This window comes from Caretta caretta, chromosome 1 (assembly GCF_965140235.1).
Source record: "Caretta caretta isolate rCarCar2 chromosome 1, rCarCar1.hap1, whole genome shotgun sequence".
Taxonomy (NCBI): Eukaryota; Metazoa; Chordata; order Testudines; family Cheloniidae; genus Caretta; species Caretta caretta.
The window spans coordinates 332,727,610-332,846,994 of NC_134206.1; the positions used below are offsets into that span (position 1 = coordinate 332,727,610).

Here is a 119,385-nt window from a genome sequence, read left to right on the forward strand (position 1 = left end):
AGCTATGGAGAATCATGATATAGGAACATAGGAATTTCCATACTGGATCAGAGCAGCAGCCCATCTAGTCCAGTATCCAGTCTCTGACAATGATTGGTAGCATATGATTCAGAGGAAAGTGCAAGAAACCTGAAGTGGGCAATTACAGAATAACTTGGCTCTAGGGAATGTAAATTTCTCACCTCATGAGTCAGTGGCTGGGTTATGCCTTTAAGCATAAGGATTTATTATATCCCTAACAATTGGGTGCATTTTTAAATTTTTTTAATCCTCACTAATGTTCTTGTTATCCACATTGAGAAGTCTAGGTTAGGGGTAGTTATTGATGACGTCACGTCATTAAGAATAAATCAATTATTAACATACTGGGATGTCTAAATGTTCTCTAATTTCACACTATTATGAGAATATGCATTGACTCCTGTTCAGACTTTGTAACAATATGTAACTGCTGGAGTACACTTTTGTGTGGCTACCTTTTGGTAAAAGCGATGGTGTCTTTGCCAATTCCTATCACCCCATTAACTGTTATGGAACACATTGCAGTTGGGGGTTTAGTTAGAAATATCACTCTCCCTCTTTTTTGGGGTGGAAGAACAGGCTTTTCTAAAGGGCCAAATTCTCTCCCTTGCAATGGTCTCTCTGTGCCAGTCAGCCAGTGCAAAGGGCTCCCAAAACCAGTGGAGCCAACCAGGTGGAAATTTCCCCTGGCATGGGGAAGTCACCAGTGCCCTGGGAGTGGCGGCTATAATCAATACATGGCTAAAGGATGGGACAAAGCCCCTAAGGACTGGAGGGTTGGAAACAACTCCTTTCCTGTCCCCTCCGTCCAAGTGCATGCAGTGCACACTGAAGGCAGATGAGAATTTAATTCAAATGATGTCCAGTTCTTAGTCATTCCTTACTTTAAACTCCCTTAAAACTCAACGGGTAAAATCCTGGCCCTGAATGGGAGTTTTGCCATTGACTTTAATGATGCCAGGGTTACACACAACAAAAGTTTTGCCAGACTGTATGAGTCAGTAGGTGCTCAGATTCCATAGTGATGAGGGTTATATAAGTTGCTTTGCCTAGGTCATTCATCTCTCTGCATCTCTTCATTTGCTCCCCTTTCTCTACTGTATTAGACTTAAGCTACTTGCCTTCATTTTCAAGGCCCTTCATGATCCATCCCCACCAGACCTATCATCTCACTCAGCATGGAAAGGTTGACTCTTGCCTCTGATCAGTGTGTGACGAAAGCCTCCATCACCATGTTACATTTGTAAACAAACATCTTCATGCTTTCTCCTATGCTGCCCCTCATGTTTGGGAGGAATTCCCTGCAAACATCGTCAACTAACTCATTATCCCCCTTCAAAATTAGTCTTCTCTGTGATGTTTACCAAAAACTTGACAGCAGTTAAGCTACCTGTGCAGAGATCACTGCCAATCATGCTGACCAACATTATCCCCTTATTTCCTTGTTCCCCTCTGTCTGTCTGTCTGAACTCACTGGTTGTCTCTTGTCTTATAGCTAGACTGGAAGCTCTCTGGGGCAGGGACCATCTTTTTCTTCTGCATTTGTACAGCACTTAATGCACTTGCATCCAGTTCCACAAATAGGGTTCCTAGGAGCTATGGTAGCACAAATAAATCAAGTATTTCAGGATTTGCCCTGTAAATAATAGCCAAGGGAAATACCAGTGACCAGATAGAAGCAGGTGAGGTTCGCTATATTTTCAGACAAGATGTGAAATGAGAATGAGTGCCGAGGGGGCAGAGAGACGAACAGAGGCCTGAGGTCAGGAGCAGCAGAGGAGAAGTTTCTGGCACCAGTAGTGGCCAGACTGTCAGCAGTCAGAGGAAGGAGGCCAGTGCTGGATGAGGTGAATGTGCAGAGAAAGGAATAAAGAGAAAGCAAGCATGGTATTAACTGGCTACATTTCTTTTGGAACAAAATGGGGAAATGTCTTAATTGAGGAATAGATCCTTTCCTCTGTGCAGGTCCCATTAGGTAATAGGCATTATCCCCACACATCAACAAGACAATATAACCCAGTGCAGAGGTCTGCAGATTTGGCTCCTTCATTACATCCTTGTTACTCACTGGTGTAACTCTACCAGAAAACAACATATTTAATGACTCTCTGCATTGCTCTTCTATAGGCGTGGAACCAGTTGCTAAGTGTCAACAATTGAGTTTTGCATACTTATTTGCACAGCCAAAAAACACTCTGCTGTGTTAAGTCAACATTCCTGCTATATTTATTCTTTAAAATAGCAGGTAATAAGATCTCTGTGCATAACCAAATCTTTCCAGTATGTTTTTAAGATGAAATCACTGAGTCACATCACTGAAAGATTTGTGCCAGGCATTTGTTTATCAGAATTCGAGCTCCGATTAACTTCAGAGCATTAGATTTTTAGAGCAGTACATCTATATATATATATATATATATATAAAGTGACTTACAATTTAAATGATAAAGTCACAAGCCTAGAGGGAAGAATAACATTGTCTCAAAACTATGGGCCTAATTCATCACTGTGTTACTCCAGCTTTATACTGATGATACACATGCATAAAACTGGAATAGGGAAATGGTGAACTGGACCCTATAATGGTTCTTCAGTTCCTTGCACCTTCTGTTGTCATGTATACCGGCACAAGGTGAGTGTAAATAGGTCAGAATGAGAGTGTTACATCCTCTTTGCACTCACTTGGCACAGGAGCAAGGCAATCAAAAATCAGGTCTATAATTTCCACAACATTTAAAATACAAATTTCCCGCTAACTCTAGTTGCTAGTGTGATTATTTACAACAACTCACTTCAATTAAATTGCTAGCTTAGGGGAGCTGTAATGAAAGTCAGTAAAGATAAAAACAAATATTGGTATTAATTAGGTGTTATTTGGTATATTATAACTATAAAAGTAACATTAGACCTGCATACTGCCTGTCTCCCAAATCGTATGAAAATATTTCATTAAAAACAGTCTTACTACTTTTTATTCATATTAGCCAGTACAGCTATGGGAGAATAAAATGGGTTTATTCTGGCTTGATCTCTAAACTAACTACATTTGATATCAAATTTACTGGGAAACAATAAGCTTTTGGACTATAACTGCTCATTAAAAGGATAAGTAATTCAATTTATGTTACTGGATTTATGCTAGGAATGCACAGTAGATGGTGCTAGTATTCAAAGCAGTGTGTGGTAATGGTATTATTTTGCCAATAAGGGAAATGATAGAGAAGAGACTTTTTACATTATTTTTTTAAGGAATAGGATCAGTTTGAAAATTTGGATCTGTATCTGGATTCTGAACATCCCAAAATAAAGGGCTGTTCAGATCCAGGGTTCTGATTTGGCAAATAATAAGAGAGTCTGCAAACTTTTGCAGTGGATCCAGTTTTGAATTTCAAAGTTCTTCAGCATTCTTTTCTTCCTAATCAGAGAGAGAGAGAGACAGGTGAGGAAATCTGCCCCCGCATGGCTTTTCTTTCTTTCTTTCTTTCTTTCTTTCTTTCTTTCTTTCTTTCTTTCTTTCTTTCTTCATATTTTTACAGTAAAGAATGACATTTTATAGACTGGAGTCTGCTCATAATTTCCGCTATCACTAATGTTTTTCCCAACCATTTCAATGAATATCAGTGAGAAGAGAAGGAAACTTAATCAAGCAAAACAATTGAGTAAGTCTAGGATCTGTAAGTTTTATGGACCTGATTCAATGCACATTGGACTAATGGAAGTGTTATAAATCATGTTAATGCACATTGGATTGTGACCTATATGATTGTCCCAGGAACCATGTACATGAGAAAATGGAACAACTCCAAAGTTATTTGGATCATGAGGATGGTGAAAGTTTTCTATCATCCTGCTGAAGGATACCACAGCTTTATGAACCTACCTGGCAATTGTGTTCTTTTTCTAGTATTTAAGCATTTAGGAAATATATGGTTTTTCATATTGATTGTCTTTAATTGGATTTAATTGCTTCCATCTTTTGTATTTTAAAATTTAAAACACTGAATGCAGGTTTGGTTCTATATCAAGATGAAGTGCTGAGCTCCCTACTCTTCTCTTCCTCACACTCTCCTCTCCCTTAACGAGCACTCAAATGCCAGCAACGAGAAGGGGGAGATTGGAAACACTTCTGCTCCTTTTGGAACAGTCTGATAGCACCTTCTAACCCCTAGTAAACATGCAGTATTGTAGCCCAGTGGGCTAGCTTGCCCACAGGGGATTCTTAAATATTCACTGCTTTGCATTATATTCTGCTTTTATTATATTCAGCAGTAATGCAAGGAACCTACAGGCCTGTATCCTGTAAGACATTAGCTTCAGCAGTTAGCATAAGGCTTAAGGCCTATGAACTTTAAACAGATAAACTTTGAACAGATAAATGAGCAACAGAAACCCCAAGTTTTGGGGAACTGAAAATAGGGTGTTTAAGGGGAAGTTCTGACCACAGGAACATGATCCAACCACAAGAGCATTGTGGTAACGCATTTGTCATAAATATAAAGGGAAGGGTAAACCCCTTTGAAATCCCTCCTGGCCAGGGGAAAGCTCCTCTCACCTGTAAAGGGTTAAGAAGCTAAAGGTAACCTCGCTGGCACCTGACCAAAATGACCAATGAGGAGACAAGATACTTTCAAAAGCTGGGAGGAGGGAGAGAAACAAAGGGTCTGTGTCTGTCTGTGTGCTGCTCTTGCCAGGGACAGAACAGGAATGGAGTCTTAGAACTTTTAGTAAGTAATCTAGCTAGGTATGTGTTAGATTATGATTTCTTTAAATGGCTGAGAAAAGAATTGTGCTGAATAGAATAACTATTTCTGTCTGTGCATCTTTTTTGTAACTTAAGGTTTTGCCTAGAGGGGTTCTCTATGTTTTTGAATCTAATTACCCTGTAAGATATCTACCATCCTGATTTTACAGGGGGGATTTCTTTATTTCTATTTACTTCTATTTTTTATTAAAAGTCTTCTTGTAAAAACTGAATGCTTTTTCATTGCTCTCAGATCCAAGGGTTTTGGTCTGTAGTCACCTAGGCAAATTGGTGAGGCTTTTTACCAAACCTTGTCCAGGAAGTGGGGTGCAAGGTTTTGGGAAGTATTTTGGGGGGAAGGACGCGTCCAAACAGCTCTTCCCCAGTAACCAGTATTAGTTTGGTGGTGGTAGCGGCTATTCCAAGGATAACGGGTGTAATATTTTGTACCTTGGGGAAGTTTTGACCTAAGCTGGTAAAGATAAGCTTAGGACGTTTTTCATGCAGGTCCCCACATCTGTACCCTAGAGTTCAGAGTGGGGGAGGAACCTTGACAGCATTGATGTATATAACAGGTACATGAGCTACATCCGCAGATACCTAGCCACAAGAGGGCTATGGTATGGGATTGAATTATATGATAATAAGTTGAGATAATTGATATACTAACCTATAGTAAAGACACTCCAACATTAGTAAGGTAAGGAATAAGGAAAAGGGGAAATAATCCTACTGAATGTGCATCAAACATAGTGGCGTCAGCATAACATTCAAAAGTCACATCCCAGCCTAGGGGCAGTCAGAGGAGATATAATCATTGGAAGGTGCCAAAATGAGGACCAGCGGTGATGAGGAGGAAGGGGATGGTGATGAGGAAAATGATGGCTAACATTTCAGGTTGTTCTGCGAGGGATGGTGTGATTATATGAATGCACAGATGTACGTTCTGTAGTATCTCTATCTACCTTACTGAGTTAGGGTGTTTGTGACTGTGCTAAACGTATTAATAAACTATTGGTAAACATAGAGGAGTTCCTGTAGTCTGAGTGTTACAACGGTGCACATCAGGGTTCCCAACTATATAATAGTTTGTATTATACTGGGCCTGATCTTGGGACAAGAACCTATCAACCCTCAAAGTAATAACTGGGGATTCTTAAATCTATCTATCTAAATAGATATAGATATAATCTATAGATTGGGCTCAAGTAGTGATATGGGACTTCACTTTTGTGGCATGTAGTTATAAGGAAATCCATGCTAGCATTTATAGTGTTTCTCTGCATCCTTGGTATCTTCACCACTGTTTCAGCTGTCAGGTGAGTGTCATAAACATACAGTCCCCCAGAGACACTTCATGGGATGGAGAAACAGTGGCCCATACTAGGCACGCACCACTAATGTTGGGTGAGATATCCACAATAAATTGCAGACCTACTTGAAATTGAAAGTTTTCTGATACTGACACCTTTTTCCACAGAAAAGTTTGCCAAGTTTCATGGATTTCCCAAGCAAAAACATTTCAGAATCAAGGGCCCTCAGACAAATTTGAAATGATTAGGTCTTACTTTTTATATTTGATTAATTCTTGGTAGATGGAAACTGTGATGTCATTCTTCTTTCCCTTCTCTGCCCCTCCCTTCCCATTCCTTTACTTTTCTGCTTTTTGAGGGTTCTTTTTTCTGTTCTCCCCTCATTTGGGGCGGCGGGGGGGGGAATCAATAAAATAAAAACACATAAATAAAAAGATATCCCTGTAAAAATGATCCAGCTTTCAAGTAGGAACAGGTCAGTTACTACAACTATTAATACCCTCCTTACATTATTCCTCTTGTTGTGACATCTCTTCCTTGTGCTACATGTTTCCAATGAAGCTTAAGAACTATGTTATCTAACATGTCAGCCTCTTCTAGACCTTCTGGCTTTAATCGCTGGGGTCTAGATTAGCTTTCGTCTACTGATTAAGCCTGCTTTCATCCTGCTGCTGCTATTGGGACAACAAATCTACTGCATTCAGCTCTTGACTCTGCAGAGATTAGCTTGAGTATTTCTCTAACATAGCTTTTTCAATACAGTTGTAGGTGTACTAGTCCAGAATTGAATGCAATATATAATTAGATTTCAACCCATCCATGCAGTGAGGGGCTGTCACCTTCACACTCCAAGGTATGACACCACTGCCAAAATAACTAGAACAAAGTGGAGAAGAAGAATATCCTTGCACTGTGTCTCTAGAGCTGGGCAGAGGAAGGGAATCCTGTTTCACAGAGTATTGCAAAAATTGTGAAATTTGGTTTGTTGTAGAATGAAAACCCAAAATTCGGCATGAAAGGGAATGGAGTCCAGATCCAGAGCAGATCCTGCATGCTATGAGAACCTAGGCTGCTCAGAAGACAGGACCTTGAAGTTTAGGCTCCATTGTTCCCAGAGCTTCTAGTCCTGGCACCTTGGCAGCCTTCCCTGCAAGCTTTGGAGGAGCCCTGGCAAAGCCAAGGAGTGTTGGAGCCACAGGTCCCAGGCTTCCAGCTCCCTCGCACCTCAGCTGGGGGCCTGAAGGGGAGCCAGGAGCCTATAAGCACCATCAGAGTCTGGAGCCTTGGAGCTTGGGAGCCACAGTTTCCACACTCCTGGCTTCCCACCAGGAGAGCTTGGATGCCAAAGCCCCAGGGCTTCAGGCTCTCAGCTCCCTGTCAGTTCACCAGGCAAGCTGCTGAGGAATCAGATAGGCAAACTGGTGGGAAACCGATTAGGTTTCAGATGGAATCCTGCCTGTGTTCCATCACAACTTTGTCAAACTAGAACCATCTCAATGAAACATTTTGCTTTAAATGAATCAGTATTTTTAAAAAAAAAAACCACATTCAGTTGGAGAATCTCCAACCAGCAATAGTTTTAACTAAGTAAACAAAAGTGGATGTTATTGAGACTAATTGGAAAAGTTTAATTTATTTGCATCCTGATCCTGCACAACTTTGCCTTCTCTCTCTACGTGCTGCAATGGTTTGATAAAAGCACTTTTGACATTCCAGCTCCTTTATAACTGTTGGTACCTTGCAGGTACCCACGCCCTTTTCCTGTTACCACACCTTGCTCCCGCTTCCTCGCCCTAACACCAGCTACTGACTCCAGTTTGACCTTTTCATAGAATCATAGAATCATAGAATATCAGGGTTGGAAGGGACCTCAGGAGGTCATCTAGTCCAACCCCCTGCTCAAAGCAGGACCAATCCCCAATTAAATCATCCCAGCCAGGGCTTTGTCAAGCCTGACCTTAAAAACTTCCAAGGAAGGAGATTCTACCACCTCCCTAGGTAATGCATTCCAGTGTTTCACCACCCTCCTAGTGAAAAAGTTTTTCCTAATATCCAACCTAAACCTCCCCCACTGCAACTTGAGACCATTACACCTTGTCCTGTCCTCTTCTACTACTGAGAATAGTCTAGAACCATCCTCTCTGGAACCACCTCTCAGGTAGTTGAAAGCAGCTATCAAATCCCCCCTCATTCTTCTCTTCTGCAGGCTAAACAATCCCAGCTCCCTCAGCCTCTCCTCATAAGTCATGTGTTCCAGACCCCTAATCATTTTTGTTGCCCTTCGCTGGACTCTCTCCAATCTATCCACATCCTTCTTGTAGTGTGGGGCCCAAAACTGGACACAGTACTCCAGATGAGGCCTCACCAATGTCGAATAGAGGGGGACGATCACGTCCCTCGATCTGCTCGCTATGCCCCTACTTATACATCCCAAAATGCCATTGGCCTTCTTGGCAACAAGGACACACTGCTGACTCATATCCAGCTTCTCGTCCACTGTCACCCCTAGGTCCTTCTCTGCAGAACTGCTGCCTAGCCATTCGGTCCCTAGTCTGTAGCTGTGCATTGGGTTCTTCCGTCCTAAGTGCAGGACCCTGCATTTATACTTATTGAACCTCATCAGATTTCTTTTGGCCCAATCCTCCAATTTGTCTAGGTCCCTCTGTATCCTATCCCTACCCTCCAGCGTATCTACCTCTCCTCCCAGTTTAGTATCATCCGCAAATTTGCTGAGAGTGCAATCCACACCATCCTCCAGATCATTTATGAAGATATTGAACAAAACCGGCCCCAGGACCGACCCCTGGGGAACTCCACTTGACACCGGCTGCCAACTAGACATGGAGCCATTGATTACTACCCGTTGAGCCCGACAATCTAGCCAACTTTCTACCCACCTTATAGTGCATTCATCCAGCCCATACTTCTTTAACTTGCTGACAAGAATACTGTGGGAGACCGTGTCAAAAGCTTTGCTAAAGTAAAGAAACAATACATCCACTGCTTTCCCTTCATCCACAGAACCAGTAATCTCATTGTCAAGGTTCCTCCCCCACTCTGAACTCTAGGGTACAGATGTGGGGACCTGCATGAAAAACCTCCTAAGCTTATCTTTACCAGCTTAGGTCAAAACTTCCCCAAGGTACAAAATATTCCACCCGTTGTCCTTGGACTGGCCGCTACCACCACCAAACTAATACTGGTTACTGGGGAAGAGCTGTTTGGACGCGTCTTTCCCCCCAAAATACTTCCCAAAACCTTGCACCCCACTTCCTGGACAAGGTTTGGTAAAAAGCCTCACCAATTTGCCTAGGTGACTACAGACCCAGACCCTTGGATCTTAAGAACAATGAACAATCCTCCCAACACTTGCACCCCCCCTTTTCTGGGAAATGTTGGATAAAAAGCCTCACCAATTTGCATAGGTGACCACAGACCCAAACCCTTGGATCTGAGAACAATGAAAAAGCATTCAGTTTTCTTACAAGGAGACTTTTAATAAAAATAGAAGTAAATAGAAATAAAGAAATCCCCCCTGTAAAATCAGGATGGTAGATATCTTACAGGGTAATTAGCTTCAAAAACATAGAGAACCCCTCTAGGCAAAACCTTAAGTTACAAAAAAGATACACAGACAGAAATAGTTATTCTATTCAGCACAATTCTTTTCTCAGCCATTTAAAGAAATCATAATCTAAAACATACCTAGCTAGATTACTTACTAAAAGTTCTAAGACTCCATTCCTGGTCTATCCCCTGCAGAAACCAGCATATAGACAGACTATAGACAGACACACAGACCCTTTGTTTCTCTCCCTCCTCCCAGCTTTTGAAAGTATCTTGTCTCCTCATTGGTCATTTTGGTCAGGTGCCAGCGAGGTTACCTTTAGCTTCTTAACCCTTTACAGGTGAGAGGAGCTTTCCCCTGGCCAGGAGGGATTTCAAAGGGGTTTACCCTTCCCTTTATATTTATGACACTCATCATAGAAGGAGATTAGATTAGTCAGGCATGACCTTCCCTTGGTGAATCCATGCTGACTGTTCCTGATCACTTTCCTCTCATATAAGTGCTTCAGGATTGATCCTTTGAGGACCTGCTCCATGATTTTTCCGGGGACTGAGGTGAGGCTGACTGGCCTGTAGTTCCCAGGGTCCTCCTTCTTCCCTTTTTTAAAGATTGGCACTACATTAGCCTTTTTCCAGTCATCCGGGACTTCCCCCATTCGCCACGAGTTTTCAAAGATAATGGCCAATGGCTCTGCAATCACAGCCGCCAATTCCTTTAGCACTCTCAGATGCAACTCGTCCGGCCCCATGGACTTGTGCACGTCCAGCTTTTCTAAATAGTCCCTAACCACCTCTTTCTCCACAGAGGGCTGGCCATCTATTCCCCATGTTGTGATGCCCAGCGCAGCAGTCTGGGAGCTGATCTTGTTAGTGAAGACAGAGGCAAAAAAAGCATTGAGTACATTAGCTTTTTCCACATCCTCTGTCACTAGGTTGCCTCCCTCATTCATTAAGGGGCCCACACTTTCCTTGGCTTTCTTCTTGTTGCCAACATACCTGAAGAAACCCTTCTTGTTACTCTTGACATCTCTCGCTAGCTGCAGCTCCAGGTGCGATTTGGCCCTCCTGATTTCATTCCTACATGCCCGAGCAATATTTTTATACTCTTCCCTGGTCATATGTCCAACCTTCCACTTCTTGTAAGCTTCTTTTTTATGTTTAAGATCCGCTAGGATTTCACCGTTAAGCCAAGCTGGTCGCCTGCCATATTTACTATTCTTTCGACACATTGGGATGGTTTGTCCCTGTAACCTCAACAGGAATTCCTTGAAATACAGCCAGCTCTCCTGGACTCCTTTCCCCTTCATGTTATTCCCCCAGGGGATCCTACCCATCCGTTCCCTGAGGGAGTCGAAGTCTGCTTTCCTGAAGTCCAGGGTCCGTATCGTGCTGCTTACCTTTCTTCCCTGTGTCAGGATCCTGAACTCAAATAACTCATAGTCACTGCCTCCCAGATTCCCATCCACTTTTGCTTCCCCTACTAATTCTTCCCGGTTTGTGAGCAGCAGGTCAAGAAAAGCTCCCCCCCAGTTGGCTCCTCTAGCACTTACACCAGGAAATTGTCCCCTACACTTTCCAAAAACTTCCTGGATTGTCTATGCACTGCTGTACTGCTCTCCCAGCAGATATCAGGAAAATTAAAGTCACCCATGAGAACCAGGGCGTGCGATCTAGTAGCTTCCGTGAGCTGCCGGAAGAAAGCCTCATCCACCTCATCCCCCTGGTCCGGTGGTCTATAGCAGACTCCCACCACTACATCACTCTTGTTGCTCACACTTCTAAACTTAATCCAGAGACACTCAGGTTTTTCTGCAGTTTCGTACCGGAACTTTTCTGCAGTTTTGTACCGGAGTTTCTCTTTTTGTGTGGCTTGTGACTCTGGCTTTGACCCCTGACCATGACCCTGCTCTGGGCTCCAAGCACTAGGTCAGACTGCCCATGCTATGGGCTCTGACAGACTGTGAGTGGCTGCTCTTCTGCCTGGAGTGTTCCCTTATAACAGGTTCCAGTCCTCATCAATGTTAGCTCACTGAGTCTATTAGGAAAGTTAAGCCACACACCAGCCAAAACATAATGCAGTGTGATGAACAGTAGGAGAACCCTGCAGCTCCTGAGCCATTTGCAGGTTTACTATTATGACTATGGGTTGATGCTGCTCCATTCCTTATAAGGCTGTTTCACATTTCCCCAAGTTTACTACTGCTGTGGATACAGCTTGTATTTAGAAAAAATAGGATGTAGACTTTCAGAAGGAAAAGTGATGATCCTTGATGTCTAAGTTGAAAAGTTCATTTGCCAAGTACAGGGTGGACATAGTACATGAAGGAACAGCTTAAAACAATGAGAACATCTTTCTGTAAACATCCCATTCTGGCTTATTTCAATTCCCGTGGGAGCAAATCTTTAGAACCTGCCAGCTTCCACAACGCCTAACAGCACAGGAACTGAAGCAACAGTGAAAACACACAATTTTCATGTGTTGAGTAGAGCCCCCCATTTTAACCTTTCCCTCCTAGACCCAATTAACACAAGAGCAAATAAACAACAAATTAAAGCACACATTTTTCCATGGTGCTCATGAGGCAGCAAGCTCCTTCCTTCCAATTCAGTGAGCATGTTCCAGCAGGCTGACCTTTGAACAGCATTTAAGTAGCATTTAAGTGACAAACAAGGGTTAGGACTTACAGATGGAAAGCACTTGTATGCAAGAGTCCTCAGAGGATGGATGAGTCAAATAAAAAATATCCCCGAAAAAGCAGCTCTGTTCAGCATAATTGTTTCTAAAGAGTTACTGAAAAACATTTTACTGCCAGATTTTCCGGTCACATGTATGTGCAATGTAGTCTTGTGCTATGTAATCAGAGGAAGAAGTCTGTGGCTTAAAAAGTTATGGACTGGGTGACAACTTGCTGCATTAAGAGTAGGTCCTTCTTTGCCTTTTTTCTCTGGAGGAGCTGTTGAGATGTTGACTGTAATCCCCACCCAAGGGACTGCATGTTCTTCAGAGACAATGAACTGCCCCGGGTGTCCTGTGCTGTAGGGATCTTTACTACTGCCCTGAGTAGAAGCACTGCCAGTGGTGGTAGTCTAAGTCTTTTCTCAAAAAGAAAAGGAGGACTTGTGGCACCTTAGAGACTAACCAATTTATTTGAGTCAAGGTTCCTTCCCCACTCTCAACTCCAGGGTACAGATGTGGGGACCTGCATGAAAGACCCCCTAAGCTTATTCTTACCAGCTTAGGTTAAAACTTCCCCAAGGTACAAACTTTTGTCCTTGGACCTGAAGCTGTCACCACCAAGCCTGTTAAACAAAGAACAGGGAAAGAGCCCACTTGGAGACGTCTTCCCCCGAAAATATCCCCCCAAGCCCTACACCCCCTTTCCTGGGGAAGGCTTGATAAAAATCCTCACCAATTTGCATCGGTGAACACAGACCCAAACCCTTGGATCTTAAGAACAATGAAAAAGCAATCAGGTTCTTAAAAGAAGAATTTTAATTAAATAAAAGGTAAAAGAATCATCTCTGTAAAATCAGTATGGTAGATACCTTACAGGCTAATCAGATTCAAAACATAGAGAATCCCTCTAGGCAAAACCTTAAGTTACAAAAAGACACAAAAACAGGAATATAGATTCCATTCAGCACAACCTATTTTATCAGCCATTTAAACAAAACAGAATCTAATGCATATCTAACTAGATTGCTTACTAAGTTCTAAGACTCCATTCCTTTTCTGTTTCCAGCAAAAGCATCACACAGACAGACAGACCCTTTGTTCCCCCCACACCAGCTTGGAAAGTAACTTGTCTCCTCATTGGTCATTTTTGTCAGGGGCCAGCGAGGTTATCTTAGCTTCTTAACCCTTTACAGGTGAAAGGGTTTTGCCTCTGGCTAGGAGGGATTTTATAGTTCTGTATACAGAAAGGTGGTTACCCTTCCCTGTATATTTATGACAATCCCTGACTAAGAGAATCCTCAGGTACCATTCAGCTGACTGAATGATTTCTATACCACCCTCCTTCCCGGAGCCCAATGCAGGGAGAGAATGTAGCTTGAGGAAAAGCCGAAATGTCCCTACATCCTGGTGATACCCCACTGTCATTACAGTCCCTTGAGGAAATAGGCAGACAGCTGTAAGAATGGGTGATCTTACACCAGGGAGCAGTCTAGTTCCTGGCCATTCCCAAGATTTGTGGGCTGAAAGTGTGACTAAAGCCGCCTTTACATGCCCCCTGCTCATCTTGCACCAAGCCCATGTTTGCTCAGTCCAGCTATTCTGCATAGACAACACAGAGTTCCACATTATTTATTGCCACCCTGAATCAGGACATTCTGATCAATGTCTGTGTGATCCTGAACTATTCATAGCTACAAGCTGGATAGGCCCCATCCACACAGATGCAGCACACAGGGGCATTAGTAAAGCCTGTCGCTGTTTGGTGATTTTGAGAATAAGAATACAATGGTACTGATATCATATTAATACCCTTATCACTTATGCTGCAGCATCCTGCTAGCTGTCCATAGATCTTCCTGACACTTTCCATAGAAAGGAAAGTATTCTCCTGCAAAGGACTCTGGGAGAAATGCAGGATTATCTCCTCTCTCCTTCCCCCATACTCAAAGGAGGAACTTTAAGAGCTAAGTATTTCCACTTGAATGGGACCATTGCCCTCAAATGTTCTTTTTCCAGCATCAGAAAGGGAAAGAAAAAAAAAACTAACGTCTCTTCTGAATGTAGTTAGTGTAGCTCTGAGGCTCCCTAGATCCTTAGGAAAAGGAAAGGGATTTCCTGTCCACATATTCAGGAAGCATCACCCACAGATTAACAAAAATAGATGGGAAAAAAGCTCTTCATCCTCCTCACGTCCCCTCTCCAGGAAATTTCAGATACACTTGTCCTGCACAATTGGTGAAGATAGTGAATAGGTTCAAACATGAATCACATTTATGGATGAGGAGATTGTTGTTTCCATGCCCATCAGTATGTGTCCTACCATTAAGGGTGACAATTAGTGCCACTTGTGGCAGTGGTTTCGAGACATGGACACATCTCTAATAGAACCTGGACTGGCACCTCCAACTGATTGCACCGAACAAACAGCCATGAGCGGGTAACCAATCTGAGTCCCTATCAATCTGGATGGTGGTAGAATAGTTTCATCTTTCTCTCCTTCTGCATTAAATTCAGGCTCCTCAGCCACATATTCAAGGCCTCACACAACTTTACCTTACTCCACATTTGTGGTTCCATTTCATGTTACCTCCCTCCTTACCTGTTTCTCTTCTAACTGTGCCTTGGGCTACATTCTCACACTCTCAACTATGTGCCTCCTTATACTCGCACCTGTACTTGCCAAGCCTCTTTAAATCCAGCAGAGCCCCAGCAATAAGAGCACTGCCTCTTTTCATACCTGGCCTGGTTCCTCTGAGCTTTTGTGGAGGGTTGGAGGTGAGATATGTGTGTGGGCAGGTAAGTGACCCACTGACTTCTTATGTATTCTGTAGAGCATAATGTCTATTTACAGAACTACAGATGTTAGTTGTAAATATGGCTAAAATCCCATCTTCAATCCCCTCAACACAACTCAAAAGTTTTCTTACTGGGATCTTTGTGATGATCTTTTTCTTGTCCTTCCATTTTTATTTCTAATTCTTTTGGTACTTTCATTTTAGAGGATGTTGGTATCATACAAAATTGGGCAGTTCCCGATAACTGGTTGTTTTATGCCTCCATCAATGAGATCTCCTGCAGTACATTAGTTCATTAAAATAGTTATGTTTGCTTTGAAAATAATGATGAACATAAGAATTTCCATAGCAGGTCACAACTGGTCCATCTAGTTCAGATCCTGTCTTGGAGAGTGGCCAGTTCTAGATGCTTCAGAAGAAGGTGCAAGACACCCCATATCAAACAATTATGAAATAGCCTATCCATCCAAGCATCTTCCTAATTCCTGGCAGCTAGCAGCTATCTTATACGCAGAAGCATGACAGTGTAATTACTTGAACAAATGTTCTTTAATGTAACCAGTTATTACATGATTGCACAGGGCTATAACTTTGAGTCAAATGCTTGCTTATTCTGCAGACACGAACGGGCTGACCCTCCTTTCATTTATGTTGGCTTTATGTCAGTGCAACTCCATTTGATTTCATGTCTGTCTGTCCATTTAAACTATGTTCATCACCACCAGTAGTGGCCTGAGCATCTAATTTGCTCTGTGAATTCATCTCTAATTAAACAGCGAGGCTGCAAGGTCTTCAGGGCAGGGACCAAGTGTTCTTGTTTGTGCTGTAAACAACTTGTACTCCCCTGGGAGCTGTAAAAATAAGGAACATTACCCACTACTGAAGTGGGGGTTGCAAGTTGCTATTAGTGCTCCTTAATCCTGGAGCTAGTATGTGCTGGGCTAGTCCCTCAGAACAGGTTATAGCAGTCTGAAGTCTGCTCTAATCTGTGCCAATAGCCAATGTCCTCAAAGAGCTGTTACAGCTGTCTCCTCAGGAGGAGGGCACCCGAAGTCATGACTGCCTTTTCCCTGTCTACATCCTCTGTGCTAACAAGGGGGAAAGTAGTTCCTTAAAAGCTGCTACATCTCTAAGTCTCCCAAGGATCACTGTATGCAGACAAGATCTGCTGGACACCAGATCTACTGGGCTAAGGTCCACTTTGTCCTAGTGAGATAATGCCAACCAGCTGAAGTGTGGCTCAGGGAAAGAGCATTTAAGCTGAAAAGCCTAGTCATGTCTATAAGGATTTGTTACTCATAGGAATTATCTAGACTAGGCAAGAGGTTGAGTTCAAAATGGGCTAACTAAACCCGACCTAAACTTTACTTTTCCTAGTGCAGATACAAAATAACACTTTACCTTGATTGTAGAAGGTTGTATTATAGCATATATTAAACAGATGTTTTTTAAAGTAATGTAATAGGGAAAGGGAAAGATCCTATATTCTAGAGGAAAAGACATTTCCCTTTCAGAATTACATCAATTTTTTGATTAATAGAAAAATTCCCCTCTTTTTAATTAATAATATCTGTTTATTTTAAAGGCCTATGGGAAACACTGAAGTAAAATCTCTTGGCCAGAAAGCATGATTTTCAGATGAAAATGGAAACTAAAACAAAACCACTGTCTCCTCCAGCTAAAGCAGTGATATGAGTTAGATGCATAGCAGTTAATTCCAACTACCACGTTATCTTATCTATGAGTCATGCTGCCAGTGGAAATGGTTTGCGGTACTGGAGTTGTAAAGTTAACTGGTACATGGCCCCACTTTTTTGAGTCTTTATTTTTCCCAGATGCGAAACAGAATTTGTGTAACATATAAAGTAAATAACCAGGATACCAGGAAATAAAGAGTTAAGCTTCAGTTACACTATACATTAAAAAATTTCATACTGCATTCAGGCACATGCTGCAAACTCCTCTTCACTCATAATATACCAAGTTTACTTTCTACATATATTGTGACCTAATACTTTTTCTGCGGCTTCTTGTTTTCTGCTTTGTTAATGACCTTCTGATATTGCCCAGAGCATGGCCACGTTCATGGCTATGAAAATGTGTAGAAATGTCTGCCTTGTGCCAGTGTGGAAACCTGCTCATGGTCTAACCTCATCTGGAAAAGTGGCAGATATTGGAGAGTGTACTCTGGGTGATGGGAAGAACAATGGCAATCCCAGCATGGTTCAGTGAACGTCATATGAGTGAATGCTCAAAGCACTTCCACATTTGGGCCTCAATAAGCATCCTAAAGACTGGGACAGATGTAATAGGAGACATACACCACTTAGGCTTGAATAGAGACTGGGAGTGGATGGGTCATTACACAAAGTAAAACTATTTCCCCATGTTTATTCCCTCTTCCCCACCCCCCTCCCCTACTGTTCCTCAGACGTTCTTGTCAACTGCTGGAAATGGCCCACCTTGATTATCACTACAAAAGGTTCCCCCTCCCCTCCCCCACTCTCCTGCTGGTAATAGCTCACCTTACCTGATCACTCTCGTTACAGTGTGTATGGTAACACCCATTGTTTCATGTTCTCTATGTGTATAAATCTCCCTACTGTATTTTCCACTGAATGCATCCGATGAAGTGAGCTGTCGCTCACGAAAGCTTATGCTCAAATAAATTGGTTAGTCTCTAAGGTGCCACAAGTACTCCTTTTCTTTTTGCAAATACAGACTAACATGGCTGCTACTCTGAAGCCTGTCATTTAGAGTATGTTTACACTGCAAAGAAAAACCCATGGCATCAAGTCTCAGAGCCCAGGTCGATTGACTTGGAGTTGCATGGTCAGGCTGCAGGGCTAAAAATTGTCATGAATTTGTTCAGCTGTGAGCTGGCACCCAGACTCTGAGACCTTCCCCCCTTGACAGGTTTCAGAACCTGGGCTCCAGCCCAAGCTGGAATGTCTACACTGCTATTTGTAGCCCTGCAGCTTGAGCCGGAATCAATTGATCAGGGTTTTGAGAGACAGTGCCACGGGCCTTTTATTGAAGGATTACACATACCCTATGACTCTTCCTCTGCATGTTAAATGCTTCTCAGATGACAGTGTTAGCAGTTCCCAAAGTGCATTTAATTAAGAATGTCAAGAAACATGAAATGTGCACAAAACTACCACTTGGGAAATACGCACTTCCAGAAGAAACAAGGTGTCAGATGAGTCCACTGAAGAACAGACCTCCGCAATAAAGCTAAGGCATGTAGATTCAACCTGTTAATATATGAATTAACTAAAGTGACATATTAAGGTTATTACAAGAAATTAATTTGATGCTGCAAAATTATTGCAATGTATCTGCCTAGCACAATAATGTGATTATTGCTAAATAAATCCCTGTATGTTAGTACTCATATTAGTGTGTGTTTTGTTTTTTAAACATTAAAAAAAACCAGGAGAGAGAAGGGGAGGAAGGTTACTGTGTATAAAAAACTGTTCTGTCTGTACTTATAGTAATCAAATAAAGACGAGGAGGTCTAAGCATTAGAAAAGAATTAGCATACACAGAGTGTATCATTATCATATTAAAAGTTAACATGTCAAGCTGAACACCCAAAATTAAAGGCCTCCTTATAGAATTCAGTAACAAAGGCCAAATCCCTTAGAAATTCTAGGATTTTCCTTTTGCATTGCATGGTTTCTCTCCCTCACACACAGGCTTGTCTGTGGAATGGTATACCACTCCACATATTTAGCCCATCCACCAAAATAGTCCTTTCGGCTACTCCCAAAGCTCCTAAAAACAGTTTCTCTCTGCTTCCTGAAATTACAGTGAAATGGTGCACCACAGTGCATGGTAGTGTGTGCCAGATTACAGCAAAGCCATTTAGGTACTTTACAGAAAATTATAGGGATTTCAGAGACATTTTTTTCCAGTAGGGGACTTATCCTGCAACCTTTAATCATGTGGGTAATCCATTTTCTTTATTTGGACTTCAGGACTGAAGCCTATGAGTGGCAAGAGTGCTGAGGAGAAGAATTCTAACAACAGCAGGACATGACATTAATTCAGAACAATTCATAATGGTTTGTCTAGTTACTGCAGTGAATTTGAGATCAATATATTTTTTTTGTATTGTGAAAAAACAAAAAGTCTATAGCAACTGTGATTCACATTAGTGCTGATTTGAACTTTTCTCCACAAATGCTTTCCCTCAGGATTTATGGGAATGGGACATGTTTGACCTCAGAGACTTCCCTCCAGCCATTAATATGAGGTAATTGTTTGGCCATTCTGTGTTTGTTTCCGTTCTTAATGGCGTGTGTCTAATCAAAGAATTGGAACATTGACAAGGCAGTGACATAAAAGGCAGGTGATAAGCTGTGGTCTCTGCTTATTATATGGCAACTTGCTTATTTTACTGCTCCTTGTCCACCTTTCTGCCCCATCTCCCAGTTGTTGATTCATTAACACTTTGCATCTTGTCATAATCTGAACCGTGAGCTCTCTGGGCCCGGAACTTTTTACTGCATGTCTGTTCAGCATTTGGCATAATAAAGCACTGATCCTTCACTGGTGCCTCTAGGTGCTACTCCACTACACATAAGTAAAACCTAATAATTAATGGCAGAATCCCTAGCAATGCACAGAACTTTTAAAAGTCAGTAGCCACTCTCACCATTCATGAAAGTAATAGCAGTATGTATGTGCATGTGTACTTAGCATTTCATCTGTAAGAGAGTTTATAAAAAATAATTAATGACAGTACCTCTGAGGTAGACAGGTAAGAGTTTGTATTCCCATTTTACAGATGAGGAGTGGATTGTCCATTCCCTCACACCAATTTTACACCATTGATTTCACTGGAGTTACTCCAGAGGCCCAAGGCCCAATAAGGCCCAAGGACTCTGACAGGCCAGGATTAGAGATTGGAGTTCCTGACTCTCAGCCCTGATCTCAGACCATGAGGCCACATTCTTGTCCCTTTCTCTTGATGGGCCAGACTCTCTAAACTGGCCAAACATTGCTTGGCACAAGTCTTGATGGGAGGAAAGAAGCCACAGCTCCTCGTGGGATCCCCCTTAAAGGAGATCATAGAATCATAGAATCATAGAATATAAGGGTTGGAAGGGACCCCAGAAGGTCATCTAGTCCAACCCCCTGCTCAAAGCAGGACCAATTCCCAGTTAAATCATCCCAGCCAGGGCTTTGTCAAGCCTGACCTTAAAAACCTCTAAGGAAGGAGATTCTACCACCTCCCTAGGTAACGCATTCCAGTGTTTCACCACCCTCTTAGTGAAAAAGTTTTTCCTAATATCCAATCTAAACCTCCCCCACTGCAGCTTGAGACCATTACTCCTCGTTCTGTCATCAGCTACCACTGAGAACAGTCTAGAGCCATCCTCTTTGGAACCCCCTTTCAGGTAGTTGAAAGCAGCTATCAAATCCCCCCTCATTCTTCTCTTCTGCAGGCTAAACAATCCCAGCTCCCTCAGCCTCTCCTCGTAACTCATGTGTTCCAGCCCCCTAATCGTTTTTGTTGCCCTTCGCTGGACTCTCTCCAATTTATCCACATCCTTCTTGAAGTGTGGGGCCCAAAACTGGACACAGTACTCCAGATGAGGCCTCACCAATGTCGAATAGAGGAGATTCCTTGTCCTGAAGAGGGCTTTATGGAAGAGGTAATACATTTCCCCTTCGAGGGCTGTGGGGGAAAGATGTGTTTCTCTCAGCTCCATTGCCCTAACTTCAACCTGCCCATATCTTCTGTAGACCACTCATTCTTCACTCACCTGGGATAGAATACAGACCAACACATTGACCTGCTGGGTCATAATGGTTCACATTCAAAACCTCCTAATTGATCAACATCATAGAAACCCAGCAGAGACCTCTGGTCAAACAAAGATTCCTGAACCATCCTCGAGCTCATCCCAGCTCCATGAGATGTGGGTCTGATGTCAGCTCTCAGAGGGACTCATAATAATTATTAATAATTATTTCTTTGCTAGACATTTGAAATATCATATACTCCAGTTTATTATTCCGAGAAAGGCAACACTCCCATTACAGTCAGTAAGACCGGAGTAAGGATGAGAGAGAATCAGATCCTTAAAGCAATATTTTAAGAGTGCACCTTGAGTTTGTGCAGAAGTTGTACAATGCACATATCACCTTTGGTTCTTTTACATATTGCCTCTCTTCATACATTCTTCTACTCCACCTTTCTGCTTCTTAAAAAAGAAAATAAGCATTATGTGTTCTAGATATAAAATGATTTCATGCCAGTGGTGGTTCTGTTGCTGGGGAATCAGGACACAACCCACTCAGAAAAAAGAGGGATCAAACTAAATTTGCCCCCAGTTGTGTGTGCTGCACTCACCTGCTAATTTAACCAGAACTCATTCTTATAACCTAGACGAACGCAGGGCAAGCAGAGGCTGTTGCTGTGTAGCATACATTCCACCAGAGGTCGCCAAAGCTGTAGCTGAAAGGATTCAAGAAAAGTGTTCTCACAGCATGAACAGCAGCACAACCAGCCACAGCACTGTAGATGGCCCTTACTTATGGCCTGGTGCCAAGAGGAACTTAGCATGTGGAACTCCCAATGGGTGACAATCACCTCTGTGCATCTGACAAGCACAAGAGTTATTCATCACTTAAGCACTTGTGCAGGCCCCGTGTGCAGCAGGGAATTTGAGAACATCCACTGTTACATAACATTTGATTTTTTAAAAAACACAAGGGACATATGCAATTATGCTTCAAGACGTAACCCATCCAATAACAGATGGGAGTCAGGAATAAAGTTTCCCTGTGGGCAGGTCATACCATCATGCTCTATTATGGAGTTTCTTGCATCTCCTTCTGGAGCATCTTGTATTGGTTTCTGGGCGATAGGATGCGGGAGTAGATGGACTGATCCAGTATAGCACTTCCTAATCCTAGGACACCAATGGAAGTTTCCAGGTGCTCAAGATCAAGCCTTTAATGAGGCTCTGTATGTTTCAAGGGCAAGTTGCTGTGTCTCAGTTAATGTGCTTGCAAGCTGGAGGGTTAAATAGCAAATTAAACACGTTTGATCTAAAATCACAGTACCAATTAAACTTAGTGGGACATGCTAAAATGTTGAAAAGGCAGCTTGGGGAGGGGGAGAGGGGGCTCTCTTAATATTAACTTTTTTAAAATTTGCAACAAAATTCAAATTAAACTGAATATATATACCAAAAAAGTCTACAAACTTTAAAGTCATGATGAAACTTTAAAGCGGTTGGTGTGGACTTTTGAATACATTAAGTGTATTAGCCAGTACATATATGTTAGGTGTAGTATACACAACATTAATAGGTATTACTTGCATGGTATTAATATAATATACATTCTATATATGGGTCGGGAAGTTATATTAAATGAATGTTTTATGCTTTCTTCACAACTCTGTTTACCCATGTGAAGCATCCTTCAACACTTTGGAAAATAGGAACCTTGTTAAAGCAAAGATGCATAAATACTTTGTACCGAATACAGTTGGGGAGTACTTTGAAGTGGGATGTAGTATTCAGAATAAGATATGTAAAAGTGTAGGGATGTACCTTCGCAGACCAGTAGCTGAAATGCTAGTATCCAAAACCAAGATACGGAAGGTCCAGAACAACAAGTTAAGGAACTTGTACAAACTGGTGAGTTGGACTTTAACGAAGCATAACAAGTTTTGTAACTTGTAAAATCATCTATAAATATTACTAGCTGAAATGTGTATCTTTGAAGCACACCTTCAGTGTAAGAGGAACAAGCTGTGAAAATTTGCTTCCTGGATGGAGGGTACATGTTATCTCCTTTTCATATAGTACTGTTTTGTCTTTAGACAAACTGTGTAGTTAAGTTCAGTTATTTGGTCTCTTCTTTTTAAGAACAAATTGTGGGTGTACTCAAGCCAGTGACCCTCCACTTGGTAAGGCAACTCCCATTTTTTCATATGCTGTGTATTTATACCTCCCTACTGTATGTTCCCCTCCATGCATCTGATAAAGTGGGTTTTAGCCCACGGAAGCTTATGCCCAAATAAATTTGTTAGTCTCTAAGGTGCCACAAGGTCTCCTCGTTGTTCAAGCCATTGGTTCACTTCAAGTCAACAAGTGTAAATAGTTGGGAGCCCTCTAGTGGACACCTCTGTCTCCTGTTTGAGTAGCTATGCCCTGCCAAAGCTGCAGTGTAGATATGTAGCTAGGTCTTCTGTATTTGTGCATAGTTAGACTCCAGTTGGACTCCAACTGTGCCTGTGTGGTTATTCCCATATTTGTAATGTTTTGTAAAGAGGAAGGACACAATGTCATATAATAGGGTTGGGTTAAACCCAGTGTATGAAACAATTAACTGAAACCAAAGCAGGGACTTCAGGAGCTGCACCTGGACCACTTTTGTTATAGTTACAGAACTGGGGTGCTGATTCTGACTTTCACACTAGTTTTAGACTGGTGTTACTCCACTGAGTCCAATGGAGTTATTTCAGATCTACACTGGTGAACGAAAGAGTAGAATTTCTGTTCATGGACTTAAAAGCAGGTGGGATGAAGTCTTTGTAGTACTCTGAAGAATAACAGCGAGGTGCCAATGTATTTCATAGGAAAAGAGCACAGGCCTCTTTAAATAGTTTGTGAGACCTCTAGTGGGGCTTACTATGGTCTATGTTGCAGAGCCACCACAAACTTGTCAGAGTAGCAGTAGGTATGTAGTACACATCTCTGTGTTTATATAATAAACATATTTATTTGGGACCACACTGTGCCCATGTGGTTTCTTCATATTGTTTGTAGTTTTTAAAGAACAAAAGACAACAACTGGCTACACCCCAAAGTAAATCTTTAATCTAATTACAATGTGTATGGAGTAGGAGGGATGATGATTTAGCACCAGGGCATAAGCAAACAATTCTTTGTGGTAAGTGTTCTCATTATCACATGTCCTCCCAGCTGGTCTGATTTCCCTGCTTCTCCTGCAGTGATGTCTCAGCAAAACTCTAGCATTTGGCCACAGAGCAGTTCATAGAATAGAATCATAGAATATCAGGTTGGAAGGGACCTCAGGAAGTCATCTAGTCCAACCCCCTGCTCAAAGTAGGACCAATTCTCAATTTTTGCCCTAGATCCCTAAATGGCCCCCTCAAGGATTGAACTCACAATCCTGGGTTTAGCAGGCCAATGCTCAAACCACTGAGCTAGTTCTTTCAGTTAGTTAGCCCATGTTCATTTCCCACTTCTGTGCCTCCTTCTGACATGCACAAAAAAGTGAATATTCATCGAGCTGCAGGAAGACTCAGAATTGGAGGGGATGAAAAATACGGAATTTTGAAATAAAACACAGGGACAAATTATTTGCAAAAATGTTTGCGAGAAATGAGCCTGTTTTTCAACCTGGGATGCAGCTGTGGGGGTAGCAGAGTCACAGGGCTGTAGGAAGCACAGAGGAGGAGGGGAGCCCTTGCTAAGGATAGCCTGCGCCCAGGGAGCATTGCAGAAAAGAACACCCATTTTAAGGGCTACAACAGGCACGCATGAGACTCTTTTTTTTATGCTTAATAAGAAGAGTTACATTTTCATAGTGCAGTTTTGAGAGTTCCACCTTCAAAAGGTCTCATTTCAGTACAAATGCAACTCTTCTGTAGTCCTGAAATCACTCATTTCCAAAACCTCTGACTCAGCACTAAATCTCAGCTCAGAATCAACTCTTCCCTTTCTGATGCAAACAGTACTTGAAAGCCAGGTTCTTCTACGGACAACAGCAAACTCAAGGGCCAGTCTCTGTGCCCTTGGACAGTTTTTGCTAATTACCGATACAGCAATACAAGTAGAATATTATCAGGCATGTACAACTATCTTGAGAACAGTTCTGGAGCCATGCATACTAGACGCATACTTTGGGAATAATGATAACATTCAACCAATAAAATACCTTTTAATGGTATTTCATCTATTCTAAACCTAGTGCTTAGTAGATCTGATGGTGCCCTGGAAGAAATAATTGACAGAATGGAATGGTTAGAATGGGTTGAAAATTTTCCTAGAAAACAGTTTTTCATTGGAAAATGTTGATTCAACAGACATGCAACATGCTGTGACAGAGCAGAGAAACCCCACACCAGCAGAGAAAGGGTTAAAGAGAGCCTGTGGGTCCAGCTAGCCCTGCCCCACTCTACCTGCAGCCATCCTCAGGACTGGAGGGGGAAGAAAAGGAGAGAACCTGATGCAGTTCAGGGCTAACAGGCAAATATTTGGGAATATGTAAATATTTGTGATCAAATAATAAGTATCCAATAAAAATAGCCAGCAATATTCTGAGCCCACCTGAATCCTTCCCAACGTCATTATTCTCAGGAAGACTGGCTAAATATTGGAAACATTTCTTTGAAATTCTTTTAGCTAGATTATGCTATCTGACCTAAATTAGGTGAATCTTAGGGAGGGTTAAGGTGTCCATTGTATATTTCAAAGTGTGTTCTTTAAATATCTATTTATTTAAGAAATACTTCATTAGAGCAGCCACAATGAAAATAAAAGATGGGCTTCTAGTCTGATTTCCTGCATAAGACAAGATGCAAAATTACAGCCAGTTACTGTATTGAGTCATTTTGTATTAAGTTACTGTATTAAATCATCCAATAACTAGTGTTTGACAAAAGCATATCTTCAAACACAAGTTATTGGACTAGATCTGTACCCAGGCTTCTCCAAAGTTCAGTAGCATTTGGAGCCAGGGCTTTGTTTATGCCCATCTCTGGTGTAAATGAGTGCTGTGCACCAGCCAAAGTTGAGCTCCAAGGTAGAGATGAGGTGCAACTAAAAAGTGCAAACTATATCTTATCTGACGTGTGTACCTCAGTAAGAATAAGGGAGGGTGATTGGTGCTGACCTTATTAAAATATAAAGAGATGAATTCCAATATGTGTATTGCTTGATTGAAAAAACAGAAGTCCATAGTATGTACATGTTAATGCATTTATAGCAAATCATGATACATTTTTGATTTGAAGCTCTGCTTTTGGGCTGACCAATTAATACCTCCTTGTCCAGTGTTATATTTTTAAATAGGCCTCTTGTTTGTCGTCTCCCTAGGTGATCTATCAGGATTGGACAGACCTACAGGGAAATTCTCCAGGGGCACTTAAGGCTTGTAGTACTCCCAAGACCTGGCAAAGCAGTGGCAAATGAAGTGCAGATCCATTTTTTCTGTCGACCCAAGTCCTTGCTGTATGGGGTCCTAAAGTTGAAGAGAGTTTAGCTCCTCAGCTCTACCAGAGGGTCCCACTGCTGGAGAAGGAGGTGGAGAAGGTAAGGATTTAGGTGGGGTGGGAGCCAGCCTCGATTGCACTGTTTCCTCATATTTGATTTCTGCTCACCACCAAGTTATACATTTGGAGTATGGTCTGAGAATACTCCATAATGACACCCTACATTCAAACACAAGAGACAGCAAATGTTAGGAGGGTAGTGTGTTTGTCAGGCCAACCCCTGAGGCAACTGCACCCATCAAACAATCACAGTATGAAGCTTTAGCAATGATCTGGTTCAGCTTCATGCATTTCCAAGTACCTCATGCTTGGATGAAAGCTGCATTCTGACCACATACAGTGTGATTCAACTCTTGTAATTATTGCCAGCAAATGCAACTAAAGCCAACCTGTTCGCTACCAGCGATGTAGTCAGACATGAATACGAAACACCCATTGCTCAGGTTTCTGCACTGGCAGTCTGCTGGCTCCTGGTGCAATTCCAGGTGCCTGTTGCTCTCTCCAAAGCTGTGAATGGTGTGGGGCTCAGCTATGTGAGATACTACCTCTAACCATATACCCTACTACTGCAGTTAAGATCAGTCCGGGAGCGTTTGCTAGCAGAACTTAAGCTTAAACACTCCAGTCCCAACTTAGAAATGATCAGAGTGTGTCCTTCTCTGGCTCCCGCTGGAGGCATCAGTGCCCTGACCTTCCCCACCCTCTGATCAAGGAAAACCCACTCTCATCAGGCTACCACATGACTTTAGTGCTCCAGAGGCCCAGAAGAGCTAGGAGGAGACACTGGCCAACTGGGAGCCAACAGGCCAGTTAAAAAGGCTTGCCTGCTGCTTGTCATGGGCAGTGTGGAGTGAGGAGGAGGTTCAGAGGAGGTTTTCTTCATTGCTAGCCCCGAACCCCAGGGCCAGGTCAGAACTTGCCTTGGGGGTGTTTTTGTTTGCTTAAAGGCAGACAGCCAGATTCTGAGTTTTGTTAACCGTTCAGAGACTGATGCTGAGCTTTTGGCACTGACTGCCCTGCTTCGAGCAGGCAGCCTCAACCCATGACTAATGCAGGAAGTGCCTGCAACACCACACTTGGCCCTGCAGGAGGTGCTATGGAACAGCCCTACCTGTGACAGCCCTACCTACACCCTACTGTATCCTATGCTTTCTTAAGCCCTCATGTTGGTTACTTTATTCTACACCTTTTTACCCCCCACCCCTCTGGTTCCTTTATTTACTACAATTCTACCTTTCTACCCCTTCGATGTGAAAATTACAGCATGTTATGCCCACATTCCAATGTGTCACTATCAGCACATACAACTAAGAATTTAGCTGATACACCCAGGCTCTGCCTGGAAGTATGGCTTCCTCTGCTGAGGGCCGTGCTTTTAGAATATGCTCCCCTTAGAAGTCCATTGAGGCACGATGCAGACGCATGCATATTTTGATTAGCTTTTTATTAAATGGTTTTTGTGACCCTTATTTTTGTGCTTGAACTTGCATTCCTCAGCCCCTGCAGCTAAGCTGATTTAGGTCCTATGCTTATTAGTAATAAACCATCCTAAATACAGGTTTCAGAGTAGCAGCTGTGTTAGTCTGTATTTGCAAAAAGAACAGGAGGACTTGTGGCACCTTAGAGACCAACAAATTTATTTGAGCATAAGTTTTCGTGAGCTACAGCTCACTTCATCGGATGCATTCAGTGGAAAATACAGTGGGGAGAGTTATATACACAGAGAACATGAAACAATGGGTGTTACCATACACACTGTAACCAGAGTGATCAGGTAAGGCGAGCTATTACCAGCAGGAGAGTGGGGGGGGGGGGGAACCTTTTGTAGTGATCATCAAGGTGGGCCATTTCCAGCAGTTGACAAGGACGTCAAAGGAACAGTGGGGTGGGAGGGCTGGGGGGATAAACATGGGGAAATAGTTTTACTTTGTGTAATGACCCATCCACTCCCAGTCTCTATTAAGCCTAAGTTAATTGTATCCTGTTTGCAAATTAATTCCAATTCAGCAGTCTCTCGTTGGAGTCTGTTTTTGACGTTTTTTTTGTTGAAGTATCCTAAATTCATTTCTTTTGAAAAAAGTAAAGGAATTTCTAAACATTTTTGAATTTTCCTTTAATTAAAATTTATTTTTAAAGTTTGAAAATGCAGCTCCGGCTATCTGCGTTCTGTCCCACAGGTGCCTGAGCTGCTGATGCTGCCCCTCCTGGGACAGGGGAACATCTGGCAGATCCCTTCCAGCAAAGATGAAATCCACTCCCCCTGCATGGAAGCTGAGGATTCAGGCTCTGTGCAGGTGGAATGCAGAGTATCTCAGGTGATGAAATCCAGACTCTCAGCCAGAGTGAGAGGCTGCGTATGCCCCTTCATAGCTACTGTTCAATTCTATGGGCTGGAATAGCATTTGCTATTCCCCTCTGTGCCCGGAGTACGAGGCCACTGAATCCATATAGATGTGAATGTGCAGCCCCTCCTCAGGCCTGCCCTACTGTGGCTTTCCATGCCGGACTACGCAGACCCAGAGACCCTTTTGTAGCACACAAGGGGCGTGCAGGCAGCCTTGTTGACTGCTCTGCTATGGACCCCCATCTGCTGTGAGGCCTCAGTGGTGTTAAGAGAGACCCTGGTGTTGTTCCTCCTAACCAGGGTGCATTTAATCCTTAGTGACAACCCAGTGCATACTCTGGTCAGCGCTTTGTTGCTCCTCTTTGCCACATTCCTCCTTATTTCTCCTTGTTCCTCCTTTCCCCTTTGTTCTACCACTTGCTGCTTTCTTTGCTATTCTCCCTTCTACTTTTTGGGCAAACAGGCCAGTTCTCCCAAGCACTGCTCATGTGACCTACAGTACTAATAGCATGAGATCTATAAAATTAATACTAGAAACCTGTAAGAGGAATAGTTTCTGACCCACTGAGGTTTTGGTCATGACTGCCCTATAAATCGTATCTTAAGGGGTTTTTTGGTTGAAATTCAAAACATCCGGAGCTGCTACTTCCCCTTTTGTGCAGATGGGAGAAGTCTTGGCTCCACTTCCCACTGTTTACCAGTCATGATATCTGCATCAGTGCATCAGAAGAAATCCCCGTGCTAAAAATGACATCTTCATTTCCTGTGTAGACATATCATCATAGGTAGGTCATTTGCCCAAGGTTAAGCAGCAGGTCTGTGGCAAAGTCAATGGCTGAAACTAGATTTCCCAGCTCCTTGACTTGTGCCTTAAGTTTGTTCCTACTTCTATTCAAGTCAATGGAAAAATTCCTACTGATGTTGATTAATTTAATCAATTTAATAGTATACATTAAATAGTAATCAATAATTAGATAAATTCATGGAAGACAGGTCCATCAATGTCTATTAACCAAGATGGTCAAGAATGCAACCCCATCCTCCGGGTGTCCCTAAACCTCTGACTGCCAGAAGCTGGGACTGGATGATAGGGGATGGATCACTTGATAATTGTTCTATTCTGTTCATTCCCTCTGAAGCATCTGTCACTGGCCACTCTTGGACCACAGGATACTGGGCTAGATGGACCATTGGCTTGACCCAATATGGCCATTCTTATGTTAATGGTATAGGAACAAGCTCTTAGTCACTAGACCATGGTTCTTCGGAAAGGTACACACAGACTTGGAGACACACACAAATTCCCTCCACCAAAATATCACTTGATTGTTATTTATATTGAAAGCGTGCTGATAAATAAACTTGTGCTGGCCAGACTTTCACATAATCATTGAATTAGAGCAGTGGTTCCCAAACTTGTTCCACCGCTTGTGCAGGGAAAGCCCCTGGCAGCCTGCCAGGGGCTTTCCCTGCACAAGCAGTCGAACAAGGTTCTGAAGATTCAGAGCAGGCTGCGCAGCGGGGACAGGAGGACGGTGAAGAAATTTGGCAACATGTGACCTCCAGAGAAGAAGGGGGAACGTCCATGTACCAGCAACGCAGATACAGGTAAGTAACTGTTTTCATGTTCTCTCCACAGGTACCATTGCGGGGAGTGGCCCAGATTGTACGTCTGGCGGAAGGGAGCAGAAGGAGACTCCACCAGTTGGAAGGCATGAGATGCACTGTCCTAAGGTTGGGGGTTCCACGACCGCACTCCCAAGAGAAGGAGGCGGGTGGTGGTGGTCGGGGACTCTCTCCTCAGGGGGACTGAGTCATCTATCTGCCGCCCTGACCGGGAAAACAGAGAAGTCTGCTGCTTGCCAGGGGCTAAGATTCGCGATGTGATGGAGAGTCTGCCGAGACTCATCAAGCCCTCGGATCGCTACCCCTTCCTGCTTTTCCACGTGGGCACCAATGATACTGCCAAGAATGACCTTGAGCGGATCACTGCAGACTACGTGGCTCTGGGAAGGAGGATAAAGGAGTATGAGGCGCAAGTGGTGTTCTCGTCCATCCTCCCCGTGGAAGGAAAAGGCCGGAGTAGGGACCGTCGAATGAATGGCTACGCAGGTAGTGTCGGAGAGAAGGCTTTGGATTCTTCGACCGTGGGATGGTGTTCCAAAAAGGAGGAGTGCTAGGCAGAGACGGGCTCCACTAAACGAAGAGAGGGAAGAGCATCTTCGCGAGCAGGCTGGCTAACCTAGTGAGGAGGGCTTTAAACTAGGTTCACTGGGGGAAGGAGACCAAAGCCCTGAGGTAAGTGGGGAAGCAGGATACCAGGAGGAAGCACGAGCAGGAGCGTGTGAGAGGGGAGGGCTCCTGCCTCATACTGAGAATGAGGGGCAATCAGCGGGTTATCTCAAGTGCCTATATACAAATGCACAAAGCCTGGGAAACAAGCAGTGAGAACGGGAGGTCCTGGCAAAGTCAGGGAATTGTGATGTGATTGGAATAACAGAGACTTGGTGAGATAACTCGCATGACTGGAGTACTGTCATGGATGGGTATAAACTGTTCAGGAAGGACAGGGAGGCCAGAGAAGGTCGGGGAGTTGCACTGTATGTAAGGGAGCAGTATGACTGCTCAGAGCTCAAGTATGAAACTGCAGAAAAACCTGAGAGTCTCTGGATTAAGTTTAGAAGCGTGAGCAACAAGGGTGATGTTGTGGTGGGAGTCTGCTATAGACCACCGGACCAGGGGGATGAGGTGGACGAGGCTTTCTTCCGGCAAGTCGCAGAAGCTACTAGATGGCACGCCCTGGTTCTCATGGGCGACTTCAATCATCCTGATACCTGCTGGGAGAGCAATACAGCGGTGCACAGACAATCCAGGAAGTTTTTGGAAACTGTAGGGGACAATTTCCTGGTGCAAGTGCTGGAGGAACCAAGTAGGCGCGGAGCTCTTCTTGACCTGCTGCTCACAAACCAGGAAGAATTAGTAGGGGAAGCAAAAGTGGATGGGAACCTGGGAGGCAGTGACCATGAGATGGTCAAGTTCAGGATCCTGACACAAGGAAGAAAGGAAAGCAGCAGAATACGGACCCTGGACTTCAGAAAAGCAGACTTTGACTCCCTCAGGGAACTGATGGGCAAGATCCCCTGGGCGAATAACATGAGGGGGAAAGGAGTCCAGGAGAGCTGGCTGTATTTTAAAGAATCCTTATTGAGGTTACAGGGACAAACCATCCTGACGTGTAGAAAGAATAGTAAATATGGCAGGCGACCAGCTTGGCTTAATGGTGAAATCCTTGCTGATCTTAAACACAAAAAAGAGGCTTACAAGAAATGGAAGATTGGACAAATGACCAGGGATGAGTATATAAATATTGCTCAGGCATGTAGGAATTAAATCAGGAAGGCTAAATCACACCTGGAGTTGCAGCTAGTGAGGGATGTTAAGAGTAACAAGAAGGGTTTCTTCAGGTATGTTGGCAATAAGAAGAAAGCCAAGGAAAGTGTGGGCCCCTTACTGAATGAGGGAGGTAACCTAGTGACAGAGGATGTGGAAAAAGCTAATGTACTCAATGCTTTTTTTGCCTCTGTCTTCACGAACAAGGTCAGCTCCCAGACTACTGCACTGGGCAGCACAGCATGGGGAGGAGGTGGCCAGCCCTCTGTGAAGGAAGAAGTGATTCGGGACTATTTAGAAAAACTGGATGTGCACAAGTCCATGGGGCCGGTTGTGTTGCATCCGAGAGTGCTAAAGGAATTGGCGGATGTGATTGCAGAGCCATTGGCCATTATCTTTGAAAACTCATGGCAATCGGGGGAAGTCCCGGAAGACTGGAAAAAGGCAAATGTAGTGCCCATCTTTAAAAAAGGGAAGAAGGAGGATCCTGGGAACTACAGGCCGGTCAGCCTCTCCTCAGTCCCCAGAAAAATCATGGAACATGTCCTCAAGGAATCAATTCTGAAGCACTTAGAGGAGAGGAAAGTGATCAGGAACAGTCAGCATGGATTTACCAAGGGCAAGTCATGCCTGACTAATCTAAATGCCTTCTATGATGAGATAACTGGTTCTGTGGATGAAGGGAAAGCAGTGGACATGTTATTCCTCGACTTTAGCAAAGCTTTTGACACGGTCTCCAATTGCCCAAATATACCCTCTTTGTACTTTCTGATCAGGTCCTGCGATATCAGAATGTGGCCTCTCCTTTTCTCTTCAGCAGCCCTGTAACAATGGCCCTCTAAGGGTTGTGCTCAAAGTTTGCCTATCGAGACCACTAACTCCCCATAATGCTGTACCCACCGTCTGCCTCTCATATATATGGACTTCTCTTGGTGATATCATAAGGTTAAGAACATAACATAAGAACGGCCATATTGGATGAGACCAATGTCCATCTATCCTAGTATCCTGTCTTCCAATAGTGGTCAGTGCCAGGTGCTTCAGAGGGAATGAACAGAACAGGTTATCGTCGAGTGATCCATCCCCTGTTGCCTATTTCCAGCTTCTGGCGAACAGAGGCTAGGGACACCATCCCTGCCCCTCCTGGCTAATAGCCATTGATGGACCTATCCTCCATGAACTTATCTAGTTCTTTTTTTAACTCAGTTATAGCCTTCATTAATTTGGATCCACCACATTTTGGGTGAAATTCACCCCCTCACTACAAAGCTTATGCCTTGCTTGGGTCTTGAAAATAAATGGAGCTTAGTTCAGTCCTGTGTCCTAGAAAGCAAAAGAAAACAAGCACACACAAAAGGGGAAAGATAAGAATAGCAAAGATAGAAAATGAAGCTTAAGTCTCTGGTGTTGACTTTCACTTGCAGCCTCACTGTTGGAAAAACACAAGCACAGCATATCGTCTTGTCAGCCACACCAAGACCTGGCAAATTTATACCAAGGCTGTTTGGGCTATTGCTTTTAGCTGCCTCTCTGGTCATAGGCTTACAGCAGGATTGCAAAATATAGTCTTGGCTGCCTAAGCCAGACTTTTATTAGACAGAAGGCAAAAAGAAAGGGATAGGAAAGAATAGAAATAAGATGGGGGAAGAGAAAGGACACACTGGGAGCGGGGGAGAAGATGTGACAGGGTCTTACATGCCAGGTGGTGTTCAGGAGTCAGCCTGAGCCACTGGAGGTGGTGACATCATCTGCATCCCTCACTTTGCCCTGGTTCAGTCAGAACATCTCTCAGGATCAGGATGACGAAGGCACAATTGTGTCATGCTGAATCCCAGGGTCCCAGGAGGTGGTCGGGGTAGCAGCCATGAGGGTGAAGCTTGGTCCTTCCCCTTTACACTTAACCCTTTACATATTCAAAACAAGGGAATGACTGCGGGGGGGGGGGGGTAGAGAAAGTTGAAAGCAGAGAGGGGAATAGTTCTTGGGGGCAGAGAAGGAGCTAATAGAGAAGGTGGCAAAATAAGTTATTTGGGGAAGAAGAGGAGGAGATCTTGGGGTAGAGAAGGGCAAGTTGTTTGGTACAGTGAAGCTGGCAAACAGGGAAGCTATTGGGGGCATATATTTACAGTCTTGGCAACAATGGAATGTACAAAGACTTCATTAAAGTGGCCTACGTGAGCTTGTTCTCCAAACCTAGAAATCTAGATGAATGTGTCACTAGTTGGAAGCATCTTAAGTTTCAGCAAAGTTGACTACCAGACTCACTGTGAAGCCTTCCTTTCAGTTAGTTTAAATATATCTAATCCTATCTCCAGGGGTTTTCCCCATAAGAATAATCACCCCAATACAAATAAATAATTACATACTGGACTGACAATAACATCGATCCATGAAGCCAACCCTACCAAATCCTTGTATGTCGTCACACTCTCCTTCAGCCAAACCCTTCCCCAAACAGCCAGGAAATGAAGTGGGTTTTGCTGCATGACCATGATGTTAAAAAGGTCTCTGTTGGACTACAGCTACAAACACATAAATTGAGTTCCTCTCCCTGTTTATCAGATGTGAGCTCAATCCCTTGACCAACCCTCCCTCTCTCTTGCTTTCTCATTCTCATCACCATGGTATCCGCATGCTGCCTGCTCATGCCATATGCTGTTTCTAGCAGTTTAGGGAGCCTTGTTTGGCTATTACCTAGTTTTGCATTGTTGTGGTTTCTCATTTTAATCATCACTAGTGTTTCCTCCTCCTCTGAGTTGTCATGATGTAGTCTCTGTGCTTCAGAGTCAGTTGTGAGCTGTCATCGGCCACCTTCCTTGGTTGCAGAACAGCTAGACCTAAACTTCAGAGACTGTGGCTTCCTGTCCTTTGCTTAACACTGAAATCTGGAAGAGGGTGGCCTACGCCAGGCTGTATTTCTCTGCAACCCTTGCATAAAGGTAACACTCAGTAGTTATCAGTTCACTTCGTTGTCCATGTATGGAATTGTTTCAGTAGCACTCACAGTTAGCAAATGTCTGTGTAATCAGTGAATTTTTATTCGACTATTTGCATTGCATTAATGCCTAGCAGCCCCTGCAGACATCACAGCCCCATTGCACTAGGCATTGTACAAATGGGTGAAAGCTAATCCCTGCCCCAGAAAGCTACCAGTCATACAACGTAGACAAAGGGTGGAAGAAAGAGATTACTACTTTCCCTTGTTTACAGATGGGAAACTGAGACACAATTGTTTACATACTGTGTTCCAATTCCTGAAGTCCTTGCTCCGCTTTTCTGATGTCCTTTCTCAGAGAAACTCCCATTGAGTAAGGATTGACTTTGCCCTACAATGTCCTTGTGGACTCTTACGAAGAGGATTCAGTTGTTCATTATTAAACACTTTTATATTGCAGTAAGGCCTAGACCATGGGCACCATTTAGGTCAGGCAAGGGGGGAACTGTCCTCCTTCCCCCCCGTGCTTCCTATAGGCCCTGTCTTCCTGTCCCTTGTCAATGAGAGAGAGAAACTGAGCTGCCTCTCCTCCTTTTATGGATCCCAAAGATTGTAAATGCTGACTGCCTGCTTAGACGGTAAACAACACACCCATTGGGGGAGCAGCACCGAGATACGGCACAGGGTCAGACTGCAGGGCTGGAGAGAATCAGGAAGGAAGCCTGATAAGGCTTTTCCTGGGCATGTTTGTAAGTACCGTGCATGGCTCTCTGGAGAGCCCAGATCTCCAAAGGAAGCTTTTTAAACTAAAATCTATATGGAACCTATGGATACCCAGAGGGCTCTGAGATCCACTGCTCAGATTCACCAGTGAAATGCCTGAAGCTGGGTAAGAGAACGTGTTCTTTCCCTTGCTCTCACCCACTTTCGTTCCTGCCTCCTTATCCTGCACTGTGCAGCCCTCCCTGCTATCCTTCATGCCGTGTTTCCCACTGTTCCCCTAACCCCAGTGCTGTACACCTGCCATCCTTCCTGCAATGTGTCCCACTGTTCACCCTCAGTGTTTTTTCCCTCTGCTCTCAGCCACAACCTGCTTGGAGCAGTTTGCCCTACTCATGCTGGGGTTCCACTCTTCACACTCACTTTCTTGTCTCTCCTCTGCTTGCTGGGACTGTTCCCCCTCTCTGTTCTCCCTTCCTGCTTGGATTACCTCCTCTTCACCCCTCCAAACTCTGGGGCTATTCTCCTTTGTCATCCCTCATTTTCTCTCTCTCTCTCTCTCTCTCTCTCTCTCTTTCTTTCACACACCCTTCCTATGCTAGGGAGGGGGGAGGAAAAAGAAAACATCCTGTGCAGGTGACTGAGTGGAGGCCAAAGGTACCAGCCACCTTTCTCCAAAGGAGATTGGATTTCAGGACTTCTTGGTTTTGCTTTATAATAAAAAGGGGCTTGTGGGTTAAGTTTTCAAACTGGATTTTCTATGGTTAGGCACCTAAATCCATGTTTAGACACCTAAATAAGGGCTTGACTTTCAGGGAGCATTCAGAACTTTCACCATCGTCCGTAGAAACTTCAACTATTCAGCACCTCTGAAAATAACCTCACTTGCTTAGTTGCTGGAGTACAAACCCTGGTATCCAACTTAAGGCAACCTAATGTGAAACTGAAAAGGAGTACTTGTGGCACCTTAGAGACTAACCAATTTATTTGAGCATGTGAAACTATTGGCCTTACTTTAAAAAACAAAACTAAAAAACAGCAGTTCTCCTTTGCACTCCCAGTTCCCCTAATTCAAAGGGACTCATAGCTATGACTTTGCAGGACTCAAATCAGCAACCTCAGCATTTGTTTTCTTGCTCCGTCTAGGGCAATGAATTCCAGAGCTGAGTAGCACATCAGTAAGAACACTCTGCCTCTACACGTTCAGACTGAAGGTCCATTAACAAAAGTAGCCCTGATGATCTTAAATGTTATGACTGAGCATAAGAAAAAAAGGAGGAAAGTGGTCTTTCAGCTAGTTATTATAGAGAGACAGAGAACAAAAGAACCAACAAACTCAAGGGTTCTATTTTATAATTTCATCAATTGCATTATTACTAAGTTCTTGCCTTGTTTCTTTAACAGGGTAAGCAAGAACAGCTCTCCAATATAGTAGGTTTGGGGAAGGATTGAGTTGGTGGTTGTCTGGAAAGACGAGAAGAGAGGAAGGAAAGGAACCCAAGTGAGAGCTGTGGTCAGCACAGGAGCTATACTGTTAGTTGAATTCATCTGTTAGAGTTTATAACTTGGTGACGATCCAGGTTCTTTAGATGCCATTGGAAAGAGGATAAATGGCAACACTAGAATCCAGTAACAAATGTCTGAACACTTTGGTTAAGATAAGCATGATTTGCACTAAATAAATATTTAACAAAGTATCGGAAAACAGAGCTTTATGGCAACTCGGATTGCTTCTGCTCTCCATGAAGAAACAAACCTCTGAAAGCTCTGGCTGCGTGGTGGTTTTTATTAAAGGAGTAAACAAAATGTCAGAAAATCTAAACAGAAACCAAAAGCCCTATTTGCTACCAACCCTCCAGGCCCCCCTCCAGTCCCTGCTGGAGTGCCAGCAGTACAAATATGCATACATGGCTTCATCATCATGGATGCAAAACTATCCTTCCCAGACAGCCATGGCCAGTTGAATAATCAAGTAAATGTAAATTGTATCCATGTGTAGAAATGTGCTGAACTTAAAAGTTAGTAAACACTTTCAACAATCAGTTATATAGCTATTTAAATTTGCTTTTCTCATGCAGCAGCAAACAATACTGAGTTGGATCATTTTTCAGCTAGTGTGCTTAGAAGTTTCTCTTCAACTGTAGGATTCAACCTTTTTTTTTAAACTATTCTCAGTTGGATTAACCAAGTTAAATTGTTTATCAGAAAAGTAGCAACACTAAATATATCCAATTTGACAGGTAAATGTATGGAAGTAGCGGGTAAGGTAATAACAAGAGGTATTGATGTTCTGTGTCTACAGAAAACATGATAGACAGGGAATGCAGCAAAGGAGTTGGGCTTAGATTGGAAACTCTTCTACATGGATGACAAAAGGGGTCACGATGGAGTCGGAGAGGAGAGCTGAGGAAGACGGTGTTTGAAGTTATGAGAGCAAATGACAGACTGATGGCTGTATGAGTGCAAGTTAAAGAGTGTATCATGTTTCTGATATCAGTGTATGCATGTCAACAGAGAAGGAGAGTTTCCGTCGAGACCTGAAGGCACTAATGGACACAACAGCCCCTGAGGAGGTGCTGTTGGTGCTGGGCGACTTGACTGCACACAAAGGCAAAAACAGAAAGGTGTGTGAAATAGGTTTAGGCTCTATGAATTAGGAAGGGAAAGTGCTTCTAAACCTGTGTATTGCCAACCAATAGATGACAGCCAATACACAGTTCCAAAAGAGAGAGAGTCATTTAGTTATGCACATTAATGGTAGAAAACCAGATTGATATGATATGGGTGATAAAATCTCAGTGGTATCAAATTATGGACTGCAAAATGATACCTAGAGAGTTGGTTGTACTGTAACACAAAGGCCTTGCAGCAAAGATTGCTGCAGAGTGTTGAGCAAAGAGGTAACTCAGCTGAAAAGAAACAAGATCAAAGTACAGAAAGTTAGAGGGAAGTGTGGCAAAGATGTTTTTGCAATCAGTACCAATAGATGTCTGGAAACAGATTTGGCATGAGCTGAAGACAAGTGGAACCACCTCAAAAGAACATGGTTTGCAGTGATGGAAGAGGTTTGTGGATGATGTAGATGGGAAAAAATAAAGGACAGAGAGGAGTGGAGGTGGTCTGATGGAATATAAATAGTGATCCAAACTAAGAAAATTCTGTGTAAAGAAAAAGGAAATGAATCCATTGAATGGAAATGAAAAGGAATTCAAAGAAACCAAGTGAGCTGCCAAGCAGGCAGCGAGGAAGGCCAAAGACAGTGCCCTAGATGGTTTGTACACCAAGCCTGTAAATGACTCAAATCTGGATGGCAAAAAAGATCTGTAACATTGCAAAAATAAGACCCAAAGAAAAGGGGGATGGTATTATAACATTATTTGTAAATGATGATGTCAAGGTTCCTTCCCCACTCTGAACTCTAGAGTACAGATGTGGGGACCTGCATGAAAACCTCCTAAGCTTACTTTTACCAGCTTAGGTTAAAACTTCCCTGAGGTACAAACTATTTTACCCTTTGCCCTTGGACTTCCACCATCAAACTTTATCTGGGTTCCTGAGAAAACGTTGTTTGGAAACGTCTTTCCCCCCAAAATCCTCCCAACCCTTGCACCCCACTTCCTGGGGAAGGTTTGGTAAAAATCCTCACCAATTTGCATAAGTGACCACAGACCCAAACCCTTGGATCTTAGAACAATGAAAAAGCATTTAGTTTTCTTACAAGAAGACTTTTAATAGAAGTAAAAGAGAAGCACCTCTGTAAAGTCAGGATGGTAAATACCTTACAGGGTAATTAGATTCAAAACATAGAGAATCCCTCTAGGCAAAACCTTAAGTTACAAAAAAGACACACAGACAGGAATATTCATTCTATTCAGCACAGCTATTTTCTCAGCCATTTAAAGAAATCATAATCTAACGCATCTCTAGCTAGATTACTTACTAAGTTTATGCTCAAATAAATTGGTTAGTCTCTAAGGTGCCACAAGTACTGCTTTTCTTTTTGCGAATACAGACTAACACGGCTGTCCTCTGAAACCTGTTACTAAGTTCTAAGACTCCATTCCTGTTCTGTCCCCGGCAAAAGCATCACACAGACATCTTTGTTTCTCCCTCCCTCCAGCTTTTGAAAGTATCTTGTCTCCTCATTGGTCATTTTGGTCAGGTGCCAGCGAGGTGACCTTTAGCTTCTTAACCCTTTACAGGTGAAAGGATTTTTCCTCTGGCCAGGAGGGATTTTAAAGGTGATTACCCTTCCCTTTATATTTATGACAGATGATCAGGGGAGATGGCTAGTAATGCCCAAACAAGTGAAGGAGAGGTGGAAAAATATTTTGAGAGTTTCTCAAATGAAGCAAAAGTGGAGTTGCCAACATGTGATACCAATGTGGTGCCTGAGCCTGACATAACAGAGGAGGAGGTGAGAAATGCAGTCCAGGAAATGAAGAATGGTAGGCAGTGGGACCTGATAAAGTGATGTTGGACCTGGTGAAAGGCTTGGGTGAGAGAGACATAAAATGGGCGAGCAGAGTGGTTAAAGCTTATGGCAAAATAAGAATTCCTGAAGACTGGTGCAAGTCTATCCTGGTCTCAATACATAAAAAGGGAAGTATCCAGGAATGTGGAAACTATTGAGGGAGAAAGCTATTGTCACATGGGATGAAGATTGATGGGATAAGGGGAAGAAGAAGAAGAAATTGCTTGCACTCTTCTTTCAGTTACTTACCGTGCCTTAGGCTGGGATTGCAAGTGCTGGAATCCTCTGATTGCTGATGGTGCCTAAGTGAGAAGATACCATGGATGAGGGATGAAAAAGTGGAAAATTCCTATCTCCATTTGACCTCATCTTGGCTGTCTGCTTTGGTAGTCAAGTGCTTGCTTCTCAGATGATGACTCATGTCTCCATGTCAAAGAAATCTGGTACCATATCAAGAAACTAGGAGTAGAACCACACTACAGTTCTATGAACAGGACACTTTCCTCTCAAGTGAGATTGTTTATTTGACTTTAAAAGCAATGAGGAGTCCGGTGGCACCTTAAAGACTAACAGATTTATTTGGGCATAAGCTTTTGTGGGTAAAAACCACTTCTTCAGATGCATGGAGTGAAAATTGCAGATACAGGCATAAATAGGTATTGGCACATGAAGAGAAGTGGAGAACCAGTGTTGAAGGCCAATTCAGTCAGGGTGGATGTGGTCCACTCCCAATAATTGATGAGGAGGTGTCAATACCAAGAGAGGGAAAATTGCTTTTGTAATGAGCCAGCCCCTCCCAGTCCCTATTCAAGCCCAAATTAATGGTGTTAAGTTTGCAAATGAATTGTAGCTCTGCAGTTTCTCTTTGAAGTTTGTTTTTGAAGGTTTTTTTATTGAAGAATGGCTACTTTTAAATCTGTTATTGAATGTCCAGGGGGATTGAAATATTCTCCTACTGGCTTTTGTGTATTACCATTCCTGATGTCTGATTTGTGTCCATTTATCCTTTTACGTAGAGACTGTCCAGTTTGGCCAACGTACATGGCAGAGGGGCATTGCTGGCACAAGATGACATATATCACGTTAGTAGATGTGCAGGTGAATGAGCCCCTGATGGTGTGGCTGATGTGGTTGGGTCCTCTGATGGTGTCGCTAGAGTAGATATGTGGACAGATAAGGCAATGGGGTTTGTTACAGGGATTGGTTCCTGGGTTAGTGCTAATGTGGTGTGGTGTGTAGTTGCTGGTGAGTATTTGCTTCAGGTTGGGGGGCTGTCTGTAAGTGAGGATTGGCCTGCCTCCCAAGGTCTGTGAGAGTGGGGGATCGTTTTCCAGCAGGGTGGATTTGATTTAAATCACTAGTCAGGAAGATTTGATTTAATCATGGATTTCTACATAAAAGTGCATTCTTGTTGGTTGTTATAACCTTAATAGATATTCTTCACAACTCAGTGATTGTTAAGGAAAAGTTAGCACATGTGACTCCATTTTGGTTTGGGGCCCACCATTGTTTAAATGCCAGCACATCATACACCAGGAGGAGTAATCCTTAGATATTGAATCCCTGTGAAAATCCTCCTCCTTTTCTCCAGCCTGCCTTGACTCCCAGTATCTGGTTTTTGTCAGTCTTTAACTCCCTGTCTCTTGGCCTTGATGTGAGGCCTCCCATCCTGATAATAAAAGTTACTGATGCATAGCTTTAGGACCATGCTGTGTAATTAACATACTGGTATAGCACGAGGAATGCACCAAGCAGGGATAGGTGGTAGATAAGACAAGGGTTTGTTTATTGGCTAAGGTTTCCGATGCACGAGGGCAACATGCTTTGCTAAAAAGTATATAACCTTTGTATAATCTGCATTCAGGGTCCCCTCCTGGCTAGCAGGGGGGCACCACGCTCGAGCGTAATAAACTTAGTGTCTTTTGGGAACTCTGCAGTTGTGGACTTTGTTTCTCACTTGTGTGCGTGTCCTACCAGGTGTAATTCGTAGCATTTGTGTGCGTGTCCTACCAGGTGTAATTCGTAGCACTTGTGTGCGTGTCCTACCAGGTGTAATTCGTAGCATTTGTGTGCGTGTCCTACCAGGTGTAATTCGTAGCACTTGTGTGCGTGTCCTACCAGGTGTAATTCGTAACATGATAGATGTAGGTTTCATTTTTACAGAAGCCCCTGGAACCCCATAAAATTGGGTCCCTAATCCATAAACTATTGGAACTCATTTACAAAACTTTTCTTAAACATTACATGAATATATTGTCTCATACTATAGAATTAGAATATATAATCCCTATTCCATGATGAGTTACCTTTGAGCTATAATGTATCTTAATTAAAACTATCTTTAGATAGGTTTTTTTCCTCAAAAAGTATTTTATCAAAAAAATCCGATTTAAATAAAAAATAATCTGATTTTAATTTTTTTTTTAAATCATTGATTTTTATCCACTCTGTTTTCCAGGATAGGCTGTAGATTGTTGATGCGCTGAGGTCTGTATGTGATGGCTAGTGGCATTCTGTTATTTTACTTGTTGGACCTGTCCTGTAGTAGATGACTTCTGGGTACCCATCTCGCTCTGTTAATCTGTTTCCTCACTTCCCCAGGTGGGCATTGTAGTTTTAAGAATGCTTGATAGAGATCTCATAGGTGTTTGTCTCTGTCTGAGAGATTGGAGAAAATGCGGTTGTATCTTAGGGCTTGGCCATAGACAATGGATCATGTGATGTGTCCTGGATGGAAGCTGGAGGCATATAGGTAAGTATAGTGGTCAGTAGGTTTCTGATATAGGGTGGTGTTTATGTGACCATCACTTATTTGCAATGTAGTATCCAGGAAATGGATCTCTTGTGTGGACTGATCCAGGCTGAGGTTGATGGTGGTGTGGAAATTGTTGAAATCATGGTGGAAATCTTCAAGGGCCTCCTTCCCGTGGGTCCATATGATGAAGATGTCATCAATGTAGCACAAGTAGAGGAGGGGCACTAGGGGACAAGAGCTGGGAAGCATTGTTCTAAGTCAGCCATAAAAATGTTGGCATACTGTGGAGCCATGTGAGTACCCATAGCAGTGCCGCAGACTTGAGGGTATAAGTTGTCCCCAAATCTGAAATGGTTGTGGGTGAGGACAAAGTCACAAAGCTCAGTCACCAGCTGTGCCGTGGCCTCATCAGGGATACTGTTCCGGACAGCTTGTAGTCCATCCTTGTGTGGAATATTGGTGTAAAGAGCTTCTACATCCATGGTGACCAGGATGGTGTTTTCAGGAAGATCACCAAAGCATTGTAGTTTCCTCAGGAAGTTGGTAGTGTCTCGAAGATAGCTAGGAGTGCTGGTAGCGTAGGGTCTGAGGAGAGAGTCCAAATAGCCAGATAATCTTGCTGTAAGAGTGCCAATGCCTGAGATGATGGGGTGTCCAGGATTTCCAGGTTTATGAATATTGGGTAACAGATAGAATACCACTGGTCAGGGCTTTAGGGGTGTGTCTCTGTAGATTTGTTCCCATGCTGTAGCAGGGAGTTTCTTGAGCAGATGGTGTAGTTTCTTTTGGTACTCCGCAGTGGGATCAGAGAATAGTGGCCTGTAGCATGTGGTGTTGGAGAATTGCCTGGCAGCCTCCTGTTCATAATCTGACTTGTTCATGATAACTACAGCACCTCCTTTGTCAGCCCCTTTGATTATAATGTCAGAGTTGTTTCTGAGGCTGTGGATGGCACTGTGTTCTGTACAGCGGAGGTTATGGGGCAAGTGATGCTGTTTGTTCACAATTTCAGCCTGTGCACGTCTGCGAAAGCACTCTCTGTAGAAGTCCAGTCTGTCTTTTCGACCGTCAGGAGGAGTCCACGCAGAATTTTTCTTCTTGTAGTGTTGGTATGAGGGCTCCTGTGGGTCAGTGCTCTGTTCAGTGATGTGTTGAAAATATTCCTTGAGTCAGAGAGGGTGAAAGTAGACTTCCAGATCATTGCAGAACTGTATCATGTGCGTGAGGGTGGTGGGGAAGAAAGAGAGTCCCCAAGATAGGACAGACTCTTCTGCCGGGCTAAGTGTGTTGTTGGCTAGATTAGCGATATTGTTGGGTGAGTTAAGGGTACCACTGTTGTAGCCTCCTGTAGCATGTAGGAGTTTAGATAGTTTACTGTCCTTTTTCCTCTGTAGAGAAGTAAAGTATGCATTGTAAATGGCATATCTTGTTTTTGTAAAGTCCAGCCAAGTGGAAGTTTGTGTGGAAGGTTGGTTTTGTATGAGAGTCTCCAGTTTTGAGAGCTCATTCTTGATTTTCTCCTGTTTGCTGTACAGGATGTTGATCAGGTGGTTCCTCAGTTTCTTTGAGAGTGTGTGGCACAATCTCTCATCATAGTGAGCGTAGTATGTCGATTGCAATGGAATTTTTTACCTTCAGTCCATTTGGTATGATGTCCATCTGTTTGCACTTGGAGAGGAAGATGGTGTCTGTCTGTATCTGTGCAAGTTTTTTCATGAAGTTGATAGATTTCCACTTCATATAGCTAAATTCAGTGCCTTGCATGGTACCAAGTATCAGAGGGGTAGCCGTGTTAGTCTGTATCCGCAAAAATACAAAAACACTTATTTCACCTGTGGGGATCCAGGACATGTGAGGAAGCAGTCACAACAGAACAGTAGCCCAGGGAAGAGCAGAGTCCCAATGGGAGATGAGAAAAAAAGAGACAAGCCCGGAGAAGGGCAAGGGGTCCAGAAAGGACCAAGAGGAAGTGCCAGATAGCCAGAGGGGGTGCACTAAGATGGTGGAGTAGGTGAAGGGGCCAAAAGGGAGAAGAGAAAAGAGAGATTGGAGAGAAGGAAGAGTCCTTCATAGGTCCAGTTGAAGGTTATGGGAACTAATGGAGATTAATTGAGGCGAGCTGGGAACTCAGACTCTGGGAGAAGAGCCTCCAGAGTAAGGGCCAGGTCTATAGGAGAAACTGAAAGCCACCAAGCTGACCTTGTGAGCATTGCGTGAAGACTCAGAGTTCCAGAGAGTGACATTCAGGGATACCATGGAGGAGAATGGCAAGTTGCTCCTCATGGTGAGAAACCTGGAGCACAAGCAAGATGAGCTGCAGGCCCAGCTGTGACAGCTCCAGGGGAGAAGGTACCTGCCCACCTGAGAGTTGCAGTCTTGAGGGAGAAGGTATGTGATGGAGTGTTCACCCCACATTTGCCCTGAAAGGGTTAATGAAGATTAAGAAGGGGGCTAATTAACCCAACAGGCCACGGCTGAGAAGAATCAGGTGGCTATGAAATCCTGGGACTGAGGGAGACAGCCCAGCTGTGAAGGAATGAGCTGGGCTGCACTTATAATGACAGGAAGTCCGCTGCAGAAAGGTGGCTGCTGGGAAAGGCTGCAGTCACTCCCTGGGAGGCAGGAGAAGCAGTGTTTGGTGCCTGCAGAGATATGTAGCCCACAGTTGCTCCCTGGGAGGAGGGAGTGGTGCCGCTGGCAGATCCAGAGAAGGAAGGGAGAGACAGAAGGTTAGGAAAGGACTGTGGGAAATGCAGCAACTTCTGGGGTAGAACTGAGCTTGACTGCTGACTAGAGGGTCCTTGAGCTGGAATCTGAGTAGGGGGGTGGTCCCGGGTTGCTCAACCTACCAGTGGGGCAATGAATAGGAAGACTGCCTTAGCCTGTTTGTGGGAAGGGACTTTCACTGTTTGGTGAGCTGGCGAGAAGGTCAAGTCACAAAGAGGCAGCAGCAGCTTGTGGAGCAAGAGAGGGGCCACAGACCCAGAGACAGAGGTGGAGGATGGCGTGCAACCATGGGAAGGGGCGTTGACCTTGTGAAACAGAGTGGCCAGGAGGAGGCACCATCCTAGTGGTGAGTGGACCTCCCTGTCACAGGTATCTATTTAAGCTCTTCTCCACAACCATGATGGCTAGAAACTTACCTTTTTTTCAAAAGAAAGCTGAGATTCTCACTTGAGTGTGTGAGCTGGGGCCTTTGGGAAACAAACCAGATATTTCAAGGCTTGCAATAAAATCATGAGGTGGTAGTGGCAACACAATTATTATAGAAATGCTTCTATTAACTTTATTTTTTTATTGGTTTTACTCCAGGTTTGGCAAATGCCATGTGTTACAATGTCTAAATTTTGGGCCACATTTGCTCTGTTGACTTTAATATCTCCCTTTCCTCCTTCTCCTTTCTTAATTTTGTTTGGCATTTTTAGTGTTTGTTTGTACTTGTGTCTTTACTTTTCTTCTGATTTGTCACTGAAACTTGGGTGCTTCAGAGCTTTCCCTTTGCTGACTGCCCAATCCACTGATGACATTCAGATAGTGTTTCTTTACAAGGTTGATTCCTTAATCTTTTCTTTTATCCTTTCACATGCTGTTTTGGAATTTAATACTAAAAAGTGCCAATTTTTCCAATTAATATTCTTTCTACATGCTCCGAACAAGACGGTTAAAAGATGATGACAAAAGCCAAATAACTGTGGCCCACTTTCTTGGTGTTCTTCTGAGGATGGCTTGTGCAACTCCAAAAAATAGCCCAATGTCTTTAATACTTCTTGCTCTGCAGAATCTGGCCAGCTGCTATTTTCTGTTTGCACAACAATGGCCAGTTACATTAAAGAAGCCTAGTGCTGTTAGTATCAGAGTTGGACACCAGCTCCAAAGGTCAGATTCAGATCTGGGTCCAGGCCTTCACAAAATTCAAGGAGTGTTCTTGTGACACACCGCTCCGTTTCTGTATGATCTACAGAGGATGAGATTCTGGTACAATTGCAAGCTAGGGGATGTGGTTTATACTCTTGAACCTAGAGTTTGTGGGTGAATTCATATTCTGAACTCAGGATTTAATTATGATAGTTTACTTATTCCATAAAAGGGAAATTCATCCCTTTCCAGAGAGACAGCATAAGATCTGTGAACCAAATCAAGGCTTAACTTGGATTTAAGTGTCCAGAGGACACTTTCTATAATACATAAAATGTGTGCAATCTTGGTGTCTACCAGGTTGCCTTTATAGATGTTTCTTTCCCTTTTGTGAGCACTGAGCAACACTTGGGAATATGAATATAACAAATACCTGTTATTTGGGGAAAATGCAATAACCAAACCTATCTACAAATAAAAATGAGCCAAACCACACAGTTTGAGGCCCAACTATTATTTGCAAGTTAATCCCCACTCATCTAAAACCTCACTCAATAATCCAGAAAGACTCAGTGATGGCCAGATGAGCTCTCCTGTGCCTGCTGGCTCCAGTCCAGCAAAGCCAAAACCACCAGGGCCTGCTCCAACCTGTGGCTCCCCAGTCCAATTTCACTGACTGCTCCTCCTGCTTAGCTCCTGCCCAGTGCGGTCCCTCAAAGTCAGCTCTGCTGCCTCCAGTCTGATGACACAAAGATCCAAGACAGACCCACAAGGTCTGTACACAGGGTTCTGTCCTTCTAGGTAGGAAACCCAGGGTAAAACAGAAGCCCTGCTCCCTCAGACAGAGCCCCTCAGACTCCTTTGTATTTGGGCTCTTTACCCAGCCAGTGACTACTACCGTCAACTCAAGGTGAGCTACAGGGTATATTTTACACAATTTATCTGTCCTTTCACTAATACCAATATGTTAAGAAACTAGTATCATTCATCACATCAGATCCTAAACTCCAAATAATGCAGCACAACACACTATTGGAAACTATGGGTTAGCAAAATTTTGAGTTAAGTGAATTAATCTTGATAGCAACAAGACTTTCCCCTTTCTCCTATAGGGTACAGCAGAGTTCTATCCATCTTAGCCAAACAATCTCAGTTATTAAACTGTTTCAGTTTCAACACATCAACTTTATTCTTCACTATTTCAGTTGCTTTTTGGAATTCATACAGCTTGCACTCTGCAAAAAAATTAGTCACTTTCACTTTTGTTGGTCAATTTCTAGTAATTTTTGGCCAACATTTTTTAAAACCACCAGTAATTCTGAGTGTCTCATTTTTTGGGTGTGCCCAGTAAAGTCACCCTAATGGCACAATTTTCCAAAGGTTGGTGTTCAGCACTTTTCTGAAAATCAGGCCCTTTTAAGGTGTCAAGTTGGGCCACTAAAAATTAAGGCACCCAGAATCACCAGCCACTTCTGAACATCTATGCTTTTTGGTTTCTATATATCTGTGTAATGCTGCAGTGTTTGGGTTGTGAAACTCAGCAGGGAGATATTTCATTTGGGGCAGCATCAATTCTCTGCAGGATCAATTCTCTGAACAACAATGGGTCTTGCTGTGACTTGGAAAAATTGAGTAAAAGAACAAGACTCCCTGAATCCATTTCTCCTCTTCCTGCTGCTGGTATAACTAATTACCTGGACGAGTAATTCTTTATGTGCACTGTAATGAGAAAAAGAAAAATCAGGCCCTATGCTCTTTTTCCCACCCATCTTGCCATGTACTCAAAAGTGTCTCTCATTGACCATCCACCTTTGCAGACACTGTACTGTGCCATACTCCACCTGTGTGAGACACCTAAACAAGACACCAACATAAGGTATCATTCACAGCAGATTGTGCAGCTCTTTGTAGGATCATTCCTTTTCTTTTTTGTATGCTGTGCATGCAGTGACAAAAGCAGCTTTTCATCTCTCTTCTTTCTTGGGTGCTTTGATCATTTAACAATACCTGTATTGATATTTTAATCATTCTCCTTAGGCTTTAGACTTAATATCATATTGTTTACACCTTTTAGAGCTATTGATCCAAGCTGTTTAGTTTGGTTTATGCCTACTTCATAATTTGATAGGGTGTGACATTCTGTACCTCATGGGAACACCCTACACCCCCATGTTCATCCTAATAATATGATTGTGTGATATCTAATGCATAGTTTGTCATATCAGCTGTGTTCAGAAGGCTCATGATGTACTGAGCATTGATGTTATGGTAATGTTATAGGTTGTAATTTCATGTATATAGTTATGAGGCTGAAAATGTGTCCTCATGCCTTAAACCAATCCCAGGCAAAAACTCCCCAAGAGCAGAGGGGCAGTTCACACCTCACCAGGGCACATATGGGACAAATCCAGCCCATCCTCATAGGAACAAAGGACACTGGCCTAGGCAACAACAAAGGATCCGTTGGACTCAGTGAGTCACCCCTCTTCCTTTGGTCAGTTTAGGACTGCGATGAGGTAACGCTCACCTGCCTCTGAAGGCGGGGGGGAGCCAAGAGGGAAGAAAGAACATGATAAAAGGGAGAGACGTTTGCCATGCTCTTTGTCTTCTACCTCCATCTACAGACATCATCACCAAGCAACTGAAGCGCTGATCAAATTGGAGAGTCTGGCTGAAGGGTAACCAGCCAGCCTGTGGTGGGAAGCATCCAAGTTTGTAAGGGCACTGAAAGTGTTAAGATCAGCTTAGAATGTGTTTTGCTTTTATTTCATTTGACCGAATCTGACTTGTTATGCTTTGACTTATAATCACTTAAAATCTATCTTTATCCTTAATAAATCATAGAATAGATTATTAGGGCTGGAAGAGACCTCAGGAAGTCATCTTAAAAACCTCTAATGATGGAGATTCCACCACCTCCCTAGGTAACCCATTCCAGTGCTTCACCACCCTCCTAGTGAAATAGTGTTTCCTAATATCCAACCTAGACCTCCGGCACTGCAACTTGAGACCATTGCTTCTTGTTCTGTCATCTGCCACCACTGAGAACAGCCTAGCTCCATCCTCTTTGGAACCCCCCTTCAGATAATTGAAGGCTGCCATCAAATCCCTCCTCACTCTTCTCTTCTGCAGACTAAGTAACCCTAGTTCCCTCAGCCTCTCCTAGTAAGTCATGTGCCCCAGGCCCCTAATCATTTTCGTTGCCCTCTGCTGGACTCTCTCCAATTTGTCCACATCCCTTCTGTACTGGGGGAACCAAAACTGGACACAATACTCCAGATGTGCCGAATAGAGGGGAATAATCACTTCACTTGATCTGCTGGCAATGCTCCTTCTAATACAGCCCAATATGCCATCGGCCTTCTTGGCAACAAGGGCACACTGCTGACTCATATCCATCTTCTCATCCACTGTAATCCCCAGGTCCTTTTCTGCAGAACGGCTGTTTAGCCAGTCTGTCCGCAGCCTGTAGCGGTGCATGGAATTCTTCCTTCCTAAATGCAGAACTTTGCACTTGTCCTTGTTGAACCTCATCAGATTTCTGTTGTCCCAATCCTCCAATTTGTTTAGGTCACTCTGGACCCTATCCCTCAGCTCCATCATATCTACCTCTCCCCCTAGCTTAGTGTCATCTGCAAACTTGCTGAGGGTGCAATTAATCCCATCATCCAGATCATCAATAAAGATGTTGAACCAAACTGGCCCCGGGACCGACCCCTGGGGCACTCTGCTTGATACCGGCTGCCAACTAGACATTGAGCCATTGATCACTACCCATTGAGCCTAACAATCTAGCCAGATTTCTATCCACTTTATAGTCCATTCATCCAATCCATACTTTTTTAACTTACTGGGAAGAATACTGTGGGAGACCACATCAAAAGCTTTGCTAAAGTCAAGATATATCCCATCCACCGCTTTCCCCATATCAACAGAGCCAGTTTTCTCAACATAGAAGGCAATCAGTTTGGTCAGGCATGATTTGCCCTTTGTGAATCCATGTTGACTGTTCCTGATCACCTTCCTCTCCTCCAAGTGCTTCAAAATGGATTCCTTGAGGACCTGCTCCATGATTTTGCCGGGGACTGAAGTGAAGCTGACCGGTCTGTAGTTCCCCAGGTTCTCTTTCTTCCCTTTTTAAAATATATTTGCCTTTTTCCAATTTCCGGGACCTCCCCCGATCACCACAAATTTTCAAAGATAATGGCCAATGGCTCTGCAATCATATCAGCCAACCCTCAGCACCCTTGGATGCATTAGATCTGGACCCATGGACTTCTACATGTCAAGCTTTTCTAAATAGTCCTTAGCGTGTTCTTTCACCACTGAGGGCTGCTCACCTACTCCCCATGCTGTGTTGCCCAGTGCAGCAGTCTGGGAGCTACCCCTTGCCTGTGAAGACAGAGGCAAAAAAAAGCATTGAGTTCTTCAGCTTTTTCCACATCATCTGTCACTACGTTGCTTCCCCCATTCAGTAAGGGTCCCACACTTTCCTTGACTACATTCTTGTTGCTAACATACCTGTAGAAACCCTTCTTGATACCCTTCATATCCCTTGCTAGCTGCAACTCCAGTCATGCGTTGGCCTTTCTGATTACACCCCTCCATGTGCTAGCAATATTTTTATACTCCTCCCTAGTCATCTGTCCAAATTTCCACTTCTTGTATGCTTCCTTTTTGAGTGTAAGCTCACCGAAGATTTCACTGTTAAGCCAAGCTTGTTGTCCACCATATTTTTAGATACATAGATATTAAGGTCAGAAGGGATCATTATGATCATCTATTCTGACCTCCTGCACAATGCAGGCCACAGAATCTCACCCACCCACTCCTGCAATAATTTTTTCACCTATGTCTGAGCTTACTGAAGTCCTGAAACCATGGTTTAAAGACATCAAGGAGCAGAGAATCCTCCAGCAAGTGACCCGTGCCTCATGCTATAGAGGAAGGCGAAAAACCTCCAGGGCCTCTTCCAATCTGCCCTGGAGGAAAATTCCTTCCCAACCCCAAATATGGCGATCAGCTGAACCCTGAACATATGGGCAAGATTCACCAGCCAGATACCCAGGAAAGAATTTTCTGTAGTAACTCAGATCCCACCCCATTTAACATCCCATCACAGGCCATTGGGCCTATTTACCATGAATATTTAAAGATCAATTAATTACCAAAATCATGTTACCCCATCATACCATCTCCTCCATAAACTTATCGAGTTTGCTATTCTCTCTGCACTTTGGGATGGTTTGTTCCTGTGCCGTCAATAAGGCTTCTTTAAAATACAGCCAGCTCTCCTGGACTCCTTGTTCCCTCATATTAGCTTTGCAGGGGATCCTGCCCATCAGTTCCCTAAGGGAGTCTAAAAGTCTGCTTTTCTGAAGTCCAGGGTCTGTATTTTGCTACTCTCCTTTCTTCCTTTTTTCAGGATCCTGAACTCAACCATCTCATGGTGACTGCTGCTTAGGTTGCCAGCCACTTCTACTTCCCCTACCAAGTCTTCCCTGTTTGTAAGCAGCAGGTTAAGAGAAGCACGGCCCCTATTCAGTTCCTCCATCACTTGTACCAGGAAGTGGCCCCCAACACTCTCCAAAAATTTCCTGGATTGTCTGTGCACTGCTGTATTGCTCTCCCAGCAGATGTCAGCGTGATTGAAGTCCCCCATTAGAACCACGGTCTGTGATCTGGAGAATTCTGTTAATTGGCCGAAGAAAGCCTCTTCTACCTCATCCTTCTGATCCGGTGGTCTATAGCACATGCCCACCACGACATCACCCTTGTTGCTCTCGCTTCTAAACTTAACCCAAAGACTCTCAACAGGCTTTTCTCCAGTTTCAAACTGGAGCTCTGAGCAATCATACCGCTCTCTTACATACAATGCAACTTCTCCACCTTTCGTCCTGTCCTTCCTGAATGTTTATACCCATCCATGACAATGCTCCAGTCATATGAACTGCCCCACCAAGTTTCTGTTGTTCCCATCACATCATAATTCCTTGATTGTGCCAGGACTTCCAATTCTTCCTTCTTGTTTCCCAGGTTTCTTGCGTTCAAGTACATGCACCTAAGAAAACTAGCCAATTGCTCTACTTTCTCAGTATGAATCAGGAGGCTTCCTGTCTTGTACCCTCCACCTTGTGTTTCCTCCAGGTACCCACTCCCACACTTACCTCTGGGCTTAGGTGACCATCCCCTGGTGAACCTAGTTTAAAGCTCTCCTCACTAGGTTAGGAAGCCTGCCTGCAAAAATGCTCTTCCCTCTTTTAGTTAGGTGGATCTCATCTCTTCCTAGCAATCCTTCTTCCTGGAACAACATCATGTGGTCAAAAAATCATAGAATCATAGAATATCAGGGTTGGAAGGGACACCAGAAGGTCATCTAGTCCAACCCCCTGCTCGAAGCAGGACCAATTCCCAGTTAAATCATCCCAGCCAGGGCTTTGTCAAGCCTGACCTTAAAAACCTCTAAGGAAGGAGATTCTACCACCTCCCTAGGTAACGCATTCCAGTGTTTCACCACCCTCATAGTGAAAAAGTTTTTCCTAATATCCAATCTAAACCTCCCCCACTGCAACTTGAGACCATTACTCCTCGTTCTGTCATCTGCTACCATTGAGAACAGTCTAGAGCTATCCTCTTTGGAACCCCCTTTCAAGTAGTTGAAAGCAGCTATCAAATCCCCCCTCATTCTTCTCTTCTGCAGACTAAACAATCCCAGTTCCCTCAGCCTCTCCTCATAAGTCATGTGTTCCAGACCCCTAATAATTTTTGTTGCCCTTCGCTGGACTCTCTCCAATTTATCCACATCCTTCTTGTAGTGTGGGGCCCAAAACTGGACACAGTACTCCAGATGAGGCCTCACCAATGTCGAATAGAGGGGAACGATCACGTCCCTCGATCTGCTTGCTATGCCCCTACTTATACATCCCAAAATGCCATTGGCCTTCTTGGCAACAAGGGCACACTGCTGACTCATATCCAGCTTCTCATCCACTATCACCCCTAGGTCCTTTTCCGCAGAACTGCTGCCTAGCCATTCGGCCCCTAGTCTGTAGCGGTGCATTGGATTCTTCCGTCCTAAGTGCAGGACCCTGCACTTATCCTTATTGAACCTCATCAGATTTCTTTTGGCCCAATCCTCCAATTTGTCTTGGTCCTTCTGTATCCTATCCCTCCCCTCCAGCGTATCTACCACTCCTCCCAGTTTAGTATCATCCGCAAATTTGCTGAGAGTGCAATCTACACCATCCTCCAGATCATTTATGAAGATATTGAACAAAACCGGCCCCAGGACCGACCCCTGGGGCACTCCACTTGACACCGGCTGCCAACTAGACATGGAGCCATTGATCACTACCCGTTGAGCCCGACAATCTAGCCAACTTTCTACCCACCTTATAGTGCATTCATCCAGCCCATACTTCCTTAACTTGCTGACAAGAATACTGTGGGAGACCGTGTGTCATAAATATAAAGGGAAGGGTAAACCCCTTTGAAATCCCTCCTGGCCAGGGGAAAGCTCCTCTCACCTGTAAAGGGTTAAGAAGCTAAAGGTAACCTCGCTGGCACCTGACCAAAATGACCAATGAGGAGACAAGATACTTTCAAAAGCTGGGAGGAGGGAAAGAAACAAAGGGTCTGTGTCTGTCTGTATGCTGGGTCTTTGCCGGGGATAGACCAGGAATGGAGTCTTAGAACTTTTAGTAAGTAATCTAGCTAGGTATGTGTTAGATTATGATTTCTTTAAATGGCTGAGAAAAGAATTGTGCTGAATAGAATAACTATTTCTGTCTGTGTATCTTTTTGTAACTTAAGGTTTTGCCTAGAGGGGTTCTCTATGTTTTTGAATCTAATTACCCTGTAAGATATCTACCATCCTGATTTTACAGGGGGGATTTCTTTATTTCTATTTACTTCTATTTTTTATTAAAAGTCTTCTTGTAAAAAACTGAATGCTTTTTCATTGTTCTCAGATCCAAGGGTTTGGGTCTGTGGTCACCTATGCAAATTGGTGAGGCTTTTTATCCAACATTTCCCAGGAAAGGGGGGGTGCAAGTGTTGGGAGGATTGTTCATTGTTCTTAAGATCCAAGGGTCTGGGTCTGTAGTCACCTAGGCAAATTGGTGAGGCTTTTTACCAAACCTTGTCCAGGAAGTGGGGTGCAAGGTTTTGGGAAGTATTTTGGGGGGAAGGACGTGTCCAAACAGCTCTTCCCCAGTAACCAGTATTAGTTTGGTGGTGGTAGCGGCCAGTCCAAGGACAACGGGTGGAATATTTTGTACCTTGGGGAAGTTTTGACCTAAGCTGGTAAAGATAAGCTTAGGAGGTTTTTCATGCAGGTCCCCACATCTGTACCCTAGAGTTCAGAGTGGGGGAGGAACCTTGACACCGTGTCAAAAGCTTTGCTAAAGTCAAGAAACAATACATCCACTGCTTTCCCTTCATCCACAGAACCAGTAATCTCATCATAAAAGGCGATTAGATTAGTCAGGCATGACCTTCCCTTGGTGAATCCGTGCTGGCTGTTCCTGATCACTTTTCTCTCATGCAAGTGCTTCAGGATTGATTCTTTGAGGACCTGCTCCATGATTTTTCCAGGGACTGAGGTGAGGCTGACTGGCCTGTAGTTCCCAGGATCTTCCTTCTTCCCTTTTTTAAAGATTGGCACTACATTAGCCTTTTTCCAGTCATCCGGGACTTCCCCCATTCGCCACGAGTTTTCAAAGATAATGGCCAATGGCTCTGCAATCACAGCCGCCAATTCCTTCAGCACTCTCGGATGCAACTCGTCCGGCCCCATGGAATTGTGCACGTCCAGCTTTTCTAAATAGTCCCTAACCACCTCTTTCTCCACAGAGGGCTGGCCATCTCTTCCCCATTTTGTGATGCCCAGCGTAGCAGTCTGGGAGCTGACCTCCAAAGCCCTCTCTCTAACACCACCTGCATAACCACGTATTCACCTCCACAATTCGACGATCACTTTTTCCTTCAACAGGGAGGATGGATGAGAACACGACTTGCGCGTCAAACTCCATTATCCTTCTTCCCAGAGCCACTGTAGTCTGCAGTGATCCGCTCAAGATCATTCTTGGCAGTATAATTGGTGCCCACGTGGAGAAGTAGGAAGGGGTAGTGGTCTGAGGTCTTGATCAATCTCAGCAAACACTCAGTCACATACTGGATTCTAGCTCCAAGCAAGCAGCACGCTTCTTTGAACAGCAGATTTGAATGAGATTATTTAGTGTCAACGTTGAGTCTTATAACTGGCTTCACACCTTCTCAGGGTGAAATTCTCCGGAATACAAAGGGCCAGGTCCTATATAAATCCTTACTACAGAGTGTTAAGCCAGGGCCAGGTGAGGCAATGGTGCCAAACCTGTCACAGCTGTGTTCTACCACTATCAATGCCCTGTTTGCTGATCATACTCCAGTGTCTCTGGTGTGGAGTACAATCTGTTTCTTGCTGATGGAGGGTTCTGTGCCCTGGAGAAACTGGATTTCTTTCCCTACAGCATGATCCTTCTGGGGTTCTTCAGAGATTAACTCTCTCTGTTTAATAAGGAAGTGTCTCTTCACCAACTCCCTCTACAAAACAGAGAACTCTGGACACACTAACCTAGCCCTCTCCCAAACTCCGATTTGGCACAGGAGTTTGGGGCAAGCCATATAATGGTTTTTGAGTCCAACCAAATACTTTCTCAAATGACCCCACATTTGTTTGAACCAGCTGGAGTTTAGTGGTGCAGATGACATTGCATGGGGTCTGCACACTGGAGGGTGGAATTGTCCCCTGTGCAGAAGACTATCACATGGCCAATGCATAACTAGAGTCCCACATAAGATATCAAAATCGTATCTAAATGGTACAGAGGCCTGGTAGTGGCTTTTTTCACCCTGAGAAGGGCAGGGTTAAGTAGAAATACCATAGTCATCACTTATCTAACTGTTTACATTTACCAAGTACTATGCAAGCATAAATTAAGTCTCTCACCACTATCACATCTGGAAAAATAGATAAATACTAATCCCCCTATTTTACAGGGAGGAAAATGAGACCTAAAGGCTAAGGACTTTCCTATGACTCACTAGTCATGACTACATTTTCAAAAGCTTGTGTGGGCACAAATCCCTGTGTGTGTGTATTTCAGGATGCAAGAGAGGGAGGGAGGAGTTTCTAAAGGGGGTGGCTGTGCATGCTCAGGGTGTTTGTGCAATGGAAGATGAAAATGATACAAATGGCTGGCTTATGAGCATGGCCATAGGAGACTTCAAATGACTTTGGAACAGGCACTGTGTCTGTGACTATCCATGAATCTGCATATTTGCTTATTTGCTTGGTTGGATTAAAGCCAGAGTGTCAGTACCTTGCAGAATACAGCCCTAAACTTTATTTTGTTCTTGACTTGGGCACAGAAAAGTAAAATATACACAAAAACATCTGTTTGTTTTACCTTAAACACAAATCTTCATCATAAACGGGACCAATACATGAGGCAGCATCACTTGGCAATGCATTTAGATTAAGTGCCCTTAACTGGGAATGTTTATAACATGCTCATTAATCATAAATATACTGTAGCATGGTGCCTATATGTAGACCTGTGCAAATAATGGATTTTTTGGTTCTCTGGCAATTAAAACATTGTGGTTTGGGGTCAACCTAACAATTTGTTTTGTTTTAAATTTTTGGCAAATCAAAAAAGTCAAGTCAAAATAACTTCATTTTTGGTTGAACTAAACATTTTGTTTTATCTAGAATGAAATGTTTCATTCCAATTTTGACCATTTTAATATACTGCTATTTTTAAAGGAAATTTAAAAACAAAAATAATTCTGAACTGAAAGATCAAAACATTTTTATTTTGAAAATGTCGAACCAATTTGACACTTCTGGAATTTTGGTTTGTTTGTTTTAACCAAACAACTTGGTGAAATTGACACAAATTCACAAAATGTTTCGGTGTCCCAGAATCTACATTTTTGCTTGCTGAAAAGAGCTTGCTTGAAAAATTTTTCTCAGCTCTACCCACATATGTAACCAGAAGGTGGGTGGTGATAAAAGTCTGAACCTCCTATCAGCCATGATCTGTCACTTAGTGCTATCTTAAGGAGTGTTCCAGAGGCAAACAACTTGCTCTTTAGTAGTAATTTCATGACCCTCATGGAGGAGGCCTCTCTTCCAGGAGTCATTTACTAGTCTCCATCAGGGATAGGGATATCACTCAAACTCTTCCATCCATTAAGTGGCAGAACTTTAAAAGGATGTTCCTAAGAATCATAGAATCATAGAATATCAGGGTTGGAAGGGACCTCAGGAGGTCATCTAGTCCAACCCCCTGCTCAAAGCAGGACCAATCCTCAATTAAATCATCTCCAGCACGTTTGTACCCATCTAGTTCTAAGAAGACTTTTAGGTATGTGTATATATATCTTGAGACATGAAATTCTGGCAGGCCAGGGATAAATAGATATAGATGTCCATGCAGAGCAAATGAGACTTTTGCATCCTCAGATGGGCGCATGCACTTTTGCACATGTCTGTGCACACTTGTGTTTTCAAGAACTCATCAGACAAACCGTATGCACTTAAAGTACAACCATAGAATCACAGAAGTGTAGGACTGGAATGGACCTCAATAGATCATCTAGTCCAGCCACCTGTACTCTAGGCAGGACTGCGTAATAACTAGACTGTTCCTGGCAGGTGTTGGTCTAACCTTGTTCTTAAAAACCTCCAGTGATGGAGATTCCACAGCCTCTCTAGGCAATTCATTCCAGTGCTTAACTACCCTGACAGTTAGGAAGTTTATCCTAATGTCCAACCTAAACCTCCTTTAATGCAATTTAAGCCCATTGCTTCTTGTCCTATCCTTGGAAGTTAAGGAGAACAATTTTTCACCCTCCTCCTTGTAACAAATTTGTATGTACTTGAAAACTGCTATCATGTCCCTCCCTCATTCTTCTCTCCTGGAGACTAAACAAACCCAATTTTTTCAATCTTCCCTCATACGTCATGTTTTCTAGACCTTTAATCATTTTTGTTGCTCTCTTCTGGACTTTCTCCAATGTGTCCACATCTTTCCTAAAATGTGCCTCACAGAACAGGACACAATACTTATAAGGCCTCAGCTGGAGTAGAGCAGAATGAAGTCATGAGAATGACTTCTCATGTCTTGCTTACAACACTCCTGCTAATACATCCCAGAATGATGTTCACTTATTTTGCAACAGCGTTACTCTGACTCCTATTTAGCTTGTGATCCACCACAAGCCGCACATTCCTTTCTGCAGTACTCGTTCCAGGGCAGTCATTTCCCATTTTGTATGTGTGCAATTGATTGTTTACTCCTGTGGAGTATTTTAAATTTGTCCCTATTGAATGGCATGCAATGTCTCTCTGTGAGGTGAAGGGCTGAGCTGACAATCTGAACCTTCAATTCCAAATATTTCAAACCTGATGCTCAGGCATCCTGTGGGAGAAGGCAGACAGTCTGGCTGCAGTGCTGCAGAGAGTGGCGAGGAACTTTGTGTTAGCATGTGGCAGCTGAAGGGAACTACAGTGAAAGAAAAACTGGCATATAGCTGGCAACATTAGACTGGAATGCACAGCACAAGAAGCTGTTGCCAGAAGCTGTAGGGAACTGGCTTTTGTACAGTTGCTGCCCTGTGCTATGTGATCTTGCTGTTGTCCCTGCCCAAGGTGGCTTGGGATTGTCCTGCTGCAGCTTTTCCAATATCCACTTGAAAGCCTAAGTGCTTATTTGTACAGAAAGGAGAGGCGTGTGTTGGTTGCATGGGCGTAATTACAGGGAGTGATGAATGTAGCATCACAAGCAGGACACACACGGTCCATGTCTGGAATGGGCTGTTTATAATTCTGCGAGCTCTTCCCTATACACTTTATTATTTGTAAATGCTAAACTTAAAAGAAACCCTTGTTAATTTTTCTATTGAAAACACAGGGGGTGGGGTGGGGTGGGGGGTGGTGGTGGTGATGGTGGTGTCATGCTTCCAGCTATGCCAAGGGCAGAGGGGATAGAAGTGTCTTGGTCATTCCAAAGGCTGCAAAAGACCCCTGTGTGTTTATCTCTGCCTCATTGCTATTCCCACATCTGCTGAAGCTTGAGCTACTTCACACTTCCTTCCCCCCTCCCCCCCCCCCCGTGCCCCATCCCATAAAACACTAAAGTCTGCCCTCTCCTGGCAGCTTGGCAGGTGAGTGGCCAGGAAGTGACTGGTTTCAGAGTAACAGCCGTGTTAGTCTGTATTCGCAAAAAGAAAAGGAGTACTTGTGGCACCTTAGAGACTAACCAATTTATCTGAGCATAAGCTTTCGTGAGCTACAGCTCACTTCATCAGATGCATACTGTGGAAAGTGTAGAAGATCTTTTATACACACAAAGCATGAAAAAATACCTCCCCCCACCCCACTCTCCTGCTGGCAATAAGCTATTGCTCATGCTCAAATAAATTGGTTAGTCTCTAAGGTGCCACAAGTACTCCTTTTCTTTTCAGGAAGTGACTGACTCTCTGCCTTGCCTATCCAGACTTCCTTGTCTGGGCAGATCTTTCTCACAGTCAAACCCAGTCTTTCCAGTGAGGCTGACTGCAAGGACGGTGCTGAACTACCATCGGGGCAGAAAACAAAATCAGTGGATAGGGGAGCAGCAGCAGCCTCTCCTCTCCTTAAGGAGTTAGGGAGGTAAGACCAGGGTTGGGGAGGGATATTAGAAATGGGAAAGAGTTAGACAGCCGGGTTTGAGAGACAGGGAGAAGGAGTAGGGAAGGGAGTTAAGGCTGGGTGGAGCAAGAAGGAAGATATGCATGTATGTTTGGGGGAAGGGCAGTGACTGGGACAGGGAGCAGAGTGAATGAGGGGAGAGCTATGAGGCTGCGGGTCTGGGGGGAGGAGAGGACAGGCTACAGGATATGGTGGTGAGGGAGGGAAACAGTAGGAAGGGGAGACATTGGATGAAGGAGTGACTAGGAGGATTTCAGCGTGGGAAGGGGAACTGGGGGGACTGGAGGCTGGGAATCAGGAGGACTCTGTTGGGTGGGAAGAGAGTGAATGGGCGTGCTTCAGGGAAGGAAGAGAAAGGCATGGCAAGAAGCTGAAGGAAGCTACTGGGAGACCAGGTGAGGCTCAGGCAGGGAGCTGACCAACAGGATCCCAAGGAGGCCAGACAATGAACAGCGTCAAAGTAAGTAGAGCTGGTTGGAGAATTTCAACACCAGTGAAAATCTCTAGGCAAATGGAACTCAAATTCCGTGAATATTTTTTGTCTCTTTCCTTGCCCCTATCTTCTGACTAGCTCTAAAAGTCAGCGATGAGGGGGAAAGCTCATAGGAAGTGGGATGAGGAACTCATCATGCTCCTGGGAACCTCCTGGGGAAGGAGAAGTTTCCTAGTATAGCTGGGAAGCAGTTTTATTTCCCCTGTTCTCTCCCTGCCTTGGGGCTTGATTATCTCTCTGAGCAAGTTTTATCCTAATGCCAAAAGGCTTGTAGTTTAGGGGCTGCGCAGTCTGCTCGCCATCACGGTCCTGGGGGAGTGGAGTGAGGCAGGTGCCCTAGACCTGGAGTGCCAGTCTGAGACTGGCAGAACGATGGAGAAGCTCAGTGCTTGTGGTGGAGAGGCCTAGCCAGTGAGTTGGGCCAAAAGAGACAGACAGAATGGATAGCACTGATATATTGGCCTACATTTTCTTTTTCTAGCCAATAAGGTCCCAATCCAAAGCCCACTGAAGACTTCCATTAGCCTGAGTGGGTTTCGGATCAGCCCCTAAGCATAACCCTCCTCTAGGTCCACATGCATGAGCCCACATTCTCCTAGCGGACCCTTGGCCTATCACTGTATTTTATACATAGCTATAAGAATTCCTGTGGAGCTGTAGAGATTTAGTAGTGATATCTCCCCCCCCTCGCTCCAGTGAGTGTTGTGAGGATTAGTTAGGATTAGTTTTTGTTTGCAAAGAGCTTTGGAGATGAAGCACCACATAAGTGTTAAGTATCATTACCAAGGTTTTTTTTCTCAGTTAAACCTGTTCTCCTGGATAGTCCAATATATACCTGATACATTGCTTCTGAGCTCAGTTATTGTACTGGAGGAAGAGATCAGATGCAGGGGCTGGTGTGGAAAGGGTTTCTCTAGGCTGGTGTTTTATGTGAAGGGGAAGTGGAAAAAGGGGTTGTCTTTGGCCACAAGGGCTCTTATGTTTCCATCTCTCATGAGACAGCTTCATCACAAGGGGGTTTAAAAGTTCTCTGCAACTTACTTTTCTTTCTTTGTGGCTGATGAAAGATCAACAGACTATTAGTGGACTGGCCAGCCTGGGTTGCTGTGTGGTTGCTACAGTAACAGATTTCTCTGTGAATAAGGAGCTAACTTTGCAGGCTCTTCTGCAACGATCCCTTTCTGCTCATGGGGGTATTGAGAGTAGCTGTCTCACTATACAGGTATGTCTGTACCTTAATAAATTAAGTACAGTTTCAGAGCATGCCATTTGTCAGTTTCTTTGGGAATAGCTGTCAGTGAACCGTGTTGACAGAAAATGCATTTCTATATTTAATGGCATCTTCAGCAAAAGTTATTCACATCACGTTTCTTGTCTGTTTAGCTCTCTATGAATTGCACATTTTCTAAGGCAAAGTTTAGGAAATAATAAAACACATTTGTATGTAGTGCTACTTAAATGAGTTACCATATGTGTTAATGAATAATATTTTGCTAATATTACAATTACTAAAGTTTTGTGTATGTATATATAATATACTATATATACACCCCAGAGTACATAAATTATTTTGCTGCATATCATAAGTGTGTGTGCATGTATAGTGTAGTTAGGATTGCCAATGGTCCCATATTACAAAGGACGTCCCTTATTTAAATGGAAAATTGCCTGTCCCATACTAAGTTAGTATGGGACACCTTTACCCTGTATTTCAACAGTAGGGGACCAGTACTTACTGGTACATCTTTCCACTCCCCTCCTAACCCTGGCCCATGAGTGTGGTCCCGTCTGCTTTCCCTGCGCAGCACTGAAGGGCCAATGTCAGGAGGGGAATGGAAAGATGTACCTGCGAGTACTGTCTCCTGACTGGACAGGGCCCTCTGCTGACTCCAGCCCTTGAGTGAAGCCCTGTCTGCTTTCCCTGTGCAGGCTCTGTCTGGTAGGACAAGTGGACAAGGCTGTATGCCCTGGACTGTGCTGAAGGGCCAGGGTCAGAGCTCTGTCTGGCAGGGGAGTCAGTACTCCTAGGGTGTAGCCTCCTTGCTCACAGATTCTCTGCCAACATCCCCAGCAGAGGGGCATAAATGCTGGTTGGTGGAAGCTGCAGCAGTGGGGAGCAAGAAGGGCAGGGAGCCTGGTCTTGGCAGCCGAGACCACCTGCACAGAGCCCTGTCCACTTCCCCTGCCACACAGAACCCGCTCCTCAGTCTATCCTGCAAAGATTTCTTCATCTCTGTACAACAAGATCAGGAGGTGCTGAGTGCTGCAAAAGCATCAAGAAATACCTCTGGCGAATGTAGATGAGTACTAATTATTAAGTGCTAAGCAGAGGTGCTAAAAGAATACAGCATTGGCAACCCCAACTGTAGTGTATACTATAGCTACACCTAATTGTATTCATATATGGGTGTACATTACATATAGTGTGTGTGTGTGTGCAAAACTTAAGTAATTATGATCTACTGCCAAATAGAATAAATACTGGGTTGTATGTTACATACATTATTATATTTAAGTTTATTAGTATATTTGATAAATATGCTTATGTAAACAATTAGTGGGATTTTTTTTTTGATGTACAGGTCCCAGGTTCAACCTAGAGAGACTGCTGAATTGGAATTAATTTGCAAACTGGACAACATTAAATTAGGTTTGAATAAAGACTGGGAGTGGATGTGTCATTACACAAAGTAAAACTATTTCCCTATGTTTATTTTCCCCCCCTACTGTTCCTCACACATTCTTGTCAACTGCTGGAAATGGCCCACCTTGATTATCACTACCAAAGGTTTTTTTTCTCTCCTGTTGGTAATAGCTCACCTTAACTGATCACTCTCGTTATAGTGTGTGTGGTAACACCCATTGTTTCATGTTCTCTGTGTATATAAAATCTCCCTATTGTATTTTCCACTACATGCATCCGATGAAGTAAGCTGTAGCTCAAGAAAGCTTATGCTCAAATAAATTTGTTAGTCTAAGGTGCCACAAGTACTCCTTTTCTTTTTACAACCAAAAGTGTCATTACAGTTAGCACAATAGGTACCTTAAACTGTGGACAGATAGCTAGATAATGGTTTTCTTCTTTTGTCTCCCTAATTCATCGAGATTGCTAATAGATCACACTATCACAAAAACATCAAATTCATAATAACTTGGGATGTTTTCATCATCTGATTCCTTTTAACAACCCAGTATTAATTAAGATAATGATTTTGTGCCTGTAAAAATCTTATAACAGCAGTGAATTGTAGTAAACAATGTAAAATAACTATCTCCAGTTATTTTGTTACATTGTTTAAACGTGACTTACAGCACCCTGTCATCATTTTTAGTGCTAGGAATATAGACAGTGGTGTAGGTTTTTCTCTATTCTGTTATTACGTTTTGGAACAACCCAAGGCATAACTGATAGTTATGATACAGAAATATGTCAATGGTTTGATGTAAAGAGATAGGGACAGTTCCTCAGTTTATGTAAATCACTGTAATTCCAATGACCATAAGAAAGCTACTCTGATAAACTAAGTAAGTATCCAGCTAAGTATCTAGCCCATGTCTTTCACAAAGATCATAGAAGACAGAGTTATTACACACCTATTAGGTCAGCTGCTCCATCCCTTTACGGTGCAGGGCTGTCCCTGACAGTATATTTCCTTGTGGTCTGTCCTACATAGTTTGAAATGTCTCTTTATCTACAATAATTCTTCATATATTGCTCTTAATCTGTTCTATGCCCTTTGGGACTTCATCTGATGCCAAGACGGTGTTTCACAGGGCAAGGGTTAATTTTATTTATTCTAGTCTTCTTTTCTCTTGTGATTTGGGTTCTTGTACCTTGTTTTGTTTGCAAACGCAAAGCATTTTCTCAATGGGAAAGCAAAACAAACAGGAAGCTTTCCTTTTTCATTTTTCAGTGTGTGTAAGGAAGATGATGTTATTGCCTTGTGCAAGATGGAGATGGGAAAAATCCTCCTTTGCATAATAAAAGGCATTAAGCTGTAGGGCACTGTCTCCTCTTCAAGTACATGGTGACTTGGGCTCTGAAATATCCATGGGAAGAGGACATGGAAGGGGAAAAACTCCATAGCAATCCTGTCACAGACTTTTTTTGGAGTCATATGGGTAGCATTTCAGAGCGATCAGATCCCAGGAAATCTACAGGAGGCCTGGAACCCCAAGCTACCCTGGAGAACCCCTGGCTTCCCACAGGCTTTCTAACAGTGTGGCTTCACTGTTGCCATGACTTCCCTCCAGCTCCTGTCTTCTCCGGGATTCCCCACAAATGAACTTAGCATGGAGGGGTCTTGGGCTATATTAACTCTCCCCATGGCTTTCTATAAGGCTTATACCCAAATGATGTGCTTGGCTATCCTGTCTGTCACCACTTCTCTAGTCACTAGATCACTTTCACATATTTCTTTTTTTCTGTGCTGGGGGCTATGTAGCTTATCTAGACCACTATTTGCTTCTTACATTTTTCTGAGCCAGCAAAGGCAGACTGGACTTCCCTCTCCTCTTGAATAGTACAAATTAGAAGCTATGCTAGTGGGCATGGTGGCTTGCCAGAGAATAGTTCCCTGGGGAGAGGGAGGGAACCCGGCCATTAATTCTCTGCAGAGGAGTTAGCAATGGGCAGTTGCAGTGAGGAACCCAGCACAGCATGACTGGGGAGATGACTGTGCCTCCAGAGGAGGAGACCTGAAGGACACATGGAGAGATGCAGCAACAGAAATAATTATTAATAATAATAATAATAATTAATAATAATACTGTGTGGAAAAGGGAATGTTGCCTTGGCAGCATCATTTATCTCACTTCTCTCAACACGGCAAAATACCTCCAGTTGGATTTGGCTCTATACTTGGGGGCAGATGGAAAGGTATTTGGTGCACCCACGCAGGATGTGAAACTGAGCAACATTGTGGGAGTCAACAGCTGGTGATGACCCACTGAAAACAAGTCTTATACAGGCCCAGCTCTAGCCCTCTGCCCTTTTAACCCCCAACCCAGGGAAAAAAATCCTTAGCAAATACAGATCACAAAATAGTGTCCCTTTTCATATCTCTCAACCTTAAAACCTGCCACTATGTGACAGAAACAGCTGGACACATGGCAAGTGGTCAAAACACTTGGGTTTTGTTGCATGTTGTGCTGTAATTGGCAGATTATGATGATCTTGAACTATGACAGTTGTTGTTCCAGATGTTTTCTCTCTGTGCAAATAAACCAGATTTTTAAAAAGAGAAGTGGGAAATCAGGCATTCCAACATGTGCACCAGTCACCAGGGTTTTTTTTTAAACAACTGGTTTGTTTGACTCACAGACAAGATAAATCTACACTGCACACTCCTTATTGCAACATATATATATATGCTGCACGTCACCCTAGGAATGTAGACTGTAAGGCACTGCTTAGGCAAGACGTACCCTGCACGGCTCACTATGTGCCCGAGACATGTCTCCCCCTTCTACACTGCTATTTTTAGCAGTATAGTGCCCCCCTACTGGAGCCTTTCCCCTACTCAGGGAACAGCTGTGGCATGGGGGGGCGGGGTGGGCAGAGGTGAAAGGCTCCTTGCTGCCAGAGCCTTTTTCTGCTGCCTCCCCCCCGGCAGAGCTGTTCACTGATGTGTGCTGCGGTTTGCTTTTCACTGAGGCTTACAGATACGCATACCCTACACTCTACCTTTGTGCCGTACAGAGACTTCGCCACAGAGAAAACATCTTGAAACAGAGATTTTATAGTTATAGTTGTCAGTTATTAACAGGAATTGCACTGACATGGTGATGGAAAGAGCCAAGGAACCAGTGTAGAGGAACAGGCTTCCCCACCCCCAGTGGACGGCCTAGTCTATGCGTTTCTCCAGCTCCACACACAACCCAGGGGTTGGCACCATTCTGATGCGTGATGGCCACTTGATAAAAGTACCGTATTTAGTGACGGACATTGGGACGGGGTGGGGGGTGGGGTTTGTCATTCAGTCATTATATTTTTTTGAAAAATTATCATGGACCTCAACATTTTTCCCACTGACACTTATGTCCGTATCTGGACACACTGCTGACCCCTGACACAGCCTGCAGGATCTGTTGTGGGGAGAGGAGGGCAGATCCCTGTTATTCCCTGGGGAAAGGAGTCCAACCATGGCCCCTGAGGAAAACATTTAAAGTCATGTAGTTTCCTGGCCCTGTGTAGGGTCCTGTAGGGCTTTTTGAGACTAACACTGATTTTAAAAAAATTAATTTGTTAGTCTCTAAGGTGCCACAAATCCTCCTTTTCTTTTTGCGGATACAGACTAACATGGCTGCTACTCTGAAAACTGATTTTTTTAAAGGCAGTAGCTAAAGAAAGTTTGTGATACTACTTTGCTTATGTTGCAGTGCACAAGAAAGAGGCTGCAGCCTACAGTGGGAAAGAAAGCACCCAACTTGTTGAACTCTGACACAAAACTGTCCATAGAAATAACAGCCTGCCTCCTGTTCCTATTATTTCAATATAATAAGGGGAAAGGATACAGATAAAGATAAGTAAAGAACACATCAGAGCTCTTCTGACTAATTTGAACTCAAATCAGTGGGGCCGGATGCTGTTCACCCGAAGGAACTGAAGGAATTTGCTGATGAAATCTCAGATTCACTGTCAATAATATTTACAATCTCATGGATGATGGGAGAGGTCCTGGAAGACTGGAGAATGGCTAGTGTACTGGAGAGGGGGTGGGGAGAGGAGCAGCCAGGGAACTATAGACCAGTCAGCCTGACTTCGATACCTGGGAAGCTACTAGAGCAGTGTATAAAACTTGCAATTTGCAAATACCTGGAGGGTTAAGGGGTGATCACTAGAAGCCAGCATGGATTTAGCAAGAAAAAATCCTGCCAAACCACTTGGTTTCCTTTTTTGACAGGGTAACTGGTTTGGTGGGAGTGAGGTGGACATACTATACCTGGACTTCAGCAAGGTTTTTGACACAGTCCCACATGACATTCTGATAAGTAAGCTGGAGAGATGTGGGCTTGACAGAACTAACATTAAGTGGATACAGAATTGGTTAAACAACTGCAAACAGTGAGTAACTGTTAATGGAATGATGTCGGACTGGAGGGAGGTCTCAAGTGGGGTTCCACAGGAATCTGTTCAGGGACCAGTGTTTCACATTCTTATGAATGGCCTGTATGTTGGCATAGAGAGCAGACTGATCAAGTTTGCAGATGGCACAAAGCTAGTGGGGTTGCCAGCACTTTGGCAGATGGAGCTAAAATTCAGAGTGATCATAATAAATTGGGAGAATTGGGCTGTAGGCAACAAAATGAAATTCAACAAAGACAAATATAAGGTGCTACATGTAGGGAAGAAAATGCACCAGTACAGAATGGGGGAAAACTGGTGTCATAAATATAAAGGGCAGGGTAAACACCTTTAAATCCTTCCTGGCCAGAGGAAAAATCCTCTCACCTGTAAAGGGTTAAGAAGCTAGGATAACCTCGCTGGCACCTGACCAAAATGACCAATGAGGAGACAAGATACTTTCAAAAGCTGGAGGGAGGGAGAAACAAAGAGTCTGTCTGTGTGATGCTTTTGCTGGGGACAGAACAGGAATGGAGTCTTAGAATTTAGTAAGTAATCTAGCTAGATATGTGTTAGATTATGATTTCTTTAAATGGCTGAGAAAATAAGCTGTGCTGAATAGAATGGATATTCCTGTCTGTGTATCTTTTTGTAACTTAAGGTTTTGCCTAGAGGGATTCTCTATGTTTTGAATCTAATTATCCTGTAAGGTATTTACCATCCTGATTTTACAGAGGTGATTCTTTTTACTGTTTCTTCTATTAAAATTCTTCTTGTAAGAACTGAATGCTTTTTTTCATTGTTCTTAAGATCCAAGGGTTTGGATCTGTGGTGACCTATGCAAATTGGTGAGGATTTTTATCAAACCTTCCCCAGGAAGGGGGGTGTAAGGTTTTGCTGAGGATTTTGGGGGGAAAGACCTTTCCAAACAATGCTTTCTCAAAAATAAACCCGGTTAGATGTTTGGTGGTGGCAGTGGAAGTCCAAGGGCAAAAGGTACAATAGTTTGTACCTTGGGGAAGTTTTAACTTAAGCTGGTAAAAGTAAGCTTAGGAGGTTTTTATGCAGGTCCCCACATCTGTACCCTAGAGTTCAGAGTGGGGAAGGAACCTTGACAACTGGCTTAGCAGCAGCACTGCTGACAAGGATCTGGGAGTTGTGGTGGGTCACAGTCTTAACATGAGTCAGCAAAGTGAGATGCTGTTGCAAAAAAAAAGCAAATACAATTTTAGATTGCATTAAGAAAGGCACAGCATGCAAGTCACGGGAGGTGAGAGTACCGCTCTACTTGGTGCTGGTTAGGTCTCAGCTGGAGTAGTGTGTCCAATTTGGTCACCAGTGTATAGAGAGGATATAGAGAAACTGGAAAGGATCCAGAGGCGAGCGACAAAATGATCAAAGGGGTGTAATGCAAGCCATATGAGCAAAGGCTGAAGGAATAGGCTATGTTTAATTTGGAAAAGAGGCGATTAAGAGTGTTTGTGATAGTAGTCTTCAGATACTGGAAAGGCTGCCATAAAAAAGATGGAGAAAAGTTGTTCTCTTTTGCCACAGAGTGCAGGACAAGAAGCAATGGATTCAAATTACAGCATAGCAGATTTAGATTGAATCTCAGGAAAGAAAACTTCCTAACCATAAGAAGAGTAGGACAATGGAACAGACTGCCTAGGGAGGTTGTGGAAGCTCCTTCAATGAAGGCTTTCAAAAAGAGGCTGGATAGCCATCTGTCTTGGATGATTTAGACACAACAAATCCTGCATCTTGGCAGGGGGTTAGACTAGATGACCCTTGTGGTTCCTTCTAACCCTGTGGTTCTAATATTCTAATTCCACCCGTGACAGTAACACGTGTGATTAAATTTGGGTTATAACTTGTCTGGCATTATGACAGCCCAATGCCTGTAATAAAAATACAGTGTTTGTATAACAAAACAATGACATCCTAAGATTGTTTTAAAAAATGATGAGTATGCATATACTTTATTTATTATTATGTATTTATTATAAGAAGTATGGAATTTATTATTCTTATTACTCAACTCCATTCTTTTAATCTGGCAAATGGGACAGGATGCAGAACAGATTACAGGCAACTAAATAAGTGAGTTCCCCTTTATCTCCCTGACCCCTGCCTTACTTGGATCAGAACTTGACAAAAAATACAGCTGCTGAGTATTTTACCACCAGATATAGGTAATGGGTTTCAGTCAGACTGTAAAAATAGATCCCATACAGCAATACTACATCACTTTTCCTGCTAGCAAATGATAATATTCAGGGAGGTGACATATTCTGGAATATATAAACCCTCCCACAAGTTTGTGTTTTCAGTGCGGGGATTTAGATGCTTATATCCTGGTAACACTGAAAGTCATATGCTGAATCCTGGTGTATTTAGCTGAAAATCAACTCACTCTCTTTCAAGGTAAGTCATATGATGGAAATGTAATAATGAGAGGAATCTCCACCTATACAGTCCTTGGTTTAGTGAGAGAAGAGATCCCCAGGATATTTACTTGTAACTTGGGGGGGGGGGGGAGGGGGAAGAGCAGATTTTGAAAAGTTCTACTTATTTAAATCACATTGTCCAATTAATCGTCTATTAAAACAAAAAATTTTCTTCCCCGTTACTAGTAACATATATTCAAGGTTGGCAACTTTCCTCATTTTATTGCAAGTGTTGTGATATTTGGTGATTTTATTAAAGCTCCAGTTCCTTGTCAAGTGAATATGTAGGAATCACAGCTTTCATTTTTTTAACTAAAAGTAACATTGTAGCCCTCAGTTGTGGAAAAAGCTTGAAAACATGACTTTAATGCACACCAAAGGATCAAAAAACAGAAGGCAAATGAAAATAGCTTCTAAAGTAATTTTTTTAACCATCATGATTTTTAAGACATGACTCATAATTTTTGAATACATGAGGTTGTCAGAACTGTTTATTATTAACACTGAGATGTTTCAGAATCCATTTCACTTTTCACTATTTATGCTATTTGTTTCCCATTTGTATTTCCCTCTGCTGGGACAATGACCATACAGCAGTGGTCCCCAAACCTTTTAACTCACGCTCCTCCTTACCCCTGACCGCTCCCCCACGCCCACCGGGACCGGGAGTGGGGCCGCAGTTCCAGGAGGGGGGGATGTGGACGGGGCAAGAGGGCCAAGGCTGCGGCCACAGCTGGGGGTGGGGGCGGGAGCGGAGCCTCGGCTGTGGCCGGGGGCCCAGTGCGTGCGGGGCCGGGGCCAGGAGTGGAACTTGGTGATGTTCCCTCCCTGCGCCCCCATAGGGGCTGGTCTGGGCCCCAGCCATGCCTCCTGATTGTTTCTCCATGTCCCCCTGTGGGGCATGCCCAACAGTTGGGGACCTCTGACATAAAGGATGTCAGTTTTGCTTTCAGGAACATAGGGCTCCAGTGTCTGGGTTGCTAAAAATTGTAAGGCAGTGCTTATTTGTTTAAAAACAACTGTCTGAGAGAATGCAAAGAACACCCTAGGAAAAGGCTGACACAGTTCTTAGGTTTTTGTAAAGGCTTTTTTTTTACACAATCTAAATTTTGGGCTAAACTTGATTAGGCAGTGTCCCTTTAGACAGGCATTCATAACACATAAATAGCCCTACTAAATGAAGCCAATGAACAAAGTTGTAAGGACATTTTTTTGTTTCCCCCACTATTCACAGAGGTTTGAAAAGATATTTAAGCTGTTCTCATAAAATAAAGAGGATTTCAAAGATCAACTTCATAGACAGCAAAAAGTAAAAAGCCTTAAATGATCTTCATGCCCAGCATTGTAGAAGGGGATCACTGTTGAATAGTGTTGCTAATGCTAAAATCAATTTGTTAATACTAAAATAAAATTGTTTCATGGCATTATATATAATATTCTTTTTTGCACAATACATATAACATAATGATGGAGTGGGTGTGCTCTGAACTGGAACTTGTTTTATCAATTGTTATGTCATATTTTTATCTTCATGTTATTTAGCTGTAAAATGATGATAGCTAAGGGTTACATACTTATTTCTATCTGCAGTTGAAGGTTGTCTGTAACCTTGTTATCTGAAAGTAATTAGCCATTACACAAGATTTCTAGATTGCATAACTTGGGATGCATCTAGACAGTTATTGCATTGTGTTTGGTAGGAAAGTGGTGAATGCTTTAGAGTTACAAAAGTAGGGAATTATGACAAAAGTTATTACTAACAATTGGCAAATCGAGTTTGCTACTTTCATAAATGCATAGATTTTTAAGGCCAGAAAGTAATTTTAGATCACCTAATCTGACCTCCTGTATAACGCAGGCCAAAGAATTTCACTAGAACTGGTCAGAAAAGCTTTGATGGAACAATATTCTGTTTGGATATGCAGTTCTCTTGAAAGTGAAATACCAATTGGAATAAAAAGAAGCTCAGACAACGTTACAATGTCCTGTTTCAACAGTTTTGGAAAAACACATTATAGATTATGCTATAATGCAAATAAAAAAAGTCAAACTTGAAACAAGATGATATATATTTTAGAATTTTTCTTCACAATTTTGAAATATTAGGATTTAATTCAGATTGAGAACAAAGCCAAATGTCAAAATTTTGACATCCTTTGCAATATGGACTTTTTGTCCTCTGCAGAGCTCCAAATTAAGCCAGTTTCCACTGTTCTGAGGCCAGTGGCTTGTGTTTGACTAAATCATATCTTCCAGAAAAGCATCCAATCTTGATTTGAAGATATCAAGAGATTTAGAATCCTCTGCTTCCCTTGGTAGTTTGTTCCAGCGGTTAATCACCCTCACTGTTAAAACTTTGTGCCTTATTATTAACTTGAGTTTAGCTCCCAGCCATTGGTTCTTGTTATGCCTTTCTCTGTTAAACTAAAGACTCTTTTAGTAACTTGGTATTTTCTCCCTGTATAGTGTATTTATACGCTATTAGCAAGTAAACTCTCACTCTCCTTTTCGATAAACTAAACAAAGCTCCTTAAATGTCTTTGTTACCAGGGTTCTAGTGGGAAGCCAGTTGTGGTCACTCAGTTAGGGTGAATGGCAAAGAATCATAGAATCATAAAATCATAGAATATCAGGGTTGGAAGGGACCCCAGAAGGTCATCTAGTCCAACCCCCTGCTCAAAGCAGGACCAATTCCCAGTTAAATCATCCCAGCCAGGGCTTTGTCAAGCCTGACCTTAAAAACCTCTAAGGAAGGAGATTCTACCACCTCCCTAGGTAACGCATTCCAGTGTTTCACCACCCTCTTAGTGAAAAAGTTTTTCCTAATATCCAATCTAAACCTCCCCCACTGCAACTTGAGACCATTACTCCTCGTTCTGTCATCTGCTACCATTGAGAACAGTCTAGAGCCATCCTCTTTGGAACCCCCTTTCAGGTAGTTGAAAGCAGCTATCAAATCCCCCCTCATTCTTCTCTTCTGCAGGCTAAACAATCCCAGCTCCCTCAGCCTCTCCTCATAACTCATGTGTTCCAGTCCCCTAATCATTTTTGTTGCCCTTCGCTGGAATCTCTCCAATTTATCCACATCCTTCTTGAAGTGTGGGGCCCAAAACTGGACACAATACTCCAGATGAGGCCTCACCAATGTCGAATAGAGGGGAACTATCACGTCCCTCGATCTGCTCGCTATGCCCCTACTTATACATCCCAAAACGCCATTGGCCTTCTTGGCAACAAGGGCACACTGCTGACTCATATCCAACTTCTCGTCCACTGTCACCCCTAGGTCCTTTTCCGCAGAACTGCTGCCTAGCCATTCGGTCCCTAGTCTGTAGCTGTGCATTGGGTTCTTCCGTCCTAAGTGCAGGACCCTGCACTTATCCTTATTGAACCTCATCAGATTTCTTTTGGCCCAATCCTCCAATTTGTCTAGGTCCTTCTGTATCCTATCCCTCCCCTCCAGCGTATCTACCACTCCTCCCAGTTTAGTATCATCCGCAAATTTGCTGAGAGTGCAATCCACACCATCCTCCAGATCATTTATGAAGATATTGAACAAAACCGGCCCCAGGACCGACCCCTGGGGCACTCCACTTGATACCGGCTGCCAACTAGATATGGAGCCATTTATCACTACCCGTTGAGCCCGACAATCTAGCCAGCTTTCTACCCACCTTGTAGTGCATTCATCCAGCCCATACTTCCTTAACTTGCTGACAAGAATACTGTGGGAGACCGTGTCAAAAGCTTTGCTAAAGTCAAGAAACAATACATCCACTGCTTTCCCTTCATCCACAGAACCAGTAATCTCATCATAAAAGGCGATTAGATTAGTCAGGCATGACCTTCCCTTGGTGAATCCATGCTGGCTGTTCCTGATCACTTTCCTCTCATGCAAGTGCTTCAGGATTGATTCTTTGAGGACCTGCTCCATGATTTTTCCAGGGACTGAAGTGAGGCTGACTGGCCTGTAGTTCCCAGGATCCTCCTTCTTCCCTTTTTTAAAGATTGGCACTACATTAGCCTTTTTCCAGTCATCCGGGACTTCCCCGGTTCGCCACGAGTTTTCAAAGATAATGGCCAATGGCTCTGCAATCACAGCCGCCAATTCCTTCAGCACTCTCGGATGCAACTCGTCCGGCCCCATGGACTTGTGCACGTCCAGCTTTTCTAAATAGTCCCTAACCACCTCTATCTCCACAGAGGGCTGGCCATCTCTTCCCCATTTTGTGATGCCCAGCGTAGCAGTCTGGGAGCTGACCTTGTTAGTGAAAACAGAGGCAAAAAAAGCATTGAGTACATTAGCTTTTTCCACATCCTCTGTCACTAGTTTGCCTCCCTCATTCAGTAAGGGGCCCACACATTCCTTGGCTTTCTTCTTGTTGCCAACATACCTGAAGAAACCCTTCTTGTTACTCTTGACATCTCTGGCTAGCTGCAGCTCCAGGTGCGATTTGGCCCTCCTGATAACATTCCTACATGCCCGAGCAATATTTTTATACTCTTCCCTGGTCATATGTCCAACCTTCCACTTCTTGTAAGTTTCTTTTTTATGTTTAAGATCCGCTAAGATTTCACCATTAAGCCAAGCTGGTCGCCTGCCATATTTACTATTCTTTCGACTCATTGGGATGGTTTGTCCCTGTAACCTCAACAGGGATTCCTTGAAATACAGCCAGCTCTCCTGGACTCCTTTCCCCTTCAAGTTAGTCCCCCAGGGGATCCTGGCCATCCGTTCCCTGAGGGAGTCGAAGTCTGCTTTCCTGAAGTCCAGGGTCCGTATCGTGCTGCTTACCTTTCTTCCCTGTGTCAGGATCCTGAACTCAACCAACTCATGGTCACTGCCTCCCAGATTCCCATCCACTTTTGCTTCCCCCACTAATTCTACCCGGTTTGTGAGCAGCAGGTCAAGAAAAGCGCCCCCCCTAGTTGGCTCCTCTAGCACTTGCGCCAGGAAATTGTCCCCTACGCTTTCCAAAAACTTCCTGGATTGTCTATGCACCGCTGTATTGCTCTCCCAACAGATATCAGGAAAATTAAAGTCACCCATGAGAATCAGGGCATGTGATCTAGTAGCTTCTGCGAGTTGCCGGAAGAAAGCCTCATCCACCTCATCCCCCTGGTCCGGTGGTCTATAGCAGACTCCCACCACTACATCACTCTTGTTGCACACACTTCTAAACTTAATCCAGAGACACTCAGGTTTTTCTGCAGTTTCGTACCGGAGCTCTGAGCAGTCATACTGCTCCCTTACATACAGTGCTACTCCCCCACCTTTTCTGCCCTGCCTGTCCTTCCTGAACAGTTTATAACCATCCATGACAGTACTCCAGTCATGTGAGTTATCTCACCAAGTCTCTGTTATTCCGATCATGTCATAGTTCCTTGACATCACCAGGACCTCCAGTTCTCCCTGCTTGTTTCCAAGGCTTTGTGCATTTGTATATAAGCACTTGAGATAACCTGTTGATCGCCCCTCATTCCCAGTATGAGGCAGGAGCCCTCCCCTCACAGACATTCCTGCCTGTGCTTCCTCCCGGTATCCCGCTTTCCCACTTACCTCAGGGCTTTGGTCTCCTTCCCCCGGTGAACCTAGTTTAAAGCCCTCCTCACTAGGTTAGCCAGCCTGCTTGCGAAGATGCTCTTCCCTCTCTTCGTTAAGTGGAGCCCGTCTCTGCCTAGCACTCCTCCTTCTTGGAACACCATCCCATGGTCGAAGAATCCAAAGCCTTCTCTCCGACACCACCTGCGTAGCCATTCGTTGACTTCCACGATTCAATGCTCCCTACCTAGGCCTTTTCCTTCCACGGGGAGGATGGACGAGAACACCACTTGCGCCTCCAACTCCTTTATCCTTCTTCCTAGAGCCACATAGTCCGCAGTGATCCGCTCAAGGTCATTCTTGGCAGTATCATTGGTGCCCACGTGGAGAAGCAGGAAGGGGTAGCGATCCGAGGGCTTGATGAGTCTCGGCAGTCTCTCCGTCACATCGCGAATCTTAGCCCCTGGCAAGCAACAAACTTCTCGGTTTTCCCGGTCAGGGCGGCAGATAGATGACTCAGTCCCCCAGAGGAGAGAGTCCCCGACCACCACCACCCGCCTTCTCCTCTTGGGAGTGGTGGTCGTGGAACTCCCAACCTCAGGACATAGCATCTCATGCCTTCCAACCAGCAGAGTCTCCTTCTGCTTTCTCGCCCCAGACATATCATCTGGTCCACTCTCCGCAACGGTACCTGTGGAGAGAACATGAAAGCAGTTAGTTACCTGTGTCTGTGTTACTGGAACCCGGACATTCCGCTTACCTCTTCTGGAGGTCACATGTTGCCAAGCTTCTTCACTGGCCTCTTGGCTCCTCTGTGCAACCTGCTCTATATCTGTAGAGCTTTGTGCCCCTAGAAGCCTATCCTGAGTTTTGTCCAGAAAATCCTCAGTTTCCCGTATGCAACGCAGGGTTGTTATCTGTTGCTCCAGACCTTCAATCTTCTCTTCCAATATGGAGACCAGCTTGCACTTTGTACAGACAAAGTCGCTTCTGTCCTGTGGAAGAAAGACAAACATGGCACATCCAGTGCAGGTCACAACAGCTGAACCCCCCCCTTCCATATCACCTTCCTACTACGAGCTTCCTCAGAGCAGTTTGCAAGACGTAAGCCTCACTGGGCTCACTCCAGGCCAACTCCCAGGCAAACTCCTGCTGTGAGCTGCTCTGCTGGTTCTCCGCCGCTCAGCTGGTTCGCGAAGCTCTGGCTATTTTTAAACAGCCAGGCTTCCCTGTCGCAAACAAACAGACACCCTACTGCCCGCCCCCTGCAGGCTAGCAGCCAATCAGACACTCACTCAGGCTCTCACACTGCCCCCCCAGCAAACACACGCTCGGATACTTCCTCAGCAAGCAAACAAACACACACTCGGATACTTACCAGTCCCAGGCAAACTCCTGCTGTGAGCTGCTCTGCTGTCCCCGCTGCTCAGCTGGTTCTCCGCCGCTCAGCTGGTTCGCGAAGCTCTGGCTATTTTTAAACAATGGGGCAGCCAAACCCCCAAAAGCTCGTCGATATTCCAATACTTAGATTCACCAAGCCAGCCTAAAACAGCTTCTTTATTACCTTACTGGTTACTCAGAAGTCCAAACAACACAGTTTCCTTAAAGTGATCCAACCTCAGGTCTCCATCCAGGTACCCATGTCAAATATGATGAAAATTTCTGTAAATCTTATTTCATCATATAGAAGAAAAGGTTCTACCAATCCCAAAGGATTGGACACATTACCGCCCAGGTTAATGACTGTTTCAGATCTTACCCAAATATACGCTACAGCCAATTCTTATTAACTAAACTAAAATTTATTTAAAAACAACAGAGAGAGAGTATGGTTGAAAGATCAATATACATACAGACATGAGTTCAGTTCATTGAGGTTCAGATTCATAGCGGAGATGGTGAGCTTTGTAGTTGCAGAGTTCCTTTTTAGAATTCAGTGCATAAGTCATAGGCCAAAGTCCAAATATCATATTCAGGGGTACCAGCATAACTGGGACCTCAGTCCTGTGACTCAAACTTCCCCAATGAAGCGTAAGCAGATCTGAGATGACAGAATCAGGACCCAAGGATCTTTTATATAATTTCATGTCCTCTTTGACAAATTGGGATTTCCACGGGGAACAAAAGGTAATTAGCATGACTTTGAAGAAGGTCCATCACCGATACTTAGCTATACAAATTAACATAAGGCCATTTGCTTGTTCCTCCACCATTCACAGTACATTTCAAAGAGAGATGAATACTGAGATATCCCGTGTTCACATTTCATTTACATGATAGGATGTTCTTTTGACCTCTGAATTATCAGAATATAGCATAGACAGGGACTGTTGATTACATTGTCCACCCTACTCATACACAGGTAAACATACAAAAACACAAATGTCTCCCCACATGTCTTCAGTAGGTTATTTATTTTGTAGGATGTTTAACCCTTTCTAGCCATGTGTCACACTCTTACTGTAAGGTTTTTTTTTCCAACCCACAAATCATTATTGTGGCTCTTCTCTGCACCATCACCAATGTGTAAACATCCTTCTGAAAAGGACACCAGAACTGGACACAGTGCTCTCATATCAGTCTTGCCGATGCCATATACAGAGATAAAATTGCTGCCTTACTCCTGCTTGCTACTCCATAGTTCATACATCTAAGGATTGTATTAGGCCTTTACGCCATTGTGTTGCACTGGGAGCTAATGTACGTCCGCTATGGCCCCTAAAATCCTTTTGATAGTCTCTGCTTTCCAGGATATAGTCCCCCATTTGGTGGGTATGGCAAGCATTCTTTGTTCCTAGATGTTTGATCACGTATGTTTACTTAACCCTAAAAGAAAGCAACCACTTTACAATTAATATAGCCTAGATAATTAATGTCATATTAACAGAAACCGTTCAGAATACAAAGTAGCACAGGCAGCAACTTGCAACATGCAGGAAAGAGCAGCATTGCTCTTACCCTGAGGTCTCAGGTGAATAAAATTTGGCAAGTTCTGTGACAGTGGTGAGCTCTGAAACTAGTATAAATTAGGAACTAACCCACTTTCTTTCTCCTGAGTTCTGCTGTATCTGGCACCAAATGCAATCATAGGGCCCAATCCTGTGTTGTGTCAATGGGAGCTGAGGGCTCACCACACCTTGTAGAGCCATATTTTTGTACACATACTTGTCAAGATTGGCCAGACCCTAACCTGTGCTAGCACCTGCTAAAAGCCAGGATCAGGTCCCATTTGAACATTGGGGACCTTCCTGTTTCTAGCACTGAATGGTGATGGTTTAATGCATGTAATCATATATTAAACCTGCCATGGATTGAAGACTGCAGACGGCACTTCCTTCACTGCCTACCAAGGCACTATAATGAGAGGGTTGGAGGTCAGGGAGAGATGAGGGAAACATTTTTCTTGCAGGCAGATTTTCTAAAATGGCAGCTGTATGAAGCTGCTCGGAAGTTTGGAATGTTAAAATTAACCATGGCATGGATGGATTAGTGGGCGAGTGCAGAGGAGCTTCATCACGAAGTAAATATATCACATGGCTCTGCTCTTTACCACCTTATCACAGCATTTGTGGTATCTAATCTCATCCTATTTGATCTGTCCAGGTATTTAGAACACACCCTTCCTGGTGGTATATGAGCATCCGTCATATGGTATCATTCTGTAGGTAGAACTCCTGCTGACATCTCCAATGCCCTGGCATGCCTATTCAGAGCACCGCACATGCATTTGCTTAACTTCAAGCTCCTGCTAAATGCCACTGAAGTCAGTGGTCAAATTAAGCATGTGCTTAAATTCTGTCATAAATATGGATGGATGGAAGCGTGTGCTTAAGTTCTTCCCAGAATCAGCATCTGGGAGTATTCTTCAAAGGCACAGTAATAGCATATGATTTAATTATTATTATTAATAATATTGTTTATCATATTGTTTCCCCGAGGGGTAACATAAACTGATATCAGGGCCCCATTGTTCTAAGTACTGTACAAACAGTACATAGTAACAGCCATCCCCTGCCCTGAACAGCTTACAGTCTAAATAGACAAGACAGACAATGGTTGTGGGGGACAGGACATAATATAAAAGCAGAATGAACAATGGGATGGTGACATATGTCATGTCAGTTCTATGATTCATAAGGTTTTCAGTAGCAGGAAATTAGAGAAACAGAAAGATGTGTGAAGAGTGGGCAGGGGATAAGAGGGAGAGATGAAAGGAGAACAGGTGCGAGGGAAGAGCCAGAAGGGCAGATTGAAGTGAAGAGACTATGAGAGAAGGAACTGGGGTGAACAACTAATCAGCAGAGCGGAAAGAATGCCCATTGTAAAAGCTGAAGTATATACCCCTTTATTTCTAAAGTACTGCCCTGCTCCCCTGTCAGCACATGCACACGCCTAGGGACTTGGGACACTGCACAAACACTTACAAATACATTATGGTTAAGAACATTAGATGGTTTAAAAATGTAAGAACACCAGATAAACTATTTTAACAGTCACACACTGCTTATGAGGCTTTAACACTGCTTTTACTGAGCTCTAAAGGAATCTTCTGTTTGTGGACCTCCTAAGCCTGGCCTGCCGCAAATGCAAATCTGCATTCTTTCAGGGAAGCTGTACTTACACCAGTTGAGGACCTGGCCCACTTGTTTTAGAAGAATCTTTTTTCACTGAAGCTTTTATTCAAGTATATCAATTTCCTGACTCTCTTACTTTTTGCAGGAATCACTGAAATTATTAATTTTTGTAACTCCTAATTCAGCAATTCTGACAATTTCTTGTTTTATGCTGGCATTATTTCACTGACTTCATTAGATTTACTCCTGATTTACACTAGTGTAAGTGAGAGGAGAAATCAAGTCTAAGGGAAAAGGTTCTATGGACACACATCTGCTCTTAGAGATACATGCATGTTTGCCATTTGCCCTGGTTCAAATAGCCTTATTTATACTGCTGTAAATCCAGAGCATGCTGAAGTCAATGCAGCTATATAGGGAGCAAACCTGTCAGTTCAAGCAGAATTAGTGCTAACTCATGTCTTCATTAATTTACCTAAGGGCAGGACAGAGTTTGGTTTATTCAAAGTTTATTTTTAGGTTGTTTTATGCATAGTAAATATTTTCTGCATGAAAAGTAAAGGATTCAGTCAAGATGTAGCTTATCAGGGCATAAACTTACAGCTTGTTGGAGTCACAAAGATATGGTATTATCAACCATGCACAATTTGCTAGAGGCATTATTAAGGACTTTAAAACATCACCTTTCTTTTTCAGTACCTGGTACTGGCCACTGACAGAGGCAGGATTCTAGAGCAGATGCCTCAGTGGTCTGATCCAGTGTGGCTAATTCTTTAGTCCCTCATTGCAGTCTCAACACTATGGTAGGAGTTTTGACTGAATAATGATGGAAGGATTTGGTTGAATGAAATGAAAATAAAAATGAAAAAAAGTTCCCAGTGTTGCACAGCAGTAGGACTGTCAAGATAACTTCATGCAACCAATAGATAAAGTGCCAAGGAGTCTAGAAATAACTTTTCCCCACCCCTCATAGATAGAGGGGGTTAGTTTTATCATGCTAAAACTTCTTCCTATTTGTTTCCTCTTATGTACTTTGGACTTTGAGCTCTTGATAATGATTTTTTCTCTGTCCTGTTGTATTAGCAGTTTCTGTTGGTAAGATCGGTTGATGCATCGGGACCACACAGGTATACAAGGACCTGAAGCCTAGAAAAAAGCTGCCAACGCACAAGCTGAAAAAGAAGCAGGATGGGCTGTAGCAGAAATTGTGGGCTACTCACGGGGGCTATCATTGGTGCAGTGCTGGCTGTATTTGGAGGTGCCCTCATACCACTTGGAGATTACCTTGTTAACAGGACAATAAGAAAGGTACAAGTTATAGTCTCCTTTAAATCTCATATGATTTGGGGTATTTTAAGTCTCATAACTTTGGTTGGGAATATTTTTTTCCAGTTTTGAGAAAATTTGCACAATACTGGAATTAGACCTGAGGTCTTTTCTTGATTGTGAACATGAAATCAGGGTGATCCAAGCTTTTAGAATATTGCACATGCCAAAAATTGCTTTTAGTATTTCGACATAAATTAGTTTGTTTTTCTTCTATTCTCCCTCTATTGCATGTTTAGCATGAGGGGAAAATGGTAAGAAATAGAATCAGAAATGTAGGGCTGGAATGGACCTTGACAGGTCATCTAGTCCAGCCCCTGCTTTGAGGCAGGACCAAATATACCTAAACAATCCCTGACAGGTGTTTGTTCAACCTGTTCTTCAAAACCTCCAGTGATGGGGACTCCACAACTTCCCTTGGAAGTCTATTCCAGATCTTAACTATCCATATAATGAGAAACTTTGCCTAATAGCTAACTGAATCTCCCTAGTTGGAGATTAGGCCAGTTACTCCATGTTCACTGAAGGTAGGACAAGGAGAACAATTGATCACCATCCTCTTTATAACAGCCCTTAACATATCTGAATACTTTTATCAGGTCCCCCCTTAGTCTTCTTTTCTTAAACTAGCATGGCCAGTTTTTTTAACTTTTCCACATAGGTCAGATTTTCTAATTTTTTTCTTATTTTTGTTGCTCTTCTCTGGACTGTCTCTAGTTTGCCCACACCTTTCTTCAAGTGTTGCACCCAAAAAATGGACACAGAACAGCAGCTCTGGCCTTACCAGTGTTGAGTAGAGAGGACAATTACCTCCCATGTTTTACATACGACAATACTGTTAGTACACCCAAGAATATTAGACTTTTTCACAACTGTATCACAAATTCAACTGGTGATCTACTATAACCCCCATATCCTTCTCAGTACTGCCTTACCAGTTATTCCCCATTTTGTATTTGTGCATTTGATTTTTTCCTTCCTAAATGTAGTACTTTGCTCTTGTCTTTATTGAATTTCATCTTGATTTCAGACCAGTTCTCCAATTCGTCAAATGTTATATTAAAGCTGAGTTTTCTGATCAAATAATTTACAGTTAAGCTGCTCTGTGTATAGCTAACACAGAATCTGGCAACATATATTGTAGGTAGCACTGGTCAGAAAACAGAAATTCCAGTTTGCAAAAAATAGTGAGCTTTCACCGTCTTTCTTTCTGCACCTATCTCTGGCTTCATGAATATTTAGTTACTGTGGAACATCTTGAACAGGAGAAATTGAGAGAGAGACTCTATACTTTGATGGTTAAAGTATTCATAAGGAATGTGGGGACCTTGGTTCAAGTTCTTGTGCTCTCCCACATTTGAATCTTCATTGGAAGTGAGTGATATGGTCAGTTGGCATAAATCTGCATAGCTCCACTGACTGTAATAGAATTGCCCCAATCCCACTGCAGTCAATGGGACTTTATCCCAGTGGCTAAGATTTAGCATGAGCATAAGTCTTTGCAAGAGTGAGGATCTGGCCCAGGCAGTTTTGGAAGCTAGTATTTTTTTACTGTTACTTTATTTCCTGTGTTTTTTAATGCTCAGTTGCTTACTAATCTCTGAATCTTTTTTTCACATATGCCCCAATTCGGCGACAATGTAGCCATGCACTTAGCTTTAGCTAGTAGGAGTATTCCCAGTGACGTTCAGTTCTGATCCTGCAATGAAATGCCTTCTGGTTGACCCCTGTGCCTGCAAAGAGCCCCTTCAAAGTCTACAGGAGTCCAACTGTGCCCACCTCCTTGCATGATCAGGTCCTTACATACTAGCAGGACAGCGTGCAGAACAAGGGAAGTGGTGCCTAATAGTGCTGGGTGGAGAAACATATTCCATTTTGTGGAGGATTTTGCTATTTTGAAACTTTGGTTTCATTCCAGTTTGGAACAAAAAATAAAAATTTCAAAATTCTCCCTGGAAGGGGATGAAGCTCTAGGGTCCCTGGCTTTGGGATGGTTTACATAGTGGACTGTCCCAGAGCCGCAGGCCCTGGAAGATCAACTTCCCCAGCAGCCCACCAAGCAGCTTCCAAGGAACCAGGTGAGTGAGCTGGCAGGAAGAAAGACACATTTCCATTGGATCCCTGGTTGACTTCCAGAGGAATTTCATCAAAATCAAACCTTCTCCACATTATGTTTTGATTTTGATGAATCAGCAAATTCCAACAAAAAACCTGGAATTTTTACAACTAGTTCTATTACCTAGTTTTGTTCAGATGCAGAGAACAAAAGAAGCCACACAATAGCTAAAAACACTGGTGTATCTCTCTAGGTAATTAACCATATGTATCTATCAACATTTTAGGAGATAGAAATCATGCAACAAACATTTTCACAAACATTTTATAATTGATTGAAACTTGGAGGAACATGTAATTATAAACTATATATCACTGATATAATCTTGAGCTATACCCAGATTTCTGGACATTAAGTATTTACTTTGGATTAGACTAGAACATTCTTTTAATCTCCTTCAGTGTTTTCAACACTTGTGGCAATGATGCATATGTTAAAATTCGTAACTTGTGAATTTTAAATGAGATAATTGTTAGCGTCTTTCTGAATTATTTCTTTGTGATAATTTGTTTCAGATGCTTGAATTTTTCACTATTCAGCTTCTCTGATTAAGAGAGAGCACCTCACTGAATTACAGGGGCTAACTGAAAAATTACTCTATTAAATGCTACTGTCGGGTTCCATTTTCATTATTACTCTACATCTAATATGCACAGTTGAAAATTGAAAAGATACTGCTAGTCCTGCAAACTCATATTAAGCCTGACTCAAGATGGATTCCTTCTTCCTTGTGCATCATCATCACCAGTCAAACCAGTTTTGATGAAAATTTCTTCAGGAAAGTTTCTCAGGTTCAGGACAGAATATTTGGAAAATAGAGGGAATGCAGAATAACTAACAATCTGGTGGTTTAGAGCATTCAGTTGGGATGTGAGAGATCTACTCTTTATGATTCAGAGTAGGAATGTGACCCTAGGTCTTGTACACCCCAGGCGTACCCACTGCATTATTGTGGGGGTCTTTAGTTATCTCTGCTGTTTTGGGGTATCTGTGGGGGGGGTTTAAATGAAAAATGTATGTCTCTGCTTAATTCTAGAAATGGAACAAAAACAAATTTTGAAACCAACACTTTTTTCAGAAAATGGAATTGTCACTTTCTGTCCAGCTTTACTGCTGAGAGTGAAAATGCTATTTTTACAACGTTGCTTTTGAGAATAGAATCATAGATCCCTATTTCAAAGTTTTTCACACTGGGCTCAGATCTGGTGGGGGGACACTGGCAGTACCACTGCCTATCCTAGCTCTGTGTTAATCCCTGTGGCATGTAGAGGTTCATGGCAGCTCTGGGAGATGTAATTTGATATACATCCAGGTTCAATTAATTTGTCTTAAACTCTTATTGCTGGGATTAAGGAAGCAATGGTTTAACAAATTAACTTGCCCTTTCAGCTGCTGAGGGTTGAGACCTGACATTTCACAACTACGATGAATAAAACAGTCACAAACTAACTGCTTATTGACATTTATCCGCATTATGCAATCACTAGGAACCTATACAGTTCACTCCAAACAAATCCTATTACAGCAAATAGGACTTTGACATGAATAAAATGGGAAAGTTTTGGCTCCACAAATGAACACCATTAAACAAGCCTTGCCAAGAACAGCTGAATTATGTCTTGCTGGTCTGGACTGGGGTACACAGATAAAGCCATGAACAGAAGCCATGAACGGTCTCCCACAGTATTCTTGTCAGCAAGTTAAGGAAGTATGGGCTGGAAGAATGCACTATAAGGTGGGTAGAAAGCTGGCTAGATTGTCGGGCTCAACGGGTAGTTATCAATGGCTCCATGTCTAGCTGGCAGCCGGTATCAAGTGGAGTGCCCCAAGGGTCGGTCCTGGGGCCGGTTTTGTTCAATATCTTCATAAATGATCTGGAGGATGGTGTGGATTGCACTCTCAGCAAATTTGCGGATGATACTAAACTGGGAGGAGTGGTAGATACGCTGGAGGGGAGGGATAGGATACAGAAGGACCTAGACAAATTGGAGGATTGGGCCAAAAGAAATCTGATGAGGTTCAATAAGGATAAGTGCAGGGTCCTGCACTTAGGACGGAAGAACCCAATGCACAGCTACAGACTAGGGACCGAATGGCTAGGCAGCAGTTCTGCGGAAAAGGACCTAGGGGTGACAGTGGACGAGAAGCTGGCTATGAGTCAGAAGTGTGCCCTTGTTGCCAAGAAGGCCAATGGCATTTTGGGATGTATAAGTAGGGGCATAGCGAGCAGATCGAGGGACGTGATCGTTCCCCTCTATTCGACATTGGTGAGGCCTCATCTGGAGTACTGTGTCCAGTTTTGGGCCCCACACTTCAAGAAGGCTGTGGATAAATTGGAGAGAGTCCATCGAAGGGCAACAAAAATGATTAGGGGTCTGGAACATATGAGTTGTGAGGAGAGGCTGAGGGAGCTGGGATTGTTTAGCCTGCAGAAGAGAAGAATGAGGGGGGATTTGATAGCTGCTTTCAACTACCTGAAAGGGGGTTCCAAAGAGGATGGCTCTAGACTGTTCTCAATGGTAGCAGATGACAGAACGAGGAGTAATGGTCTCAAGCTGCAGTGGGGGAGGTTTAGATTGGATATTAGGAAAAACTTTTTCACTAAGAGGGTGGTGAAACACTGGAATGCGTTACCTAGGGAGGTGGTAGAATCTCCTTCCTTAGAGGTTTTTAAGGTCAGGCTTGACAAAGCCCTGGCTGGGATGATTTAACTGGGAATTGGTCCTGCTTCGAGCAGGGGGTTGGACTAGATGACCTTCTGGGGTCCCTTCCAACCCTGATATTCTATGATTCTATGAAGCCTGACTAATGCCAGTGCTTCATGTGTTTCTGCCCTCTGGGCCAAACCCTGCAGCCTTTACTGAAGTCAGTATGAGGTTTGCCTGAGTAGACTGCAGGATTTAACTCCATGCCAGTTCTTCACTTTCACTAAACATATTTATTGCCATTTCAAATGTTTTTGTTTTTACTTCAATACTTTTGAGGATAATAAACCAAACCAGACGCACTTAGTAGTTTGACCTCTAACTCCACCATTATCTCCTAGATAAGCACCTGCCCACAGATCCTTATCATAGCCTGCTTTAAAACAAAGTCCACACGATACGTGGAATCAAAAAGTCACCATTCCTGCAGTTCAGCTTTTTTAACAAAAACATGACAATAGCAAACTTCAGCTTAAATGTTCTCCCCAGATTTTGCTGCCTCTAGGGGCCCTAGCCTGCAGAAATGGCAGGCATCCAGGACACTATAATCAGGGTAAATGCAGGATTGTCTTTATTTCCTGTTTACATGGACGCTTACCTCTTTACTATATGCCCCCTGGCCTGTGCCTATACTGCAGCTGGGAGAGCCTCCCAGCCTGGGTAGACAGACTCATGCTAGTTCCATTCAAGCTGGTTCACTAAAAATGGATCTGGTGATGTTGCGGCTTGGGCAGCAGCTCAGGCTCTTGAGCCCACCTGACCCCCTGGTTCTGTGCATGGGTCGCTAGCCCGGGTCTCTGGCAGAGCTGCACTGTCCACACTGCTAGTTTTAGTAGGCTAGCTCGAGTGACATTAGTGCAAGTCTGTCTGCCCATCCTGGGATGCTCACTCCCAACCACAGTGTAGACCTGCCCCTGGTTGTGTTTCTAAATATAGTGGTTCTAAACCAGAGGTGGGGACTGAAAAAGGACTGCACGATTTGTCCTGATAAAGCCTGAATAAGGACTTTAATCTACATAAGCCTCATCATCGTCGTCATCACTTAAAAGTAGTAAATAATTAAGGCAAACTACTTTTAGGTAGAAAACATAGCCCTGAGAATTAGTCTTTCCCTGGGAATATATTTTATGTAGTTTTACAGAATTTCGAATGCACATTTTCCGTTGCACAAGGCAGCCGATATACTCATAAAATGGCCAGGTGTGTGACAAAGCTGAGATAGGCCAATGGTAGCTTTGCTACAGCCTGAGGTGCTCACAACGTGGGCATCTTGAGCTGCCCAGAAACCAGCATCTTTTGGCGGCCTGTTCGGAGATATTGCCAAACAGCAACTTCCCTTGTTTTAATTTTTTCATCACCAAATATGTCAATTTGATTATTGTGAGGCTTCAAAATGAAGCCAATCCCTATTACTTTTGATTCTCATAATTCCCTGTATTTTCCTCTGCTAGCTAACCTATGGAAGGTGGAGATAAAAGGGGTAGGTTCAATCTAGGAGTAAGTGAGTGAAGGTCCCATTGGTTTTTCACATTTAGGCCATGGAGAGAATTTAATCCTCTGACAAGTACCTTACAGAAGCATTAAATCTTGCGTTCAACACACTATAATCAATAAATATGATATTAGAAATGGTCAAAAACTTTCCATTGAAATGTATTTTGGGGGGGAAAATGGCTTCTTGAGTAAATGGAAATATTTGCAGAAAAAAATCAGCTTTCATCAAAAAATTTTGGGTTTTAGTTTTTAAATAAGAATGTTCAAAGTCTGGTTTTTTTTTTGATGCAAACCCAAAATATTTTCCAAGAAAATTGTGCACGAAAAGAAAAAATATATATATTTGTATTGAAAGTTTTTGCAAGAAAAAATTATCATTTCCCGACCTCCTCTATATGAAACTATCTGGGCTCTGAGTTACTGCAGAGAATTGTTTACCATGTGTCTGGCTGGTGGGTCTTGCCCACATGCTCAGGGTCTAACTGATTACCATATTTGGGGCTGGGAAGGAATTTTCCCGTGGGTCAACTTGGCAGAGACCCTGGGGTGTTGTTTTTTTTCCTTCCTCAGCAGCATGGGGCATGGGTCATTTGAAGGTTTAAACTATTGTAAATGGTGGATTCTCTGTAACTTGAAGTTTTAAATCATGATTTGGGGATTTCACTAACTCAGCCAGAGGTTATGGGTCTGTTACAGGGGTGGGCGGGTGAGGTTCTGTGGCCTTCAATGTGCAGGAGGTCAGACTAGATGATCATGATGGTCCCTTCTGACATTAAAGGATATGAATTTATCTCAGTCTGTGGAGTCTCATCCATTTATCATGGATAGCAATCAAGCAAGTTCCTTCACTCACTCCGGGACTTCGGCGACACTGAAGGACCCGCCGCCAAAGTGATGCCGAAGACCCGGAGCGAGTGAAGGACTCGCTGGAAAGCATATTGTGGGTTGTACTTGATTTCCCAATTTCCTAATTTGAGCTGACAAATATGAGAGATAGAAGAAACTACCGAGGCTATAGCCAAAGCCTGGAGTCCCTGTCTGACATTTCATTGTAAAGGCCAGCCAAGAAAACAAGACAATGGAGAATCTGGTGAGCTGGTCTCTGTGATCTGCAAAGTCCCCAGCCATGCCCTCTAGCCCCAGTTCTGAGAGGGTATGAATGTAAAGGACAATCCCAGCTTTCATTTAAAAAAAGAAATCTCTAGCTCTTTTCTTGCAAAGGCTCCTTTGAAAATACAAACTGATGTAGACAGTAAACAAAACATTGTAAACAAAAGATTAACGTTTTCTGCTTTGTTAACTCCCCCTTTCCCTCTAGCCACACAGGGATAGATTTTCAGACCTACTGGACATATAGGTGAACATACAGTGTTGCGTTTGCTGAGCTATATCATGGCAAAAACTACAGGTGCTTTATCTCCACTAGGATTTTACAGCAAGAGAACTAAGGTGCATTCGTTATCCCGTGGTCAAAAACATGCCTTTTTTGGCAGTGATGATATAGCCACAGCCGGCCTTTTATGGGACTAGAACCTCTGCCAGCTTTCTCTTAGCTGGAGGCTGTGGCAAAGCCAGTGTGGCCTCTTGGGTACAGCCTAATAGCATGAGAAGTAGCTTGGCATTGTGTAGTAAACATGGGGCTGAAAGCAAGGGACTCCTGCATTCTAATCCTAGCTCTGACACAGTCTCTTTAGACAAAAATCAGACTATTTTAACTATACGGTATAATGAGAGTGGTACGACCTTCCTAGTGGATTAGTTATACTGGTACAGGTACCATTATATTGGTATAACTGTGACTACACCAGGGGTTGTACAGTTTAATGATCACAGCCCTCTCTGAAATTGTTATACTAGTACAAAAACTGTGCATAGACCAGGCCTTAGTCAAGTCACTTAACCTTTCTGCCATTGTCTACCCTTCTGCAAAGTTGGCAGAGTACCTAGCTCCTGGCGGCCGGGGAGGGCCAGTGTGACCATTCAGCACTAAATGTTTGTAAACCATTGCTCTATCTGTTCTACAAATGAAAAGAATGGCAGGTATATATGGGGTCAGCACTGAATCCCCACAGGTGGATCACCTCCAGTCCTAGAGGACGATGAATACAGGCAACAGCTCGATTCTGAGCAGAGGGAGTTGTACGGCGCTTACATGAACTCCTTTCTCCTGGTCATACAGGGAACTCTCTGTGAACATCATAACCAGGATTCCCCACTTCCTCCCATGCCCAAGAATATGAAGATAATTATTAACCTTAAGGTCCTCCCTTGGGAACTGGTGTTCTACTGAAATCTCAGGGCCCTCAGCTGCCTATGCGCTGGCCTGCCTCTCCTGCAAATGGCCTCATAATGGAAGGTCGATCTTTCCCCGGGATTAATATATTGCTGTGCCAGCATCCCTGGCCTTCTGGGGCTTGCACGATATTAAAGGCTCCGTTTTCTTTTGTTTTGGGGTTTGTTTGTTTTTTCACTGACTCAGACTCTCCGAGCAAGAGCACAATCTGAAAAGTTAGATCTGTTGCTGCTGTGTTTCTGTTCCCTCTCACACAAATATCTGTGCACATAAATTACTGCAGAGCTTCAAACAGCAGGCCCAGGCTTTTAAACTATCACCAGTGTATTTAGGAATCAGAGTATCAGAGTACAAACCGGCTGTATTTACACAAAGCAGTTATTTTAAGCAACTTCTTTATGTAGCACTCTCTAAGGCAAATTCTAAATGAAGTGGTTCCTAATGGCTGCCACTCTTTCTTTACGCAGTTCTGGTTTGTGCTGGGCAAGCTCAAAATGGAAAAAATTGCGATGCAAAGAAAATCTGGAGAAGTTTAACCCAAAAGCCCCTTCTTTCTTTTACAACACTCTGAACTGATGCCAGCATTTTAGTTTCTACAGCTAGTGGGGGTGCTGCAAATTTACTAATTAACATTGCAGGAAAATAATCCATTTGGGGTTGACCCAAAATAATTTTTTTGTTACTTATTTTTTGGTTCAGTGACCAAGCTGAAAATTCAGTCAGCTCTTTGCTAAGTAGTTTTGTCTTCGCTATATGCAAAATAATTTACTGAATATCTAGAGCTTGATTCCTTCACTGAACAATAGGCACAGGTAAAGATTTTCTTAAACAATATGCTAAGCATAGTTTGGTCATATTTTAAACTTTCTTGTCCAGAATACTCATTGGATGTGGTATTGGAACCTAAGCCAACTCCCATTAAAGTCAATGGTAAGGTTCCCATTGACTTCAGTGGGAGTTCTATCAGGTTCTTGATGATTTACATCAGTGACCAGATTATATCCTCATGTACATCTGACTCCATAGTCTGGCCAGACCACTGTTTTTAAAGATTCATCAGAAATGGTTGCCACAAGCCTCATATGAATGATGAAATGGCTTTTGCCACCCGTTTGCAGATACTTTACTATCAAATGTTGCTAGATTCGGGGTTTTTTTTCCATCTGTTTAACAAAAGGCTAATCTGCCTATTTTAGGCTATGTCTACACTGCAATTAAAATCCCATGGCTGGCCTGTGTCAGCTGACTCACGCTTGCAGGGCTTGGGCTAAGGGGCTGTTTATTTGCACAGTAGACATTCATGTATGGGCTGAAGCCAGGGCTCTGGGACACTGTGCAGGGGGCTGTCCCAGAGCTTGGGCTCCAATCCAAGCCCCCACATCCAGTGGTGAGCTGGAGCTGGTTCACACTGGTTCGCGCGAACCGGTTGTTAAATTTTGAAGCTGGTTTAGAACCGGTTGTTAAAGCGGTGGGCAAACTCTGGCCCACGGGCCACATCCGGCCCACAGGACCGTCCTGTCCGGCCTGCCTGAGCTGTCGGCTGAGGAGGCTCCCCTGAGAATCCCTTTTTAATTTTTACTCACCCGGCGTCGCTATGGGTCTTCGGTGACACTTCGGCAGCGGGTCCTTCCCTGGCTCCGGGTTTTCGGCGGCACTTTGGCGGCGGGTCCTTCAGTGTCACCGAAGACCCGGAGCGAATGAAGGAACTGGTTCTTCAGCTTTTGGCAGCTCATCACTGCTCACATCTACATTGCAATTAAACAGCCCCTTAGCCTGAGTCCCTTAGCCCGAGTCAGCTTACACGGGCTGGCCATAGGTGTTTAATTGCAGTGTAGACATACCCTTCATACGCATCATTATTATATTTGAGTGCCTCATTATCTTATGTTTAACTTCACAATGCTTCTATGACTTAGTACTATTCTCCCCATTTTACAGCTGGGGACCAGAAACACAGAGAGTGGTAAGTGACTTACCCAAGATCATAAGGAAGTCTGAGGCAGAATAGGGAAAGTGGGGTTCAATACCTGTGTCCTAGGCTACTGCCCTAACATCATTCCTCTCTATCCTGGAATGCTGAGAGCAACGATTTTGCTGTGGTTAATTTTAGTTTCACTTTGTGCTTACAGGAAGATGTCATCGAAAATGGTACAATAGCTTTCGAAAACTGGGTTGTGCCAGGGAGTCCTGTTTACAGACAGTTTTGGTTCTATGATGTGCAAAATCCTCTGGAAGTGATGAACAATGGATCACGGCCAATACTCAAACAAATTGGACCTTACACATACAGGTAGGCAAATGCTTTCAAAATATGCTATATGTCATATTAGGAGTATTGTAAAAGTTACTGAAAGTTCTTCTGAATGAGACACTGCTCATGAGAAAGAGCTACAGACATAACAGGTATGCCTTAAAATCTGCATACACCCATTACACACACAACCACATTACATTCATGTGCACAAATTGGGTAAAGGCACATATAAATAAGAGGTGAAATGCAAATTAATATGATTTTCATGTGGGAAAGCTTGCTTGATGCCCTGATCTAGCCTGGGATTAGGCATGCTGGATCAAGGCCTGAAAGCATTTGTGGATTTATAGGCGTAACAGGGGCATCCACACTTTGTGGATATACCTGTTGTAGTTTCAGAGTAACAGCCGTGTTAGTCTGTATTCACAAAAAGAAAAGGAGTACTTGTGGCACCTTAGAGACTAACCAATTTATTTGAGCATTATTTGAGTATTACTAACACCAAGCATATCCAGAATAAGGACCACTAAAATCATGAGGTTGGCTTAAAAACCATAAGAAATTTAAAAAATAATTAATGTTGCATTCTTTTGATTTGTCTCCTGGTTTGTGAATCTTTAGGGGTCCCATTTCCATGCTTTTCTCTGCAACCGTCAGTGCTAGAAGCTTTCTTTTGAAAAAAAAAAAAAAAAAAAAAAGACCACTGGGATTCTCACATCTTCATATAACTCCGGGATATAATGCTTTAAGAAAAGCATCAGTTATGGTGAGATTCACAATAAAATTGATAAAGTTGGCAATGCTGTTGTATCTGTAGCTAAAATGTTGGCCCTGAAGCTTCACAAGTACTGTTAATGTAGTCTGCAAAACTTAAACCACCAAAATATTCCTTTTCCCAAGTTTGTTTACCAAGGCCCAGATTCAGCAGCTCATCCCTATTCAGCAAAGCATGTAAGTAAATAATTAACTTTAGTAGGGTGACCAGATGTCCTGCTTTTATAGGGACTGTCCCGATTTTGGGGACTTTTTCTTATATAGGCACCTATTACCCCCCACCCCCGTCTCGATTTTTCACACTTGCCCTCTGGTCACCCTAAACTTTAGTCACATCGTTATGTCCAATTCACTACAGGCGACAGGCCTCTTCCACCTCAGTGTCTTCTGGAGACACACTCTCTCTCCCTCCAACATAATGGCTGAGGAAAACAAATTATAATAGCTTCTACTGACCTCCCTGAACACATGAGAGAGGTTTATCCAATCAGAGAACCCGAACAACGTATGATATGATGAATTCCAACTAATTCAGATCAAAACTTGAAGAGCTGCATAATAATATTTGTTGCCATCCAAATAGTGTGTGTGTGTGGCGGGGGACTATCTACTCATGCATTGAGGAAATTACTGAAGAGGCAAAAATGGTATTCACAGGAGCCATAGTATTTTCACAGATACTCCTGGAATTCTAAGGCTGTATATACAGTGCAACTGGGGTGTCTGTGCACAGCACGTGTAGGTATATCCAAGCTAGCTTAAATCTAGCTAGCACAGATGCCAATAGCAGTGAAACTAGGACAGCATGGGCTTCAGTGAGAGGTGTATAAGCCCACCTGGGACCATGGGTGCTTACTCAGGCTTCTAGTCCACAACGAAGCCAGTGCTGACATGTCTTCCCTACTATTGGTACCCAAGCTACCAAGATTAAAGACAGCATTGGTATATCTATACATGCTGCTATCACACCTCTGGCTGTGGTGCAGGTGTTCCCCAAAAGGAACATCTTTACAATCTTTTCACTGTCACAGTTACAGCAGGTTGGAAAATGGTGCAAATTTTCCTTGAGGAAGTTTTGAAATTCCTCAGGAAAACTTTTCAGCAACATTTCAAACAAGAGAAACCAGCTCTCGTCATGTCCAGTGAGCCCTATGGCTCTAAAATCAACGTTAAACTATGCTTGGGTTTTGTTTTTGTTTTTTGTATTTTAAGGATGCGATATTTACCCAAAGAAAATATCACTCAACATCCTGACTACACCGTGTCCTATATGCTGCCAAATGTTGCTCGCTTCGAGCCTGATATGTCAGTTGGGCCAGAAAACGACACCTTTACATGCATCAATCTCGCTGTTGTTGTAAGTAAAGAAAGGAAACAATAATATCCCAGCTTGGGTATTGAAGGATTAACGGCAAAAGGAGAGAAGTTATAGCTAATAACAAAACTGCAGGGTGGGCTCCATTGTTCTAAAACACAGGGGGCTCGATTCTTTGCACCACTCTGGCAGTGTAAAAGCAGCTTGATAGTGGGCATGTATTCCATGTAATTTAAGGCTCCTTTACACTCTTGATGTACCGTGCTCTTAGTGTCAATGCAAGTCAGGCCTAGGGACTGATTAGTGTCAACAAAACACAAAGCCAGCAGCAAAACCTTTCAGGTGGGATTTATTCACAAAGGGTAAGAGGAGTTTATTGGCCAGTTTTAATGTGAAATTAAACTGATTATCTTGGAGACTGGCGTTCTTGCTCTATCCAAGATACAGTGCAAGCAGTGCATTGCGGGTGTTACACAGTGTTCTGGCGGTCTCCTCAACCCTGCTCTGGAGGGAGAGGCTGGAACATATCCCATGCTCATTCGATACTTGGCCTCCCTACTACAATTAGTGCCAATGTGGTAATGTCCCCTGAGCCATCCAGTCCTGTTGAGATCACAGTCCTTTTAAGAAAAAGCATATTGCCCAAGAAGCCTGGGACCTGATCTGTAAAGTGGTAATCTACTTGATTTTGTCTGCCTGAATTATTTGTGTATTTTCGTATCATTAGAACATTCAGCTTTGACTAAAGCTATAAATGCATGTTCGTATTGGCTCTTGATTTTGTTGCTGAATTATCTTGAGTTAAGACAAATACTTTGCATTATTATCTTGTCTCCAGATTTTAAGCAGAACTGCTTTAAAACTGATGCTATGAAATGGCCCCTTATTAAAACAACTACCATTTATTAATTATTATTATTATTACAAACACTAGTACACTTGATGCTGTGCAATTCAGAGAGGAAGAATCAGGAGTCAAATGACAGTCCTGTAGCTAAGGCACTGGACTGGCACTGTCAAGATGTGGGTTTAATTTCCAACTTTTCTACAGACTGTCTATGTGACCTGCGCTTGATTTCTCTGTGCTTCAGTTCCCCATCTGTTCAATGAGATAACAACACTCTGTTTCCCCCACCCTTTGTCTGTCTTACCTATGCAAGCTACTAGGGACTCTCTGGCTATGTCTTTATACAGCACTTTAAAAAAGAGGCCTTCATGCTGTTTGGTACCTTGAGGAGCTCCTGTAATTATAATGCTAGTAACAGCATGATTACATTCTGCATTTGAAAATGTTTGAATTTCAATGTGTATTGACCAAAATGAGACAATACTTGGGTGTGTATGACAAATCTGTGGGTTTTTTAAAACCAGCTCTAATTCCAAATTAAATAAACATAACTCCTTTCAATTGAGAGCATCCAGGTGCTTTAGCAATGTTAATCAAGGCTAATATTTTTGAACCTGTATGCACAAAGTTAAGCACCTAAATTCATATCAAGGCCCTAATTCCACAGAGCATAGCTAACTTGAAAGCTCTACCCAGTCCCGAACCCCCTGTGCACCCGTCCCACCTGCTTTCTTGCAGTGTGGGAGCAGTGATCCGAACATCTTGCTCTTATGCCTCATGTCTTAACTTGAGCTCTGGACAGGCTGTGCAGAGGGCTAGGGAAATGTCTCCTTATATTGCCTTACTCCACTTCACAGCCTCATTAGTCCCAGTCCAAATCTGTCCCCCACTACACATATATAAATAATGATAATGAATACATCTTCTTTGGCACTGAATGTGTCTGCCAGATTATACTAACTGTTGTTGTTATTATTATTGCAGGCCGCACCTGCCCTGTATCAAAACTCTTTTGTACAGATATTGCTAAATACATGGATCAAGTCATCTAAATCGTTCATGCTACAAACCAGAAGTGTGAAAGAAATTCTTTGGGGCTATGAAGACCCATTCTTAAAGAAAGTGATATTTCCTGTGGAGCGAACAATTGGTGTCTTCTACCCTGTAAGTAAATCTGTAAGGAGAAACACCTTTAGTGAATGTCCTGTGGAAAGAGACTTGGACAACCTGACAGTGGCAGGTTAGGGAGATAGCATCTAAGGGTAAGTTTGCACTGCCTTTTAAAACCTGCGGCTGTGAGTTTCAGAGACCGGGTCCATAAAATCTAAGCTTGTGGGGCTTGTGCTAGGGCGCTAAAATGTGTAGACATTTGGGCTTGACCCGGAGCTCAGGTTCTGACACCCAGGAAGGGGCCTGGGTTTCAGAGCCCAAGCTGCAGCCAGAGTGTCACTGTCTACGCTGTTGTTTTCATCACCGTGGTGCAATTCCAATTCAGTAGGCCTTTCCTCTGAGATACGCTGCCCGGGGTTTGAAAACGCAGTGTAGACATACCTTAATATGTCCCACTATTCACAGATATCGACATTCTCTCGTGGGAAGCAAAAAGAGGAAAGAGATGGCCATAATCAGTGGAAGTGACTGGAGAGCATCAACACCATTCCATATGATCCTGATCCTGCAGAAATACCGCCACATGTGGACCCTGCTTCTTTACAGAGTCCCACTGGAGTCACAGGGACTCTGTGCAAGTGTCCATGTGTGTGTGGACTCTGTTTCAGGAATGGAATCTCTGATGACGATGGTTTGGAAGTGGGGGCAGAGAGCTTCTCAGTGGCATTCTTGTACCTGATAAAATCAGCAGAATGTGCTCTCTTCTGTTTTGTTACACCATGGCACAGTCATGGGTGGGAGGGGAGGGACAGCGAGGCAGAGTGGCATAAGTCTAAGCCATCCAAACATTTAAAGGATAAGTGTGTAGGTGGCTAGAGTTGGAGAAAATGTCCTGTCGATAGAAAACCTTTGGGAATTACTATGTATTTGTCTGCTTCTCTACTATGAGGCAGCAGAGAGAAAGATAGATACCCAGCAAGCATGTCAGCAGACAGCAAAATTTGTACTAGCCAGATGGGCTGGCACTCACAGATATGGGAAGAGATCCACCTTCCTAGTCTTTCCTCTAGCACTTAGTTGGTTGGAATCTTTCCCAGCTGCTTAGATAATAAGAAATACCGTCTCTCCACACTAGTGCACCTATGCACTGGGGCCAGGATCTGACCTTTTAGGCCCCGATTTAGCAAAGCACTTAATTCAAGTGCTTAAACTGAGGCTAGTTAAGTCCCCATGGAATTATTCATGTATATCAAGTTTAGCACATGCTTAAGTGTTTTGCTGAATCAGGTTCTTAGTTTCTGTTTGCTATTAGCATTAACAAATCGGTGATTCCAAACATGAAAATCTCCATCCCAACCATAACTCCAAAATGTATGAGGACAAAACCCCACACCTGATGTTTGCACAGAGAAGAAAGCATAAAGTCCGTAGAGGTTAAGAACATAAAGGAAGATTATACATATATGATCTCACTAAAAGTCCTGAGAGCGGTAAAACTAAACTGTTGTTCTCTGTTCTTGTGTCTTTTGCAGTATAATGGCACATCTGATGGACAGTACAGAGTCTTTAATGGGAAAGATGACATAAGCAAAACTGCAATAATTCAATCCTATAAAAACAAAAGGTACCATAAGTACTGTTTATAAGAGAAATGTGCATATTCTTTATGCGTGACTCTATACAAGACATTACAGGCTTGATTCAGAGCCCATTGTACTCAATGGAAAGACTCTCATTTACTTCAGGTTTCAGAGGAACAGTCGTGTTAGTCTGTATTCGCAAAAAGAAAAGGAGTACTTGTGGCACCTTAGAGACTATCCAATTTATTTGAGCATGAGCTTTCGTGAGCCACAGCTCACTTCATCAGATGTGTACCGTGGAAACTGCAGCAGACTTTATATACACACAGAGAATATGAAACAATACCTCCTCCCACCCCACTGTCCTGCTGGTAATAGCTTATCTAAAGTGATCAGCAGGTGGGCCATTTCCAGCACAAATCCAGGTTTTCTCACCCTCCACCCCCCCACACAAATTCACTCTCCTGCTGGTGCTAGCCCATCCAAAGTGACAACTCTTTACATAATCAAGTCGGGCTATTTCCTGCATAGATCCAGGTTTTCTCACTTCCCCCCCACCCCCAAACACACACAAACTCACTCTCCTGCTGGTAATAGCTCATCTAAACTGACCACTCTCCAAGTTTAAATCCAAGTAAAACCAGAATATCTGGGGGGGGGGGTAGGAAAAAACAAGAGGAAACAGGCTACCTTGCATAATGACTTAGCCACTCCCAGTCTCTATTTAAGTCTAAATTAATAGTATCCAATTTGCAAATGAATTCCAATTCAGCAGTTTCTCGCTGGAGTCTGGATTTGAAGTTTTTTTGGTCGCTATCTTAAAACAAAAAAACTTCAAATCCAGACTCCAGCGAGAAACTGCTGAATTGGAATTCATTTGCAAATTGGATACTATTAATTTAGGCTTAAATAGAGACTGGGAGTGGCTAAGTCATTATGCAAGGTAGCCTGTTTCCTCTTGTTTTTTCCTACCCCCCCCCCCAGATATTCTGGTTTTACTTGGATTTAAACTTGGAGAGTGGTCAGTTTAGATGAGCTATTACCAGCAGGAGAGTGAGTTTGTGTGTGTATGGGGGTGGGGGGGAAGTGAGAAAACCTGGATCTATGCAGGAAATAGCCCGACTTGATTATGTAAAGAGTTGTCACTTTGGATGGGCTAGCACCAGCAGGAGAGTGAATTTGTGTGGGGGGGTGGAGGGTGAGAAAACCTGGATTTGTGCTGGAAATGGCCCACCTGCTGATCACTTTAGATAAGCTATTACCAGCAGGACAGTGGGGTGGGAGGAGGTATTGTTTCATATTCTCTGTGTGTATATAAAGTCTGCTGCAGTTTCCACGGTACACATCTGATGAAGTGAGCTGTGGCTCACGAAAGCTCATGCTCAAATAAATTGGTTAGTCTCTAAGGTGCCACAAGTACTCCTTTTCATTTACTTCAGTGAATGCTGGATAAGGTCTAGGGTCAGCAAAACCATATTCTCTCTTTTAGTCCACCATGGCTTCGTTATGGCTTTGAATTTCAGGGAGTTATGGATCGTGTAATCTAATGAGTTGCTGCTGTTTTCGCTTGCAAGTGATTGGATCCCATTAATCCCTTCCCTATTCCATTGGTTTCACAGGATATGATTGAATACAGTTTGGCCAAATAAAAATACCAAAAGAAATTGGCACTGCTTTCTATTCTTGCACCTTCTTCAAAGCATCGAACAAGTAACTACTTCATTGTGGAGCCAATAAAGTTAGAAAGTCATAGCAACACTAGACAGTGATCATCATCCATTACAATGTAAAACAAACCCGGTAAAGGAAATTGGGGGGCGGGAGGGGGCAGATTAATCTGCTGATCCTTGTGAATTGCCTGCTCTGGAGAAGTCAATTGTAACTTCTTAGGGGGCTTATTCCTTCACCCACTTAGAATCATAGAATATCAGGGTTGGAAGCGACCTCAGGAGGTCATCTAGTCCAACCCCCTGCTCAAAGCAGGACCAATCCCCAACTAAATCATCCCAGTCAGGGCTTTGTCAAGCCTGACCTTAAAAACTTCAAGGGAAGGAGATTCCACCACCTCCCTAGGTAACACATGCCAGTGCTTCACCAGCCTCCTAGTGAAAAAGTTTTTCCTAATATCCAACCTAAACCTCCCCCAGTGCAACTTGAGACCATTACTATAATGGATCTCTCTGTCCTCCACATTTGTACTCTCCAATCCTTAAAAGGAGATAGGAGTTAGGAGAAAGAATTTCAGACTAACTGCACAACTTCCAATGCTATCTGCCTTCAGACACTGTTCTTTGCCTACTATTCAAATATGCCTTTTGGAATATAACTTACTTACCTGGTCCTTCTCGTATGAACAGAGAGCAACAATACCCGAAGTCCAAAGGTGCAAACAATTCGATGTTTATTGGGGTGAACTTCCAGCAAGCATGATTCCAGTTTCCTTCCTTAGTGTCCCCCTTCCCAGCTCTGACACCACAGAGCCTTACACCTGTGTCCCTGTTCCCATTCCTGCCCTTAGCAAAACATGATTCCAGTTTCCTTACCCCCATTCCCTGTTCCCATTTCCCCCTTTAGCAAAACATGATTCCAATTTCCCCACCCCTCATTCCCTGTTCCCATTTTCCCCACACACACCCACCCACTCACTTGCTGATTGACTGCAGACTATATAGTAAAACTTGAGTTCTGCTTAGCTATACCTTAACCAATCATTTTCCTGAAATTTAACTAACCAATCCTAACATATTGTAACATGATTATGTAACCAATTATATCCCACCACCTTAATTAGTTTACACCCAGCAAAATTAATTATACAGCAGACAGAAACAATCACAGAAAGAGACAGAGATTATACAGACAAACAATAGCAAAGTGGGAACTATAATGACAAAATAATACAGAAGTGAGGATTTCACATCCCAGCTATTGATGTGAGTTCTTGCCAGACAGGATGCTATCAAACTAAGTTTCCTTTTACATTTTCTAGGCAGTTCCCTTTCTCTGGAGTTGATAGGCACTATCAGGACAGGACTGTGTTCCTAACAGCCCAATAGCACCTTATTTCAATGTGACTAGTTTGGAACGTGAGGATGTAACCGTTCACTTCCCAGCTTATGGCTGCCTCTGTTGCTTAGCCTAAGAACAGGGCCTCAGACTGTCACAGTAAGAGAAGGCCCTTACACTGGCAGACAGTGATTTTGATTCTTTCTTTTATACCTCTATAACTAGCCAAATGATAAGAATACACCTAAATTCTTAGAGTATAGGCCTTTATAGACAGACCTGAATATCTATATCCTAACATAACTATTGTGAATTCTGTCCATGTCCGTACATCTAAATACTGCTCTAATGCACTGTCACAGGAGACATTTCTGAGAAGATATGGGGATTTTGTGTCTAACAGCAATCTTTATTATTCCTTTTTCCCCAAAATAATATGATCTGTCAGGCCTTCTCACAGGGAGTTACAAGAAGAACAACTAGTGGAAGGATTGTTTGGGTTGTATGGAAATTTAGAGATTTTCCGTTCCATTTGTTTTCTTAGATATTGTTTATATTTTTTCATCTAGAAAATTTGTTTTTGGTAGTGAATACTCATGAAGCACGTGTTTAAGTCCATATAGTCCATCTCACCTGAACTCTGTTTAAGACAAGTCTCTATACACTACCAAATATCCTACCAGAGTTAGGAAACAGGTGGATTCAATAGCATGTAAATAAAAATACTATTGAAACGTTTGTACCTACACTCCAAAGACTTCCATTTCAGTAAACTGGGATTCTTATTTCCATAAGTGGCCACTGAGCCTTTTGTGCTTTTCTTCTTAACCAGGAAATCTCATCAGATTTCTTCGTTATGTTTCCCTATTTGCAAAGATCAAAATGTGCACTTTTCAGCTTAGATTACATTTATTTCAGATGAAAGGAAACAGAATGCAAAGGAAGAACAAATTCAGAGCCCTTTTCTCCTTACACTTACATCATGAATAGTTACAGTAAAGTCAGTGGAGCTATAATGGTGTAACTGAGGTAAGGAATGGTGTCCCTAGCCTCTGTTTGTCAGAGGGTGGAGATGGATGGCAGGAGAGAGATCACTTGATTATTACCTGTTATGTTCACTCCCTCTGGGGCACCTGGCATTGGCCACGGTCGGTGGACAGAATACTGGGCTGCATGGACCTTTGGTCTGACCCAGTATGGCCATTCTTATGTTCTTCTTATGAGGAGATTCAGGCCAAAAACCTCTATGAGAAAAGCAAGTGAAGTGGTTAACTCTGTAACATTCTGCATCTGAACTGAAAACCAAAACAACAGCTCCCTGCATCAAGGAGGGGACTTCTCTCTTTTGAAAGCATCCCTGTTCAGTTACATAGGCCGTACTTCAGCAGTGAATGATTGCAACTACATAGCAGGGCCTATGTAGCTAATTGGGTTGAAATAGGTTACATTAAAAAATACATGGTATGTGGTATGACCAGAAACTGTTTTTGTTTTTCGTTAAAGCACTCTTTCCATGTGGGCTGACCAGTGTGACATGGTCAATGGAACAGGTGAGTCTATCTCTCTCTCTGTTCATAAGAGAATTCCCATCTTAGTGAAAGCACTATGGGCCGCAGAAAGTATTTTCCCTTTTAATTGTGTGCACAGTGTAATGCAGCAGAGTTTTCTTTTTGTGTAATATATGAATACAATCTGAGTCCCAAAATGCTACAAAGAGTTAAGTAATGCACTCACGGAAAACTACACTAGAGAAAGTATTATACTACAGATGCTGCAATCTGGTGAGGCTGGGCTTGTGGAAGCCATAGAGAAGGCTCTTGCAATAGTAAACGTGTTATAGACATGGTCAGTAGCGGAAAAGGTGGGGTCTGAGCAAAGAGTGGTGACAGATGATACAGCGTTACATTGGAGGATATGTGCAATATTCCTCTCTTTGACGCACTTAGATGAGGGAAGTTCAGATGAAGCCACAAATTCATTTGGTCAAAACAAGTAGCAAGGGTAGACATGGAGGTGTCAAAATGTATGTACAGTTGTGTTATCATTGTCATTGTAAAGGCAATAGCTAAGGTTAAAGATAGACCAAGATGACCAAAAGGGGGAAGGTAGATAGGAAGGAGCAGAGGGCCAAGAAATTAATCCAGTGGGACTCCACACTAGGAATAGCACAAGGGGACACAACAAACTTTGAACAGTTTATCTTGCATGTTGTGTGCACCTGCAGTTCTCTTCCCAATAGGTCTTAAGCCAGAGAGTGTGAAAACAAGCTGGTTTATTTGTACTGTACTGTACTAGCTAGAATAGAGCATTCTCCTTACAGTAAAGCACACATAAGTGATTCAGACATAATAACACCTTACTAGTGCTTAAGCTTCTTATGAAGGCTGAGTCAGAAGGGATTGATGCTTCATTGCAGTCTGTGCTAGTGATTATTTGTTAAGCAGTATTCTTAGCTCCTGGGACATTTCTTCATCTCTTTCCTCTTTGACTTGAACCTTTCCCCCATTCTCGGCCTTTTTTTTTTTTTTGCTCTTCCTTCCTTGCGATGGTGAAATCAGGCTTGCAGACTGTAGACTATATGCATTCTCTGGTAAATGGATTCAGTGGCTCTGGTGTGGCATAAACTGAAGTTAATCAACCCATGCTTGATGAATAAAAAGGATTTTACATTTACATTCATAATGGCTGTTCAAGAGAGATTATGACCTTGGAGAATTAAACAGGACCCTAAAATCCTGTCAACACCTGTGAGAGCTGCTTCTTAGTCAGGTATTGTATCTGAGAGGATATGGATGGAGAATGAAGAAAAGTATTTTGTAGCCAGACATGGAGCTGAACTGATTGTGTCTGTTCTAATTCTTTTTCTTTCTCCCTTTTATGGTTGTTAATCTGTCCTCATCCTAGAATGAAATGTAACTTTGGTAACTGGTTTAAAGAGGAGGCTTGCTTGCATTAAAGTGTCAAAGGACTCTATATTTGCCTTTTAAATTCCCAGTGCTCTAGCAAAAGAACAAGCTTTTTAACAGTAAAATTAGCAGCCTCCAGAGATGACTAGTAGTCACTGTGTGATCCAACTCAGTGTTTAGTGGATATTCAGTTTGTTGTCACAACAAGCACTATGTTCAGCTAGGCCAACTGCAAATCAGAGTTCTGTATGGCAAGAATTCCTCCTTCTCTTGTGGACTTTCATATCATGGGGTGGAGGGGTTTTCCCTTACAAGATAAAATGAAGTGTTTGGATAACTAAATTAAACACCACAGGCAACATTCTCATCCAAGAATTTGAAAGTCAGTCAGGTTTTGCCAACCCATTTCCTAGGCTGTCAGGATTTAGGAATAGCACACAGACATGTGGATAGATGGAATCTGGGCTTGTATGAGAAAAGCCCCTGCTGATAACAGAGGTCAAGTGATGGTCTGTAAGAGAATCTCCTTGCTCCTGTCATCTAGGCTGAGGATGCTAAGATACCAGAGAAGCATTTATAACTCTGTGATGGGTGCTGTATAAAACCTAAATAGAAGCTGTTACAGGCTCCAGAGAATGAACTGGTTAGAGGTTTGTTACAGCATCCTGCTGGGCAGGAGCCATCTTCAGAGGGATGCTGGAGGTGGATATTGAGTCAATATGTAGTTAGAAACCCATGTTCAAAAGCCTAAGGCTATGATGTTTATAAGTGCTGAGCATCCATAATTCCAGTTAAGTCAATAGGTGTTCATCTCTGAAAATCAGTTCTCAACCCTTCTAGCTACATAAACCCTGGAGTTGAATCTACTGGGCAGCAGGGAGCCAAAATTAGTACTTTTCTGTGCCCCATATCTTCTATGGCACATACCCTCAACTTTGTTAAAGATATTGCCTACTCGCCACAGACTATATATACCAAATTTAAGATTAAAGGACTTATTAGGGACTTTAGAGAGGGTTCCAAAATTAGGCCTATAATAGAAAACAAGACTTGGCCACTACCTTGCATAAAACTTTGTGTGTGCAAGCCCTAGATTTGTCTTTCTTTGTTCTAAATATATGGAGAAGACCACAGCTGAGTGTGGCATTATCAACGATCTCATGTCATAAAAGTGGAATTGCATTAAGCTCTTATTTTATTTCATCCACAGATGGTGCATCATTTCCTCCTTTTGTAAGGAAGGACCAGATCCTGCACTTCTTTTCCTCCGATATTTGCAGGTAGGACACTTGGAGATATCCATATTGTGCTCATATTCCTATGTGTGCTCACCAAAAATCATGTTCTTTGAAAAACTATTTAAGACAGTTGCTGAACTTGCTCTGCTTGGTCTCAGGTCATTGAAGCAACTCAATAAACAAATCTTTGGTTTTAACCATATGAATTTGCTGTGTTCATGATTGGCTACTTAAAGCCTGATTCTGCCACCCTTAGTTGTACTGAAGAGTGAGTAGTTGCAATGCCTCTGAATCTCTGATCCTTTGCACTGGTGTAATTCAGGAGTAACTCCACTGAAGATCATAGAGTTACAGTGGTAGATGTGAGTGGAGACTCAGGCCCATTGACTATTCATACAAGTAGTACTCAGTATTAGGGTTGCAGAACTTGACCTATAAGGGTGCATTTACATGACAAGCAGCAGCCATGGCAGTGAGTCTCAGAGCCCGGGTCTACAGACTTGGGCTTGCGCTCCAGTGCTAAAAATAGCAGTGTAGACACTTAGGCTCAGGCTCAGAAACCTACCACCCTCAGTGTCAGAGCCCAAGCATCAGCCCAAAAGGTCTACACAGATATTTTTGGTGCCATAGCATGAGTCCTGTGAGCCCGTCTACAGCCCCAACTCTGAGACTCACTGCCACAGGTTGGGCTAGCACGAGGTATTTAAGCATTATTCTGAGGGCTTATGTGGAGCTTAACGGATGCATAGGCCATCTGTACAGGTGTGTATTTCACCCTTCATAGCTAAATACACCAAACTGCTTTCTCTCAGAATATGATACGTTTTACCCAAAATAAATAAATACATAATAAAAATTTTAAAAATCTCCTTGCAGTTTTTCTTTTCAGTCTGTCTTTTCTGCTGTTGCCATACAATGTCCCTGAATACTCCAGTGGGATGGTTACAAACACTGCTCAATAGATTTCAAGGGAACGGAAGTGTAATTCTTCCAGGAGATACATTTGCAGGCTCAACTTTGATTTTCAGTGCTGGGAATGAGCTTTTTCGTCTTTAAAATGCATCATTTATTTTAAAAGTTGCATTAAAAAGGATCAAGGTTTATAAATCAAATTCTTATCATGGAGCAGTCTGAACCCCAAAACTGAAATATGCCAATCACAGCAAAGGACTTTTCACGTACCTGGTGAAGAAGAGAGAAACTGTTTCTTCATTCAGGCAGTTGGATGCAGACAGACCTTGTCTGGTTCTTTAGTTCTCAGATCAAGTAATCATAGTCGTTTCTTTCTAGTAGTACCACACAAGGTCTCCCTAAATTCTGACCTAGTCTTAGCAGTCAGGGAAGGCAATGCTTGACATAATATAGGACATGGCAACACTCAAAACACTGCTTTCTTCTAACGGCTTGTCTACACTAGAATGTTTTGCCGCTTTAACTACACCAGTAACACCTTCCCCCACCCCAAGCATGGATGCAGCTATATCAGTATAAAAGGGTTTATACTAGTATATCTTATTCCAGTTTGTCAAGTGAAATAAGTTCTACAAGTATAAGACACCTTTATACTGGTAGATCTACGTCCACACTAGGGCTCATACTGGTATCACTAAATCATTAAAAAAAATCACACCTCTGACATAGTAATAACATTAAAACTTTTCTAGTATATAGCCAGGCAGAAACCACTCTGAAAGACTTAAAACATCCCAACACCACAGGCACTGTAGATCTTTGCCTGGGGAGGAGTTGTTTCTACATTTACTCTTAACTGTATATTGTTGTCTGTGTTTCTGTATTGTATAGAATAGAATCATAGAACCATGGGGCTAGAAGAGACTGCAAAGGCCATCTAGTCTAATATCCTGCCTAGAGGGTTGTATCAAAACCATCCAAGATAGCTGGCTATCCAGCCTCTTTTTGAAAACCTCCAGTGAAGGAGGTTCCATGACTTCCCTCAGCAATTTGTTCCAGTGTCCTATTGTTCTTACAGTTAGGAAGTTTTTCTTGAGATTTATAAAGTCACCACTGCCTGTGTCTCTTTTTTGGAAATGTCATGCACTCTTGTTCATAGTCTGGGCAGTTCCACAAACTGCTAATCCAGGGCTAACGGAGCCTGGAATCATCCGAGCAGCGGCCAAGAGCACTTTATCATTTAAAAAACGAGAAAGGTAGGGCGTCTTTATAATGCATCAGACATGAATGCGTATTAGCAACCAAAACACCTGTAAATACAATATAAACTAGAGACAAATGAAACATTTCTCTTTTATATTCAGATCTATCTATGGCATATTTGACAGTGAGCGGATTGTGAAGGAAATCCCCCTGTATCGTTTTACAGTTCCTTGTGCAGCATTTGCATCTCCATTAGAAACTCCAGAAAATAAATGCTTCTGCACAGAAGAGGTTCATTCAAAGAATTGCACAACATCTGGTGTCTTGGATATTAGCACCTGCAAAGAAGGTAGAGTAGTAAAATGTCACTCATCCAAACAAGCCATCTGGCCTGGGGGAAAGATGGTTTTGTGGTTAAGGTACAAGACTGTGATTCAAGAGACTTGGATTCAATTCCTGACTCTGCCACAGATTTCCTGTGTGATCCTGGGCAAATAACTTAATCTCTCTGAAACATCGATTCCTTAAACAGGGATTTGAATACTTCTTTACCTTCATGAGATGTTGTAAAGATAAATTTATGAATGCTTCAGAGCTGCTCAGAGACTGTGGTGATGGGGCTATATATCTAGCTTTGGAGATGGTACAAGTGCACGAAATAAAAATGTGAGAGATGCATAAGGAAGAGCGAGAGAGATGGAAGTTTCAATATCATTTACACATTCAGGGCTAAATTATCCCTTTTCTCTGTGGGGGGAAGCATAAAAGGAGCTTCATCCACTGCATAAGAGCTTTGGACACTCATAGTTCCTGTGTTCATGAGATCTCCTATACATGGTGTGATAACTGTATGTGCATATATAGGATGATAGCAGCAGCTGTTTTAACTCAATGTAGTTCCACTGGAGTAAATTTACAGCTGGGAATTTGGCCTATATGTTGTAATTTTATTAGCAATTAATTTTACTCTTGCAAATTATCTACATACCAATAGGATGGTAGACACTACAGAATCTCTCTCTGCTTTAGGTCTAGTAAATCTTCACAATGAATGTGTATATTTGTGTGCATATCATAGTTATTTATTTATATATAAATAAATAAAATGTCCTCAGGTGAGGTACTTCAATAAGAGAAACCAGACTAAGACTTGACTTTCCCATTTTGCTTGTCTTTTTGTAATAGGAAAACCTGTGTATATTTCACTTCCCCATTTTCTGTATGCAAGTGAAGATGTGTCCGAGAATATTGAAGGATTGAGTGCAAATAAGGATGAACACGAGACCTTTTTAGATATAGAGCCTGTAAGCCAACATTTATAGTATTTGTTTCTTGATAACCATGCACAGTATTGCTTTGCAGTGTAGTTATAATACTGATTCATTTCAGATATGATCAGAGGAGCCCATATCTCGGTGTTTGGGTTCTGCAGAACCCCATCAAATCTTATTCTGACCTCCAAAGTTTCGCAACTCACATAAGTGTTAATTTTGCCTCATCTCTATAGCTGACAGATTGGGGTCAGTTTGGTTTGGCAAAATCTCAGTCAGGTTTCGGTGTTTACAAAGAGTCCATTTTCTACGGATCATCAACATTCAGAGAGAGTTGGTTCAAAGAGTCTGTTTTTGCACACTCTCACTGAAAAAGGGATACTTGAAGATGCTCTCAGAATAAATTAAAGTTACACAGATCATGGTTTTTAAACACTTGCTACTTGCCATTCTAAATTGCCAAACTGTCTTTCTTCCAGCACAAAATACAAACATTTCTTCACAATACTGTTCAACTTCCCAATCTACATGAAACCAACTCAATTGTACATCATAAACAGATATGTAGAGCAGCATAGGATCAGATGACCTTTTTTAGGCAAACATATGCCATATGTAACACCACATAGTATGACAGTTTGGTGACCACAATCTTTGCTATGAATTATGGTGTCAAATATGATCATTGTCTTGTTCTGTGATCACTGTTCGATGTACGTAGAATGTACAATGATGAAAGTGGCATCCATGTGGTCTTATAGTTGTATGCCGTACATTTCAAAATTTCATCCATGGTGGGTGAAAAACCTATTGGGGCCACATTTCAGCTGATGTAAATCAGTGTAACTCCATTGGAGTCAATGAGATTACTCTACTTTGCACGAAACAAGATTGTGTTTGAGCCAAAGATTTTATATTCCACTCTAAGTTATCCCTTACAGAGCTCATCTATTTTTGTTGTGTTTTAAACATGTTTTGATTTTGTTGGTTTCATTAAGTAGTAAATCTCATTTAATTATACTCACAGTTTAATTAAGTTGACCAAGTAACTGCAGTACAGCCTGTTCTGCCTTCCAAGTGAATGACTGTAACAATGAAGCCTCCCGTTTATCTGATTCCATAGTACATTTGATTGTCACACTGTGCAGCTGTGATAAATCTCTAAATAAACATTGTTGTTGAACATCTGATTTTAATCAGCTTCAATTTTTCCTCCACTTGGGTCCTAGTCCCGCAAAGCATGTGCTTAACTTTAAGCATGTGAGCAGTCCCATTGAATTATTTAAATCCAGCTATTCAAATTTTGCAAATTCAACACTTTTTATACTGGATTGGAGCCTGGCTGAATCATTCAAAAAACAAGTTAAAGTGGGGGAAAACTGAACAGATAATATCAAAATGTTTAACCTTTAAGATGAAGTTTAAGATTAACCTGTGTCTGAGAAAGTAATTGTGAGTCTCATGCATCTTCGTAAGGTACAGATGTTCACAAAAACAATCTCAGCAATTGGTATTAATTAGAGGTGGTCAAAAAATGGAAATTCCACCCCATGGAAAATCTGAGACTTCAAAATTTGTTTTGACCTGAATCGGGATGGAAAGTTGAAATCCTGGAATTTTTCACAAAACAAAATATCTAGAAATATTTGGTTTTGAGCTTTTACATTATAACATAATGTAATATAACAAACATTAAAATGCTGAAGGCTAAATGAAATATTTAGACTAGAGCTAGTTGGGAATTTTCTGACAAAATGTTTTTTTGATTGGGACTGAAACTTTCCATGGCAATGTATCCATTTCTCAGGTTCAGGATGGGATTTCTGGGGAGTGAATGTGAGACCAGAGTAGTCAATAGCATGGTAGTCAGTTTACTCCCCTAGGATGTGGGAGATGCAGTTTCAAGTCCTTGATACAAATCCGAGAAGGTAGGGACTTGAACGTGGGTGAGTGCCCTAGCCACAGGTCTAGGGACTATCCTGGGCGCAAAGAGCCTCTCTCTCTTTTTTGTTTTGGTTGGTTGGTTTTTGGTTTTGGCTACAAAATTTGAGTGGTCTCATTTTCATTTTGATGAAGACTGAGAGAAATTTCAAAACCTCAGTTTTCATGAAATGGAATTCTTGTTTTCTGGCCAGCCCTAGTTTTCACCTTATCAGAATGAAACATTTTGTCTTTATTGAAACAAAACATTTCAATTATTTCCTGCCAAAAATTTTGATAAAATTGATATATTCCTGCGAAGTATTTTGAATTAATCAAATCAGCATTTTCGGATGGAAAATGGCTCTACTATTAAATTTGCAACCTTGCTAGTTGTCTCAATAAAGACACAAGAACAGAATGGGAATGAAGAATGAAATGACCCTTTGACCCCTTGAGGTAATCCCAATGGTAAACAAGTTCATGAACAGTGTTAATTCAAGTTTCTCTGATGTGCCTATTCCAGACTTAAGCTTGTAGTGGCCACTATCACGAGCATTCAGTTCATTGTGGTTGTTTTATTTATTTTGTTTTATTTTGTGTTTTCTCCTTTTCTACCTTTCTGGCTTTAGACCACTGGGTTTACATTACGATTTGCCAAAAAGCTGCAAATAAATTTACTGGTGACGCCAGCACCAAAAATCGAGTAAGTGTTTTCTCTATCTTTTGTTTCTAAAACATAGGTACAATATTTTGTTTGTTAGCCCTTTTGCAATTAGGGTGACTGGCTCTACAAAAATGCTTAGTAGGGTTTCAATAAATATAACCTAAATATTAAATATACATTTCATAATGACAGTATTATGACAGTGTGTCTCAGTTCTGCAGTATGACATCTATGTGTTTATACTCCTAAACCAACTCATTGAAGAGCCCCAGCATTGGGGAAATCCTTGGGTAGAGTAAAGGAACGAAGTAGTTCCTATACAGCTCACATCTCAGCAATTGGCACAGGATACATGATGAGGGTATCCTTATACCCTAGTGATCCCTGAGTGTTAGAACGTCCCTTGGAAATTGGTGGAGGTAAGGGGAGACAAGGAATAGTTGAGGACCTGCGCCCACAATATTACTATTAATGAAAACAGCAGTTAATACTTAATCTCAGTGTTCCCCGAGACTTCAGAAGAAGATTCACTTGGTGATTTCCCCTCCCTCGTGGGCTCTGAACTTAATAATTGATCAAGCCCAAAGTGAATACGATTTACTTTTATAATTATCATTTAATTATGTTACTGGAGACTTAGGGGCCTGCCCTTCAGGATGATACATACTTTGGCCCTGATCCTACAAATGCACTTAAACATGTATGTGCAAAATTTTCAGCATGTGAATAGTCCTATTGATTTCAGTGAGGTTACTCAGGTACTTAAAATGAATCACATGCTTAAGTGTTTTGCTGGATTAAGGCCAGAGTGCTCTGCAACTTGCAAGATCAAGTCCCTAATTCTTTTCCTACATTTCAGTATTTTCTATCACCCAAAAGGGAGCTTTTTGAAATAAAATATTAGAACACTTTTTAACAAGCTTGTAAGTCCATTGCAATCAGAAATAAATGTAAATATAAAAGGTGTGAAATTTTGTAAATAAAATCTTAAATATTTTCCAATTTGTGAAATTTCAAAATGCCAAAAATTTCAACCTGCTCTGTAGCTCTTAAAAAGGCCAAATATTTGTGAATGTCATGAAATGTTCCATTTTTGATTGAAAAAAATTGCTGATATTTACATTTTTTTAAAAAATGTCCTTCAACTCCAACATTTGCACATAGAAGTCAAATTTCAGATTTCTTGGGAATGTCTGGCAGGCACTGGGGGCCTGATCCAATGCCCACTGAGGTCAATGGAAAGACTCTACAGTGGGCATTGTATCAGGACTTAGAGTCATTTTATGAATCTATAAACAATAAATGAGATGAGAAGCAAAAGCAGAATTATATAGTGTATTCAGATTGTGAATAATATAATCATTCCAAAACTAGTGCCAATGAAAAAGATAACGGATACCATACTGTGAGACTGTTGATGCAGCACATTACACAGGAGACACACAGTGTGCTTTCTCAAAGAGCGTCTTTACTTTTGTTCTTCATTGTTTTATTTAACTTAATTTAAAACAAAAGTCATTATGACTGAAAACTGTATGGAAAAAATATATACGCATGCACTAGTCTTGGAATGATCCCATTATTGTGCATGCATATATACAAATGTTTGGGCTAGGTGAGAAATGGATTTCCCATCAGACAAAAATGTTTGAAGCTTCAAAATGTTTTCTTATCTTGAAATATGATGAAAAACTGAAATCTCAAACATTTTTGAAAAACGAAAATCCAAAACATTTTTTCATTTGGATTATCCAAAATGGTTTGCTTCAATAATTTTGAAAAATTTCATTTCAGTGCCAACCTTTTTTCCTTTTTCTTTACCTTTATTTTAAATTTAGTAAAATTAAGAAATTATTTGAAATCCCAAAATGGAAACTTTCTGGTTCCATATTGTCAAAATAGGATGTTTTGAAAATCTCAGTACTTTTTTTACCAAATTTTTTGAGTCAGCTGTTTTGTTGAACTTGTCACTGTTTGACAAATAGTTTCACTTTCAACAAATATGTATTTTTTGACAAAAATGATTTGTTGAAAAGTTCCCAATCAGTGCTAATAAATACACACACACGTACTTAATATTTTGAAAGAGACTACTGGTTCCATTCATGGTCCCTATTTTAAGTATAAAGTATATTCTTCCAGGTAGTAAAGTCTTTTTAAATGGAAGATACCTTTTAAATCTATCCACAGTATGTACACATGTACATTATCATAATTATTATTTATATGTGGTGGCAGCCACAGGCCTCAATCAGGGATCAAAACCTTATCGCAATCTAGGTACTGTACGTGCATTTCATTTAGAATACAGTCAAAGAGCCACCTTCCACCCCACAAGAGATTGTAATCTAACTATATGATGAAAGACAATAGACAGAATTGAAAAACAGATTTGGGAAGGGCAAGGTAGGAGAGAAACAATTATGTTATAACCATATAGATGATCATACAGACATTATCAATCTAGTTACTTTCTCATACCCAGAGTACTAAATGGAGGATGGTGTGCATAATGGCTGTAGTCATAGGTGCCCACTCCGTGGGTGCTCCGGGACTGGAGCACCCACGAAAAAAACTAGTGGGAGCTCAGCATCCACCAGCCGCAGATGTTTAGCGGCTTGGAGAGGGGATTGGGGGAGGGCAGAGACCAGCAAGCAGCAGATGGGTGGGGCCTCAGGGAGGGGGAGGAGTGGGGCAGAGGTGAGTGGAGCAAAGGAAGAGTCTAGGGGAAGAGTTGGAGTGGGGGCAGGCCTCGGGGCAGAGTGGGGGTGGAGCACCCCCGGTGGAAAAGTAAAAGTTGTGCCAATGGCTGTAGTTACCTATATACTTTTTACAGAGGAATGCTGTAGTTTGAATTTACTGGAGGTTTGCCACCTGAACACATACAAAGTGTACTGCCTGTCAGTTTCATCAAAGTGGTAGAGTATAGGGTTATGAGAAATTGCTAGATGGAAAATGTGAAACTGCAATGTGCAGATAATGTGTTGTGGCTGTTTCAATTTTTTATTTCAATATTTGTTGCAGTGCTTTATCAAAACTTACAAGATCCTATATCTTTCCTATTCTTTGGCTGAATGAGGTTAGTATGTTTTCTGTCTATTAAAACATTCTAATTATTTCAGCTTTATTAGAAATAATCTAGGAGATTTACCAAAAAATAGTCCGGAGCCAAAGTTTTCAGTCTTGTTTGCCTGAAATTAGGCATCTACAGCTAGAGCCACAAAAGCAGTTAGACACCTAACTTCCACTTTAGGTGCCTAAATCCAACAAGAGGGGTCACTGACATCCTCAAAACCCCCTCTCAGCTGCTGCCTAACACTGTAAGCACCTAAACTCCCTAGCTGCCTATGTTTCTTCCAGTGAGCATGAGCACAGCTACCTCAGTCTAGGGCCTCAGGTTCTTATCTCATACCTGAGCCTCAGCAGGTTCATCAAAGTAGATGCTAACCAACCTGTCTCGCTAGTGGGGCCCGATCCAGCAGGCATTTTGAGCGCAAGCCTCCAGCTACACAAAAGAGCTGGAGGAGGTGATGGAGGTTGTGGTTAAGGCACTCTCCTGAGATGGGGATACCCTTCTCCCCAAATCCCTTAGAATCATAGAATATTAGGGTTGGAAGAGACCTCAGGAGGTCATCTAGTACAATCCCCTGCTCAAAGAAGGACCAACACTAACACTTTCTCCACATCAGGCAGACAGAAGACTTGAACCCAAGTCTCCCACATCCTTGATGAGTGCTCTAATCCCTGGGCTAAAACTTGTTTGCAAGTCAGAAGTTAGGCTTATGCACTTTTCTCCAGGAGAGGGTACACAGCTGAGAATCCCAGTTAGTGACAGGCTCCTAGACTTAGCCCTCTCGCCTAGACTTAGGTGCCTAAGACCCTTAGGGGGAGGAGCTTAAGACCCACTCCTCGGTATTTCCTATTGGCTATTTCCTATTTCCTTCCTGCTCCTCAAGCTGACTTTTGCAGATCCCATGCTTAGATGCATATCCCTCCATAGGCACTGTGTAGGGTGCCTGGGCACCTAACTCAGGGCTGTGGATTCCACTGGGTGGCAGGGCAACAGTTCGGCACTGCAATGCTGAACATTGCAAGGCCCAAGTCCCTTTGTGGATCTAGCCCTTAAATCCATGTATATGATAACATTATGTGCAATCACACTGTCTATAATGTGCATATGTTCCATGAGAAAGGACTTGCATACTTCAGCTGTTAATGCTCTTGCACTGTTTCAGACGGCGACTATTGATGATGAGAAAGCAGCAATGTTCAGATCAAAAGTGATCTCTCCAGTCAAACTGCTGAACTTGCTGCAGGTGGTGCTGATCATAGTCGGTTGTGTGATGTTCCTAGCGTTCACAGTCTCATATTTCATATGCCGATCGAATAAATTAAGTAAGTAGATTTCTGGTGCAACTTGTGCAGCCCTCCATGGGAGCTTCACTAGAGTAATGACTTCAGCCGAGGGTTGGATGGAGGTTTCATCACATGGCATAATCTTTAATGAAAGGTTCATCTTTAAGCCCTGCCTGGAGACTCCAGGACAACCCTAGATGATTGGCAACCCTACGGTTACAGCCCCAAGAATTATTCTAAATTCCAATCAACCTCAACACTTATCCTTTTAGTTTCACTTCTGGTCTTTCCTTTTGTAAAGGTCCAGCATTTTTCAGTTGACATTTACAAATTCTGCTCCTAGCCCTATTCAACCAAGGTGCTATTGACAGATTGAAATTCATGCAAGATAAGACTTTGGGAATTGGGTGACTCCAAGAGTGATGTCTTGTTTTCAATGAGTCAGTGGGGCTTCTGTGACCTGGAAAAAACCGTATGTGTTGTCCAGAGCTATTCCACAGATCAGAATGGCCTCCCTGGCTGCTCCACTGTCCATCTATCTGGTAGAATGTCAGGTGAAGCCACACAGTTGCAGATCCACATGATCTCCTAGCAACAAGTCCCTGCTGGAATCCCTAAACCTCCAGCGCACTGCAGTGCAGGCCCCCACTCTAAGCAGAGTGATCAGGATCCATGGATCTCTTCCATAAGGTTCCCAATTCTCCCTGATCACCATTCTACATCAGAACCACACCAGTTTCTCTGGGTCTTGGCCCTATGTAGCCATGGAGAATAGGACTGGACATGGTCCTATAATGCACTAAGAGGTACAGCAGAGTAATCCAAATAATGGCAGTGGATTTGATATAAGAGTTTAGATGGGGATTTTTTGGGTGATTTGAAGGAAACGAGGGAGTGTATAACATCAACGTCTATCAATAATATCAGAGTACAAATATCATATCATAGTATAGAACAGTGGATCCCATAATATAAAACAGGAGGTTTTCCGTTCCCACAATATACCTTTCTCTCAGGTCAAATGGGATAGCCATTTTGTAGGCCACATGATTCATTAACTTTTGACTTTTTCCATTACAGGTAACAAAGAAGTTTACTTGTAGGTGATAATTACTTCAAATTTCACACAAGGAGTTTGTAAAATTCAGTGGCAAAACAATCTGGTCTTATGTTATCATTTATACACATAAACACACTATGGAATGAACGTGTCTTTCCTTTCTGTGAAGAATGTACAGAATCCAGCTTCTCAACCAGCAACACCTGATGTTTCAAAAAGCCCATTTTTACAACTTCATTGAAGAGGCCACAACAATATCATATTCTGAAACCACTTATCATGGTACAAACCTCTATTACAAATAGCATATTAGCAGGTGAAAACTGAAATCCAGTTTGGAATCCAATCCACTTTCTGCCATTTATACAACTTGCTAGTTCGCTTCTCTTGAGACTGTGAGAATAGGAGTAAAAGCCAGTTGCTGATGTTCTGGTTCTAAGTATGTGGGATGGTGACCTCATCAAGCTCATGCAGTGCCCTAGAAGTTATTCTTTTTCCCATTCCTTCAAGCAGTGGAAGTTGCTGCAGTAGAACTGCTCTCCTCTCTTCAGAGATATGAATTTTAATGACTATAAAGTTTATTATGTAACGTGGTTAACCATAGTATCTGAATGTCAATAAAGGGTTTCTGAAAAGCTTTATTTTAAACTATGCATGTACAGACATCAACAAAATACATGCATGAATGCTAACAGTGGCTGATCCATACCGACAGACGGCTTCCTTTCAAAACATTTGTGCAGCAGCCCCATCCCTGTCCTTGGTCTGCTGTGCTCGCCTCCACTCTTTTCACTGGAACTGCTGCTTTTCTTTCTGCCACTTCCTTGGCCAATACCTAGGACCCTACCAAATTCATGGCGGTGAAAAATGCATCACGGACCTGATGCATGAAATCTGGTCTCCCCCGTGAAATCTGTATAGTATAGGGTAAAAATACACAAAAGACCAGATTTCACGGGGGAGACCAGCGTTTCTCAAACTGGAGGTCCCAAGCCAAAAGGGGGTTGGGGGTGGGGAGGGGGTCGCAAGGTCATTGTAGGGAGTTTCCGGTATTGCCACCCTTACTTCTGCGCTGCCTTCAGAGCTGGGTGACCAGAGAGCGGTGGCTGCTAGCTGGGCACTCAACTCTGAAGGCAGTGCCGCCGCCAGCCGCAGCGCAGAAGTAAGGGTGGCGATACCACGACCCTCCTACAATAATCTTGCGACCCCCCTGGACCTCCGTTTTGTTTCAGGACCCCTACCGTTTCAACATGGTGAAATTTCAGATTTAAATATCTGAAATCATGACATTTATTATGTTTAAAACCCTATGGTCGGGAAATTGACCAAAATTTGGTAGGGCCCTACGGATAGCATTTCCCCCTGCAAAATAAATTCTACTTCTCTCAGTCCCTTTTGTCAAGTGTCCTCCGCCACTACTTAACACTTAGGGGACAAAGGGACTCTTGCTTCTTCTCAAATTTCCCCAAAACAAGCAGCAGATTCCAGGGCTGCTTCATCTCCTCCACAGGCAGGAGCAGATTCTAGAGAAGACCGGCAGACCCGCTAACATCACCATGACCCATGGCTTTGGTAGAGTATCAGGCAGTCCCACTCTGCAGATGTAGAAGAACACAAAGGAAGGAGGTGTCCACAAGCCCATTCCCTTTCAGGCTACGTGTTACATCTGTACATGTACAAACAGCTGTTTAACAGGAAAATTCAACCTGGGTGCTCATCCTGTAGCCACTGAAGTCAAGGCAGGCTGTTGGATTGACTTCAGTGGATGTGGATCAGGTGTTTGCTGAGCTCCCTACAACTCACTGTGATGTCAACAGGTCAAATCCTGAGAGGCACTGAGCACTTGCAACTCTCATTCCCTCACTGGATTCAATGAGAGCTGCGTGAGTGCTCTGCACTTCTCAGGACTTGCTTGATTTGTCCTCGAAGGTGACTTGCAAAGGAAAAATAAGTACTGAGGTCATATTCACAGAAATAGAGCCTAAAATGTTTAACACCCGGGTCTGGCATGCTGAAACATTGCCCACAGCTGGTGGTGGGAAGGGAAAGAAATTGATTGAAATGCTATTGTATGTTTACAGAATATTGTGCTTGGATTAAAACATTTAGCTCCCTGAAGTCAGCAAGAACTGACCAGGTACATTGAATGGTACAATCTGACCCTTTGTACCATGACCCTTTTTAACAGATGTGCAATAAGCTGTCAATTCTAACTTTACTTCAGCATTTGCCCAAAGTGCAGTAAGAGCTGTATACATACAATACTATTCTTTCCTTTGAGGTTAGCGTATGTTAATATTGATATATAATATATCA

At 42.7% G+C, this 119,385-nt stretch overlaps 1 protein-coding gene across 11 annotated transcripts; it reads left to right on the forward strand.

The window, feature by feature from the left end:
• Nucleotides 1-30,311: 30,311 nt before the first annotated feature.
• On the forward strand, nt 30,312-117,710 carry CD36 (CD36 molecule (CD36 blood group)). 11 transcript variants are annotated; one of them, XM_075124513.1, is made up of 14 exons: nt 30,312-30,335; nt 81,803-82,024; nt 92,780-92,940; nt 94,891-95,035; nt 96,825-97,004; nt 98,483-98,574; nt 103,040-103,086; nt 105,653-105,722; nt 107,957-108,144; nt 108,981-109,099; nt 111,619-111,692; nt 114,678-114,732; nt 115,889-116,048; nt 117,090-117,710. In XM_075124513.1, the coding sequence occupies exons 2-14, from the start codon at nt 81,905-81,907 to the stop codon at nt 117,110-117,112; spliced, it is 1,434 nt and encodes a 477-aa protein (XP_074980614.1). In that variant the 5' UTR covers nt 30,312-30,335; nt 81,803-81,904; the 3' UTR covers nt 117,113-117,710. The 11 variants fall into 11 exon arrangements, with proteins under 11 accessions (XP_074980614.1, XP_074980613.1, XP_074980611.1 ...); XM_075124512.1 differs by having other exon boundaries at nt 30,319-30,335; nt 81,800-82,024; XM_075124510.1 differs by lacking the exon at nt 30,312-30,335 and adding an exon at nt 35,808-35,941 and having other exon boundaries at nt 81,800-82,024.
• The last annotated feature ends 1,675 nt before the right edge of the window (nt 117,711-119,385 follow it).

Bases quoted from the DNA above. Each gene is read 5' to 3' on its own strand.
- CD36 (XM_075124513.1), top strand. From the start codon at position 81,905: ATGGGCTGTAGCAGAAATTGTGGGCTACTCACGGGGGCTATCATTGGT. The intron at 111,693-114,677 runs GTAAGTGTTTTC...TATTTGTTGCAG, and splicing joins ACGCCAGCACCAAAAATCGA to TGCTTTATCAAAACTTACAA. The intron at 114,733-115,888 runs GTTAGTATGTTT...GCACTGTTTCAG, and splicing joins CTATTCTTTGGCTGAATGAG to ACGGCGACTATTGATGATGA.